This window comes from Ranitomeya imitator, chromosome 2 (assembly GCF_032444005.1).
Source record: "Ranitomeya imitator isolate aRanImi1 chromosome 2, aRanImi1.pri, whole genome shotgun sequence".
NCBI classification, from domain to species: domain Eukaryota; kingdom Metazoa; phylum Chordata; class Amphibia; order Anura; family Dendrobatidae; genus Ranitomeya; species Ranitomeya imitator.
Genome location: NC_091283.1, coordinates 525,061,867 through 525,206,045, shown reverse-complemented (window position 1 = coordinate 525,206,045; position 144,179 = coordinate 525,061,867). Strand labels below are relative to the sequence as shown.

Sequence of the window (144,179 nt, the reverse complement as noted above, 5' to 3'; positions counted from 1 at the left end):
CTTTAAAGTTATTATTTCAGGGAGAAGAGCTAAAGGAATTCCCCTTATATAAAGTAATTTCTCCCCAAGGACTTATGTGGGGTCTTGTTTCCCAAACATATTTTATTTCCTTTTCAGTCTTTGCTGAGTGCTGAGGAACCACGTGTCCTTATATTATTGAGAAGAGACAACGCAGATCCAGAAATACTTGTCTTACTCAGGAAAAAACACTTCCAGTCATTTGATCCTTCTGTGAAAAGTATGCAGCCTCGGCAGAGAAGGAACGCAGGAACAAAAGAGGAATGAGTTTTATCCCTCTGTGGTTTGGGGAGCCTGCTGTCTGGGCCATGGCAATGTTTAAAAATAAGGATTTCATAATTCCTGAGGTTTTCAACTAGGTTGTAGTTATCCGCCTGTTCTTTCATCCCTGGTATCATCAGATATTAACCAGAAACCACAATGTTACAGGCTCTACTACAGATGGAAAGGAGACTATAATGTGACCACAGATGAGACCTGCTCAACAAGTCCATCATCCTCTGATAGCTTCTAGCAGAGAACTAAGTGGCTATGTGGTTTATTTTTTATCTGTGTTCTTGTATTACATTGACTTTTTATGGGTGGTTTATTCTTGACAACAACCCGTGCTTATGGAATTATAGTGAATGTAGTAATGGGTGTTTTGAGAAGACCAAAGATTTAGTCCATTGCTTGCTTTCAGTATTTATTGATTGCTGAAATATTTAAGCTTATCAACGCTAAAGCCCATTCAAAGCAACATTTAGATTTCTCCTGAGCTTCATTACCACCCAAGATGTCTGGGATTTAGGTCCCCAAATTGTGAGATCAAATGCTCGGGTGAATCATGTCACTCTAGTCATGCAACAAACCTGTCATTTGTTCACACTAGGGCATTACCACTGCAGCCCTGTTCTATGCATAAGAGAATATTGATGGGTTTAGCTGACATTCTTACTGTGCAATGGGGTGTCTGACAGAGGATTATCAGGAGGGTTAAGGGTCCGACATGTCAAGTTTTGGATTACTGACGCTTTGCTTCTGTAAGACCACATACACATGTTGAGTATTTGGTGATGTTTTTACCTTGGCATTTGTATGGTATTTGTAAGTGAAAACAAAGAGGGGAACAATCAGAGGAAACGTATAATAGAAACACGTGGCATGTGAATGTGGCCTAAGAGATAAGCCGCCACCAGAGATATCTAGCAGTGTCTCTAACAAAGAAACCACGGGCAGGGTGATCGCTGATGTGTGTGGGATAGCCAATTAAAGCTACCTTCACACATAACAATTTCGTTAACGATATCGTTGCAACATCACGCTTTTTGTGACGTAGCAACGATCCCGCTAACGATCTCGTTATGTGTGACAGCGACCAATGATCAGGACCGTGCTGGGAGATCGTTGGTCCCTGGGGAATGATCAGGACCTTTTTTTGGTCGCTGATCACCCGCTGTCATCGCTGGATCGGCGTGTGTGACACCGATCCAGCGATGTGTTCACTTGTAACCAGGATAAATATCGGGTTACTAAGCGCAGGGCTGCGCTTAGTAACCCAATATTTACCATGGTTACCATTGTCAAAGTTAAAAAAAAAACCAGTACATACTCACATTCCGATGTCTGTCACGTCCCCCGCCGTCAGCTTCCCTGCACTGACTGTGAGCGCCGGCTGTAAAGCAGAGCACAGCGGTGACTTCACCGCTGTGCTCTGCTTTACGGCCGGCGCTGACACAGTCAGTGCGGGAAGCTGACGGCGGGGGACGTGACAGACATCGGAATGTGAGTATGTAGTGTTTTTTTTTTTTACTTTTACAATGGTAACCAGGGTAAATATCGGGTTACTAAGCGCGGCCCTGCACTTAGTAACCCGATGTTTACCCTGGTTACCCGGGGACTTCGGCATCGTTGAAGACAGTTTCAACGATGCCGAAGTCGTTCCCCTGATCGTTGGTCGCTGGAGAGAGCTGTCTGTGTGACAGCTCCCCAGCGACCACACAACGACTTACCAACGATCACGGCGAGGTCGTATCGCTGGTCATGATCTTGGTAAGTCGTTTAGTGTAACAGTACCTTAAGTCTGTTAAAATAGATGTCGACCAAATGATCGGTCGAACCATCGTTCAGCCAACAGTCATCTAAGGTGTATGGGGGAATTTAGCCTTAACCAAGGACTGAACATTTTCAAGCAGCAGCACTGGATGGTTTCTCAATAAATGTCTCTGTAAATTGAACATTTGCTCCTTTCTAAAAAAGCCAATATAAGCTACAATTGATAAAAAAAATTCAAACCAGCACTTGAGAACCATTTTTTTTTTTAAGTCAAGAATTCTGTGCTGAATAATGTGTTATATTTTCATACGGGCTGGAGCACAGGTTTTCTCAGGCAGAGTTTCAAATCCCAGCCATATGTATAGAGTTAAATTACAAAACGCATTACTAGCCTCATGACATCAGGCATCTTAACATATTCAAAGAGCAATCAGCCTTCAATGCCTTGCATGCTGGTTGAAGTTGATATCTATTCCTGGCTTCCATTCTTGTGCTATTTGATCCTGATATTGCTTCTTGATGGACTCTGATCCTGACCTTGACCATGTTTCTGGATATTGTTCCTGTTCATCCTCTGAATTGTTCACCTTGTACCCATAGCAGCGTTGTCCAACTTTTATTAATATTATAATCACCAGTTTATTAATCACACCATTGAAAATTATGTGCTTGTGATGGGCACTTCACCCTCTTCTGTTTTCACAAGAGTTAATTGTTCAACCAAGTGGTTTATCATCTTATTTCCTCTTGATAACAATTCCCCATTCACACTTCCCTGGGATAATGTATTTATAGCACAAGACCAAATGGAAAATGAATTAATCCAGTGTCCTTCATATAGTTTGCTGCTGTCAAATTATGTCTAGGCTTTCTGCAAACCACAAGGTCTGCTGAATGGTCCAATTGTCCAAGCTGACTCTTGAGAAACAGGCTCACTCCGAAGAATCATAAAGAAACAGAAGAGTGGAAGAAAATGAAAAGAAAGAAAGGATTTCTGCTGATAATTCTGAAAATTACAAGAAGAAGAGTTCATGATGATCGTAAAGGAGAAACTCCTAAGCTATAAGACATTGGCTTCACAAACACGTTCTAGATACTTGGATGAATAGATTGGAATAAGAGCAGTAATTCTTGGTGAAGTGGACATTGTGCTGAATTTATTTTACAATAATCTTTGCATGTGCGTGTAACATATGATTATCATCAAAGTGCTCTTAACAAAAATCTGCTGGATCAGTAAAACTAAATTGCCATCAAACTGGAGGACCTGAGGGCATGTGAGTGCAAACTGGCTGAGACACTATCTCAGTGCAGAGAACATATTAAGAACCTACAGAATCAGTCTGATGACAGAGGTAACTGATCTTCTATCTAATAAAAGGTTAATGGATTGTCCACGATTCGGGCCATTTTTTTTACTGAAATACATGTAATTGGAAATAAAAATTATTTTTACACGTGTGTCATGAACAATTTTGCACACATTGTCTTCTATATACTCTGTGCTACACAGTCTGTTGTTGGAATTAACAATTCTTGCTACCTTCTGGGAGGTCTCCCTACTCCTATTGTGTTGGGTCTTCCCTGGTTGACTATGCATAATCCAGTCATAGACTGGCAGGCCGGAGAGATAAGTGATTTTTGCAAGAATAATTGCCTAGGTACTATTGTCTCTAGTGTCTTCACTAAAAACATTCCATCTTTTCTTTCTGATTTTGAGGCGGTGTTGTCTGAAAAGTGGTGTCAAGAACTGCCTCCCCATCGTGTATATGATTGTCCTGTGAACTTGCTTACGGATGCAAAGTTGCCCAATGCCAGGTTATGCAATCTGTCAGGTGCGAAAAAAGACTATATCTCTGTGAGTCTTGCCAAGGTACATATTAGACCCTCATCTTTGCCTGTAGAGGCAGGGTTTTTCTTTATTAAGAAGAAAGATGGAGGGCATGTGTCCCTGAGTAGACTTTTCTGAATTAAATCGGATTACTATCCAGGATCCATATCCCCTCCCACTCATTCCTGATTTGTTCAATCAGAATATTGGGGCAAAATGGTTCTCCAAGTTGGATCTCATGGGAGCCTATAATCTGTTTAGGATAAAGAAGGGGGGGGGGGATGAGTGGAAGACGGCTTTTAACACCCAAGAAGGGCATTTTAAAAATCTTGTCATGTCTTTTGTTTCAAGTAATGCTCACGCTGTGTTCCAATATTTTGTTAACGATATCTTCTATCACCTCGTGGGTAGATTTGTAGTAGTGTATCTTGACAATATTTTTATCTACTTGCCTGATCTCAAGTATCATCAGATGCATGTCAGGCAGGTGTTCCATGTTCTACAGGATAATGCTCCCTGGTTCCCTGGAGTTGCTGGAGATGAAGATCGTTTTTGCTGCTGTAGATTGTTATATGCTGTTTGAGGTGTATGCTTTCCTCATGGTCCTATTTTGTTTCCTCATTTGTCCTGCTTTTGTTATCCTCATTTGTCCTATGTGTTTATACACTGGCATTCCTGTCCAAGGGCTTCTGGGGAAGGGGGAGGGGACAGATTACGGTATAACAGGAGAACAGTAAGGCTGGTGGCTCCTTCCCTGTCCCTAACGCTAGGGGCACCCTAGCTTGCCCTGTTCCCAGGATTACTGCTGACGGTGATGACGCCGGGGCCATGTACCTTGCCTTAGCTTCTGAATCTGCCCTCAGCCTGTAGTCTTCTTCCTCCCAGGGAAGAGTGGAGTAGTAGTGTACTGTAATACACCAATCAGACTAACAAGGTAATACAAACAAGGATAAAGGAAAATACCAATCATACAATCCTGGTATAGCACCATATGTGCGTAGTCATTGTGCTTACATTGCCATGCGTTCTACTGCATGGACAACTTATTCATGTTATCTGTGATTCAACTACAATGATATTTCCAATATTAACTTTATATTATACAAATAAGTTGCAGAATGAAATGCTTGTTGGAATCAGTGTAGAGTTAATTTGATGTTGATAATGATAATTTGATGTGTATATAACCTTGAAAGACCAGGAACTAGAGGAAATAATTTCCAATTCTCAGCTTCTTGTAATGTGCAAGGTTGAGAACTATTGGGTCAGGTGTCTTCCTGTTTCTCCTGGTTCTTGATTACTGGTGATGCCACAAGCCAAAAATCTCTTTTCTGCTATCAAAATAATTTCCTCCACCTGGTTCAAACCAGGTCAATCCCTTATTTTGAGTAGATCTGTATCTACAAAAACTTAATTGACAGGAAATTAGCTTTAATTATGAACATTTCTAACCATGTAATGTACAGTGATTGTAAATGATTCATGATTAACTTGCCAAGAGAGATAATCAGTATTTTAGAACTGAGCCAAGCCCATCCCTTGTCATGTATTTGCTCTCATACATTTCCTATATTGCTAGTTGTGATTTCCCTTTTTTTAATGGATCTGATACTTAAGTTACTTATTCCTTCCTTGACTTAATTACTCAATGATGCCATTTATATAACCAAACAATTTTGGCTCATTATCAAGATTAACCTTATCTATAGGAGACTCAGAGCAAGTATAGTTACCTTGCTAGCAACAAAGACTTTAAATAAGTGAAGCATATGTAACACCCCAGGGTCCTGGTTGTTACAGTGGCACTCTCACGGGGAGAGTGATGTCACGCTTGGAAGCAAGGGAAAATCTCTTCTATCAGGTAAACACAAACATGCAACATGTTCACACTCCAGGCCAGAAGGGGGAGCTCTGAACCAGGTTTTCAGGAGAACTTCCCTTGATATATATTCTGGCTAGAGGGGAAGTGAGTGAGCAGTCTGTCAGGAGGACAGAGAAGGGAGTAGTCAGACAGTGAGTGTCGGAAGGACTGAAGGAGCCATGCAGCCAAAGTTGCTGCACCTCCAGGAGAAAGAGAATATAGAAGGGAACAACAGATTGTAGAGAGTGTGCAGGAGAGCAAAAGCCAGGAGAGTGACATCTGGGAAGGATAGCTGTGACTGGGCCACCTCCTGGCAGAGTGCAGATACCGGTAGCTGGAAGACCGAGGTTGTGTTGGACTCTAGGAGGCACAGCAGAAACCGGCAGGACAGCTGGACTATACGTTACCTGTCCACCCTAATACCCAGGAGGCACAGTGGCGCATAGAGCCCGGGTCATGATAGAGACCCTATAAAAAGGCTCGAGTTACCTGTCATACGGGTTTGTGTCCCACCTTTATGGAGGACAGATAGGAACTGTGAGGACCTTGCTAGAAGCCACAGGCTGTAAGGGACTACAATACCACGGCGCTATGAGGAAGGCTTTCATCTCCACCTGGTAAAGGGGACTCTGAACTTGCTTTCAAGCCGGCCGGACCCTGCCTGTACATGTGATCTGGTGCCTTGGACTGCGGTTGCCTGAAGCCTTCAGTAAACCAGGTAAAGAGACTGCAAACCTGTGTCCTCAGTTCTTTACTGCACCACTCACCATCCTCATCTATACACCGGGAGCCCTGGGGACCTACTTCACCTGTGGGAAGTTATACCATCTTAGCTGCCATAACATCACTCCAGAGGACCCCTTTAAGCAGCGTCGGTCCCCACTGACCGAACACCACAGGTGGCTTCACGAGCACAAACTTTATTCAAAACCCCTTTAAAGACCATTATTTTAACATGGGCGCCCAGGGCCACAGACCGGGTCACCTCCACCGTGACATTCCCCTTTAAGTACAGGACCGGGTACCAAGTACCCCATGGCCCTGGTGGACGACTCACATATACTTAAGGCCTTTATACACACTAAATATCAGCAGAATCTGGTGAAATTGGTGGGATCGGTTGACAGTCTAATGTTTATGAGGACCTTCAGACTGTCCCCAACAGATGATGTCCAGGTACCGAAGGATCTGGCTTGTCTGATTTCAGACTCTCGATCTTTTAGACTCTGGTAGTGGCTTTTTCATAGAGAACACCGGAGCACTCAGAAGAACCCCTGTGTGTGGAGGAATTGGGTGAGATAACTACCAGCCAAACGACAGCTGTCTATTGCGCATTGTGTCCAAATCCGACAAAAGGTCACATCAGCATGAAGCTTGTATGTTCTCCTCGTGTTTGTGAGGGTCTTCTCCAGATACATGATGATTGGTTAATTTGAAATGTTAGATTGTGAGCCATAATATGAACAGGAACCAATTTGTGTGGTGAAAATCTCAGTACAGCTCTGAGGGATATGTTGGTGCTATATAAATTAATAAAATAAATTTAGATCTACGAAAAATATAATGATTCGCCATATTTTAATCTAAACAGATACACTCTATTAAGTAGGGATTATAAAGTTGTATTTCATGGTCCCTGTCTGGACCACAATGTATAGCGTGTATCTATACACCTGCAGTAACTGCCTCAAATATGCTTTTCTGTGATGTTTGTGCCTCAAATATGCCTATAAGGCTGTGTGTCAGCAGAGCCGCAGTTGGTCCTATCATTGGGGTCTGTGCATGGACCATGAAAGTCTTCTGAGCCTGGACTTAGAAGAGCTTTGTATTAATTTGATACAAAAATATATGTTTTTACAATTTTTTTTATTTTGGGGGGGAATGTCTTCCACGTCTCATAAACATGGCAGAGGCTGTATTCAGTCATTTCCTTCTCAGAACTGGTGCTTCTTGGGGAGAATTCCTCCATAATACGACATCTGATGGTTTTAGCCCAAATCAGTATTAGATCAAAAGGTTATCAAGGAATAGTAGGGCCCCGTAAAAGATTACGGCCCTAATTCCTCAAGACCTGCTTTGCTCATTCAGGTCTTGAAGAAGGGATAATCATTAACAAGCGCACACCTCTTAATAAATCAGGCATGTCCTAAAAGTGTTCTGAGTGGCCCCATGTGTCCGGCCACAAATGTTTATCCAGTCAAAGATTTGAGTAAGGTTTGTGGCATAAGGCACACCACAGTTCATCATAAGATAGATGAGCGGAGGTTTCCGTCCCCCATCTTGCCCTAATTCGGCCTATTTTGGCTTAGGCTACTTTGACACATCAGGTTTTTGCCATCAGGCACAATCTGGCGAATTTTGAAAAAAAACGGATCTGTTTTTTTCTCATAGAGTTGTATTAGTGCCGGATTGCGACGGATGGCCTCATGCTTCATCCGTTTTTTTGCCGGATCCATCAAAAATTATTTTTCCGGCAGACGGAGAAAACATAAAGGAACGTTTTTTTCTCTCCGGCGAAAAAACGCACAGCAATGGTTTCGGTGATGAACGCATGAAACGTGAGGTGAAATGAGTGAATCCGGCAACCAATTCCGGAATTTTTACACTGAGCATGCCCCGTAGCTGCATTTTCCATTCTGGAGAGTCTCTCTCTCTCTTTCCATTTTGGAGAGTCTCTCTCTCTCCGGAACAGGAAGTCCAAACAAAACAAAAAATGGATCCACCAACAAAAAAAAACGGATCCGACGCATCAGTTTTTCTCAATTTGAGCTGGATCTGTTTTTTTAAAAAATTCACCGGATTGTGCCTGATGACAAAAAACTGATGTGTGAAAGTGGCTTTAGTTGGCCAAAACTGGCGTGCGCAAAAATTCTGTGACTTTTCAGTGTTCTGTCATAAACACTTTAATGAATTTAGCCTCAGGGTGCTATAATATGGCTTTATACAGATCTGCCATCTGTTCCTTGCCATCCAATAGGCATTTTTTGAGTGGCAAGGAACAAACGTGGTCAGGTAATGCTATGCCAGTCAGTGAAGATGACTTCTTCATTAAGTATGTGAGTCAGAAGATTGTCAGTGCTTCTCTATGAGGTAACGGCTCCAGTTCTTGTATTTTAGGAGCACACATACTTCAGATAGCATTGCTATGCTGCCATAATAGACAGTCATTTGGTCCTGTCCGTTTGGTCTTCCTGTGTCCATTTTCGGCATAGCGGAGCAGACTAGAGTTTCTAAGGGGAGTGTAAGACCTCACTATTAGAAGGTGTCTTAACTTGTAACCAACCTTTTTAACCTTACATAAACTTCCTATTTTGCCCCTAGTACACTTACTCATGTAGATACATTATTATCAATTTGTCTTTCTCTAAGCTGGATGCAGTCCAGTAGACACACCTAGATCTTATACATTTCATTCATTGAATTCATGAATCATGTTCTAAGCCAAAGGGTGATTCTGCTGACAAATACCTTCTATTTCCTGATATTTTATTATATACATTAAACTGTAGGATTAATAATATATACTCCTATTTTGCATTTTGATGGGTTTTCTTAGTATGAGTATATGCAAAAAAAAAGCCATATATACAGGACCTGTTACTTGTTTAAAAAAAAGTTCTTTTCTATTGAGCTTGTAAGCGCTGTTTTAAAGTTGACTAGGCTCACTGGAGCACGCTGTTACTCTTTAAACCTGTCCAACCTCAATACAGAGGTTGCAAGCTAGCAAGTGATTGGTCTCCTAGACTATGAGCTGTAAACAAAATAAGTGTTAACATCTCAGGAACAGCTGTAATATTTAGTAATAGTAAGCAGTAATTTGCAAGAGTGCTTATTTTTTACAAGCTATATCAAACAATATCTATCTATGAAGGTGGAAATAATCCTCACAAAAACCTTTGGCAATCTGTCGTGATCACTGGGTAAAGCCCCAGATGACCACTACATGAGAAGTTTGGTACAGCAGGGCACCCATACATGCGGAGTAGTTCAATGTCCTAGCTTGTAGATGAGATCTTGACTAGGGGACTTGCTTTTATGATGTCCATGTGTCCAATCAGGGTTTTCCAAATGTGACAACGCTTTAACAAATGTCAAAAGCTGATGTTACGTGGAGAAAGCAGAAAGCCTTGTTAAGCTTTAAATATTGTTGTAAGGGGTACACTGACTAATAACTACATTCATTATACAATTCATAAAGAGGCTTTGTAGCTGAAATGTGTAGGTGTGTTCTCATGATGGAGGCACCACCATCTTTTTAATGGAAAAATAAATGTGAAGTTTTAAATCTGCCACTTGTGTCATCGCCGGAGGATTTCCTTTCTCTCCCTGCTGAATGCTACGCCTGGATGTATACATCGTGAACATCACTACTGTTTTGGTGAGCCGCCTCTCTCTCTCCCCATATATAATGGATATTCATTATATATGGGTTAAGAAAGTGCTTGTCCTGAGCAATTCTACTGTCCAGGATATCGCAGGCCTTCAGACCAAGTCTGGACTAGAATCAGTATACCTTTATTGTAATTTGTTCATTCCCCTTAAGTGATAAAAAAAATGCATATTGTTGACGCATGATAATTTTGGGTTTTAATTCACTGCTTCCTTGTAGCGTTGATTCTTTCGAAACTGACAGATTTTCACAGTAAATTTATCAAAGTCCTTTAAAGTGTGTGAGACAGCCAGACATGGAAGGAATGTCATCTTTTGTGGATCTGCACATTGTACGCAAATGGCAGAAGGCCCAGGGGCTGGAATCTGCAAAGGAGTGCTAAGTAAACTGTCCTCATCCCCTGGTCTGCAGAGGTCACATTCTACAACCTGGTCAGTCCAGTCTGGGACCGAACGTTGAGTCACTTCACTCTAAGAATTCATTGAATTCTGACAGCTTCCTCGAGGTTAACAAGATAATTATACGAAAAATAGGCATATTACTGACTACAAGGGATGACAAGTTTCCTGCAGCTGTCATAGTATTAATACCAAAGCAAAATATAATTACTATCTGTCGCCAGGTAAAATACCAACAAGGTCAAAACTGACTTCACATGAGACCATCAATTAAAGGGGTTTTCCAGGTTAAAGATATTTTCCACCATAGACTTATTCTATGTAAGTGAAAATAAGAAAATAAGTCTTAGGGTTCTTTCATATTGTGTTCAGGCACGCATTTGTTGGCCCTGAGAAACAAACCACATAGAGCTGAATCTACATCTGGCAGAGATCTGGAACTGACAGCCCAGTGAAGTAGCTCAGCAGGGAACACCTGAAGGCAGTCCAGCACCCCCCAGTCTAAGACTAGATGGTCGAGCTGTCAATCAAAGTACTGACAGCTTCAGCACGCCTCTGCACCAGATTGGACGACTGAGCTGTCAGTAACTACATTCCAGACCTACTGAAATGTGTAATCATGACAGTACCCACTCTTCTAAAGGGGAAATCAGACCCCCTGTTTTTGCAGAAAATTTCAGATGGAAGGCCCTGACTAACCACTAAGCCTTCACACCTCGAGCCAGGATTTTTCCTCTGGTCCATATTTCCTCCAGTGGATGAGGTATTGGAGTGAATTTTGGATCCTATGAGAATTCACAACCTCTGAACCTCATACTCAAAGCCACCATCGACTGAAACTGGAGGAGGCAAGGATGAGTGAAGCACTGCCGAAGGGACAAACTTCTTTAAGAGAGACCTATGGAAAACATTTGGAATGTGAAGGGAAGGAGGGAATTTTAATCTAAACACCACCGGATTGACCACCTCCAGGATCTCATACGGACCAAAAACTTTGAACCCAACTTCATTGACTACACTTTAAGTCTAATATTTCTAGATGATAACCAAGCCCTATCCCAAATTTTATAAACAGGACCCACTGAACATTTCCTATCAGCCTTCAATTTTTGGCAAATCTGAGTGGCCCCAATATTCTTTTGAACCTCACTCCATACATCCCCAAGTCTCTGCACAGTGACCTCAGGACATTCAGAATTAATCCTAGAAAATTCTTCAAAATGGGGATGAAAACCATAATTACAGAAAAATAGTGAGGTTCCAGTAGACTGATTTACCCATCTGTTAAAGGCGAACTCAGTGAGAGGTAAAAATGAAGACCAGTCCTCCTTCTGAGTCGCCACAAAGAACCTTAAAATTTTAAATTTTTCTGACTGACCATTGGTTTCAGGGTTGTAAACAGAGGAAAATTACAACTTAATCCTGAGTTTACTACAAAAAAACCCTCCAGTATTTGGAGACCAATTGAATTCCCCTATCAGACACAATGTTAAGAGGGATCCCATGTAACCTTATAATATGAGAAATAAACAACTGGAGAGTGTCTCTGCATTACGTAATCCTGACAAAGGAATAAAATTAGCTTGTTTGCTGAATCGGTCAACCACCACCCAGATAGCAGTTTTCCCACCAGACAGAGGCAAATCCATGATGAAATCCATGCACAGATTAGTCCATGGTTATTCTGGAATAGGCAATGGAACCAATTCCCCCACCAGCCGCCTAGGATAGACTTTAGCACATGTGCAGACTTGACAAGTGAATACAAAATCTTTAATATCATTACGAACGGATGGCCTCTGAAATAGTCTAGCAGTGGCTTTTCTCGTAGCTGTGACCCTAGGATGACCACTCAAGACGGAATTATGAAACTTCTGTAAGAGGCACAATCTGGGACTGTAAGCCCAGGTAAGTAACTGGGCCATCACTGAAAGCAGCCCAGCACTTCCTATTCTCAGACTGGATAGCCAAGGTGTCAAACAAAACACTGACCGCTCAGCACAACCCTGCACCAGACTGTACAACTGAGCTGTCAATAAAAATACTAACAGCTTCAGCATGCCCCTGCACCAGCTGTCAATAACACACTGAGGGGTGGAATCGTGACAATAAAGAATGCAGAAATAAATGCAAGGAAAATGGTGGTAGGAGACTTTGCTTACAGTTACCAATCAAATTACAGCTGTCATTCCTAGGTGTGAGACGATGACGGGTATCATATGCGAGGGACGCTATGTATCCCCCAGGATGCGCATAGAAGTGTTTTAAGGCTGCTGGAATGCATTGCAGCAACAGGTATAGTGTGTTGCACTTCATAATAAAAATAAGTGTGGTCTTGGACAAGTTATTTGCCCAAGGCAGATTTAAGGAAACCCGGAATTGGCTTTTATTTTTGGAACGAACTACAGGATGGTAGTGGGGCAGTTCGCTCTCTCCAGCCGGGTCTTACAAGTGGCCCATGGCCACAGATTCCACTTAAAAACAATGCAGTAAAGAGTTTGGGTGTGTCAGTGTTTGTTTGCAAGTGGCAGAGTAGGTGGCTCTGCAACAGCCAGCTTGTGTGAGGTAACACAGAGCCAAGAGCTGCGAACGCCTGGCATCCTGCAGTGGATACAGACTATTGTGATGTCCCGGCTGCAATCCAGAGGATACCATTTGCTGTTCATTTTGTGAGTTTTTTGGACATTAAATACATTTGCTATGAACTTTCCTAGGTCACTGCCTCATTACTGCATGGTGTGAACACTGTAGCACTACATAGGACAGAATAGTTAATTATTGATTATCAGATCTGTGAGGAACCAAACCTGTTTACTGGATGCAAGGTCCTATTGAAGTGAGCTGAGCTGTAGCACTGAATAATGGTTTCTGGACAGTGCACGGAATCATGATGTTCTGTCCCATATACTGGTTGCATCCATCTGCTACCATTACTGCACATAGATGATTGATGCAGGTTCCTGATCCGCAAACATCTGATATTGATGACCTACCCTAAGGACAGGCCATCACAATATAAACGCCCCCATACACATTAGATTAATGTCAACTGAACCCGATATCAACAAGTTTTGCCTACAGTCTAGTATGTACTGCATGTATTCGGCTGCCTGATCGCCGGGGGAAGAGCATAACCAATTTCAGACTGCCGATCACATTGGTATCCTGGAAGTAAGCCACTGGCCAACAAGTCAGTTGGCTGCTTTCTTAGAACACAGGGGTGCTCAGACGAACATGTGCTCATGGCTGTCAGTGAATAGATAGGCCATTGCTAACAGCTTGGCCTACAGATATAATTTAGATTTCATATATGATAAGAAAGGCCCATGTTTCCCACACATGATCTTTTATGGGAAGGATCTTCTGATATCTAGTCCATTTCCATCTATTGAAGCTTCTTGCACTGCTGCCAGGGTATTCTCAGCAGCAGAAACTGCCTGTACACTTGGTATAATATTTTTAGTTTGTGGTCATTGTGACAAAGTCACTGGCAAAGAACTGGAAGGAAGGTAGCTTTCACTTTAGGGTGTTAACTTGTGATAGCAACCTAGCAAATGCTCCAGTGCTGAAAGGGCTTAATCAGCCATGTTTAGTGGTAGGATGATTGAATGGCTGTGGAGTGAGAAGAGGCCAGAGTATGAATACCCAGCCTTCTAGAGAATTAAGAGTGGGGGTGTTTTCATGTTAAGGGTAGTTGAACCTTTTGTTCTTTGTTCCTGAAGAGGGTGGACTCCCATAGCAACAAGGACTGTGCTATACATTATGTTTTGTTTTCCTGTTAGGCAAGGTAGTCTGGGTTTGTTTTGAAAACATTGCACTGGTTTATGTGGGACTTTTAATAAACCAGTGGAAGATTTAAAGAGACCATGTACCTGTGCCTACCTTCCTGGTGTGAATTTGCAGATGAACAACCTTTATGATATTATATACCATAATACACTGGATTTGTAAAGATTTGTGTATATCATCAATCATGATGGTGTATATCTCCAAATATTGGCAGCCACATATAGGCAGATGGCAGCCAGGATCAAAAATTGTGAAATGCCAGGCAAACCTGTTACATTAATTTGTATTGCCAAAATTGCTAAACTGTTTTCAACAAGCAAAGAACAGAAAATAAATGTACTCAGAATACCTAAACTTGCCTGCAAGTATTGTGCTTGCTCTTATATAACAGGAGGACTGCACATATTATCATAGACATTTCCATTTTCCTTGAGCAGAAGTAAATCAATGCTCTAGGAGCATGTTAGCCCTTGTACATATGCCTCTGCGTGAGTGACAAATTTCTCCTGCAGCTGTTTGCGTTGATAGACAAGAACTCATGCCACTGCTTTATCTGTAAGATTAACAGCTCAGAAGTGAGATTTCATCAGCTTCTTTCCATCTCAATAGAAATGTAACTTGACTGATAAGGATATAAATTTGTAATCCAAATGTACATAAAACTTGGAAATTTAACCTTCCTTTCATTTTTGGAGTCTTTTTGGAGCTATATATCAATTTCAAGGTGCTAGACTGTGTATTACATCAGTAAAGGCCCCGTCACACATAGCGAGATCGCTAGCGAGATCGCTGCTGAGTCACAAGTTTTGTGACGCAACAGCGATCTCAGTAGCGATCTCGCTATGTGTGACACGTACCAGCGATCAGGCCCCTGCTGTGAGATCGCTGGTCGTGTCGGAATGGCCTGGGCCATTTTTTGATCGTTGAGGTCCCGCTGACATCGCTGAATCGGCGTGTGTGACGCCGATTCAGCGATGTCTTCGCTGGTAACCAGGGTAAACATCGGGTAACTAAGCGCAGGGCCGCGCTTAGTAACCCGATGTTTACCCTGGTTACCATCCTAAAAGTAAAAAAACAAACGCTACATACTTACCTATCGCTGTCTGTCCTCGGCGCTCTGCTTCTCTGGTCTGGCTGTGAGCGCCGGTCAGCCGGAAAGCAGAGCGGTGACGTCACCTCTCTGCTTTCCGGCTGCCTGCCGCTCACAGCCAGACCAGAGAAGCAGAGCACCGAGGACAGAGCGATAGGTAAGTATGTAGCGTTTTTTTTTTTTTTACTTTAACGATGGTAACCAGGGTAAACATCGGGTAACTAAGCGGGGACCTGCGCTTAGTTACCCGATGTTTACCCTGGTTACCGGGGACCTCGGGATCGTTGGTCGCTGGAGAGCTGTCTGTGTGACAGCTCTCCAGCGACCAAACAGCGACGCTGCAGCGATCCGGATCGTTGTCGGTATCGCTGCAGCGTCGCTATGTGTGACGGGGCCTTAAGACTCCTACATACAGATCTCATGTTAAAGGGGTTGTCTATTTCTGAAGCTGAGTCTGAAGTAGGATGAAATCTTGATAAAGAAAACCTTGTGGTCGATTCATTAAGTTAAGGTACCGTCACATTTAGCGACGCTGCAGCAATCCAGACAACGATCCCGATCGCTGTAGCGTCGCTGTTGAGCTGTCACACAGACAGCTCTCCAGCGACCAACGATGCCGGTCCCCTGGTAACCAGGGTAAACATCGGGTTACTAAGCGCAGGGCCGCGCTTAGTAACCCGATGTTTACCCTGGTTACCAGCGTAAACGTAAAAAAAAGCAAACACTACATTCTTACCTTCCGGTGTCTGTCCTCCGGCGCTGTGCTTCTCTGCACTGACTGTGAGCGCCGGCTGGCTGTAAAGCACAGCGGTGACATCACCGCTGTGCTCTGCTTTCCGGCTGGCCGGCGCTCACAGTGCAGAGAAGTACAGCGCCGGTGACAGACAGATGAAGGTAAGTATGCAGTGTTTGTTTTTTTTTACGTTTACGCTGGTAACCAGGGTAAACATCGGGTTACTAAGCACGGCCCTGCGCTTAGTAACCCGATGTTTACCCTGGTTACCAGTGAAGACATCGCTGAATCGGCGTCACACACGCCGATTCAGCGATGTCTGCAGGAGGTCCAGCGATGAAATAATGTTCTGGACTTTCTGCTCCGACCAACGATGGCACAGCAGGATCCTGATCGCTGCTGCCTGTCAAACTCAACGATATCGCTAGCCAGGACGCTGCAACGTCACGGATCGCTAGCGATATCGTTGAGTGTGAAGGTACCTTTACTCCAAAAATCTGCGACTTTTGGACTTTTTACTCCACTTGGGATCAGCTCCATATAAAAAGGTGAAGCTGGTGAGTACTTATAGTGGTACAAGGCATGATCATGCCCACCAGTCAAATTTGTGAAAAGTGGTGGCGCTTTTTTATGCCAGAAATGCATTTCAGGTGCTACGCACGGAGGTGTACGAAACTCAAGAGGTGCCAAACTCATTATGTGGCGTGAGCCTCTTAATTAATTTGGAGCCTCCTCTATTTCATCAAGACTGTCGCAGTATGTATTAATAAATTGGCATATTATACTAGCTTATAAATGGCACACCATTCTGTTCCCAAATAAGTAACTGTAAGTTAAAAAACTACATACAGCTATATGTGTATTGATGCCTTTCCTAAGTTTAAAGGAAACCAATGAGGTGTAAATGCCTGGAGCAAAGTTATTATATTGTAAGAAGAGTTTGTGGTTGTATGGTGGTTTTCATAACCAATAGTCCTTGCCCCTTATTTGGCTATTTTTCCACACATAAGTGGATTGAGACTGAGGTCCTTTGGATACACCCGAAAATGGTTCCGAGGGTGAACCCTACAACTTTAACCTTCGTCCGGCTGAGTGGGTACAATTGTAACTATTCCGTTTTAAAATTGCAATAACTTTTTTTTCCGAAAAGCCGTAGAGGGCTGAAATTTCGTGACATCTCTGCAGTTTTGGTCCAGAATATATTGGCCAAATTTCAATAAAATATATATGAAGGTACAATTGTACCTCTGCAGCCTGTTAACGTTGTAAAATTATCGAGCCTGACGAAGGTTAAAGAATATGTGCAAATCCAGATTTAGTTGGATAGTAAACTTTGTTGGTAGAGTTGAGCGACCTTGACCTTTTTAGAGTCGAGCCGGGTTTTGCGAAACCCGACTATCTCAAAAGTCGGGTCGAGTGAAATCGGCCGATTATGACGTAAAGTCGGGATCGACCAAAACACGAAACCCAATGCAAGTCAATGGGGCAGCATAGTCGGCAGTGAGTGGGGGCCAGGAAAACACCTAGAGTGCCCATTTTAATGTCAAAACCATCCATTCTTCTTAATGAAGCTTGTCAAGCGTAATTTACCTTATAATAATTGGAAGGCATTTGAAATTGGGGGTCATTTGGCTAAAGTTGTGGTGGGTAGGGCTGGTTCAAGTAATTAGTGGGCCCAGGAAATCTGGACCACGTCACGGCAGTGGAGCAGGGAGAGGTAAGTATTTCAACTTTGCAAGTGCTGTGAACCTGAGCAAGCAGGGGGGGCCCACTCGTTGGCATTGGCACTGGCACAGGGCCCCTCAAAGTACAGCGGTGTGTTTGCACGGCGGGGGCGCCTCCCACCGGCAGCAACACTTTTGCGTACTATGAGAGGCCCTGTGCCAGTGACGTCGCCAACTAGTATTCCTCCCCCCACCTGATGAAGGAACCTGCACTTTCATCTGCACCTTCCTCTTTGTCCCCGTGTAAGGTGGTATGGTATGCGGGAAGAGCAACCTGACTTTCAGCAGGGTCACAATGTTGTTGTCTAGCGTGCACGGGGAATGTTGCGTTATGGGTCAATGTACCAGCAGACTCATCTATCACTGGCTGGGCAATGGGCAGGATGAGGAGGAAACACAGATATAGGCCCAAATAATAAAGTGGGCTAAATGCAGTTCAAAATTGGTAACACAGGAACAACCAGGGGGCATTGCAGTGGAGGACAACTGGAATGAGAGGCTGACACAGAGAGTAGGCCCAAATCAGTAAGTAGTCGAAATGCAGTTCAAAATTGGCAACCGTAGTAAACAGGCGGCACAGCTTTGTTCAGTGGAGGAGAACAGCAAGGAGTGGCAGACACCGATAGTAGGCCCCAACCCAACTAGTAGGCCAAATGCAGTCTAACATTAACAACTACTTAACGAGCGCCTGAAAACGGAATTTCAGGACAGGAAACCAGGAGAACAGCAAGGAGCGGCAGACACTGTTAGTAGGCCCCAAACCAACTAGTACGCCAAATGCAGTTGTTCCATTTAACCACAATTTAACGAGAGCCTGAAGATAGAAGCTCAGGAAAGGCAACCTGGAGAACACCTTGGAGTGGAACACACCATCTCTCTCCACCCCATACCCATTTTGTAGGCCTAATGCTGTGTAGTTTTCTACAACTACTAAACGAGAGTCGGAAGACCGAAGCAATGGCAAGGCAACCTGGGGAACACCTTGGAGTGTAACACACCATCTCTCTCCACCCGATACCCATTTTGTAGGCCTAATGCAGTGTAGTTTTCTACAACTACTAAACGAGAGTCGGAAGATCGAAGCAATGGCGAGGAAACCTGGAGAACACCTTGGAGTGTAACACACCATCTCTCTCCACCCGATACCCATTTTGTAGGCCTAATGCAGTGTAGTTTTCTACAACTACTAAACGAGAGTCGGAAGATCGAAGCAATGGCGAGGAAACCTGGAGAACACCTTGGAGTGTAACACACCATCTCTCTCCACCCCATACCCATTTTGTAGGCCTAATGCAGCCTACTTTCCGACAACTACAAAACGAGAGCATGAAGATCGAAGCTCAGGAAAGGCAACCTGGGGAACACCTTGGAGTGTAACACACCCTCTCGCTACACCACGGAAGGGCTGATTCTTAGGAAGGAAGGCTGTCGGAAAGAAGCAGGGCGCGTCCGAGGGTGATTATATTCTTATTAGGTATATACTCACCCTCGGACGCGCCCTGCTTCTTTATTTGTAATGAATGTTTATTTGCAATGTGGTTTTGACTTACTCTATTTTTTTGGTAAATAATGATTTTATTATTTTCATTGTTTTGCATCTTCTTGGCAATAATATAAAGAAGACGCGACAGGACAACACTCGGTGGATGCAATATCTGTGTTTTAAATTGAAAAAAACTTTCAGTTAACTACTTGCAGGAGAAAGTTATTGTAGCTGGTGGCCATTTTTAGTACTGTACCAGATTTTTGTTGTATGTGTTTGTTTTTAATGTTAAAATGTCTGCATTTGATATCTCTCCAGTATTTTCTTTTTTATAAGCAAAATACTTATTTTTATATTTTCTGATGTTGGTTCAAGGGGTACACGGGCAGCAGTACACAGGTCAGTGGAGGCCTAGTGGAAGGAGGGACCGCAGACAGGCTTCGAAGCCCTAACATAATAAATTGGCCTGGCTGTAGGCAATTTACAATTGGTTCCAGGGGAACACGGGCGGCAGTAGACAGGTCAGTGGAGGCCTAGTGGAAGGAGGGACCGCAGACAGGCTTCGAAGCCCTAACATAATAAATTGGGCTGGCTGTAGGCAATTTAAAATTGGTTCCAGGGGAACCCGGGCAGCAGTAGACAGGTCAGTGGAGGCCTAGTGGAAGGAGGGACCGCAGACAGGCTTCGAAGCCCTAACATAATAAATTGGCCTGGCTGTAGGCAATTTAAAATTGGTTCCAGGGGAACCCGGGCAGCAGTAGACAGGTCAGTGGAGGCCTAGTGGAAGGAGGGACCGCAGACAGGCTTCGAAGCCCTAAAATAATAAATTGGGCTGGCTGTAGGCAATTTAAAATTGGTTCCAGGGGAACCCGGGCAGCAGTAGACAGGTCAGTGGAGGCCTAGTGGAAGGAGGGACCGCAGACAGGTTTCGAAGCCCTAACATAATAAATTGGCCTGGCTGTAGGCAATTTACAATTGGTTCCAGGGGAACACGGGCGGCAGTAGACAGGTCAGTGGAGGCCTAGTGGAAGGAGGGACCGCAGACAGGCTTCGAAGCCCTAACATAATAAATTGGGCTGGCTGTAGGCAATTTAAAATTGGTTCCAGGGGAACCCGGGCAGCAGTAGACAGGTCAGTGGAGGCCTAGTGGAAGGAGGGACCGCAGACAGGCTTCGAAGCCCTAACATAATAAATTGGGCTGGCTGTAGGCAATTTAAAATTGGTTCCAGGGGAACCCGGGCAGCAGTAGACAGGTCAGTGGAGGCCTAGTGGAAGGAGGGACCGCAGACAGGCTTCGAAGCCCTAACATAATAAATTGGGCGGGCTGTAGGCAATTTAAAATTGGTTCCAGGGGAACCCGGGCAGCAGTAGACAGGTCAGTGGAGGCCTAGTGGAAGGAGGGACCGCACACAGGCTTCGAAGCCCTAACATAATAAATTGGGCTGGCTGTAGGCAATTTAAAATTGGTTCCAGGGGAACCCGGGCAGCAGTAGACAGGTCAGTGGAGGCCTAGTGGAAGGAGGGACCGCAGACAGGCTTCGAAGCCCTAACATAATAAATTGGCCTGGCTGTAGGCAATTTAAAATTGGTTCCAGGGGAACCCGGGCAGCAGTAGACAGGTCAGTGGAGGCCTAGTGGAAGGAGGGACCGCAGACAGGCTTCGAAGCCCTAAAATAATAAATTGGGCTGGCTGTAGGCAATTTAAAATTGGTTCCAGGGGTACACGGGCAGCAGTAGACAGGTCAGTGGAGGCCTAGTGGAAGGAGGGACCGCAGACAGGTTTCGAAGCCCTAACATAATAAATTGGCCTGGCTGTAGGCAATTTACAATTGGTTCCAGGGGAACACGGGCGGCAGTAGACAGGTCAGTGGAGGCCTAGTGGAAGAAGGGACCGCAGACAGGCTTCGAAGCCCTAACATAATAAATTGGGCTGGCTGTAGGCAATTTACAATTGGTTCCAGGGGAACCCGGGCAGCAGTAGACAGGTCAGTGGAGGCCTAGTGGAAGGAGGGACCGCAGACAGGCTTCGAAGCCCTAACATAATAAATTGGGCTGGCTGTAGGCAATTTAAAATTGGTTCCAGGGGAACCCGGGCAGCAGTAGACAGGTCAGTGGAGGCCTAGTGGAAGGAGGGACCGCAGACAGGCTTCGAAGCCCTAACATAATAAATTGGGCGGGCTGTAGGCAATTTAAAATTGGTTCCAGGGGAACCCGGGCAGCAGTAGACAGGTCAGTGGAGGCCTAGTGGAAGGAGGGACCGCAGACAGGCTTCGAAGCCCTAACATAATAAATTGGGCTGGCTGTAGGCAATTTAAAATTGGTTCCAGGGGAACCCGGGCAGCAGTAGACAGGTCAGTGGAGGCCTAGTGGAAGGAGGGACCGCAGACAGGCTTCGAAGCCCTAACATAATAAATTGGCCTGGCTGTAGGCAATTTAAAATTGGTTCCAGGGGAACCCGGGCAGCAGTAGACAGGTCAGTGGAGGCCTAGTGGAAGGAGGGACCGCAGACAGGCTTCGAAGGCCTAACATAAGAAAAATGTCAATACAATGGTATTGACAGTGCCAGGCATTGAAGGATGTCAGCGCATAGACTAAACATTGGTGGAGCTGTGAGAGAAAATTTTGCAAGTGGTAGAGCACTGTTTGACCTGGGGGGGGGGACTGTCTTGTGGCCGGCGGTACAGGCCCAGGGCCCCTCATATTACAACGGTGTGTCTGACGTTGGGTGCGCACCACCACCGCCAGACACTTTATTGTACTATGAGGGACCTAGTGGCAGTGCCGTCGACCAAAAGCGGGCACACCCACCTCTTCAGACAAACAGTACTCTCACGGGTGCTGGCGCCAAGTGGCGATACCACGGCCCCGTGTGGGGACTTTGGCCATTTAGGGAGGTGTTAACATGTCGGATGCTGGACAATCAGGTGCTGCAAATTACGAGATTGGAAAAGTCGTTCAGAATAGTCCACAGGCAAGACCTTTACATAGGAAAGCTAGGTGTCAGCCGGGCAAGGTGGGGCAAAAGATTTCGAAATCCAGTTGTGGTTCATTTTAATGAAGGTTAGATCATCTACATTTTGGGTAGCCAGACGAGTCCTTTTTTCTGTTAGTATTGAACCTGCAGCACTGAATACTCTTTCTGATAGGACACTAGCTGCCGGGCAAGCAAGCTCCTGCAATGCATATTCTGCCAATTCTGGCCAGGTGTCTAATTTTGATGCCCAGTAATCAAATGGGAATGACGGTTGAGGGAGAACGTTGATAAGGGATGAAAAATAGTTAGTAACCATACTGGACAAATGTTGTCTCCTGTCACTTTGAATTGATGCTGCAGTACCTGTCCTGTCTGCGGTCATAGCAAAATCACTCCACAACCTGGTCAGAAAACCCCTCTGGCCAAAGACACTTCTGATTTCTGCCCCTCTAACACCTCTGGTCTGCTGGCCCCTGCAGCTCGTGTTAGAACGATCACGGGCGCTGTGTGCAGGGAATGCCTGAAGCAAACGGTCAACAAGAGTTGATTGTTTGGTTGCTAATATTAGTTCCAAGTTCTCATGTGGCATTATATTTTGCAATTTGCCTTTATAGCGAGGATCAAGGAGGCAGGCCAACCAGTAATCGTCATCGTTCATCATTTTTGTTATGCGTGTGTCCCTTTTGAGGATACGTAAGGCATAATCCGCCATGTGGGCCAAAGTTCCAGTTCTCAAATCTGTGGTTGTGCTTGGTTGAGGGGCAGTTTCAGGCAAATCCACGTCACTTGTGTCCCTCCAAAAACCAGAACCCGGCCTTGCCGCACCAACAATTTCCACTGGCCCCGGAAAAGCTTCCTCATTAAAAATATAATCATCCCCATCATCCTCCTCGTCCTCCTCCTCCTCTTCGCCCGCTACCTCGTCCTGTACACTGCCCTGGCCAGACAATGGCTGACTGTCATCAAGGCTTTCCTCTTCCTCAGCTGCAGACACCTGATCCTTTATGTGCGTCAAACTTTGCATCAGCAGACGCATTAGGGGGATGCTCATGCTTATTATGGCGTTGTCTGCACTAACCAGCCGTGTGCATTCCTCAAAACACTGAAGGACTTGACACATGTCTTGAATCTTCGACCACTGCACACCTGACAACTCCATGTCTGCCATCCTACTGCCTGCCCGTGTATGTGTATCCTCCCACAAAAACATAACAGCCCGCCTCTGTTCACACAGTCTCTGAAGCATGTGCAGTGTTGAGTTCCACCTTGTTGCAACGTCTATGATTAGGCGATGCTGGGGAAGGTTCAAAGAACGCTGATAGGTCTGCATACGGCTGGAGTGTACGGGCGAACGGCGGATATGTGAGCAAAGTCCACGCACTTTGAGGAGCAGGTCGGATAACCCCGGATAACTTTTCAGGAAGCACTGCACCACCAGGTTTAAGGTGTGAGCCAGGCAAGGAATGTGTTTCAGTTGGGAAATGGAGATGGCAGCCATGAAATTCTTTCCGTTATCACTCACTACCTTGCCTGCCTCAAGATCTACAGTGCCCAGCCACGACTGCGTTTCTTTCTGCAAGAACTCGGACAGAACTTCAGCGGTGTGTCTGTTGTCGCCCAAACACTTCATAGCCAATACAGCCTGCTGACGTTTGCCAGTAGCTGCCCCATAATGGGAGACCTGGTGTGCAACAGTGGCAGCTGCGGATGGAGTGGTTGTGCGACTGCGGTCTGTGAACGAGGTCTCGCTTCTGCAGGAGGACGAGGAGGAGGAGGGGGTGCGAATGGCTACAGCCAACTGTTTCCTAGACCGTGGGCTAGGCAGAACTGTCCCAAACTTGCTGTCCCCTGTGGACCCTGCATCCACCACATTTACCCAGTGTGCCGTGATGGACACGTAACGTCCCTGGCCATGCCTACTGGTCCATGCATCTGTTGTCAGGTGCACCTTTGTGCTCACAGATTGCCTGAGTGCATGGACGATGCGCTCTTTAACATGCTGGTGGAGGGCTGGGATGGCTTTTCTGGAAAAAAAGTGTCGACTGGGTAGCTCGTAGCGTGGTACAGCGTAGTCCATCAGGGCTTTGAAAGCTTCGCTTTCAACTAACCGGTAGGGCATCATCTCTAACGAGATTAGTCTAGCTATGTGTGCGTTCAAACCCTGTGTACGTGGATGCGAGGCTAAGTACTTCCTTTTTCTAACCATAGTCTCATGTAGGGTGAGCTGGACTGGAGAGCTGGAGATCGTGGAACTAGCGGGGGTGCCGGTGGACATGGCAGACTGAGAGACGGTGGGAGATGGTATTGTTGCCGCCGGTGCCCTAGATGCAGTGTTTCCTACTACGAAACTGGTGATTCCCTGACCCTGACTTCTTTGGCCTGGCAAAGAAACCTGCACAGATACTGCAGGTGGTGCAGAAAATGGTGGCCCTACACTGCCGGAAGGGATGTTGCGTTGATGACTAGCTTCATTGGCCGAGGGTGCTACAACCTTAAGGGACGTTTGGTAGTTAGTCCAAGCTTGCAAATGCATGGTGGTTAAATGTCTATGCATGCAACTTGTATTGAGACTTTTCAGATTCTGCCCTCTGCTTAAGGTAGTTGAACATTTTTGACAGATGACTTTGCGCTGATCAATTGGATGTTGTTTAAAAAAATGCCAGACTGCACTCTTTCTAGCATCGGATACCTTTTCAGGCATTGCAGACTGAGCTTTAACCGGATGGCCACGCTGTCCTCCAACAGGTTTTGACTTTGCCACGCGTTTTGGGCAAGATACGGGCCCGGCAGATGGAACCTGTTGCGATGTTGATGCCTGCTGCGGCCCCTCCTCCTCCGCTTCAGAACTGCTGCCGCCTGCACCCTGTTCCCCCAATGGCTGCCAATCGGGGTCAAGAACTGGGTCATCTATTACCTCTTCTTGTAGCTCGTGTGCAACATAGTCTCATCAGGGTCTGATTCTTGATCAGCACCCTGCGAGGGCAATGTTGTGGTCTGAGTCAAAGGACCAGCATAGTAGTCTGGCTGTGGCTGTGCATCAGTGCACTCCATGTCAGATTCAACTTGTAATGGGCATGGACTGTTAACTGCTTCACTTTCTAAGCCAGGGACGGTATGTGTAAAGAGCTCCATGGAGTAACCCGTTGTGTCGCCTGCTGCATTCTTCTCTGTTGTTGTTTTTGCTGAAGAGGACAAGGAAGCGACTTGTCCCTGACCGTGAACATCCACTAACGACGCGCTGCTTTTACTTTTACCAGTTTCACGAGAGGAGGCAAAAGAGCTAGAGGCTGAGTCAGCAAGATAAGCCAAAACTTGCTCTTGCTGCTCCGGCTTTAAAAGCGGTTTTCCTACTCCCAGAAAAGGGAGCGTTCGAGGCCTTGTGTAGCCAGACGACGAACCTGGCTCCACAGCTCCAGACTTAGGTGCAATATTTTTTTTCCCACGACCACCTGATGCTCCACCACTACCACTACCCTCATTACCAGCTGACAATGAACGCCCCCGGCCACGACCTCTTCCACCAGACTTCCTCATTGTTTTAAAAACGTTACCAAACTAACGGTATTTGTTGCAGTCACACAACTTACACGGTGAGCTATAACTTCAGTATGATTTAGCTACCCCTTTACAGGTGGGTGAGACCACAACGAAAATCAGGCACAATGTTACACACTCTGTTGTTGGTGGCAACAAATGAGAGAGATGCCACACACGCAGGACTGTCACTGAAGCGCAAATGTAAATATTAATCTCCCACTGATTTGTGTTTTTTTTTTTTTAAAAGGAGACTTTAGAAAAAAAAAAAAAAAAAAGGTTTTTTAAGGAAGAATTTATAAACCAAATAAAATGAAATGATTTTTTCAGGGAGAATTTAGAAAACAAATAAAACATAAAATAGCCTTTCTAGGGCCCAGTGAGTGAGAGAGGACGCACACAGGAGTCAGGAGTGGCACACAAGCCCAGAGGCCAATATTTATCTCCCACTGATTGATTTAGTGATTTTTTCAGGTAGATTTTGGAACCCAAATCAAGCAAAAAAATAAATAGGCTTTCTATGGCCCACTGAGAGATGGCACACACAGGAGTAAGGAGTGGCACACAAGCCCTGAGGCCAATATTTTTCTCCCACTGATTGATGTAGTGATTTTTTCAGGTAGATTTTAGAACCCAAATCAAGCAAAAAAATAAATAGGCTTTCTATGGCCCACTGAGTGAGAGATGACACAGACAGGGATGGCACTCTAGCAGAAATGCCAATCTTAATCTCCCACAAAAAAAAAAAAAAAAGGAACTGTCCTTCAATTACTATCTCCCTGCAGTAATCTCAGCCAGGTATGGCAGGCAGCAATAAGGAGTGGACTGATGCACAAATTAAATAAAAAGTGTGGACAAACAAACAAGATAGCTGTGCAGAAAGGAAGGAACAAGAGGATTTGTGCTTTGAAAAAAGCAGTTGGTTTGCACAGCGGCGTACACACAGCAATGCAGCTATCAGGGAGCCTTCCAGGGCAGCCCAATGAGCTACAGCGCTGAGGGGAAAAAAAAAAAAAAATGTAGCTTCCACTGTCCCTGCACACCGAAGGTGGTGTTGGGCAGTGGAAATCGCTACAGCACAAGCGGTTTGGTGGTTAATGGACCCTGCCTAACGCTATCCCTGCTTCTGACGAAGCGGCAGCAACCTCTCCCTAGGCTCAGATCAGCAGCAGTAACATGGCGGTCGGCGGGAACGCCCCTTTATAGCCCCTGTGACGCCGCGGACAGCAAGCCAATCACTGCAATGCCCTTCTCTAAGATGGTGGGGACCAGGACCTATGTCATCACGCTGCCCACACTCTGCGTTTACCTTCATTGGCTGAGAAATGGCGCTTTTCGCATCATTGAAACGCGACTTTGGCGCGAAAGTCGCGTACCGCATGGCCGACCCCGCACAGGGGTCGGATCGGGTTTCATGAAACCCGACTTTGTCAAAAGTCGGCGACTTTTGAAAATGTTCGACCCGTTTCGCTCAACCCTATTTGTTGGTATCATTGCACACAGGTCATATCACTAGTAAGGTAGTCTGTAAATCCCATAACAAGTTGCAGAAAGTGATTGGCTTCAAATATCTCTGGGACCAATGTTATGTCAGAGATTTTGATATTCTTGTAGACCATTGTGACCTTGCACACAAGTTAGAGCCATTTACATACAAAAGAACTTCATGTATTTGTTGCCAAAGTTGGATTTTATCTAATGACCCAGTGCAACACAGTGCGTGACATTGAACCATCATGCTACTTGATAGCTGATGATAACTAAGTCTATAATGATCACCTAAGAGTTACATAGTTTGAAAGCATTATTCATTATTTCCAGTTCATTCATCAGCTATTGTCATTCATAGCATCAATGACCATATGCAGAATGTGAGAATGCCCATGATAACCTCAATATTAAATCTACTGCTGATAACCAGGGTGCTAAACCCACACCAAACAAGAATATATTTACACTAATTCGTAAGCTAATTATTTAGGAAGTCGTTAAGGATGGCACGGTTATCTTTGGCACTTGCATCTTTAAATGTGACATGAAATATTGAACTGTCCTTCCTGTTCCAGTACTAATATTTGGTTTCCAATATAGGCTCATTACTTTTGGCATTGGCGCTTGTGTGAAATTGCCAGAGTATAATGCAATAACAAAACATTACACCATTCTTTAGACTTCTGCTTTGATCCACCACTTATGAGGAGATCTTAATAATAAACTAAGCTGTAGTTGGGAAATACTTTGGTCGAAACTTTAGTACAAACTATTTTTTTTTTCTTGCCAAAGGATAAAGGGAACCTGTCTTAAAATGCTAATGACCTGCAGATATGCGTTTAATCTGCAAATTAATAGTATTCTAAAACCATGCGGCAGCCACCTGGCCTGGCTACCGGGAGGAAATTCACTTTATTCCTCCCAGTAGCCTCCGTTTTCAATCATAGAGACACAGTAGGCATGGCTTTAGTCATCGCTCAGTACATGGTAGCTGCACCCCCGACACTGACTGAAAGCTGGCTCAGAACTGATGCACTGCTGAGCTGATTGTCAGTTAGTGCCGCACGCGGTTACAGCCGCTGCTCACTATCTACAGAACGGTGACTGAACCGTAACGGCGACACTGGCTGCACCTCTGTGACTGAAAGCCTGAGGCTGATGGGAGGAATAAATGAATTTCCTGTAAGCAGCTGGGTTGTGAGTGTGGTGACCCCATGGATGTAGAACGCTATTAATTCACAGAATAATCTAATATCTGCAGGTTAATAGCATTTTGGGACATGACAGGTTCCATTTAAAGTATAAATATTGGAACAAAATAAAAATGTCTAATAGGAAACATAGGCAACAAGAGTAGAAGAGTCTACAGTATAAGGTAAAGGTGTAACAGTAGGTTTCCTTATTCACACATGAACTTACACAAGACATCTTCTTACCAAAAGGAAGGGAGGATCAACACTAAAGACAGGCTGGAGCGAGCCGCCCGCCCCTCCCCCCCCCCCGGGCGGCGTAGGTGGAAGCCGCCGCCATGACAGGGGGTTTGGAGCAGGCGACAAGTGGTGGGGGCGTGTCGTTCGTTCCAGGGGGAGGGGTAGTGGTGGAGAAGGGGATGATGGGAGCGGGGGGTGGAGCGGTTCACTTCCCGCTCTACAGAATCTGGAGCAGTCCCGCCCGCCCTCCCCTTTTTGTTGTGTTCACGGGTGGTTTGTCTTTATCTTTCGGGTCATAGTGGCTGTAGGCGGGGGGAGGGGTCCTTGGAGTTGGTGCTAAATTGGCCTGGGGGGTCCGTCGGGATACGGACTCTCCAGTTGGTTTAAGTTTTGGTTGCGGGTCTGGTGATCTGGGGGAATCGTGGTAATGGTGGGCCAGATTCCTAAGTTGTAAGTGGACAATGGTAACCCTTCGGGGTATTTTGGTGCTCTCGAGCCTGTGGGGTAACGGCTGAGAGTAATCTACGGTTGGTCTCTTGTCCACTTGTTCATACTATGGGTGACACCAGATTTTAGCTTCAAGGACCCCTTCCCAGCTGTTTATGGTTATACTGTTTTGTTTGTAATAATAAAGGCCGCTGTGGCCAATTATATCCAACTTGAGACTCATGTCGTTATTCGGAGGTTGGGAGGAAAAGGGGTCGGTGATCCCTTGGGAAGGCACTTAATAAGGGGGGTAGTCGACAATACCAATGTCAAGGTACCTTCACACATAACGATTTCGTTAACGATATCATTGCAACGTCACGCTTTTTGTGACGTAGCAACGATCCCGCTAACGATCTCGTTATGTGTGACAGCGACCAACGATCAGGCCCCTGCTGGGAGATTGTTGGTCGCTGGGGAATGATCAGGACCTTTTTTTGGTCGCTGATCACCCGCTGTCATCGCTGGATCGGCGTGTGTGACGCCGATCCAGCGATGTGTTCACTTGTAAACAGGGTAAATATCGGGTTACTAAGTGAAGGGCCACGCTTAGTAACCCGATATTTACCCTGGTTACCATTGTAAAAGTAAAAAAAAAACAAAAAAAACAGTACATACTCACATTCCGATGTCTGTCACATCCCCCGCCGTCAGCTTCCCTGCGCTGACTGTCAGCGCCGGCCGTAAAGCAGAGCACAGCGGTGACGTCACCGCTGTGCTCTGCTTTACGGCCGGCGCTGACACAGTCAGTGCGGGAAGCTGACGGTGGGGGACGTGACAGACATCGGAATGTGAGTATGTACTGTTTTTTTTTTTACTTTTACAATGGTAACCAGGGTAAATATCGGGTTACTAAGCGCGGCCCTGCACTTTACCCTGGTCACCCGGGGACTTCGGCATCGTTGAAGACAGTTTCAACGATGCCGAAGTCGTTCCCCTGATCGTTGGTCGCTGGAGAGAGCTGTCTGTGTGACAGCTTCCCAGCGACCACACAACGACTTACCAACGATCACGGCCAGGTCGTATCGCTGGTCGTGATCGTTGGTAAGTCGCTTAGTGTAACGGTACCTTAAGGTGATTGGATAGGGCGGCTTAAAAGTTCTGTGACTCCCAATGTTGTTGAATTTGGGTTTATGTTTGCATGGAAAAGCCCTTGAAATAGCTTTAATCTTAGGGTACCGTCACACAGTGGCATTTTGATCGCTACGACGGCATGATCCGTGACGCTCCAGCATCGTAACAATATCGCTCCAGCGTCGTAGACTGCTGTCACACTTTGCAATGTACGACACTGGAGCGATAATTTCATGACGTATGGGCGATGTAGAAGCCGTTGGTTACTATGCGCACATCGTATACAATATCGTGCACACCTTTGATACACCATGCGATCATGCCGCCACAGCGGGACACTAGACGACGAAAGAAAGTTTCAAACGATCTGCTACGACGTACGATTCTCAGCGGGGTCCCTGATCGCAGGAGCGTGTCAGACACAGCGAGATCGCTGGAACGTCATGGATATATCGCTGGAACGTCACAAATCGTGCCGTCGCAGCGATCAAAATGCCACTGTGTGACGGTACCCTAAGTCAAACAGCTCACTCTGATCTCTGTATACATCATATAAGATAAAGGATTGGTAACATTGTGAGGAGAAAAATCTGTACAATTACTCTTCTGTGAAAGTTTAGAAAGTGTAGAAGAAACATGGATGCTAAATAGAATAAACAGCCGCCCAAATCAGACATTTGCTTCATCATTGCTTGACACACAGATGTATCATAGCCCAAAAATGGAAAAGTCACCTCAGCTCAGATCCTGCATGCTACAGCCTGACCAACCGACTCGCACATTACATGATGTGCCAAACCATGACTTCACTCTGCCAGGCTGCCACTCACACAGGTGCAAAACAAGTGACTATGGATAAGTCATCATCTTATTAACCCTTCAGATGCTAGGGTGAACAAGCAAAGCATAATTTGTAGCATTATTCGTTCCATCAAAATCACTGAGAACCTGATAAAAACTTGACAAACTCCATTATACGTCAATGGAATCCACATGGATTAGATGGGAGGCTTTCTAGGAAAGTTCCCACGATCTATGAACAGCCAGCAGAGGGCGCCTCACCGCAAATGCAGGTAAATATAGGTCATTGACCTACTTTACCTTCATTCCCTGGGGTTTTGCAGCGAGGAGTAGCGTTGCATTAGCAGAACTTCTTGCTGCAAAATGTTTTAACCCCTTCAGAAGGATTTACATCGTTGGACTTTACAGATCCTCGGAAGGTATGTATATTGCTGGTTTATTATGTTTTTTTATTTACAGATCGAGGGTCTTCAGTGATTGGATTGGGCGTTAAATAAAATATTACAACAACCTTTGTTTTTATTTCATTAAAATAATTTTTAATAATGTATGTGTGTTTTTTTTAACCCTTTCATTCAATTGGATTAATAATGGATAGGTGTCATAATTGACGCCTCTCCATTATTAATTAGGCTTAATGTCACCTTACAATAGCAAGGTGGCATTAACCCTTCATTACCCCATATCCCACCGCTACACGGGAATGGGAAGAGAGTGGCCAAGTGCCAGAATAGGCGCATCTTCCAGATGTGCCTGTTCTGGGGTGGCTGGGGGCAGGTATTTTTAGCCAGGGGGGGCCAATAACCGTGGACCCTCTCCAGGCTATTAATATCTGCCCTCAGTCACTGGCTTTACTACTCTGGCGGAGAAAATTGCGCGGGAGCCCACGCCAATTTTTTCCGCCATTTAACCCTTAACTATAATAGCTAGAACGGCCAAATTTTGAATATACATACTACTGACATTAGTAGTGTGGAATATGCAAAAAAAATGGTGATATGAGATGGTTTACTGTATGTAAACCAGGTCTCATATCATGTCGGGTTTAGGAAGGAGAAAGCAAAAGCCGGTAATTGAATTACCAGCTTTAAAGCTCTCTCACGCTGCATTAAATATAAATATATATATATAGGTGTCTCCCTGACATATATATATGTATATATACCTATTCTATGTGTATATATCTACTCTAATCTAACATGTCAGTGTGATTTTACTGTACTCTGCGCTGAATTGCCGGCTTTTCTAAGGAGACCCGTGCGTAAAAATCGGACAGCAATACGGATGTCATACGGATGTTGCGATAAAAAAATCGCATGACACTCGCATGACACTCGCATGGCACTCGCAGACGTTACATCAGTTTTTTCGGTCCGTAAATCGGACCATTTTTTTCTCACACAAGTGGAGATGAGCCCTAAGTGTCAGACACCTATGGGTCTCTTATATGGACCAGTATCCAGTCTAAATACCATTGTACAAAATACAAGGCCTTTGCACAAAGTGTTGCCAAGATTTATTCAGTGGCATCTGAGTGCTGTTCAGCTTTCCTCAGATCAGTGAGGTCTCAGAACATACACTGTTGAAAGTGCATGGAGTGGTTTTATCAATCATATAAGGAAACCACATAACTTTTAGTATTATTTATTTTGCTCATTTATATAGTGCCATTAATTCCACAGCGGTTTACAGACATTATAGGCACTGTCCCCAATGGGGCTCACAATCTAAATTCCCTATCAGTATTTTTTTGGAATGTGGGAGAAAACCGGAGTACCTGGAGGAAACCCACGCAAACACGGGGAGAACATACAAACTCCTTACAGATGTTGTCCTTGGTGGGATTTGAACCCAAGATCCTAGCGCTCCAAGGCTGCAGTGCTAACCACTGAGCCACCGTACATAAAATGCTTTATGTGATATTGCCATTTCTATGAGGGGGGATTCATTTTGGATCCATTGATGGTTTAGTGTAAAAAAAAGTAAATAAAATAAAAAACTGAGGGAAAAAATGCCTTGTGTACAAGACCTAGAAACTAGAAAACCCTTTGAAAGCTTTGATGACTTTTTGACAGGAAATATGTTAGGATGATAATCTTTTCCAGAAATAGCAATATATTCAGAAAAAAAGATGCATTAATCTTTTTAGTATACTTTTCCTTTCTCTTTTTCTTAGCAGAATTTCCATAGCTCTTTAAGAAATATTATATAATACATCCAATATTAGTGTAGAAAAGCAAGGAGACTAGCACTAGGCACATAAACCTTAGTATCATGTTAATCATTTTCTCTCAACCCTGGATCCATGAATAATTTTTCAGGTATATTATATATGTTAGTCATATAATTTACTTCTATCTATGTATCTACTGTATATGTGCCTGTCTGCCTAGCTATCCATCTTTCCATAGATGTATGCTATTACAGCCGCACCAAGATTTTGGAAAGCAATTTGTCGTAACCACTTACGATCTCAATTCCAGCCAATGCGTTGAAAAAGTAAAATGATTCTCCTTGTCTTCCGAGCTCTGCCGTACACCCAAACAGTGGTTTACCCCCACATACAGTATGGGGTATCAGCGTACTCAGGACAAATTGGACAACAACGTTTTCAGTCTAATTTCTCCTGTTACTCTTGAGAAAATAAAAATTTGGGGGCTAAAAAATCATTTTTGTGGGAAAAAAATGATTTTTTATTTTAAACTGTAAACTTTAGTGAAACACTTTTGGGTTCAAAGTTCTCACAGCACATCTAGATAAGTTCCTGGGGAATCTATTTTCCAAAATGGGGTCACTTGTGGTCGGTCTCTACTATTTAGGCACATCAGTGACTCTGCAAACGCAACATGACGCCCGCAGACCATTCCATCAAAGTCTGCATTCCAAAACGCCACAACTTCCCTTCCGAGACCCGACGTGTGTCCAAACAGTAGTTTTCTCACACATATGGGGTATTAGCATACTCAGGAAAAATTGCACAACAACTTTTAGGGTCCAATTTCTCCTGTTACCCTTGGAAAAATACAAAACTGGGGGCTAAAAAATCAATTTTGTGGAAAAAAATTATTTTTATTTTCAAGGGTCTGCGTTATAAACTTTAGTGAAACACTTGGGGGTTAAAAGCTCTCACAACACATCTAGATAAGTTCCTTGGGGGGGTCTAGTTTCCGATATGGGGTCATTTGTGAAGGGTTTCTACTGTTTAGGTACATCAGGGGCTCTGTAAACGCAACGTGACTCCCGCAGACCATTCCATCAAAGTCTGCATTCCAAAATGGCGCTCCTTCCCTTCCGAGCCCTTCCATGCACCCAAACGGTGGTTCCCCCCACATATTGGGTATCAGCGTACTCATAACAAATTGCACAACAACTTTTGCAGTCCAATTTCTCCTGTTACCCCTGGGAAAATAAAAAATTGGGGGCTAAAATATCATTTTTGTGGAAATTGTTTTTTGTTTTTACGGCTCTACATTATAAACTTGGGGTTCAAAGTGCTCACCAGACATCTAGATAAGTTCCTTAAGGGGTCTACATTCTAAAATGGTGTCACTTGTGGAGGGTTTCCACTGTTTAGGCACATCAGTGGCTCTCCAAACACGACATGGTGTCCAATCTCAAATACAGCAAATTTTGCATTGAAAAGTCAAATGGCGCTCCTTCCCTTCCGAGCTCTGCCATGTGCCCAAACAATGCTTAATCCCCACATATAGAGCATCAGCATACTCAGGACAAATTGCACAAAAACTTTTGTGGTCCAATTTCTCCTGTTACCCTTGGTAAAATAAAACATTGGGGGCAAAAAGATCATTTTTTGAAAAAAATATAATTTTTTATTTTTACGGCTCCACATTATAAACTTCTGAGAAGCACTTGGGGTTCAAAGTGCTCACCAGACATCTAGATAAGTTCCTTAGGGGGTCTACTTTCCAAAATGGTGTCACTTGTGGGGGGTTTCCACTGTTTAGGCACATTAGGGGCTCTCCAAACGCAACATGGCAACCGATCTCAATTCCAGCAAATTTTGCAAGTGTGAGGTGGTCACTAAATAAATGGTTTTGTAAATTTTTTTGTAAAATTAAGAAATCGCTGGTCAACTTTTAACCCTCATAACGTCCTAGCAAAAAAAGTATGTTTCCAAAATTGTGCTGGTGTAAAGCAGCAACTATCATAAAGTACAATATGTTACGAAAAAACAGTGTCAGAATCACCGGGATCCATTGAAGCGTTCCAGAGTTATAACCTCAAAGTGACAGTGGTCAGAATTGTAAATATTGGCCCTGTTATTAAGGCTATGTGCACATGTTGTGGATTAGGTTTAGGAATTTCTGGTGCGGATTCTGCCTCTCCTGGCAGAAAACGCACCTGCGGATTTGTCGCGTTTTTTGTGCGGTTCCGCAGTGTTTTTTGTGTGTTTTTGCTGCGGTTTTCTTGCGGATTTGCTGCGTTTTTACCCCTGCGGTTTTCTATAATGGAATGGGTACAAAAACGCTGCAGATTCACAAAAAAAAAGTGACATGCTACTTCTTTTAAACCGCAGCGTTTCGGCAGCAGATTTTCCGCAAAGTGTGCACAACATTTTTTTTTTCTCATTGATTTACATTGTACTGTAAATCAATTGCGGATCTGCAGCGTTTCTGCACCTCATAAAACGCTGCGGATCCGCAGAGAACCCGCAACGTGTGCACATACCCTTAGGTGAAAACAGGCTTCGTCTCAAAGGCATTAATCACTACTATGGCTACACTCCTATTTTTTAAATAGCTTTTTTTTTTTTAAATCTTGCTAATAAAAATATGAGTTTATTCCTTTAAGAATTCAGTCCCACCTGATTTACATAGAGATTTCTCATCAATTTCATACCCCTGTTCAGGGCTGCTATTAGGAATTTCAGGACCCCACACTGTCAAAATTTTGGGGGCTTCCTTTAGACTCCACCCTCGAACCGTCCACAGTTCCACCGCGCTCTCTTGGAAAAACTCCACTTCTGAACCACATCATCATCAATCACACATTAAGGCCGGCATCACACTTGCGAGTTTTACGGACGTAAGAGCGCAGAAACTACGTCCGTAAAACTCGCAAAAAATACGGCACAATTATTCTCTATGCCCCTGCTCCTATCTGCCGTATTTTACTGATCAGTATTATACGGCTTTCTACGGCCGTAGAAAATCGCAGCATGCTGCGTTTGTCACCGTATTGCGCAAATAAAATGCCAAGGAAAGTCTATGGAAGCCCCAAAAATACGGATTACACACGGACCAGCAGTGTGACTTGCGAGAAATACGCAGCGCTGTTACAGAGAAAAGCCGGTAATTCAGTGCGGTGTACAGTAAAATCACACTGACAGCTTACAGTAGAATAGGTAGAATAAATATGTACACATAGAATAGGTATATATATATATATATATATGTATATATATATATATATATATGTCAGTGAGACACATATATGTATATATATTCTTACTTCATACAGCCGCGATATAGCAAAAAGCCGGTAATTCAATTACCGGCTTTTGCTTTCTCCTTCCTCAAACCCGACATGATATGAGACATGGTTTAGATACAGTAAACCATCTCATATCACCATTTTTTTTGCATAATCCACACTACTAATGTTAGTAGTGTGTATCTGCAAAATTTGGCCGTTCTAGCTCTTAAAATAAAGGGTTAACTGGCGGAAAAAATTGGCATGGGCTCCCGCGCAATTTTCTCCGCCAGAGTAGTAAAGCCAGTGACTGAGGGCAGATATTAATAGCCTGGAGAGGGTCCATGGTTATTGGCCCCCCCTGGCTAAAAACATCTGCCCCCAGCCACCCCAGAAAAGGCACATCTTGAAGATGCGCCTATTCTGGCACTTGGCCACTCTCTTCCCATTCCCGTGTAGTGGTGGGATATGGGGTAATGAAGGGTTAATGCCACCTTGCTATTGTAAGGTGACATTAAGCCTAATTAATAATGGAGAGGCATCAATTATGACACCTATCCATTATTAATCCAATTGAATGAAAGGGTTAAAAAACACACACACATTATTAAAAATTATTTTAATGAAATAAAAACAAAGGTTGTTATAATATTTTATTTAACGCCCAATCCAATCACTGAAGACCCTCGTTCTGTAAAAGAAAAAACATAATAAACCAACAATATACTTACCTTCCACAGATCTGTAAAGTCCAACGATGTAAATCCTTCTGAAGGGGTTAAAACATTTTGCAGCAAGGAGTTCCGCTAATGCAGGCTGCTCCTTGCTGCAAAACCCCGGGGAATGAAGCTAAATATAGGTCAATGATCTATATTTAGCTTCATTTGCGGTGAGGCACCCTCTGCTGGCTGTTCATAGATCGTGGGAACTTTCCTAGAAAGCCAGGGAGCTTTCTAGGTAAGTTCCCACAATCTATGAACAGCCAGCAGAGGGCGCCTCACCGCAAATGAAGCTAAATATAGATCATTAACCTATATTTAGCTTCATTCCCCGGGGTTTTGCAGCAAGGAGCAGCCTGCATTAGCGGATCTCCTTGCTGCAAAATGTTTTAACCCCTTCAGAAGGATTTACATCGTTGGACGTTACAGATCTGCGGAAGGTAAGTATATTGTTGGTTTATTATGTTTTTTCTTTTACAGAACGAGGGTCTTCAGTGATTGGATTGGGCGTTAAATAAAATATTACAACAACCTTTGTTTTTATTTCATTAAAATAATTTTTAATAATGTGTGTGTGTTTTTTTTTAACCCTTTCATTCAATTGGATTAATAATGGATAGGTGTCATAATTGATGCCTCTCCATTATTAATTAGGCTTAATGTCACCTTACAATAGCAAGGTGGCATTAACCCTTCATTACCCCATATCCCACCGCTACACGGGAATGGGAAGAGAGTGGCCAAGTGCCAGAATAGGCGCATCTTCAAGATGTGCCTTTTCTGGGGTGGCTGGGGGCAGATGTTTTTAGCCAGGGGGGGGGCAATAACCATGGACCCTCTCCAGGCTATTAATATCTGCCCTCAGTCACTGGCTTTACTACTCTGGCGGAGAAAATTGTGTGGGAGCCCACGCCAATTTTTTCCGCCATTTAACCCTTTATTTTAAGAGCTAGAACGGCCAAATTTTGCAGATACACACTACTAACATTAGTAGTGTGGATTATGCAAAAAAAATGGTGATATGAGATGGTTTACTGTATCTAAACCATGTCTCATATCATGTCGGGTTTGAGGAAGGAGAAAGCAAAAGCTGGTAATTGAATTACCGGCTTTTTGCTATCTCGCGCTGTATGAAGGAATAATATATATATATATATATGTGTGTCTACTGACATATATATATATACAGTTAGGGCCAGAAATATTTGGACAGTGACACAAGTTTTGTTATTTTAGCTGTTTACAAAAACATGTTCAGAAATACAATTATATATATAATATGGGCTGAAAGTGCACACTCCCAGCTGCAATATGATAGTTTCCACATCCAAATCGGAGAAAGGGTTTAGGAATCATAGCTCTGTAATGCATAGCGTCCTCTTTTTCAAGGGACCAAAAGTAATTGGACAATGGACTCTAAGGGCTGCAATTAACTCTGAAGGCGTCTCCCTCGTTAACCTGTAATCAATGAAGTAGTTAAAAGGTCAGGGGTGGATTCCAGGTGTGTGGTTTTGCATTTGGAAGCTGTTGCTGTGAGCAGACAACATGCGGTCAAAGGAACTCTCAATTGAGGTGAAGCAGAACATCCTGAGGCTGAAAAAAAAGAAAAAATCCATCAGAGAGATAGCAGACATGCTCGGAGTAGCAAAATCAACAGTTTGGTACATTCTGAGAAAAAAGGAATTGACTGGTGAGCTTGGGAACTCAAAAAGGCCTGGGCGTCCACGGATGACAACAGTGGTGGATGATCGCCGCATACTTAATTTGGTAAAGAAGAACCCGTTCACAACATCAACTGAAGTCCAGAACACTCTCAGTGAAGTAGGTGTATCTGTCTCTAAGTCAACAGTAAAGAGAAGACTCCATGACAGTAAATACAAAGGGTTCACATCTAGATGCAAACCATTCATCAATACCAAAAATAGACAGGCCAGAGTTAAATTTGCAGAAAAACACCTCAAGAAGCCAGCTCAGTTCTGGAAAAGTATTCTATGGACAGATGAGACAAAGATCAACCTGTACCAGAATGATGGGAAGAAAAAAGTTTGGAGAAGAAAGGGAACGGCACATGATCCAAGGCACACCACATCCTCTGTAAAACATGGTGGAGGCAACGTGATGGCATGGGCATGCATGGCTTTCAATGGCACTGGGTCACTTGTGTTTATTGATGACATAAGAGCAGACAAGAGTAGCCGGATGAATTCTGAAGTGTACCGGGATATACTTTCAGCCCAGATTCAGCCAAATGCTGCAAAGTTGATTGGACGGCGCTTCATAGTACAGATGGACAATGACCCCAAGCATACATCCAAAGCTACCCAGGAGTTCATGAGTGCCAAAAAGTGGAACATTCTGCAATGGCCAAGTCAATCTCCAGATCTAAACCCAATTGAGCATGCATTTCACTTGCTCAAATCCAGACTTAAGACGGAAAGACCCACAAACAAGCAAGACCTGAAGGCTGCGGCTGTAAAGGCCTGGCAAAGCATTAAGAAGGAGGAAACCCAGCGTTTGGTGATGTCCATGGGTTCCAGACTTAAGGCAGTGATTGCCTCCAAAGGATTTGCAACAAAATATTGAAAATAAAAATATTTTGTTTGGGTTATGTTTATTTGTCCAATTACTTTTGACCTCCTAAAATGTGGAGTGTTTGTAAAGAAATGTGTACAATTTCTACATTTTCTATCAGATATTTTTGTTCAACCCTTCAAATTAAACGTTACAATCTGCACTTGAATTCTGTTGTAGAGGTTTCATTTCAAATCCAATGTGGTGGCATGCAGAGCCCAACTCGCGAAAATTGTGTCACTGTCCAAATATTTCTGGCCCTAACTGTATATATATATATATATATATATATATATATATATATATATATATATGACAGTATATATGTTATTATTTTTTTTTTAACACATGGATCCCTTGTATAGGCGTATGTCGGTTTGGCAAGCCTGCGATAAAAACACGCAGTACGGCTGCCATACGGATTACATACGGAGGATGCCATGCGCAAAAAACGGTGACACACCCTGCCTACGGAGGAGCTACGGACCACTATTTTCGGGACTTTTCAGCGTATTACGGCCGTAATATACGGACCGTATTTGCATACGCTGAGTGTGACGCCGGCCTAACAGTTCCCATTACCAGATCACACACATAGCCAGCAGCGTTTGTTTTGGCCAAAAGATTTTTTTAATCGTCCACCACGTTAAGTTAGACTCTTTTGGCAGCCAGGCTCTACTCTACTGTAACTTATTAAACATTTGTTAAAATATCCAATACAACTTAGGTATATTTTTATTTATTTTTCAATTTTTTAAATGAGAAGAGTAACCTTACATACAGGAGCTGTGGTACACCTAGTGTCACCAATACAAGATACATGGGATTCCCAGATTGTATGATCAACACATGAAAAAGATAATCAAATCTACAGTATATGTGGAAATACTAAAGTGCATAGTTCTGGGAGAAACAAGTCCCATGTCTACCACAGTTAGAAATGTTCAAAATTGGCACCAAATACAATGCAGAGGGAGATAAAGTGCTATTGATATCCATCAAAAAAATATGCTAATATTTATATCTTTGATTAAAGCATTTAGTGGAAATCACCATAAAGGTTTTGTGAATCCATTCCCTTTATATACACAGAAATAATGATTGAATTTCAACAGCTGTTGAGCTTACCGCATGGAGTTTGTGTACTCTGTCAGCGGCATCGCTATTAGACCGGAAGTAATTCCATAATTGGTTCATGTGTGAATGCGCATGCGCAGTAGTTATTATGGTGACTGGGAACTGCGGCTGCGTGACGAAATAACAGGACCTACTTATAACGATATACAATATGTGAACACATTTAAAACTACATGAATGTGGCTGTAACTCCACCCGCCCATGGTCGAAACCCCGCCTACTTGCAGTCAGCCAATTAAATTGATAAATTGGCAGCGTTTGGGTCAGGTGGTTACACCCTCAAACACCAGAATTTTTACGCCAAGTGAGAGCGATATTAAGTACAGAATTGACCACATTTTTTGCTTCAAATTTTTTTTTCCTAATTTCCTCCTCTAAATAAAACTAGGTGTGCCTTATGTTCCGGTGCGTCTTATAGTCCGAAAAATATGATACTTTGTGTCATTTATATTACCCTTGGACAAAAGGGCCCAGTTAAACTGCTACCCCTTTGACCCTTATATCTATACACTTGATTTAGCAGGTATAATAAACTGAGATTAAAAAAGCCACTGTCAGCGTCAGAACTATTTTTTTGTCATGTTTCGTTTGTCTGGTATAGAACATTATCAGCAATGACAGCAAGCGCTCAAAAAGAGTCCGGCTCACAGAGTAATCCCTGCACTCTCAGTTTCAATGTAGCTCAGATTACTCTGATGAGCTTCTTACGGGAACCTCAGCACTCGAGCACCATTCGATGCTTGGCACTGCTCAATACTCAATCAAGCGCCCGTATGTTCAATTGAGTAACGAACAGTACCGAGCATGCTCGCACATCACTAGTCTGTGGTAATCATGGCAGGCCATGTGACTGGGATGAGGTCCTGTGCAAGACCCATAGAGGCCACATGACATGCCACCATTTAAAGTACGCCACTTGATGGTACTGTCCACCCCATGTTATTATCAGACTAGGTACTGGAAGAGATGCTGTCCATGGACAAGCGAACCAAAGAACACCCATATCTAGGTATCTGGTAACACAGCAAATGTGATATGGAGAAAAGAAGGATACCGGAGCTAGCTACAGTCAGCACAGGTTGTAAGTGGAGCTATGTTATATCTATCACCTATAAAGCACTTAACAGAAAACTAGTAACACCAGTGATAAATTATATAATCAAATATTTACATATACTATTAATGGTGAATAATATAATCTGTGTATATAGAACTTTATGGGTCTTGGTAGACTGATACGGAATTAATGGGTTTAATAAAGGACTCCGGGGTTTGTTATCTGTCTCCATTACCTCTGGAGTTTTCATGTAAGTTACTTCTCTGGCAGCAGTGTCCCTTTTGTTTTCTAATTGTTTCCTGCAATTTCCATGGAAAACACAAAGGAATTTGGAGAATCCACGAAGGCTGTATACTGGCTAGTGTGGTGAATAGACTCAGCCTTGACCCTCTTCTGTAAAATGAGAGAGCACGCAGGGACCCTGCAGCCACTTACGTCTTTCACCCCATTAGAGGAATATGTCTTACATATTATTCTTTTCAGGGGAGAAAATCAAGACTGGGATCAATTAACTTGGCAAAAAAATAATACATTACAGCAGGCCACAGAGCCATGGAGGTAATGATTGTGGCTAGTGGCCATCATGTCATGTAAATAGTAACTGCTTATATATTATTAAAGAAACCCAAAAGAAAAATGGACATCTGAGCTAAAACAATATGTTTTATTGAAGAACTATATAAAATACATAAACAATGCAGAATAAGAACCAAGATAAGATGATGCAATAACATAAACAAGAAGGCGACACTAGTGCCACACACAGACGTGATATTAAATCAAAGGAGCAAATAAAATGTATACCATGCCACAAAGGTACATATATGTATATCAGTAAAATATATCATAATATAAAGTGATGCATAGTGCATATGAGCGATATATATACAGATACAGTATAATTAATTAACCAGGCAAATGGTACACAAAAGATAGTGAACTAGTAATAAAAAATGCTCACAAATACAATGTAGGTACAGGGAGATACTAGGTGAGATATGCCTTATATAGCAGCCAATGTGGTAGAAAAAGTATCAATAAAGTGCAAAGTGCAAACCTAATATGGTGGGAAATACAGTACCACTATTATTGTTAATGCGGGAACACCAAGAATCGCTAAGGAAAATATCCAATTGTCGGTATACAGTATACAGGTTTTGAGCCTAATAGTGGCCTGCATAGGGCTGACAACGGGCATGTACCGAAAGTACCAACCTGTGGCTGTGTGTGGAAGGGGAGGCCCCGACGCGCGTTTCGCAGGTGCTGCTTCCTCGGGGGGCGCTAGTGAAATGCGGGGTGGTGGTCTCCTTTTATCTCCGACATATGCGGTAGTAGCGGCGCTAGTCCCAGGCACAGCAAATGGCCGGAAGCCGAGGAGTCGGCGTCCGACGTCACACGTCCGCGCCCCGCACTGACGCGTCAGTGGGAGGAGTCAGAAGTGCGACGCTCAAGGACGCGTATCCACGGCAACCAGGACAAGCCGGCCGGGAGAAGCGCACACCGCACAGTACGGGTAAGAAGACCGGAGGCAGCAGATACGGATATCTTAAACAGGAAAGCCGAAAGTGAACAAGTGCACATACCTGACCAGTGGGGGTAACAGTGCAAAGGAAGTGAGGGTGAGTGAAGGACTGGTGACAGATGCCAGAAGGGAACCTGGGGAAAGAATGAATACATGTTATATAAATACATGTATATACAAGTGCACGATAAAGTGCAAAAAAGATGTATGTTAATACACAATAGAGCGTGAACATATAAGGAAATATATATATATCCTTATATAAATGAGGGGGTCCAATAAGGCCACCTAACTATAGTAAAAGTGGAAACTCCGTACCAAGGAGAATGAATAGACCTGATATGGACGATAGGGGCTAAAATCCGCTATAAGGCAAATACACTGTGATAAAACAAGCAATAATAAATTAATATCCATGGCTTCCTGGCAGATGTGGGAGGAATCTGTTGCCGCCTCCTGGTGTCAAAGGAGATGAAAGAACAGAAGATAACGGATACAGTCTGTCAAATAAAAAGAAAAAGATAAATGAATAACCTGAAGACACAATAAACTGTTAAAAAACAACCCACATACACTAAACATAAAAATAAAAAGTTTTTTATAGGGATAATAACCAGCGTAGACTATAAAAAACTATAAAAATGGGACAAAACTAAGGACCTCATTGAGGCCCTTAGGGCGAATGCAATCAATACGGACAATCCATTGTGCTTCCAACTGGGCAAGCCGTTTTTTCGTGTCTCCACCTCGTCCATCCATCACAACGCGGTCAATGCCGCGTACCCTCAATAATTGACTATTGCAGTCATGTTTTTCTTTGAAATGCCTCGGTACTGGTTTCAAGAAGTCATCAGCTGATGAGTTCGATGCAGCTTTGATGTCCCGGATGTGCTCCCTGACTCTCACACGTAGTTGGCGTGACGTGAGGCCCACGTAGATGAGCCCACAGGGACACGTGGCATAGTATACCACATGTTCTGTGGAGCAAGTTATGTGTTGGGTGATCTGAAATTCTTTAGACCCGTCACTGGATAAGCAAGTAAAACAGCGATCCAAATTCTTACATGCCGCACAATCACGACACGGGAAAAAGCCCCATCTTGGGCCCTTTGATCCAAAGGTACACTTGGATTCCTGACCCCTGTAGTGGCTATGGGTTAATAGGTCGCGTAAGTTTTTATTCCTCCGATACGTGATGGAGGGTGTGTTGGTGAGACAATTGGTAAGAGTTGCATCATATTTGATGATAGGCCAGTATTTGTTCAAGACTTCTTTAACCTTAGTGGAATTGTTTGTGTAAGTGGCTATGAATCTCACCTGTTTAGATGTAGGAGATTCCTCTTTCTTGGTTTTCAGGAGGTTCGTTCTGTTAATCCGGGAAGCTCGTCTTTCACATCGTCTAACTATCCTGGATGAATATCCTCGATCCATAAACCGACTGGCGATGTCTGCTGCTTGTTTTTGATATGATGTATCTTCAGAGCAAATGCGCTTTGCCCTGAGAAACTGTCCATAAGGGATGCTGTTCTTGAGGTGTCTAGGGTGAGCAGACGCAGAGTGTAGTAGGCTATTTACTGATGTTTCCTTTCGATGCAGGTCACTCTGTAACATACCGTCTTCACCCTTATGGATCCGTACATCAAGGAAGTCGACAGAGTCCCGGCTGTAATGGCAAGTGAGTTTAATATTAGAGTCATTGACGTTTAATTCCTCAACAAACTTCAGGAGGTCACTCTCAGTGCCTTGCCAGATTGCGAAGACATCATCTATATACCTAGACCACATGAGTATATTAGATGATAATGGAGTGGCATCGGTGATGAAGACTCTTCTCTCCCACAGCCCCAGGAACAGACATGCATAGGACGGCGCAAAGGCCGCCCCCATGGCTGTACCCCGGAGCTGTAGGTAGAGTGCCTCTTTAAATATGAAGAAGTTGTGAGTTAGTGCAAACTCAAGCAGAGATATTAAAAACCTGCTGAGACGTTCATCGATATCAGAGTTGTTCAGATAGAAGTTAACCGCCTCTATACCATCAGCATGCCCTATTGATGTATAGAGAGACTCTACATCTAATGTCACCAGCCACATGTCGGGCTCCAGATTGATATCTAGGATTTTAGACAAGATGTCCCCCGTATCTCTGAGATATGATGGTAGGGTTTCAACGATGGGTTTGAGATAAAAGTCCAGCATCTTACCTATCTGCTCAGTGAGTCCCCCATTTCCAGAAACAATTGGTCGACCGGTTGGACATGTCAAGCTTTTGTGAATTTTGGGTAACAGGTACAAACATGGTGTCCGTGGTGCGCCTGGGACCAAGCCATCCCTTAAGTCCTTAGTAATTGGACGTCTTGGATGTACAACGTTTTTCATCTGCTGGCAGAAACAAACGAAAGGGCACCAATTACAATCGAAAATATAATTCCTCCAAGCGTCCCCATACCAATGTGGCGGGATCTTCTAAATTACAGGTGGTTAATCTTTCTTCCATTACCCTTACAGATGCCCAACTGGAAGTACTAAGCCTTGGTTTATCTTTTTCTCCCACTTCATCATTTAATTTTTTTACAGCTGTGAAGGATCTTCACTTATTTGCAAGAAAGCTCGTACTCCACAAGTTACATCAAAGAAAAAATTCGGACAATACACAATGGACTATTCAGGAACAGGAAACTATTGCCATTCTGAACGAATTATGTGAGGAATCCTCCCCGGATGCCCCGAAGGGTAAGTTCACACTACCTAAACCTAAACGCTTTCCTCCTCTGAACCTCTTCCCTGAGGTTGAGACATTTGTAAGAGTAGTCACTGAAGACTTTAAGAAAATTCCAGCGGGCTCACAGCATGATAATTTAACCCGTGAGCAGCGACAGGCATTGACGGAATTACGTACTATGAAACAAGTATTAATAAAACCAGCTGATAAAGGTGGCAATATTGTGCTGTGGCCCACCGAGATGTATGAAAAAGAGGCTTTCCGGCAGCTGCGTGATGAAGACACATATAAGAAATTATGCTTCAACCCCACTTCTATTTTCCAGGCTGAATTATTTGACATACTGGAAGAGGCATTCAACGATGGACTAATTACTAAGGACTTAAGGGATGGCTTGGTCCCAGGCGCACCACGGACACCATGTTTGTACCTGTTACCCAAAATTCACAAAAGCTTGACATGTCCAACCGGTCGACCAATTGTTTCTGGAAATGGGGGACTCACTGAGCAGATAGGTAAGATGCTGGACTTTTATCTCAAACCCATCGTTGAAACCCTACCATCATACCTCAGAGATACGGGGGACATCTTGTCTAAAATCCTAGATATCAATCTGGAGCCCGACATGTGGCTGGTGACATTAGATGTAGAGTCTCTCTATACATCAATAGGGCATGCTGATGGTATAGAGGCGGTTAACTTCTATCTGAACAACTCTGATATCGATGAACGTCTCAGCAGGTTTTTAATATCTCTGCTTGAGTTTGCACTAACTCACAACTTCTTCATATTTAAAGAGGCACTCTACCTACAGCTCCGGGGTACAGCCATGGGGGCGGCCTTTGCGCCGTCCTATGCATGTCTGTTCCTGGGGCTGTGGGAGAGAAGAGTCTTCATCACCGATGCCACTCCATTATCATCTAATATACTCATGTGGTCTAGGTATATAGATGATGTCTTCGCAATCTGGCAAGGCACTGAGAGTGACCTCCTGAAGTTTGTTGAGGAATTAAACGTCAATGACTCTAATATTAAACTCACTTGCCATTACAGCCGGGACTCTGTCGACTTCCTTGATGTACGGATCCATAAGGGTGAAGACGGTATGTTACAGAGTGACCTGCATCGAAAGGAAACATCAGTAAATAGCCTACTACACTCTGCGTCTGCTCACCCTAGACACCTCAAGAACAGCATCCCTTATGGACAGTTTCTCAGGGCAAAGCGCATTTGCTCTGAAGATACATCATATCAAAAACAAGCAGCAGACATCGCCAGTCGGTTTATGGATCGAGGATATTCATCCAGGATAGTTAGACGATGTGAAAGACGAGCTTCCCGGATTAACAGAACGAACCTCCTGAAAACCAAGAAAGAGGAATCTCCTACATCTAAACAGGTGAGATTCATAGCCACTTACACAAACAATTCCACTAAGGTTAAAGAAGTCTTGAACAAATACTGGCCTATCATCAAATATGATGCAACTCTTAAGGTACCGTCACACTAAGCGACGCTGCAGCGATACCGACAACGATCCGGATCGCTGCAGCGTCGCTGTTTGGTCGCTGCAGAGCTGTCACACAGACAGCTCTCCAGCGACCAACGATCCCGAGGTCCCCGGTAACCAGGGTAAACATCGGGTAACTAAGCGCAGGGCCGCGCTTAGTAACCCGATGTTTACCCTGGTTACCATCGTAAAAAAACAAACAGTACATACTTACATTCAGCTGTCTGTCCCTTGCCGTCTGTTTGCTGCACTGACTGCTGGCCGCAAAGTGAAAGCAGAGCACAGCCACAGCGGTGAGTCACCGCTGTGTGACTCACCGCTGTGCTGTGCTTTCACTTTCACTTTGCGGCCAGCAGTCAGTGCAGCAAACAGACGGCAAGGGACAGACAGCTGAATGTAAGTATGTACTGTTTGTTTTTTTACGATGGTAACCAGGGTAAACATCGGGTTACTAAGCGCGGCCCTGCGCTTAGTTACCCGATGTTTACCCTGGTTACCAGGGAAGACATCGCTGAATCGGTGTCACACACGCCGATTCAGCGATGTCTGCGGGGAGTCCAGCGACGAAATAAAGTTCTGGACTTTCTTCCCCGACCAGCGATCTCCCAGCAGGGGCCTGATCGCTGCTGCCTGTCACACTGGACGATATCGCTAGCGAGGACGCTGCAACGTCACGGATCGCTAGCGATATCGTCTAGTGTGACAGTACCTTTACCAATTGTCTCACCAACACACCCTCCATCACGTATCGGAGGAATAAAAACTTACGCGACCTATTAACCCATAGCCACTACAGGGGTCAGGAATCCAAGTGTACCTTTGGATCAAAGGGCCCAAGATGGGGCTTTTTCCCGTGTCGTGATTGTGCGGCATGTAAGAATTTGGATCGCTGTTTTACTTGCTTATCCAGTGACGGGTCTAAAGAATTTCAGATCACCCAACACATAACTTGCTCCACAGACCATGTGGTATACTATGCCACGTGTCCCTGTGGGCTCATCTACGTGGGCCTCACGTCACGCCAACTACGTGTGAGAGTCAGGGAGCACATCCGGGACATCAAAGCTGCATCGAACTCATCAGCTGATGACTTCTTGAAACCAGTACCGAGGCATTTCAAAGAAAAACATGACTGCAATAGTCAATTATTGAGGGTACGCGGCATTGACCGCGTTGTGATGGATGGACGAGGTGGAGACACGAAAAAACGGCTTGCCCAGTTGGAAGCACAATGGATTGTCCGTATTGATTGCATTCGCCCTAAGGGCCTCAATGAGGTCCTTAGTTTTGTCCCATTTTTATAGTTTTTTATAGTCTACGCTGGTTATTATCCCTATAAAAAACTTTTTATTTTTATGTTTAGTGTATGTGGGTTGTTTTTTAACAGTTTATTGTGTCTTCAGGTTATTCATTTATCTTTTTCTTTTTATTTGACAGACTGTATCCGTTATCTTCTGTTCTTTCATCTCCTTTGACACCAGGAGGCGGCAACAGATTCCTCCCACATCTGCCAGGAAGCCATGGATATTAATTTATTATTGCTTGTTTTATCACAGTGTATTTGCCTTATAGCGGATTTTAGCCCCTATCGTCCATATCAGGTCTATTCATTCTCCTTGGTACGGAGTTTCCACTTTTACTATAGTTAGGTGGCCTTATTGGACCCCCTCATTTATATAAGGATATATATATATTTCCTTATATGTTCACGCTCTATTGTGTATTAACATACATCTTTTTTGCACTTTATCGTGCACTTGTATATACATGTATTTATATAACATGTATTCATTCTTTCCCCAGGTTCCCTTCTGGCATCTGTCACCAGTCCTTCACTCACCCTCACTTCCTTTGCACTGTTACCCCCACTGGTCAGGTATGTGCACTTGTTCACTTTCGGCTTTCCTGTTTAAGATATCCGTATCTGCTGCCTCCGGTCTTCTTACCCGTACTGTGCGGTGTGCGCTTCTCCCAGCCGGCTTGTCCTGGTTGCCGTGGATACGCGTCCTTGAGCGTCGCACTTCTGACTCCTCCCACTGACGCGTCAGTGCGGGGCGCGGACGTGTGACGTCGGACGCCGACTCCTCGGCTTCCGGCCATTTGCTGTGCCTGGGACTAGCGCCGCTACTACCGCATATGTCGGAGATAAAAGGAGACCACCACCCCGCATTTCACTAGCGCCCCCCGAGGAAGCAGCACCTGCGAAACGCGCGTCGGGGCCTCCCCTTCCACACACAGCCACAGGTTGGTACTTTCGGTACATGCCCGTTGTCAGCCCTATGCAGGCCACTATTAGGCTCAAAACCTGTATACTGTATACCGACAATTGGATATTTTCCTTAGCGATTCTTGGTGTTCCCGCATTAACAATAATAGTGGTACTGTATTTCCCACCATATTAGGTTTGCACTTTGCACTTTATTGATACTTTTTCTACCACATTGGCTGCTATATAAGGCATATCTCACCTAGTATCTCCCTGTACCTACATTGTATTTGTGAGCATTTTTTATTACTAGTTCACTATCTTTTGTGTACCATTTGCCTGGTTAATTAATTATACTGTATCTGTATATATATCGCTCATATGCACTATGCATCACTTTATATTATGATATATTTTACTGATATACATATATGTACCTTTGTGGCATGGTATACATTTTATTTGCTCCTTTGATTTAATATCACGTCTGTGTGTGGCACTAGTGTCGCCTTCTTGTTTATGTTATTGCATCATCTTATCTTGGTTCTTATTCTGCATTGTTTATGTATTTTATATAGTTCTTCAATAAAACATATTGTTTTAGCTCAGATGTCCATTTTTCTTTTGGGTTTCTATTGTATTTATGATGGCGGAGCATTTATCTCTGGTGCCCTCTTTATAGGATTATTTATATATTATTAAGCTGTATCCCATGGACCATCATCACACCTATAAAAAACACATATGCAGCATCAATCCAGGGTGGAAGCTCAATCTGGTAAATACATGAGATGATGCAATCATAGAGGACACAATGTTCAGAAAGCAGATTTTACATAAACTAATTGTGTAAACCCCCCATATACCAAATGATGATATACAAGTGCTATATCTAATATATAAAGCTGAATGTGTGTGTGTATGTGTGTGTGTGTGTATGTATGTCCGGGATTGGCATCTGCACTGTCGCAGCTACAGCCACAAAATTTTGCACAGTCACACGTCTGGACCCCGAGAGCGTCATAGGCTATGTTGTGAGGCGAAATTTTAACCCCGCGCTTTCCAATTCACCAAACAATTTTGCCCCTATCTACATAATGGGGAAAAAAAGTGAAAGGAAAAGTGTTGGAGGCAAATTGACAGCTGCCAGATGTGAACAAGGGGGACTTAAAGAATGAGAGTGATGGCGCCAAAGAGTATATACCGTACAGTTGCTAAGGTGGGGCCCCGACATGGGATACTCACCACACACGGGGATATGAACACACACACAAAATGTGCTTGAACACATATCACCCTCAGCACACATTTCACCCCACATACACCAACCTTGTCACATAAAAGTCGAAACACAAAAGTCGCCGCTCAAAACTCGCCACGCGCAAAACTCGCCACATGCAAAAACTAGGCTCACGCAAAACTCGCCACAAGTGCAAAACTCACCTCATGGAAAACTCGCCACACGCAAAACTTGCACACGCGGAAAAATGGCCACATGCACAAAAGTTGCAACACATGCAAAAGTTGCCTCACACAAAACTTGCACATACTCAAAAGGTACTACACATAAAACTCGCCACACGCAACACTTGGCATGCGCAAAACTTGCTGCACACAACTTGCTACACTAACCTGTAACATGCAACTCGACACACAAAAAGTTGCTACACGCATGTTGCCACACAAAACTCATCTCACAAAAGTCGCTACATGCATGTCGCCACACGCAACTCAACACACACAACTTGACAAGCGAAACTCGCCCTAAAACACACACAAGTCTGGTATTATCCTTCAAAAATAAAAATCTGATTAATAAGCAGACAAACTACAAGAGCAACCAATATACTATATAGGAAATACGGCAGCTGTCAGTCACATGACCTGTCTATTATGTGTATGTGTGAGCTAATATATACTGCCAGGGGGAGGGCTTCCTGTTGGCTGGGGATTTATCAGGCTGCCAATTTAGCTTACAAATACTGAGGTAAAAATACTGACCAAATAACGTGTCTAATACAGGAGGAGATGACACACAGGTATATACTATATACAGGGGAGATGACATACAGATATATACTATATACAGGAGGAGATGACATACAGGTATATACTACATACAGGGGAGATGACATACAGGTATATACTATAGACAGGAGCAGATGACCTACAGGTATATACTATATACAGAAGGAGATGACACACAGGTATATACTATATACAGGAGCAGATGACCTACAGGTATATACTATATAAGGGAGGAGATGACACACAGGTATATACTATAAACAGGAGCAGATGACCTACAGGTATATACTATATACATGAGGAGATGACACACAGGCATATACTATATACAGGAGCAGATGACCTACAGGTATATACTATATACAGGAGGAGATGACATACAGGTATATGCTATATAGAAGATGACATACAGGTATATACTATATACAGGAGGAGATGACATACAGGTATATGCTATATAGAAGATGACATACAGGTATATACTATATACAGGAGGAGATGACATACAGGTATATACTATATATAGAAGGAGAAGACATACAGGTATATACTATATATAGGAGGAGATGACATACAGGTATATACTATATACAGGGGAGATGACACACAGCAGGTATATACTATATACAGGGGAGATGACAAACAGGTATATACTATATACAGGAGATGACATATAGGTGTATACTATATATAAGGGAGATGACAAACATGTATATACTGAGGTGAAAATGAGAGGTGTGAGGTGAAAATGAAAAGGTGTGATTGCAAAATGAAAGGAGTGAGGGAAAATAGTGGAGTGATCGGAAAATGACAGATGTGAGGTCGAAATGACAAGTGTTAGGGGGGAATGAGAGGAGTGAGGGAGAAAATAAGAGGTGTGAGGGAGAAAATGAGAGATGTGAGGGGGAAAATGAAAGATGTGATTGGGAAAATGAGAGGCATGATGGGAAAATAAGAGAAGTGAGGTGCTATAACTAACCACAGATATTTACTATGCTCAGGCAACGCCGGGCTCTTCAGCTAGTACAATATATATACAAGGAAGGCTTTGCAGGTGTTTTTTGTGAATTATTCTAATTTACTGAGATAATGACTTATGGGTTTTCATTGGCTGTAAGCCATAATCATCAACATTAACAGAAATAAACACTTGAAATAGATCACTCTGTTTGTAATGACTCTATATAATATATGAGTTTCACTTTTTGTATTGAAGAACTGAAATAAAGTACCTTTTTGATGATATTCTAATTTTGTGAAAAGCACCTGTGTATAACATACAGGTAGATGAGGCATTGATACGGGGCCATGGAGATAGCCCAGTACTAGTGACACCATCCTTCCATCACGTGGGTCGTGTGAATCTGTGTAAAGTTGTATTTATAAGTAAGTGAATGGAGAAGCAGACTGAGGACCACAAATCCCTGGCGCAGGCGTGTACTACGGAGGACAGAGAATGAACTTCAATCAAATATTGCAGCCAGCATGCAGCCAGCGGGTAAGGAAAGGGTGAATCAAACATCTGAAAACTCCGCCCATATGACCGAAAACCGGTCCCGCCAAATTCAGGTGACAGGTTCCCTTTAAAATGGCAAAGGGCTTGTAAAATCAGCAACTTATCAATTTACCATTATTAAAAATCCTCTCGGTTCTTAAGAATGGAGGGACTTTAATATGATCGTGTACAGTTTGTTACCAAGTTGACAGGCCACCCTGTAGTTTGAGAGTTACCTAGGCAAGGAGCAGGTGATGCCTTTGCGTAGCAGTCTGAGCAAGCGTTCAGTTCGGACCAGTAGAGCGACCGTGCCGTTGGCCCGAACTGTAAATCGTCAGGAGAACACCGTTTTTTTACAACCAGGAAGCCAGGACACATGGGAACTGTGTGCTAGGGATGATTAATCATGAGAAAACCCCATTAACGAGATAACATTTTTTATTAGGCTTGTTTTTAACACATCAACACATTCCGTAGCATCTTGTAGACACTGTCTCCATTGGGGCTCTCAAGCTACATTATCTATCAGTTTGTCTTTGGATTGTGGGAAGAAACTGGAGTATATGAAGGAAAAACGGCATACACGGGGAGAACATACAAACGCCATGCAGATGTTGTGTTTGGTCAAGTTTGAACCCAGGTCCCCAGCGCTGCAAACAATGTCGGACCGAGGTGCCAAGGGCATGTGTTCTGCTACATGCAAATATTTCATTACCCTCATTCACAAATTACCCATGCTTCTATATAATTATAATCTATATAATTATAGCCTATATAATAATAAACTAGGTACTTTGTCAAATAAATGATGAGATGCTGCTTATGTCTGTACATGATGAATCAAGTGTGGGGTGCCAAATAGTGCTCATATAGTGGGTGGAGGTCCACTTGTGAACACGGGCCCAACAGGTAGTTCCTCAATGGACCAGCACAAGTCTGAGTGCAAAGTAACTACAGTCATGGCCAAAAGTTTTGAGAATGAGACTAATATTAATTTTTCAAAGTCTACTGCTTCATTTTTTCTAATGGCAATTTGCATATACTCCTGAATGTGAGAGTGATCAGCTTAACAGCAATTACTGTACTTGCAAAGTCAATATTTGCCCAGAAAATGAACTTTAACCCCCAAAACACATTTCAACATCATTGCAGTCCTGTCTTAAAAGGAGCAGCTAACATCGTTTTAGTGATTGACCCAATAACACAGGTGTGGGTGTTGATGAGGACAGGGCTGGCGATCAATCAGTCATGATTAAGTAAGAATGACATCACTGGACACTTTAAAAGGAGGCTGGTGCTTGGTATCATTGTTTCTCTTCAGTTAACCATGGTTATCTCTAAAGAAACACGTGCAGCCATCATTGCACTGCACAAAAATGGCCTAACAGGGAAGAGTATCACAGCTACAAAGATTGCACCTCAGTCAACAATCTATCGCATCATCAAGAACTTCAAGGAGAGAGCTTCCATTGTTGTCAAAAAGGCTCCAGGGCGCCCAAGAAATACCAGCAAGCGCCAGGACCGTATCTTAAAACTGTTTCAGCTGTGGGATCGGACTACCAGCAGTGCCGAGCTTGCTCAGGAATGGCAGCAGGCTGGTGTGAGTGCTTCTGCATGCACTGTGAGGTGGAGACTCTTTGAGCAAGGCCTGGTTTCAAGGAGGGCAGCAAAGAAGCAACTTCTCTCCAGAAAAAACATCAGGGACCGACAGATATTCTGCAAAAGGTACAGGGAGTGGACTGCTGAGGACTGGGGCAAAGTCATTTTCTCTGATGAATCCCCTTTTCGATTGTTTGGGACATCTGGAAAACAGCTTATTTGGAGAAGAAGAGGTGAGCGCTACCACCAGTCTTGTCTCATGCCAACTGTAAAGCATCCTGAAACCATTCATGTGTGGGGTTGCTTCTCAGCCAAGAGAATCGGCTCACTCACAGTCTTGCCTAAAAACACAGCCATGAATAAAGAATGGTACCAGAATGTCCTCCAAGAGCAACTTTTCCCAACCGTCCAAGAGCAGTTTGGCACCCAACAATGCCTTTTCCAGCATGATGGAGCACCTTGCCATAAAGCAAAGGTGATAACTAAATGGCTCATGGAACAAAACATAGAGATTTTGGGTCCATGGCCTGGAAACTCCCCAGATCTTAATCCCATTGAGAACTTGTGGTCAATCATCAAGAGACGGGTGGACAAACAAAAACCAACAAATTCTGGCAAAATGCAAGCATTGACTATGCAAGAATGGACTGCTATCAGTCAGGATTTGGTCCAGAAGTTGATTGAGAGCATGCCAGGGAGAATTGCAGGGGTCTTGAAGAAGAAGGGTCAACACTGCAAATATTGACTTGCTGCATTAACTCATTCTAACTGTCAATATAACCTATTGGTACTCATAATATGATTGCAATTATATTTCTGTATGTGATATAAACATCAGACAAACACTAATAAAAACCAGAGGGCAGCAGATCATGTGAAAATATAATTTTGGTGTCATTCTCAAAACTTCTGGCCATGACTGTATACTAACTCAGTGTTGCCTATTAGTAGTGATGGCATAGTTGATGGAAATTGCATATCCACCTCATCTGTGTCCTACTGCAGGAACCCCCAATATCTTAAGAAAAAAAGGGGCCGCAGTTAGTTTTTCGTTTCTATTCACGTCACGTGAGCTGAGTAAGGCTTGGAAGTGATGAAGATCCTATGGATTAGAAGGCCGACCATAGTGTTATGACATAGAATAGCCTAGGATTTATTGCCACTGTCTACTTCTCCGGTAATCTTCGGTTAGGAATGGATAGTTGAAGATAAGCAGCACCAAGGGGTATCTGGAAAACGATGGCCACCTCCTAGTATTAAATATATGTGTGTATATATATGTATATATATACACACACACACACACATTTACACACATCCTACATGTTTATGGATTGGGGAAGACAGCATACTCTTTCAATGACAAGCTAGATATAAAATGGCTATCTTTGGTGAATAAGGTGCATCTTTCCAATAAAAAAGCATTATATATGTCATTTAAAAGAAATATAAGGGAAACAATCATCATCTGAACATCTTAATTAGATCTTAATCAGATCGGGGAAATGAAATGGAATCTTGTAAGAAATCTTGTATGAAATCTTCACACATATGCAAGCATTTTTTACATAAATGATATTTGTTGCTATTTTAATTGACGACATTATTTATCTGAAACAGGAATTTGTCATTATGTTTCTAAAAGCCGCCACTGGGGGCGCTGTGCGCAGCCGTCCGCTGTGATTGGCTGCGGCGCAGGCAGCCGTGACTGGGGCTCCGCACACACCGCACGTTCACCATAGAGCGCAGGCAGCTGTGGAGGAGTGTGCAGTGTGAGCTCAGCTCCGGAGGCTTCTCACACCGTGCACGGCGCCAGCATCATGTCCCCGGCTTTCCCTACCGGCAGGCTGCAGTGAAGGCTCTGTGGGCGCAGCCTCTGTATCCACTCTCTGCCCCTGCATTGGACTGTGTGTGTAGAGTTCGGGGTTTCTGACTTGTCCCGCTTCATTTCTGACTATTTGGCACAATTGCACTTGAGATGATGGATAAAAGCAGCCTGGTCACTCACACTCAGACTGTCCTGAGGACTGACCCCTTCACTGACCACTATAGTGTGGTGGGCAAGGAGCTGGGCAGGTGAGTTGTCAGATGTTATTTTTATTATGTTCATATTTGCGTTTATTTGATACTTGCTAGCAGTTGTGGAACTACAGGTACCAGCATTTACCCACTAATTGCCAGGTTATATGTGCATTAGATTTCAATCTAATGCCTATGGGGTCCCCAATGTTTGCCATAATCCAAGTCTTATTGCCAGGAGTTATTGGCCACTATTGAGGATGAGGATGCTTTTGGCATTGAGGATGGTAACTGTCAGTCAAACGATCACTCACTTTATTTGGGAATACATTAGCAGGCAAGCAGATCAGATTTTATCAGTTATCATCCATTGAATGTGTAATTCTTCCATAATTCTTCCATCTCACACTTTGCACTGATGAGGGGCAATACCCCGTAACAGTGACTTCAAATTGAGATTCTGGGTTTGGCTTTTAGCCTAAGTCATGTGACAAGGCTCGTTAAAGGGACAACATTGACATTTACGATTGCTACTTCCAACAGGTGACACTAGAGTTCTAGTCCTCTTCCTCTCTGAACAGACAATTTGCATCATTCTTCCATATGGATATTGACCAATGGTGCAAGTTTCTTATTTTGCATGGTGCCAATTTTTAGTGCAGAATGAGTACTGATTTTTTGTGGATTTTCTGCATAGACCTCAATGGGGAAGTCAGAATCTTCTCAAATATTAGTGTTGTGGATTTTTGACAGATTACCTGCGAATCAACCAATAAAAACTGGAAATCAAACACTATATTCTCTTTTCTAATCCTGTGGTGCTCTTGTGGCCAGGATTCCCTGGTCCCTCACTGGTCTGTATTTACCAGCCTCCCCTCCTTGTTAGGTGAGGACCATGGAAGAAATTGGACTCGTAGTGAATCAGGGAAGAAACTGGTAGGGGACCATGGAAGAGACTGGTTGGGGTCCATGGAAGAGACTGGCTGGGGACCATGGAAGAGACTGGTTAGGGTCCATGGAAGAGCCTGGCGGGGCACCATGGAAGAGACTGGCTAGGGACCATGGAAGAGACTGGCTAGGGATCATGGAAGAGATTGGCTTGGGACCATGGAAGAGACTGGTCGGGGTTCATGGAAGAGACTGGTGGGGGGGTTTATGGAAGAGACTGGTTGGGGTATATGGAAGAGACTGGCTCTACACCATGAAAGAATTGGCTTTGGACCATGGAAAAGACTGGCTAGGGACCATGGAAGAGATTGGTCAAGCACCATGGAAGAGACTGGCTGGGGACTATGGAAGAGACTGGCTGGAGAGCATGGAAGAGCCTAGCTGGAGTCCATGGAAGAGACTGGCTAGGGGCCATGGAAGAGACTGATCGGGGTTCATTTAAGAGACTGACTAGTGACCATGGAAGAGACTATCAGTGGAAAAGGGGAAGAGACTAGCGGGGTCGAGTAAAGAGACTGGTGGTGGATAAGGAAGTATCTGACTGGAGACTAGGGAAGACAACTGGAGGCCATGGAAGCATTATCATGGGAGTGCCATGGGTTTTTTGTGAGTACAGTGGTTTTTTTTTATAGCCTTCTGCAAGAAAATCGTAAACAAAATTTTCATAATTTGCTTCAGATTGTTCGAGGTAAATCTCTCTGTTGAAATATTCTGCTGAAAATCCTTTGTGAACCTATCCTAAACCTATCCTAAAACATGATACACTACACCCAGTAAAGTCTCTTCAGTGTCCAAGAATTATGGAATGGATCCTATTGGGTCCAATGATGATTTGATAGTTATTCATGTAATATGTTTACATTGAATCCAATCTTACCAGATTAATGTTACCATTTTGCACAACAAATTAAAAAAATGGGTATTCAGATCAGATAAAATATATTTCTGGCATATTTTCTGGAAAAGTCTAATATGTTGCCACTTCTGTAACGCCAACAGACCTAATATAGACAGAGCCATAGTTTGCACTCTCCTCATTCTCTTCCCAAAAAAAATTGCTGCAATGACCAATGTCCGCTGATAAGTGGTGGTCCTCCACCAATGCCATGAATATAAAATTACTCCTCTAAGGAGGACATATCCGAGTGTAAAAGTAGATTTTCAAGACTTAGTCTACCACTCATTCAAAGGTGTTTCGGTATCATTTGGGGTCTCCTATCGGAAAGACTTCTATGGTCAAAAATATTCTAGATTTTGCAAATTCTTTGAAAAGTTTTCCCTGCAGATCATCACTACTGAGTAGTAGTACAGTGAGTTTGGTAATTAGTTCACTAATAATCTACAGACTATAATTCTATTAAATATTGGTGATCTTAGCTTATAGTCCCCACACAAGCATAGTACACGCTCAGTCATCCATGTGACTTACTCTGCATGACTTGTTTGAAAGGTATGGAATACCCTCTCTGAATTTGTCCCAACACATCATTAGTAATCATTATAAGGTGTTGACTTAAGTACTCTGCCCAATTATTCCCTGTGTTCAAATGGGTTAAGATAATAGTGCCACTCTCTTCCCATGCATTCTTTTACAATTGTGGATAAAACAGATGTATATTCGGGATGCCTGCGAGTGTACAGATGCCTGTAGTAATACTATTGTAACCTAGAATATCAGTAAAGGATCCCATACACAGAAGACTAACGACGGCCAAACCCACCGATATCGGTAGGGGGTCTCCCGACTCTCCCCCCTACAAATGATGTTGGGGAAGCTAAGAATTCTTACTATCTGATTTTGGACTATCCATTATTTTGTTCTTGGTAAGACAAGGAGGAATCTGGCCGCGGCTCTCTCAGAAGTGCTTCTGGACATGGAGAAGTTGGTAGAGATGGCTGACGGCCAATCAGCCGAACCATCGTGCAGCCGACAGCTTTTATTGTGTATAGGAGGCTTAAGACTTGCGTCTGCAAACGTATTCATTTTCTAACACATCCAACTCCATTATAGTGTTGACTGTGGGTAATTTTTTAAAGTGTTTATTTTTACGTTTTTGATTGTTTTAAAGGAACACTCCAGACAAAAGTGATCCCGGTGTTATGCCTATTGCATAGCAAGGGTATTTCTTTAGAAATCTTAGAGCCCCCGTATCCTGTTCCATCCCCTCAGGTCCTTTCAAGGATGGACTCTCGAAATTTGGGCAACCAATGGAAACCCTAATAAAAGTAAGCTAGCTGATGCTAATGCTGTTAGTGACCCATGAAAGGATATTAAGCTGGCCATATACAGATCACTGTCCTCCAAATGACTCTTTATCCGATCATTCCACCAACACCCATCTCAGCCGATTCTCCCATATGATATCTGTGGGTTCTTTCAATATTAGTCCAATATGTCTAGCTGTCTCCTTCAACTCTTTGGAAGAAAAATAGCATAATGATGGCTGCCCAGTTCATAGATTAATGATCTCTAAAGGTGTCCTGTAGCATCTCACACCAAGACATGAGCAGATGTAAGTCCTGTAAGTTGGGACTTTCATAGTTTGGACTTGTTTTTTTCCAGAACATCCCACAGATGCTTGATTGGATTATGATCTGGAGAATTTTCTAGGCCAAGTAAACTCCTTGAACTCTTTGTCATCTTCATCAAATCATTCCTAAACAATTTATATTACCCCGAAGCCACTGCTTGTTGTGTAATAATGTATAGATACATAAGGTGTTTTGTGTCAACATCCAAATCCAGATTGACATAACCCAAGGTTTCCCAACAGAACATTGCTTAGAGCATAGGTGCATTTTTTTTTTCTTCTAAGGTCCAGTTCTGAAGCTCATGTGCCCATTGAAGGCACATTTGGCGATGGAGGTGGCATTTGGTGTTGTGTGGCTACACAGCAAGGAACAAAGGTCTTTCTTTCTATTATTAAGTTACATTTTTAAACAAAAAATCAAATTACTGTCCATCCATGTAATAACATACAGGATTCAGGTCAGCCATCATGAGAACCGCTGATTCTCCACTGTAGGTCATAGGTGATATTCCAAGCAGGGAATTCCATTGATAATGTTCATATGTTCTATTAGGGTGCATGGAATGAAATTGTCACATTGAGACAAATGTCACACTTAAGACAATATTGCAAGATCTTTAGGGAAACTGAAAAGAAACTTGACCTCTAGACCAAAGCATTGATCCTTATTGTACCTGGATCTGATCTATAAAGCCATAAGTGTATTATTAACATGGCTTAGTTGTGGGCTGAGACGGTGTTAATAGTATTTATAGTATCTCACTAAAGGTACTGTCACACTAGACGATATCGCTAGCGATCCGTGACGTTGCAGCGTCCTCGCTAGCGATATCGTCCAGTGTGACAGGCAGCAGCGATCAGGCCCCTGCTGGGAGATCGCTGGTCGGGGAAGAAAGTCCAGAACTTTATTTCGTCGCTGGACTCCCCGTAGACATCGCTGAATCGGTGTGTGTGACACCGATTCAGCGATGTCTTTGCTGGTAACCAGGGTAAACATCGGGTAACTAAGCGCAGGGCCGCGCTTAGTAACCCGATGTTTACCCTGGTTACCATCCTAAAAGTAAAAAAACAAACAGTACATACTTACCTACAGCCGTCTGTCCTCCAGCGCTGTGCTCTGCTCTCCTCCTGCTCTGGCTGTGAGCGTCGGTCAGCCGGAAAGCAGAGCGGTGATGTCACCGCTCTGCTTTCTGGCTGCCTGGAGCTCACAGCCAGACCAGAGAAGCAGAGCGCCGAGGACAGACAGCGGTAGGTAAGTATGTAGCGTTTGTTTTTTTACTTTTTAGGATGGTAACCAGGGTAAACATCGGGTTACTAAGCGCGGCCCTGCGCTTAGTTACCCGATGTTTACCCTGGTTACCGGGGACCTCGGGATCGTTGGTCGCTGGAGAGCTGTCTGTGTGACAGCTCTCCAGCGACCAAACAGCGACGCTGCAGCGATCCGGATCGTTGTCGGTATCGCTGCAGCGTCGCTATGTGTGACGGTACCTTAAGGGATAGATGTTAATGTCTGTGCTCTTTGCCATCAACAACCCTTTTAACATTTGTGCTACTGATCAGTGGTGCATAACCAGGTCACTCCAAGAACTCTGAAAAGCAGAGATAAGAGACAATGGGTTAATTGCTCCCATCATGGGCAATTGACACCACAGTGTTATTCCCAATGTAGACTGTTACTTTCAGAGTAACACCAACCTTACAAATTCATTCTTTAGCTTCAGTTACAGAACTTAGGGGAATTAATTGTCTTCAATCCAGGCCCTGACCACACACGATGTCTTAAGGTACCTTCACACATAACGATTTCGTTAACGATATCGTTGCAACATCATGCTTTTTGTGACGTAGCAACGATCCCGCTAACGATCTCATTGTGTGATGGCAACCAACGATCAGGCCCCTGCTGGGAGATCGTTGGTCGTTGGGGAATGATCAGGACCTTTTTTTGGTCGCTGATCACCCGCTGTCATCGCTGGATCGGCGTGTGTGACGCCGATCCAGCGATGTGTTCACTTGTAACCAGGGTAAATATCGGGTTACTAAGCGCAGGGCCGCGCTTAGTAACCCGATATTTACCCTGGTTACCATTGTAAAAGTTTTAAAAAAAAACAGTACATCCTCACATTCCGATGTCTGTCACGTCCCCCGCCGTCGGCTTCCCTGCACTGACTGTCAGCGCCGGCCGTAAAGCAGAGCACAGTGGTGACGTCACCGCTGTGCTCAGCTTTATGGCCGGCGCTGACACAGTCAGTGCGGGAAGCTCACGGCAGGGGACGTGACAGACATCGGAATGTGAGTATGTAGTGTTTTTTTTAAAACTTTTACAATGGTAACCAGGGTAAATATCGGGTTACTAAGCGCGACCCTGCACTTAGTAACCCGATGTTTACCCTGGTTACCCAGGGACTTTGGCATCGTTGAAGACAGTTTCAAAGATGCCGAAGTTGTTTCCGTGATCGTTGGTCGCTGGAGAGAGCTGTCTGTGTGACAGCTCCCCAGCGACCACACAACGACTTACCAACGATCACGGCCAGGTCGTATCGCTGGTCGTGATCATTGGTAAGTCGTTTAGTGTAACGGTACCTTTAAGTCACCACACTTAGGCTGCCGTCACACTAGCAGTATTTGGTCAGTATTTTACATCAGTATTTGTAGCCAAAACCAGGAGTGGAACAATTAGAGGAAAAGTATAATAGAAACATATGCACCACTTCTGCATTTATCACCCACTCCTGGTTTTGGCTTACAAATACTGATGTAAAATACTGACCAAATACTGCTAGTGTGACGGCAGCCTAACAAGGAGACATGGTTAATAAATATTCATTGAGTCATTGTTCATTAGTATTGGAAATCTATGGCATGTTAACCATATAGTATGGAGGAAAAAACCTTGTCCTTCAGCTTATAGGATTTGTTAATTTTAACTTAGGCTAAAGGTACCGTCACATTAAGCGACGCTGCAGCGATATAGACAACGAGCCGATCGCTGCAGCGTCGCTGTTTTGGTCCCTATAGAGACGTCAAACACGGCAACACCAGAATGATGCAGGAGCGATCCAGTGACGTAACGGCGACTCACTTATCGTTCTCACTGGTTGTTCGCTCCATGTAAAACCATTGCAGGCATCGTTGCTTTTGCTGTCAAACATGACGAATCATGCCGACCTGACGACCAAATAAAGTTCCGGACTTCTAGCTCCGACCAGCGATGTCACAGCGGGATCCTGGTCGCTGCTGCGTGTCAAACACAACGAGATCGCTATCCAGGACGCTGCAACGTCACGGATCGTTGTCGTTCTCGTTGTAAAGTTGCTCAGTGTGAAGGTACCTTTAGAGGTAAAGTGATTTTATCATTTCTTTATTCTGGAGCACACCACTCCCCGGCCTCAAGGCATCCTTGATAGGGGCGGTGCGTTCCTGAAGACTGACCGTTCAGACCAGTGGCATGTGTCACTAATCTGAACTGTGCAATGTCTGATGACTCTAGAAAAGGCAGCATCATAGGTAAATACATTGGCATGGGCAGGAATTATATTAAAGTATTATTAAGTATTAAAAAGTCCCATAAATTTGGGAAAGAATAAACTCCATGGTAAAGGTCATTAAAAACCCCTCACTTAAACAAAACACCTCCAAAATATAAATGCAAAATATGGAGACACCCAAATATAAACTAAAATAATGTACAATCAAAAGGCAATGAAGAAAAAAATAGAATAGTACCATCTGATAAGATACAGTGTAAATAAAACAATATGAATTATGATAAACCAGTAGTAAAGAGTGTGGCTGTATGCAGCAAATTATATATAAATATTAAGCAAAGATAAAGATTAAATTTAGAATATGAACCCATAATAGGAACTGCCAAAGGAATTTTGGTGGAAAAATAAACGATATAGTATAGTGTTTTAAAGCACTTTGATACAGGAAAGAAATATATATTGGTACCGTGGTACACGGTACCAATATATATTTCTTTCCTGTATCAAAATGGAGGATACCAGAATGTACCGCATCCTTAGTTTTAGTCTTTGCCTGATGAAGAGACCTGTGTAGTCTCGAAAGCTTGCAATTTGTTACCATCTTTTCAGTTAGCCATTAAAAGGTATCAACCACTGAGGACTCTCAATTCTAAATATTTTTTTAAAGCACTTTGTAATTTTAACAATTTGAAGGAAATCTGTCACCAGGTTTTTACTATGCAATGTGATGGCAGCATGAAGTAGGGACAGAGATCCTGATTCTAGTGATGTATTACTTGTCGCTCTGCATACTGTCATCACTGTTTTCTCTGCTACAGATCTAGCAGTGCTCAGAATGCTGAACCCTTTATAACTCCCCCCACACCCCTGATTGGCAGATTTATGTGTACACTGTACAATGACAGAAAGCTGCTAATCTGTAGGGGGTGTAGTTACACAGATCAGTTGATTATAAGGCAGAGAGACCTCTTGTCCCGTAGTGTTGTCCTGTTGTTGTATTCTCCTGCTGATAAAACACTGATTTTACTAAAACACATAGCCTAATAAGTGACACATCTCCTGGATCAGGGTATCTGTCTCTACATCATGCTGCTTTCCGATTACATAACAAAACCTGCTGACAGATTCCCTTTAAGAAGTTGAGACAAAACCTTTACGTCTGATTTTTACTTCCATTGTGATATATTTTAGTTTCACCTTGAAGTTTGCAAATGTGAAAGGATTCCATGGACCAGAGGGAAATTCCAGGTCACCTCCTGAGTGGGTTTGGAAATGGCATGCCAAATTCACATTTAACCATGGCGGATTAAGCGTTCATTGTTCACAGCTGAAAATATATTTGAATGTGTTTTAGCAATGATTTGGTGTCTGGATGATACACGGGGCTCTTGAAGGAACTAGAAGTTCTCTACACTTTATGGCTCAAGTTGTGTAAAGCTGAGCTGTGGCCTGTAGCAATATACCTTGAGCAGGTAGTTGGAGGTTGTTCATCTAAGGTCAAGGGTTTGCAAGACATAAATCCTGTGGTGATGAGTTAATGGAAAAAAAACACTTCGAGCAAGAGGTAGACTTCTTACAATTACTTAAAAGATTTCCACCTGTTTAGTAATAACTCAGCATGTCCTGTAAGAGAGGAAGTTCCTCGTGAAATTGCTTACTAATTGAAAAGACATGTAATAAAGCCTCTCTTGGCTCTCATTTGTCAAAGGTAGATCCGTTGTGAATTTTTCAGCAAATCCAAGGCTGAAATCGGCTCCGAATTCTACCACTGATTGTCTAGTGTATCCACACACATGCCCTCACATTTATTTGCAGAAATGATACATTACTTCCATATCTACAGTGTATTCCTTATGTTCAGATTTTTGTTTAATGGAACCCCTTTTTCTTTTTTAACAAACACTATCAGGATTTACCGTAATATGCACATAGCCAACAGATGGAGGTTTCCAAGAACTCTTATAAAGCCAAAAGACTGTCGCCCATCTTTGAAGGATGTTCAAACCTTTACTGCTTGTGATAATTCGTTAGTTGGAAAGTTACAGATTGGCATACTTTACACCATGGATTCAGATTATTTAACCAGGGTACTATTTACATGTAGGTTGCATTTTTTTCCCAGAAGAGTTGCCTCCATCTTCTTTTGCTTCCTCTCTCTCCCGATAAAGAAAAAAAACGAATTGGCTGCTTGACCCAAAAAAAGTGTCCATATATCCTTGGCTGTTATTCCTGACCTCTATACACATGCCGACTCCTCTGTGCCACATAGCATGTGTTTTCTATGTAAGGAGCGTGGTGAGCTGCTGCCTGGCACCTCTTGCCTACCTCCCAGTGAATTAAAAGAATCTGTTGTACTTTACCATTCTCGATCCTTCTCTCCCTTGACATCATCTTTCTGGCTGGAATTTAAAGGCCCCCATATATCTGGTCCTGACGTGAACTGAAATTTTGTCTGACTTTCATATGTGTGTTTACACCTTACGAACAGCACTAAACGACCATCAATCACATACTTCAACAGTAGTTTAATAGCCGGTTTACACAGGCAGACCGCTCTTCACACTGATTCATCTGTAATAGATTGGTTGCTGTTCATAGGCTGTCATTGGCCTCGGCAGCACAGGTCTTGTTTACACAGGACAATGTGCTGCCGAGAATGATCATTTGTGCTAGCCAAAATATCATTTCACCTCACCTGATGGACAAGTGTTTTGCGCTTTTATAGGGTGATCAGCAGTGTTTAGACAGCACAATTATCATGATTATCATTCACGATAATCACATGGTATAAATGGATCTGGAGTATGGGGACCTCTACTGTTTAGGAATAAAAATAATTGATTTGCAGCTCAATAAGAGTATATTCTCTATCCAGTGCTACGATGCAAGTGTTATATAAGTGACTGGGATTAAATGGGTTATATCAGTTATTGTCTTCACTTGAGCTTGATGTCGGTGATGATAGATCTGGATGAGATACGTAAATTCTGGGGAGGTTTTGTCCGGTGACGATGATGTTATGTAAAAAAAAAAGTCAGAAGGAGACTTCCTCTTTCGTGTGGTTTTGCTGGAGCCACATTGAATATATTGCCACACAATGAGAAAATGTGACTGTCCGTCTGGGAATATTAGTGCAGGGTCCGAGTGCGGTCAGGTGTTCTGATACTAAAGTTCTAGCTATACATTTACAGGAGACCCGATACCCCGGCCTGCTGCTTATAGGAGAGCTGTGAGCTGACACGTAGGAATTCCAGGCGGCCTGGCCAGGTCAGAAGACAATTATTGCCTAACCTGACTGCTTATTTACAATTAGGACGTGATCCTTCTTCTTTGTTTTTAGGCATTGGTCAACTGTGGAAGTAGCAGTGAAGCTTATCTTTCTGTGCCTACTTCCCAAAACAAATGCAATGTAACAATCCAGGTATAAAGTTACGCTTTTATTAGTTTTTATCCATCCATGACAATGTAATCTATAGAATGAAGCTTCTGATAGACACGTTGAAGATTAGATTAACATATACCAACAAATGTGAGGAAACTTTGTCTTTATGTCCACAATATTGTATCTGTCTTTGGTGGATATCATTTTATGTACTCGGATACTACTGGGAATTTCTAAGGAAGCCACTGAAACCATAACCATGTGAACCTGGTGTGACCTACACAGTTCATGTCAAAGTTTTCTCAGTTAATAAATATTAATAGTAATTTGTGTTTCTGTAGCCCCAACATGTTTCTCAACACTTCACAAATCAGAGGGGAGCATGTACAAATAATGTCAGATATGACAAATTAACACATAATGTAGTAGGAGTGCAGGCTCTGCTTGCAAGCATACAATTTATAAGGAAGTAGGCTGGACGCAAATTGTAAAAATTGCTTGTAGTGTATGATACAGCCATCAATACAATAGAGGTTTTTAAAGGGAACCTGCCACTAGCTTCATGTTGACCAAACCACCGGCTGCATGAATTAGAAACTGAATGCGTGATTGCATCCAGTCGTATTTTTCTCTCAAACACATCGGCATTTCAGAGAAAATATATTTAGAAGTCCGGCTGGGGCCACAGGCAGATACGAGACTAGTCCCACACTGCCCCTGGGCCAGAAACCTGTCAATCACCTGGATCTGGGTGATAGAGAAAAATATACCTGGCTGCAGTTGAGCCATGCTGTCTGTGGTTTGAGCAGCATGGCTCGAGTGACATGTTCCCCTTAAAGTAAAGCTACATAATCCAGTCACCAACCAGGATCTGGATATGCTGACTTTAAACCCTGGAGTCTGATTTTCAAGACAGTACACCTGGGTATTTGTTCTTAATTAGCTGTTATGCACATATTCTGTTCCTTGTTACATTCATTTTCCCCTGAAATGACCTTGAGATCCTGTAAAGGACCCATCTCACTGAACACTTTGCATTTCTGTCCATCACTCTCTGAATCATGTCTGCACCTGATCTCCCTATAGAGATGTAGAATCTTATCCTGACAGAATTACATTGACAGACATTTTTAGCTGGGGGGGCCTCTTTGCCTTGTTCAACATTTTTTAAAATTCTCCGTGGATTAGAAAAAGGAAAAAAAAGATAGTCCGAAATTGAATGTGCTGGATGATGACGGAGTAGACCCCCATACACATTGAACAGTCATCCGAGCCAGCCCATTTCAGTGGTTTCAGCTAACATTAGTCTATTGTGTATGGGGGGTCATATATTTGGTTGGGATTCTGATCTGGATTTAACCCCTTAGTGACAGAGCCAATTTGGTACTTAATGACCAGGCCAATTTTTGCAATTCTGACCACTGTCACTTTATGAGGTTATAACTCTGGAACGCTTCAACGGATCCCGCTGATTCTGAGATTGTTTTTTCGTGACATATTGTACTTCATGTTAGTGGTAACATTTCTTCGATATTACTTGCGATTATTTATGAAAAAAACGGAAATATGGCAAAAAAATTTAAAATTTTGCAATTTTCAAACTTTGTATTTTTATGCCCTTAAATCAGAGAGATATGTCACGAAAAATAGTTAATAAATAACATTTCCCACATGTCTACTTTACATCAGCACAATTTTGGAAACAAAATTTTTTTTTGTTAGGGAGTTATAAGGGTTAAAAGTTGACCAGCAATTTCTCATTTTTACAACACCATTTTTTTTTAGGGACCACATCACATTTGAAGTCATTTTGAGGGGTCTATATGATAGAAAATAATGAAGTGTGCCACCATTCTAAAAACTACACCCCTCAAGGTTCTCAAAACCACATTCAAGAAGTTTATTAACCCTTTACGTGCTTCACAGGAACTGAAACAATGTGGAAGGAAAAAATGAACATTTAACTTTTTTTTGCAAACATCTTAATTCAGAACCATTTTTTTTATTTTCACAAGTGTAAAAACAGAAATGTAACCATAAATTTTGTTATGCAATTTCTCCTGAATACGCCAATACCCCATATGTGGGGGTAAACCACTTTTTGGGCGCACCGCAGAACTTAGAAGTGAAGGAGCGCCGTTTGACTTTTTCAATGCAGAATTGGCTGGAATTGAGATCGGACACCATGTCACGTTTAGAGAGCCCCTGATGTGCCTAAACAGTGGAAACTCCCCACAAGTGACACCATTTTGGAAACTAGACCCCTTAAGGAACTTATCTAGATGTGTGGTGAGCACTTTGAACCCCCAAGTGCTTCACAGAAGTTTATAATGCAGAGCCGTGAAAATAAAAAAAAAATTTTTTTTCCACAAAAAAGATTTTTTAGCCCCCAAGTTTTTATTTTCACAAGGGTAACAAGAGAAATTGGACCCCAAAAGTTGTTGTCCAATTTGTCCTGAGTATGCTGGTACCCCATATGTGGGGGTAAACCACTGTTTGGGCGCACGGCAGAGCTCGGAAGGAAGGAGCGCCGTTTTGGAATGCAGACTTTGATAGAATGGTCTGCGGGTATTATGTTGCGTTTGCAGAGCCCCTGATGTACCTAACCAGTAGAAACCCTCCACAAGTGACCCCATTTTGGAAACTAGACCCCCCAAGGAACTTATCTAGATGTGTGGTGAGAACTTTGAATGCCCAAGTGCTTCACAGAAGTTTAGAATGCAGAGTCGTGAAAATAAAAAATATTTTTTTTTTTCACAAAAAAGATATTGTAGCCCCCAAGTTTTTATTTTCACAAGGGTAACAGGAGAAATTGGACTGCAATAGTTGTTGTCCAATTTATCTCGAGTACGCTGATGCGCCATATGTGGGGGTAAACCACTGTTTGGGCGCACGGCAGAGCTCGGAAGGGAAGGAGCGCCTTTTTGGAATGCAGACTTTGATAGAATGGTCTGTGGGCATTATGTTGCGATTGCATAGCCCCTGATGTACCTAAACTGTAGTAACCCCCCACAAGTGACCCCATTTTGGAAACTAGACCCCCCAAGGAACTTATCTAGATGTGTGGTGAGAACTTTGAATGCCCAAGTGCTTCACAGAAGTTTAGAATGCAGAGTCGTGAAAATAAAAAATATTTTTTTTTTCACAAAAAAGATATTGTAGCCCCCAAGTTTTTATTTTCACAAGGGTAACAGGAGAAATTGGACTGCAATAGTTGTTGTCCAATTTATCTCGAGTACGCTGATGCGCCATATGTGGGGGTAAACCACTGTTTGGGCGCACGGCAGAGCTCGGAAGGGAAGGAGCGCCTTTTTGGAATGCAGACTTTGATAGAATGGTCTGTGGGCATTATGTTGCGATTGCATAGCCCCTGATGTACCTAAACTGTAGTAACCCCCCACAAGTGACCCCATTTTGGAAACTAGACCCCCCAAGGAACTTATCTAGATGTGTGGTGAGAACTTTGAATGCCCAAGTGCTTCACAGAAGTTTAGAATGCAGAGTCGTGAAAATAAAAAATATTTTTTTTTTCACAAAAAAGATATTGTAGCCCCCAAGTTTTTATTTTCACAAGGGTAACAGGAGAAATTGGACTGCAATAGTTGTTGTCCAATTTATCCCGAGTACGCTGATGCCCCATATGTGGGGGTAACCCACTGTTTGGGCGCACGGCAGAGCTCAGAAGGGAGGGAGCACCATTTGACTTTTTGAGCGCAAAATTGGCTGTCGTGTTTGGAGACCCCCTGATGTAACTAAACAGTGGAAACCCCCCAATTCTAGCTCCAACCCTAACCCCAACACACCCCTAACCCTAATCCCAACCTGATCCATAATCCTAATCACTAACCCTAACGATAATCCCAACCCTTACCCCAAAACAACCCTAATGTCAACCCTAACCATAACCCTAATCAAAACCCTAAATCCAACACAACCCTAATCCTAATCTCAACCCTAACCTCAAACCTAACCCTAATCCCAATACACCCCTAATCACAACCCTAACCTTAACCCTAATCCCAAACCTAACCATAATCCCAAGCGTAACCCTAATGCCAACCCTAACCCTAATACCAACCCTAATCCAAACCCTAACCCTAATCCCAGCTCTAACCCTAACTTTAGCCCCAACCCTAGCCCTAACTTTAGCCCCAACCCTAACCCTAGCCCCAAGGCTACTTTCACACTTGCGTCGTTTGGCATCCGTCGCAATCCGTCGTTTTGGACAAGAAACGGATCCTGCAAATGTGCCCGCAGGATGCGTTTTTTGCCCATAGACTTGTATTGCCGACGGATCGTGACGGATCGCCACACGTCGCGTCCGTCGTGCACTGGATCAGTTTTGTTTTGGCGGACCGTCGGCACAAAAAAAGTTCAATGAAACATTTTTTTGTACGTCGCATCCGCCATTTCTGACCGCGCATGCGTGGCCGTAACTCCGCCCCCTCCTCCCCAGGACATAGATTGGGCAGCAGATGCGTTGAAAAACTACAGCTGCTGCCCACGTTGTGCACAATTTTCACAACGTGCGTCGGTATGTCGGGCCGACGCATTGCGACAGCCCCGTACCGACGTAAGTGTGAAAGAAGCCTAACCCTAAATTTAGCCCCAACCCTAACCCTAAATTTAGCCCCAACCCTAGCCCTAGCCCTAGCCCTAACCCTAGCCCTAACCCTAACCTTACCCCTAACCCTAACCCTACCCCTAACCCTACCCCTAAACCTAGCCCTAACCCTACCCCTAACCCTTATTTTAGCCCCAACTGCTGTTCTCCTGTCGGCCGGCAGATGGAGACAGATGGCGGGCGCACTGCGCATGCGCCCGCCATTTTCTTCTGCCGGCGGCCAGGAGGAGCAGCAAGAGGATCCAGGGACACAGGTGAGTATTGTAGGGTCCCCGAATCCCCCTATTTCTCTGTCCTCTGATGTGCGATCACATCAGAGGACAGAGAATTACACTTTACTTTTTTTTTGCGGTCGCCGGTAAACAGTTAATTACCGGCGATCGCAAAACAGGGGTGGGTTAAAAACCCCCCGAATCATGTTCTCTGGGGTCTCGGCTACCCCCGGCAGCCGAGACCCCAAAGATTTTCACGGGGCCGGCGGGCGCACTGCGCATGCGCCCGCCATTTTTAAGATGGCGGCGCCCATCGGGAGCCACGAGGAGCATCGGGGGAGCTAGGTGAGTATTGGGGGGCCACCTGGGACCCCTTTTCTCTGCCCTCCGATGTGCGATCACATCGGAGGACAGAGAAATTAAAAAGAGATCGCATTTTTTTTTTTTTTTTTGCGATCGCCGGTAAACGGTTAATTACCGGCGATCGCAAATGCGGGGTGGGTTAAAAACCCCCCGAATCATGTTCTCTGGGGTCTCGGCTACCCCCGGCAGCCGAGACCCCGGAGAAAATCGGCCTCTGGGGGCGCTATTTACTTTTTCCACAGCGCCGTTAATTAACGGCGCTGTGGTTTAAGTACCCTTAGCGGCCGCCGTTAAAAGGCGTATCGGCGGTCGCTAAGGGGTTAAAGCTGTACAGATCACAGGAATCTGATATTAAATTGGTCAGGGACCAACTGCACTCCAGTTACAAGCCAAAACCAAAAAGAAGCGCCATCCAATCTGCTGAGTACCAAAAGGTACTGCAGGGCTCCGCAAGAGAATGAACATAAGGCCAGGGTTACACGTGCGTGTGCAATGCGAGAAACTTGCACGTGTCTCTCGAATCAATACCCGACACTGCCGCCGGCACTCGGGACCGAAGGATTCAGCTGTATAGAAGTACAAGTGCCGGCGGTTGTGCCGGACATTGATGCGAGAGACTCGTGTGAGTTTCTTGCATTTGACATGCAAGTGTGACTCTGGCCTAACAGAAATAGTTATTACATAGACTGATTGCAAAGTCTAACGTTTCCCATTAATGATCTCCCCACTTCTGTTTTGTTTTTTGCCTACATTGCAAAAAAAAAATTTGTTTTAGAAAACTTTGTAATTTACATCAAGCAATTTGCATAGAACAGTGCGAGGATTCCCATGCTCAAGACAACTGGTTAGCAGACATTCCCTCTTTCTTCAATTACTCTAACTAAAATTATATAAAAAATAACATAGGCTCCTACCATAATAGGATTTACCATCATTATCTACCCGATTATTGGTGTCCAGCTCCTGGGATCCCCACTGACCCAAAAGCCAGTGAAGCCAAAGTGATGAGGTGCATTAAGAGGTGCTGCTCTTTGGCCATTAATGAGCGCTGGTCAACTACATACAGTACAGGCCAAAAGTTTGGACACCTTCTCATTTAAAGATTTTTCTGTATTTTCATTACTATGAAAATTGTACATTCACACTGAAGGCATCAAAACTATGAATTAACACATGTGGAATTATATACTTAACAAAAAAGTGTGAAACAACTGAAATTATGTCTTATATTCTAGGTTCTTCAAAGTAGCCACCTTTTGCTTTGATGACTGCTTTGCACACTCTTGGCATTCTCTTGATGAGCTTCTAGAGGTAGTCTCTGGGAATGGTCTTCCAACAATCTTGAAGGAGTTCCCAGAGATGCTTAGCACTTGTTGGCCCTTTGGCCTTCACTCTGCGGTCCAGCTCACCGCAAACCATCTCGATTGGGTTCATGTCTGGTGACTTTGGAGGCCAGGTCATCAGGCATAGCACCCCATCACACTCTCTCTTGGTCAAATAGCCCTTACACAGCCTGGAGATGTGTTTGGGGTCATTGTCCTGTTGAAAAATAAATGATGGTCCAACTAAACGCAAACCGGATGGAATAGCATGCTGCTGCAAGATTCTTTGGTAGCCATGCTGCTTCAGTATTCCTTCAATTTTGAATAAATCCCCAACAGTGTCACCAGCAAAGCACCCCCACACCATCACACCTCCTCCTCCATGCTTCACGGTGGGAACCAGGCATGTAGAGTCCATCCGTTCACCTTCTCTGCGTCGCACAAAGAAATGGTGGTTGGAACCAAAGATCTCAAATTTGTACTCATCAGACAAAAGCACAGATTTCCACTGATCTAATGTCCATTCCTTGTGTTCTTTAGCCCAAACAAGTCTCTTCTGCTTGTTGCCTGTCCTTAGCAGTGGTTTCCTAGCAGCTATTTTACCATGAAGGCCTGCTGCACAAAGTCTCCTCTTAACAGTTGTTGTAGAGATGTGTCTGCTGCTAGAACTCTGTGTGGTATTGACCTGGTCTCTAATCTGAGCTGCTGCTAACCTGCGATTTCTGAGGCTTGTGACTCGGATAAACTTATCCTCAGAAGCAGAGGTGACTCTTGGTCTTCCTTTCCTGGGGCGGTCCTCATGTGAGCCAGTTTCTTTGTAGCGCTTGATGGTTTTTCTCTTCGCCACGACAGCACCCACTTGAGAGTGGGGATCCGCCCCTAGGAACAGGAAACCCCTATGGAGAGAATAAAAGGGGCGGTCCCCCTCGCTCCCACAGTTGGTTTCCTGTTCCTACGGGAGACACCTGGAGAGAAGAGGATTCCCAGCCTGGATGCCGCTTGCGCAGTTTACCTTATAGGGACGGCAAGGGCTCCAGAGCTGGAAGCGGCGTCGGGGGTTCTATGGCAGCTTCCCCCCTCTGCCGGCAGGTACCGTGAGGCCAGGATCGGGGAGTCGCCTGGCTCACGGAGTTTCCATCCAGCATGCCTGCAGGGTCCGGATCGCTGCGGTAAGAACCTGTGTCGCCATCTTCGGGTGGCGCACAGGCAGCGTGTGGGCCAGTGATTGTCCCCCAGAAGTATTGTTACAACTTCTGGGGTGAGGCTGAAGGAGGACGGCGCCTGCGCGCTGGATGTGGAGGCAGGCGCGCACAGCAGAGCCGCAACCCGGATGTAGTGGTCACTTCCGGGTGCGGCAGGAAGAAGATGGCGGCCCCCAGTACAAGAGAACGCTGGCGCTGATTCCCAGCGTCCATCATGGCATCTCCCCAGGACACAGCGTTACCTTCAGTGGAGGTTACCGCTGTCACTTCTGGAAGCCGGACAAGCAGCAGCCACAGATCTTCCTCCAAGAGCAAGAGATCGGACCGGTCGGTTCTTCCCTCTGTGCCTCCGTCTCCTCCTCGTCAGCCGGTATTATGATGACAGCTTCAGGGGTGAGTGTTACCTACCCTATTTTAAGCTGATTACATTCCCCTCTTTCATCTAATTCCCTAGGCTAAAAGAACAGGGAAATCCAGACATAAGCAATGTGCCTTATGCTCTCAGCCGCTCCCGGATATCTATTTAAAAAAGCTATGCCAGTCATGCATTGAATCCACCTTACGTGAGGAGTCATTAGTAAGGTCGGAAGACATACGTAACATGATCAGAGAGGAATTACGAGCCTTTCGAAGCTCTGAGAAAGTTCCTGAAAGTAGGAAGAAATATACCTCTCCTACATCCGAACAATCCTCTGAGGTGGAGGATAAGGATTCGGACGGGTCTCAAGAGGTCATATCCTCGGAGAGTGAGCAGGATTCATGCTTCCCTACAGATAGCATTGACAACTAAAGGCCCCTTCACATTTAGCGACGCTGCAGCGATACCGACAACGATCCGAATCGCTGCAGCGTCGCTGTTTGGTCGCTGGAGAGCTGTCACACAGACCGCTCTCCAGCGACCAACGATGCCGGTAACCAGGGTAAACATCGGGTAACTAAGCGCAGGGCCGCGCTTAGTAACCCGATGTTTACCCTGGTTACCATGCTAAAAGTAAAAAAAAACAAACAGTACATACTTACCTACAGCCGTCTGTCCTCCAGCGCTGCGCTCTGCTTCTCTGCTCTCCTCCTGTACTGTCTGGGAGCCGGAAAGCAGAGCGGTGACGTCACCGCTCTGCTTTCCGGCTCACAGCCAGTACAGGAGGAGTGCAGAGCGCAGCGCTGGAGGACAGACAGCTGTAGGTAAGTATCTAGTGTTTGTTTTTTTTTACTTTTAGCATGGTAACCAGGGTAAACATCGGGTTACTAAGCGCGGCCCTGCGCTTAGTTACCCGATGTTTACCCTGGTTACCAGTGAAGACATCGCTGGATCGGTGTCACACACGCCGATCCAGCGATGTCAGCAGGGAGTCCAGCGACGAAATAAAGTTCTGGACTTTATTCAGCGACCAACGATCTCCCAGCAGGGGCCTGATCGTTGGTCGCTGTCACACATAACGATTTAATTAACGATATCGTTGCTACGTCACAAATAGCAACGATATCGTTAACAATATCGCTATGTGTGAAGGTACCTTTAGTCAAATCAGTACGTAACACCATGGGGATAGAAGATACTAAAACCCTTAAAACGCCACAGGATGTGATGTTTGCAGGCCTATCTGAAAGAAAAAGAGCGTCTTTTCCTGTTATTCCAGCAATAAAAGAATTAGTTAAAAAGGAGTGGGAAAGCCAGGGACAAAAAGGGTTGTCGTCTTCTTCAAAACGTCGCTATCCCTTGAATGATGAGGATTTCTCCAAATGGTCAAAAGCCCCAAAAGTGGATGCGGCAGTGGCGTCCACTTCTAGAAAGTCTTTATTGCCTGTTGAAGATTCGGGATCTTTGCAAGACCCGCTTGACCGGAAAGCTGATTCCCTTTTAAAAAGAGCGTGGGAATCCTGTACAGGAGCTTTCAGACCAGCTATTTCGGCCACATGCACGGCTAGATCCATGCTGGTCTGGTTAAATGATCTTGAAGAGGGCCTGAAAGGTGGTCTTTCCCGCAATAAACTAATGTCCTCTATTCCATTAATTAGAGGAGCTACTGCCTTTTTGGCCGATTCTTCGGCTGATTCCATTCGTTTAGCAGCCAAATCAGCAGGACTAACCAACGCGGCTCGCCGCGCTTTGTGGTTAAAAGGATGGAAAGGGGATCCACAAACAAAATCTAAGTTATGTGGTCTGCCATGCCAGGGTGAGTACCTATTTGGTACTCAATTGGATGATATTCTTACCAAAGCGGGTGAGAGGAAGAAAGGGTTCCCCAATAACACTTATCTTCCATCTTATAGGAGAGCGTTCCGAAAGCCCATGTTTAACAGAAGACGGGACTATAAAAACCAGAACCGTTGGGATAACAAGGACTTTAAGCAAAAAGGAGCCTTCTTCGGAAAACGCCCTTTCAAACCTGAGGATAAACCCCGCTAGGACAGATCTACCTGTTGGTGGTAGGTTGTCCTTCTTCCCTACTCAATGGCTGGCAATAACTTCAAATTCATGGGCAACTAGCCTTATAACTACAGGCCTAAAATTAAAATTTCTTCAAGTCCCCCCGGACTCCTTTTTTCTGACTTCCTTGGGGTCACCATCACAACAACAGGCCTTGGAACAGGAAATAATAACTCTCTTGTCCAAAGGAGTATTGGTGGAAGTCCCCTTTCATCAAAGAGGAAGGGGATTTTATTCCCCTTTATTTTTGATTTCTAAACCAGACGGGACTTATAGAACAATAATTAACCTTAAGAGACTAAACATCTTCTTAGAGAACCAAACCTTTAAAATGGAATCCATTCGGTCAACTATTAAGCTTCTGTTTCCCCATTGCTTCATGGCAGTTCTTGACCTTAAAGACGCATACTATCATCTTCCAATCTTCAGGGAGCATCAACAATATCTACGGGTGGCAGTTATGATCAAAGGTCAGGTTCGACATTATCAATACACAGCAATGCCCTTTGGGCTATCAATAGCCCCTAGAGTTTTCACAAAACTAATGTCAGAGGTAATGTCATATTTGAGGTTAAAAGACACCCTCATAATACCATATTTAGACGACCTATTGATAGTCGGCAATTCCCTTTCTCAATGTCATCAACGTATATCCGATTCAATTTCGTCCCTACAGAGGTTGGGGTGGTTAGGAAATTGGGAAAAATCTAGATTGTCCCCTACAACTAATCAAAAATTTTTAGGGATTATTCTAGACTCTACAAATCAGATGTGCTTCCTTCCCGAGTCAAAACAAATTGCAATCATAAATAAAGTACAATCAGTAATTAACCACCCCCTAATTTCCATAAGAGAAGGTATGTCCCTTCTTGGTTCTTTCACATCATGTATTCCAGCTGTTCCGTGGGCCCAATTCCATAGCAGAAAATTACAGTATACGATACTTCGTGAGGAAGAAAGACTGCCGGGCCGATTAGATAGTCGTATTTCCTTACCATCAGATGTGGTACAATCTCTCACTTGGTGGTTAGATCCGGATCATTTTACCAGTGGGGTTCCCTGGGTGGTTAAACCTTCAAAAACTATCTTCACTGATGCCAGTCCTAGTGGCTGGGGAGCACACTTAGGAGATCAAGTAGTGCAAGGTCTGTGGTCTCTTAGAGAATCAGATGATTCTTCTAATAAAAAAGAACTGAAGGCTATCTATCATGCCTTGTCTAAATTTCTTCCGCAGCTACACGGAACGCATACAAGAGTCCTTTCAGACAACATGACAGCAGTAGCATACATAAACCACCAAGGAGGAACAAGATCAGAAGCACTCATGTCTATAGCCGACGACATTCTAGCCATAGCAGAGGAGCACCTTCTGTCCTTATCAGCGCTACATGTGAGAGGAATCGACAATTCGAGAGCAGATTTCCTCAGTCGCCACACTCTCCATCAAGGAGAATGGGTTCTAAGTCATCGTATCTTTTGCATGATAGTAAAAAAATGGGGCACTCCCGAGATAGATCTCTTTGCGACCAAACAAAACAGGCAAGTCAAAAAATTTGCATCTTTATTCCGATCTGACAATCCAGATATCTTCGACGCCCTACAAGTGCCATGGGTATTCAAAAAGGCTTACGCCTTCCCCCCGCTGATACTACTTCCGACAGTGATCAGGAAGATAAGAGAGGACAGAGCAAACGTGATCCTAATTGCTCCGTTCTGGCCCAAGAGGCCATGGTTTTCCTGGCTGAGAGCCATGTCAATTTCAGACCCATGGATCCTTCCGGAGGATCGGGATCTTCTTTTCCAGGGCCCCTTCAACCACCCTCATGTGAAGGGTCTACGACTAACAGCCTGGAATTTGAGAGGCAGCTGCTAAAGATGAGAGGGTTCTCAAACAAAGTAATTGACACTCTACTATTAAGTAGGAAAAAATCCACTACCTCCATCTACGCAAGAGTGTGGAGAAAATTTCTAAACCTCTACCCAACAGCCCTGTCAAATGAAATTCATATCCCTAGAATTCTAGAATTTCTCCAAAAAGGGCGCGATCTAGGTCTGGCGGTCAGTACCTTTAAAAGTACACATTTCTGCGCTAGGGGCTTTATATGGTCACGATATCGCAGGTAATAAGTGGGTAGCCAGGTTTGTTGCAGCTTGCCAGAGGTCAGAGACAGTTCGAATTCCCCATGTACCACCTTGGGATGTTAATTTAGTCCTTGAAGCTCTTACAGACCACCCTTTTGAGCCACTACATTCAGCTCACATAAAACATGTCTCCCTCAAGACAGCTCTTCTCGTCACCTTAGTATCAGCAAGAAGTGTAAGTGACATACAGGCACTATCTATAGATCCTCCCTTTATGTCAGTCTTCCCAGACAGAGTTGTCCTAAAAACAGACCCTTCATACTTACCCAAAGTATGTACTAAATTTCACAGATCGCAAGAAATTTACCTTCCCTCCTTCTATGATAACCCTACAAGTCAGGAAGAACAAAAATACCACACATTAGATGTGAGGAGAGCCATATTAGCCTATTTGGATAGGACTAGTGCTTGGAGGAAGAGCAGGGCTCTCTTTGTTTCCTTCCAGGGTCATAGAAAAGGAGCTGGAATCACGAAGGGTACTTTATCTCGGTGGATTCGAGATGCAATATGTCTGGCCTATTCATCCAAAGGGGAGAATCCGCCTGAGAACGTAAGAGCACATTCCACCCGGGCGATTGCATCATCCTGGGCTGAACGAGCGGAGGTTCCGTTAGAGATAATATGTAAGGCCGCAACCTGGTCTTCGCCTACTACCTTCTATAATCACTATAGATTAGACTTGTCTTCCTCATCTGACTTGTCCTTCGGTAGATCAGTCCTTAACACGGTGATCCCTCCCAAATGACTATCTCTGAAAGTCTCTCAAGTGGGTGCTGTCGTGGCGAAGAGAAAACACCGGATTACGTACCGGTAGTGCTCTTTTATAGAGCCACGACAGCACCCCTTCACTTCCCACCCTTATAGGTTTTTTATTAGGAGCACGGTTAAGGGTGTTTGGTTCTTGTAGTTAGCCATGCTTAAGTTAACTAATTATAAACGATGATATTGAATGACCTACTAAAGTCTGGTGGGCGGTTCCTCGCAATCTCTGTAAACCCAACTGTGGGAGCGAGGGGGACCGCCCCTTTTATTCTCTCCATAGGGGTTTCCTGTTCCTAGGGGCGGATCCCCTCTCTCAAGTGGGTGCTGTCGTGGCTCTATAAAAGAGCATTACCGGTACGTAATCCGGTGTTTTGCAACTGCACTTGGGGACACTTTCAAAGTTTTTCCAATTTTTCGGGCTTACTGACCTTCATTTCTTAAAGTAATGATAGCCACTCCTTTTTCTTTACTTAGAATTTGTATTATGGCAAGAAAAAAACAGCTAATAGTCTATTCAGTAGGACTATCAGCTGTGTATCCACCAGACTAATGCTCAACACAACTGATGGTCCCAACCCCATTTATAATGCGAGAAATCCCACTTATTAAACCTGACAGGGCACACCTGTGAAGAGAAAACCACTTCCGGTGACTACCTTTTGAAGCTCATCAAGAGAATGCCAAGAGTGTGCAAAGCAGTCATCAAAGCAAAAGGTGGCTACTTTGAAGAACCTAGAATATAACACATAATTTGAGTTGTTTCACACTTTTTTGTTAAGTACGGTATATAATTCCACATGTGTTAATTCAAAGTTTTGATGCCTTTAGTTTGAATTTACAATTTTCATAGTCATGAAAATACAGAAAAATCTTGAAATGAGAAGGTGTGTCCAAACTTTTGGTCTGTACTGTATATAGTTTAGCGTTGTACTGGTGGCCTGTATACACCGGACGAAAAATTTGATGTGAACAGAATGATGGTTAATATGATTGTTATAGCCCCATACACTATCATATTATCACAGCCAGTACATTCCCCTGTTTTGACCGGCTGATGCTTCCAATAACGATTTTTATCCAGTCACCTGTTGGACAAGAGTTTGCCTCTTTCAGGTGATCACTGACATCTCTACATGGTTTATTATCTTGCACCAGTGTTCTTGTGCAGCCTTGTCCACCAATTTGCAGCCCATTTAAGGTCTCATTCAGATGTATGTGAATCATATATATGTTCTGTCTGTGATTTTTACTTCTAGAACATATCCCATACATGAAGTCTATGTTGCTACTCAAACGTCCATTTGAAAAAAAAAAACTCATGGAGACGTCCATTTTTGATCGAAGTCACCAATCAAAATTACCCATACAAGTCTATGATTCTGTGAAGATCACGGACAGCACATGGATGGCATCCATGTACAATCCGTGTTCTGTACGTGATTAACCTTGTAATGGGTAGGATAAGCTTTGTACATTTTTTTTCCTATATGAAAGCTCTGAAAAAACCCTGATCAAGCAAGCACTGATGAAAGTCAGATCCAAAGCATTGGTTTAAAAAACAGTTTTTTTTGTGAAAGTGAAAAGTCACGGATGTCTGAATGAGGCCTGAATGCATTTTTCACCACATTCTCTTTAGTGGGTACCATAATTGATAGCATATTCTAGAGATATAGCATCTCTTTATATGGTAGGAATCCATATTTAAAGCATTAAAAAATGACAATTTCATTACTGTTGTTAGCACCAGAAAATATTGTAAATTCTCTGTAAAAGTTTTTTCCCCCCCACAAATCTGTAAATAGGACTGAAATAAAATAGCACATTCTAGCTCTGTCTATCTGTCTACTCTTATCTATTTGATTCAATTTACTAACTCTATAGACATCCTACAGAAGTGATGTAGGTCACCCTCACCCTTTTCATGAAGCCACCGTACCTAAGATGGAGCTTAGGGTCTGTAATTTAGTAGTGTACATTACATTAGTGCATGCTACACTTACATCTTCCAAGAAAAACTTTTAAATCATGTAATGCTCCCCAGTATTATAAGTATTCAATACAGATATGAGATGCTTCCACCATCTGTAATCAGCGAGTTACTTTGCCGGCGGTGTTAGATGAAGGTCCAGTAAATGGTGATTCTGGGTGATTAATACAAGCCATATTTTCTTTTTTGAATGTATGCCATTCTCCAAGTTACCCACATGTAAAGGGATATACTGTTTATAGTACAAGGGTACATTTGTATGGGACTGCTGGCTGGGTCTTGGAGGTCAATGAGTCATTTTGCTAATAACACATGCACATTCACAATTCACTGATTTCCTCTCTACAATGTTACTATAAACTGAGCTAAAAAAAGAAACCTAGACGAGAGAGGAAAAGCGATAAAAGACGTGGTAATGCTGCAAGCGATGAGCCTGTCATTATCAGGACGAGAGCATGGTGGGGGTTACAGATATGTAGGCTAAACCTTTCATGACCTAGAAAAGGGGCTACCTTATCGTAAGATTGGAACATCTGTATACACAGCGTGTCATGTAGGCCTACATCAAAGCCAGAGTGATAGGCATGGGGAACATCAGCTCTCAGCACTTTGCTCTGCTCACAAGAAGAGACAAGAAACTATTTTGTATAGTAGATAAAAATGTATTATTATTATCGTCGCACTGCAGCGTGGGCCACATCAATTAGTGATATCACACGGGGCAGTGATTGTTGTACTGCTATAGAAGTAAGGCTACAATTGCTTCTTGTTGGCAGGTATGCAACAGATACAGACTTATTTGTGTGCAGGAGGAGTTTACACTTTTCTGACAGTAGATGGCGATGTTGTTATATGCTTAGTTGAATGTAATGCATATACTTGTTGTACTTTGGTTTCACTCTCTGGTAAATGGTCTTTTAGACTTCCTGTTATGCTGTATGAAAGGGAACCTGTCACCCCCAAAATCGAAGGTGAGCTAAGCCCACCGGCAACAGGGGCTTATCTACAGTGTTAGGGCTAGCGGAATGCACCAAATAATAAGACAGATAGAGTATGGTGCGTTCGCAGCCCGGGGTCCACCGTGCAGAGATGGAACCTGCTGCCAAGTAATGACGGACTATATGGCGGTACTCATAAGTATACACACGTGGGTTAAACTTCACCCAGCGTGAAGGAAGCGATCCTGTTGCGTCACAGGACCGCGGTACCGCACATAGAGCGCGAGCAAGTAGTCAGCGAACTCAACCCCAACTAGGATTGAAGTCCGATTAGACCCTTGCTGGCACAACACCGCAACTGGGTGTGTAAGGAAACCAAATAACAATATTAAGGCACAAGAGTGCATGCGGTGCCGCACTGACGAACGCCACTAACCACCCAGGCTTGGGTAAGGAAAGCACAGAGGAAGTGCACGGCGCCGTACTGGCGGTCACAGCAACTGGACGCTGTAATGTGTGATTCGTGCTGTAGGATAAGTCAGGCGCTAGATAGCAACCATACACCTTCCGCGAACAGACATTCAATAGGGTAGGGGTATCCAAGGACGACTTGCACTCACAACATACACACATTAACAATTGTACACTAGCGCATGGCCGTGCGGTCATGCGCAGTTTATATAGTTGCAGCACAGGAAGTGGCCACAGAAACTTTGCCCTTCCAAGACCTGCCAAGAGGACCAATGGAATGTGCTGCAGAGCCTGAGCACATGACCCTCGATCTCCAACGGGAGATCTTGCCCTGGGCATGCTCAGTGTGTGCAGACAAGGACTTAGTCCCAGAGAAGTCTGCTCGCTGCTGACCAGCACTGGCTTTAATGGCAGAAGCTGAAGAAGCAGCAGTAACTCTCTGTACAGAGTGAGACCGAGCAAGACGCTGGGACCGACGTCCCTGCTGAGCAGACTCCACTGCGGCTGGATAAGAATGGGAGACCGCAGCGGAGATGGCTAACATTACCTTCCCTCCTAGGGCCCCCCCCTCCTTGGGCCTCGCTACGCTCGAAGGCAGCAATGAGATGTGGGGCCCGAATGTTTTCAGCAGGCTCCCATGACCTGTCCTCTTCGCCATAACCCTTCCAATCCACCAGATAGAACTTTTTGCCGCGTACCACCTTGCACCCCAAAATAGCGTTCACCTCGTAATCGTCCGTAGACGAACCCGATGTCCCGGCAGATGACTCGGAAAACCGGGACATGTATACGGGTTTCAAGAGGGACACATGAAAGGTGTCGGTGATACCCAAGCGTGGAGGAAGAGCCAAACGGTAGACCACAGGATTAACCTGTTCGAGAACCTTGAAGGGACCCAAGTAGCGAGGAGCAAATTTAGTGGACTCAACTCGCAGCCTGATGTTACGGGCGGAGAGCCACACCAAGTCGCCAGGAGCAAAGGTCGGAGTGGGGCGCCGATGAACATCGGCGGAGGACCTCATTCTCTCCTTGGAGGCCCGAATGGCATCCTGCGTGCGGTCCCAAATGTCCCGTGCCTCCACAGCCCAGTCTGCCACCCTGGAGTCAGCAGAAGACACAGGCATGGGCACAGGAACACGCGGATGCTGGCCGTAATTTAGGAGGAATGGAGTCTGACCGGTGGAGTCGGCTACGGCATTGTTAAGTGCAAACTCTGCCCACGGTAGCAAGGATGCCCAGTCATCCTGCCTGGCAGAAACAAAATGTCGTAAATATGTGACCAAGGTCTGGTTGGCCCTCTCTACCAACCCATTTGTCTCGGGATGATATGCCGAAGAGAGATTCAACTCAATACTGAGTAGACGACAAAGCTCTCTCCAGAATCGAGACGCAAACTGGGGACCCCGGTCACTAACAATTTTGTCTGGCATACCGTGTAGGCGAAAGATATGCTTGACGAACAAGACAGCCAACGCCCGTGCAGAAGGTAGCCGTGGAAGCGGCACCAAGTGCACCATTTTGGAAAAATGGTCGGTGATCACCCAGATAATGGTGCAGTTACGAGACTTGGGTAAGCCCACCACAAAGTCCATCCCGACCATCTCCCAGGGCCTGTCCGCCACCGGCAGAGGATAAAGCAAACCAGCTGGCCGTTGCCGAGGAATCTTGTTCTTGGCGCAAGAGACACATGCCCGAACATACTCTGCGACATCACGAGCCATATGCGGCCACCAGTACGTCCTCGCCAGTAATTCAGATGTCCTTTTGGTACCAAAATGTCCACCCACCCTGGACGAGTGTGCCCAAGAGAGAACCTCCGGTCGCAAATTGGATGGAACAAAAGTCTTGCCCGGGGGCACAGACTCTAGCGAAAGCGGGGCCACAGTTCTCAAGCTCTCGGTGGGGACAATAAGCCGAGGCTCCTCCTCCTCCTCCGCAGATGACACAACGGAGCGAGAGAGAGCGTCGGCCCGAATGTTCTTCTCCCCAGAAAGAAAATGGAGGGTGAAATGAAACCGGGAGAAGAATAAGGACCATCTGGCCTGGCGAGAATTCAACCGCTGGGCTGTCTGCAGGTACACCAAATTTTTATGGTCTGTGAAGACTTGGAAGGGAAAACGTGCTCCCTCCAAGAGATGTCTCCACTCCGAGAAAGCCAACTTCATGGCTAGCAACTCCCTGTCCCCGATGGAATAATTCCTCTCTGCTGGTGAGAAGGTCTTGGAGAAAAAGAAGCAAGGATGCTTCAGACCTTGAGCATCCTTTTGGAAGAGGACTGCTCCAGCACCAACAGAAGAGGCATCCACCTCCATGATAAATGGCTTATCAACATCGGGGCGATGTAGGATGGGAGCGCTAGCGAAGTGTGACTTTATAGAGTTAAAGGCCTTGGAGACCTCCTCAGACCACAATTTGGGATTCGCCCCCTTCTTGGTGAGGGCAACCAAGGGAGCTACCAAAGTTGAGAAGTGCGGAATGAACTGGCGATAATAATTAATGAACCCCATAAAGCGCTGCACCGCTTTAAGAGAATGGGGTTCCTGCCAGTCCATCACAGCCTGTAGTTTGGCAGGATCCATAGCCAATCCCTGGGCAGAGATGATGTAGCCTAGGAAAGGTAAGGACTCCTGCTCAAACATACACTTCTCCAACTTGGCATAGAGGGAGTTTGCCCGTAGGAGGTCGAAGACTTTGCAAACATCTCTCCGGTGGGAGTCAATATCTGGAGAGTAGATGAGAATATCATCCAGATAGACTACGACCGAGGTGGAAAGCATATCCCGGAAGATATCGTTCACAAAGTCTTGGAAAACGGCTGGGGCATTACAGAGCCCGAAGGGCATCACCAGATATTCATAGTGCCCATCCCTGGTGTTAAAAGCCGTCTTCCATTCGTCCCCCTCACGGATGCGAATCAGGTTGTAAGCACCCCGCAGATCTAGTTTAGTAAATACCCTTGCTCCCCGAAGCCTATCGAAGAGCTCAGATATCAAGGGCAAAGGATACTTGTTCTTAACGGTGATGGCGTTAAGACCCCTGTAGTCTATGCATGGACGCAATTCCCCATTCCTCTTCTGCACAAACAAGAACCCTGCCCCAGCAGGTGACACTGACTTCCTAATGAATCCTCTTGCCAGATTTTCCTGGATGTACTGTGACATTGCCTCCGTCTCCGGGAGAGATAGCGGATAGACTCGACCCCGGGGAGGCTCAGCACCAGGCAAGAGATCAATAGGACAGTCATAGGGGCGATGGGGCGGAAGGATCTCTGCCGCCTTTTTGGAGAACACGTCTGCATAAGACCAATACTGCTTGGGGAGAGAGGAAAGATCTGCGGGTACCTCTGTAGTAGCAACCTGAACGCACTCCCTCTGACACCTACCCCCACAAGATTCGCCCTATCCCAGGATTCTGCCAGAGGACCACTCGATATGAGGAGAGTGGTACCGTAGCCAAGGTATTCCCAACAGGACCTCATCAATTCACTCAGGAATGGCGAGCAGAGATATAATCTCCTGATGAGATGGCGACATGGACAGAGTAAAAGGGATGGTCTGGTGTGTTATCTGTGAGGGCAGGGCCGACCCATTCACCACTCGTACCGTTACTGGTTGAGCTAGCATAACCAGGGGTATTGCGTGACGTTGGGCGAAGGCAGAAGACATAAAATTGCCCTCCGCCCCAGAATCCACGCAGAGCTCTACCGAGTGGGAGAATGATATCTAAACAATAATCAATAAGCACATCAGAAAAATGGGGTCGAGAAAAAACCACTCGTGTAACCCCCTTAATATTACCCAGATGTCTCGGGTTATAAGGACAACTCCAATAAACATATAGACCCAAAAAAAGGAGTAAACCAGTCCCACAAAACATAATAAAAATCAATAGTACTTTATTATTACAGAAAATCGTATCTACAAACACACATATAACACATAAATCCAGTAAACTGCTATCATAGCAAATAAGGAAGGAATTCAGGAAGGAAAAATACCGGTGAGCTGGGTAGCCTACATAGGAACTAAAGCTTACCCATTATGTAGAAGGATGGTTCCCCGCGGCTCCCAGCTGCCCCTTAAGGGGCAGCTGGGAGCCGCGGGGAACCATCCTTCTACATAATGGGTAAGCTTGTGGGAATGAGTATGTAGCTTATTTGCTGGCAGCACTGATTGTGCGGTAGAGCACCTTTTATTGGCACTTGCACCTTATACTCATTTATGAGTCCCATGTGCTTCCCTGTGGATGCATTAGTTCCTATGTAGGCTACCCAGCTCACCGGTATTTTTCCTTCCTGAATTCCTTCCTTATTTGCTATGATAGCAGTTTACTGGATTTATGTGTTATATGTGTGTTTGTAGATACGATTTTCTGTAATAATAAAGTACTATTGATTTTTATTATGTTTTGTGGGACTGGTTTACTCCTTTTTTTGGGTCTATACGAGTGGGAGAATGAGCCTATAGTAATTGTCCCCTTAAAGGACAATTTAGAGGCAAACGTCGCCGTGTCTAGTGTACCTCCACCTACTACCACTAGACGCTGACGTTTCCTCGACCGCTGAGAACATCTGGTGGCTAGATGTCCTGACTGCTGGCAAACATGACAGACCTTGAGTGCACAAGTGGTCCGGGACTTAGATCCCGCTTGTGACACTTCCCTGGCCTCATGTGACTCAGGAACCTGGACCGGAGATTCCAGAGGTTTGGCGAAGGTAGGAGCCAGCCGAAACCTCTGCCTACACTGGGCTCGCTCTAACCTCCGCTCGTTAAAACGGAGGTCAATTCGAGTGGAGACAGTTATTAACTCCTCCAGTGTGGCAGGAATCTCCCTAGTGGCCAGAGCGTCCTTAACGTGGTCAGCCAGGCCCCTCCAAAATATGGGGATAAGAGCTTTATCCGACCAATCCAGCTCAGAAGCTTAAGTGCAGAATTGGACTGCAAAATGACTGACCAAGGACTCACCCTGAGTTAATGCCAGCAGTTGGAGCACAGTATCATGGGTGACTTGAGGTCCTAAAAAGACCTGTTTCAGAGTGCTCAGAAACAGCGGAGCACTCTGCACCACATGATCACCACGCTCCCACAGCGGCGTAGCCCATTCCAACGCCCTGTCCGACAAGAGAGACACTATAAATCCCACCTTAGCCCGCTCTGTGGGAAAACGTGCAGCCAGGAGCTCGAGGTGAATAGAGCACTGACTCACAAATCCCCTACAAAACTTGCTATCACCAGAAAATTTTTCTGGCAGCGGGAGGCGAGAAAATGTCGGAGTAGGGGTGGCAATGGACAGGGTTGCTGCAGCCACGCTAGCAGCCTGTACAGCAACTGCGGTAACATCCACAGCTGAGGTTGCGCTCTCAAGAGCCGCCAACCTAGCCTCCAGCTGCTGGATATACCACAAGGATTGCTGTTTGTCCGTCATTACTAGCCAGACCCTGGCGCTAGTGTAATGTTAGGGCTAGCGGAACGCACCAAATAATAAGACAGATAGAGTATGGTGCGTTCGCAGCCCGGGGTCCACCGTGCAGAGATGGAACCTGCTGCCAAGTAATGACGGACTATATGGCGGTACTCATAAGTATACACACGTGGGTTAAACTTCACCCAGCGTGAAGGAAGCGATCCTGTTGCGTCACAGGACCGCGGTACCGCACATAGAGCGCGAGCAAGTAGTCAGCGAACTCAACCCCAACTAGGATTGAAGTCCGATTAGACCCTTGCTGGCACAACACCGCAACTGGGTGTGTAAGGAAACCAAATAACAATATTAAGGCACAAGAGTGCATGCGGTGCCGCACTGACGAACGCCACTAACCACCCAGGCTTGGGTAAGGAAAGCACAGAGGAAGTGCACGGCGCCGTACTGGCGGTCACAGCAACTGGACGCTGTAATGTGTGATTCGTGCTGTAGGATAAGTCGGGCGCTAGATAGCAACCATACACCTTCCGCGAACAGACATTCAATAGGGTAGGGGTATCCAAGGACGACTTGCACTCACAACATACACACATTAACAATTGTACACTAGCGCATGGCCGTGCGGTCATGCGCAGTTTATATAGTTGCAGCACAGGAAGTGGCCACAGAAACTTTGCCCTTCCAAGACCTGCCAAGAGGACCAATGGAATGTGCTGCAGAGCCTGAGCACATGACCCTCGATCTCCAACGGGAGATCTTGCCCTGGGCATGCTCAGTGTGTGCAGACAAGGACTTAGTCCCAGAGAAGTCTGCTCGCTGCTGACCAGCACTGGCTTTAATGGCAGAAGCTGAAGAAGCAGCAGTAACTCTCTGTACAGAGTGAGACCGAGCAAGACGCTGGGACCGATGTCCCTGCTGAGCAGACTCCACTGCGGCTGGATAAGAATGGGAGACCGCAGCGGAGATGGCTCGAGATTCCCCCTGTGCAGAAGCGGGAACTCGAGACCTAACATACAGCATTCTAGAATGCTGTAGATAAGCCCCCGATGTAACCTGAAAGATGAGAAAAAGAGGTTAGATTATACTCACCTGGGAGGGCGGTCGGATCCAATGGGCGTAGCGGTCTGGGGCCCCTCATCTTCTTACGATGAAGTCCTCTTCTTGTCTTCACGCTGCGGCTCCGGCGCAGGCGTACTTTGTCTGCCCTGTTGAGGGCAGAGCAAAGTACTGCAGTGCGCAGGCGCTGGGCCTCTCTGACCTTTCCTGGCACCTGCGCACTGTAGTACTTTGTAACTGACCAGATGCCTGGATGCAGCCAACTTTAGAGTATCCCTGTGGTTCTCCTAAGCAGCAGATGCAAAACTGCCTCTGCCAGCAAAATAAAAGAGCATACAGTTCAGACTAGTGGTGCAACCATGGTACTCGTCTGAACTGTCAGTCATCAGGAACGCACCATTTGCCAACAAGCAAGAAGCCAATAGGCAGCAGAGTGGTGCGCTCCTGAAGACAGAAGATAAGCACACCCCATTAATTTGTGAAAGTGATCACTGATACAACTATATTTCAGGTCATGGTTTCTCGAGATCGATTAACAAATGTAACCTATAACTACAGTGAATGTTAAAATGTTTGATACCTGATCCCGTCACAATAACTGAGGCCCTCAATTCTATTTGGATGTAATGGTCACATTTGCGCACTACCACGCCATAATTGTTTATGGAACTGATGTAGACAGCCAACTATAGTGCTTGACTATCTCTGTAAGCCTTACAGTTGTTGAATGACATGACATTGACAGGCAATCTCCACATGTTTTGTTGCTGTCTAACAGCCGTGAAACATGCGGCCACGGGGACGCGAACATCCTACTTGAGCCCCCCTGATACTCAGTGCATACCCAAGCACCCTCGGCAAACTTGAGTAACGAGCACTTGCGCCCATCGCTAATGGCTGCAGAATTTTGCAGAAACATAAGCAGCTTGGAATCACCCAGGACAGGCCCAGATCTGGTTGGCCCAGAAAGTCAACTAAAAGGGAGGATAGAGTACTGATAAGAACATCCCTTGCCAATCGAAAGCTCACCTCTCCTCAGCTTCTGCGAGAATGGCAAGAAAAGTGCAATATTGAGGTAGCAACATCATGTTAGGAAGAGATGTTTGGAAGCAGGATTGAGAGGGTGCAAGACCCGAAAGAAGCCATTGATGACAGCCATACAAAGACAAAGGCGAAAACTGTGGGCATTGAAATAGTTAAAATGGAGGAAGGAGGAGTGGGAAAAAGTGCTATTTAGTGATGAAAGCACTTTTTGCATTTTAGGAAATGATGGCAAGTCTTATGTGAGAAGGTTCCCACATAAAGAGTACAAGCCAGAGTGTTTGAGCTCCTCTGTGAAACATCCTATGAAAGTAATGGTCTGGGGCTGTATGGCAGCCAATGGTGTTGGAAGGCTTCATATTGTGGAGGGTATGGTTAATGCAAAAAAATACATAGACATCCTTAATAAGAAAATGCTGCCTTCTGCTCAACACTCTGAATTAAATAAAAAATAATAAATCTTAAAAAGTAAAATTTAAGTCTGTGTGAACTTGCATTGGAAGTTAGTGAACTTAGAAACCTGTTCACCATTCTACACACTGTACTAGTGTAGGTATGGTTATGCTGTAAAAAAATTATCAAAAATGCACATACCATAACAATTTATACACTTGGGACATTCAAAAATGAGTATGGCATACAATGAGGGATTACAAAAACTTATCTGTTCCACCAGTTTCACTGTAGAGATGCAGAAGTATGAAACATATAGTTTTCTTCACGCCTATGCAGGACTTTTGAACACCACTGTATATTGTTACAGAGGCATATCCCCTTTTTATAGTTCACAACTGTTCTTCAAGCTATTATTCACAGGTCAAGTGGAAGGGGTGATGAGATTAACATGCATTATATGATTATTTAGTTTATCCTTCAATGTTCGGAAGTCAACAAATTGCATAGCCTGGTATAATGTGTAATCAACATATCAGCAAATATCACTGCTCAGTGACCCTGCATCCCTGTTTTGCAAACATAACAGTACAATAAACTGTAGGAGCTGATAAAAGAGGTAAATAACACCATTCATCACCTCACAAATATCAATTCAATCTACAAGAAGGGTCCACATAAAGATAACAGTCTATGCCTCCTGGCTTAAGGTACCATTACACTAAACAACTTACCAACGATCACGACCAGCGATACGACCTGGCCGTGATCGTTGGTAAGTCGTTGTGTGGTCGCTGGGGAGCTGTCACACAGACAGCTCTCTCCAGCGACCAACGATCAGGGGAAAGACTTCGGCACCGTTGAAACTGTCTTCAACGATGCCGAAGTCCCCAGGTAACCAGGGTAAATATCGGGTTACTAAGCGCAGGGCCGCGCTTAGTAACCCGATATTTACCCTGGTTACCATTGTAAAAGTGAAAAAAAAAAAAAAAACAGTACATACTCACATTCCGATGTCTGTCACGTCCTCCGGGTGTCAGCTTCCCGCACTGACTGTGTCAGCGCCGGCCGTAAAGCAGATCACAGCGGTGACGTCTAAGCTATTGTTTTGTCAATCATGTATCTTGCTATTGTGACCAAGTATTAAAGGGTTATTTTCATCTTCATATACGCTAATTGTTGACTGGTGTTGTAAAAACAAGCTCTTTTGCAATTTGCTGCTTATTGAAATTTCCAGCTATTCTTGAGAGAGCAACACTTTTCTTTTGTTTACAGTTTGTTGCCTAAGAGACCGACCACCGCTGCTGTCTAGCTTTGTAAGCAAAGCATTGAAATAGTGCACTCCAGCAATCCTGGCCAGCTTCAAAATAGTGCTTAAAAACTCAGCAGAAAATAGCTGTAAGCACTGTACATGTTCTGCTGTCTAGCAGCTGTGATTAGTCTCCAAGGCAAAAAGCAATAAACCAAAGAAAAGTGTTAATATGTCAAGAACTGGTAAAAATGTTAATACAGTTAGAAATAAATTGCTAAATTGCAAGCACTATTCAATATTACACATTTATGAAGATATCAAATTTTAGCAGCTGCCATGTGATATATATGGTAAATGGTAATCTCATGCTATAGCTGTTGATCAAACTGATGTGTAGTTTCTGTAATGGGAGGGAGGTAAGCGGCTGCTAGATGCCTCTTATCTAGGGGGAAAAAAGTAAGATTGTACATATAGGAATCCAACCTGTTTGATTTTGTCTCCATCAAGAAAGATTTTGGGGACACTAATGCAGACCCCACATACGTTAGAAGAATTTAGTATTGGATTAATAGTTAGTAAACATTGAGAAAGACACATTTTTTTGTGTTTTTCACTTTTCTGTACCATATCAAAACATGTTTCTCTGGCTTGAATCCATATGAAATCTGTCAAGGGTTATGGGTACAGTTAATGATTATCATGTGCAGTATTGGATCTATCTATAAATCCTGGCGTGTATCTTATGGTTAGAAAACAACTACCCTGACAGTGTCAGCAACTGCATTTACATCACTCTGTAATAAATCTGTCAAACTGGGAAGAACCTGAAGCCATGCTTGACTGAATTACGACACTTATGTAACTCCAGTTCCAGGTACAAACAGAGGTGGGAATGCACCATAGTCCACAGTGTTCCAGAACAAAGGCGCAGCAGGTGGAGACTTCATCATTGGCATGCAGAAAATATGGAAAACAGATTTGTGGGCAACATCTGACCTTTTCATACATGTTCTAAAAATGTGCTTTTAGATTCTTGGCTTTGATTCAGATACAAGTCAGTTTCTATATCTGAGGCATTTTGTTGGGCTCAGCACCTCTGCTGAGATGGAATTCCAAGAATCTCACCCTATTTGTAGCATATGTCTCTACTGTCCCCTTGGGTGACCACCTTCTACATGCTAACAATGGGCTTCTTGTCTTAGGGCTTTCCTTTGTCTGAAATTTGTTTCCCTCCCCAACATTGCTGAATTCCGAAAAGGATGCAAAGAGCTGTATAAAAGCAATATGCCCTTTCTCATAGCATGCATTGTTTTTAACTACGGTATGTATACCCAGAAGTTCCCTGGAATTAGTAGATGATGGTTCCTGTGGTTCCTCAGAAATTTTGCATGTATATGCCGTGTTAATATAACGTTGTATCGGACTGATGCACCATAAGAGACACAATTGTCAGCTGCAAATCACAATTATAGTGTTTCACTTTCTAATATTTTGATTGATGGAACTTAGATACATTTTTATTTGGCTCATGAAATGTGGCTCAATCATTCCCACTTCATACACCATAGAAGATGTTAATTCTGCAGGGCAGTAACTAGCATGTCCAAAGGCATGAACAAAATGTGTATAACAAGAACAGATGGTGGGTCGGGAGGTAAATGTCAGACACAAATAAAAGTACAAATATATCCTTCATTAAGTAGATTGATAAAAACTAGGAAAGAGGGTCACAGACATAAATGACATGGAAAAATTTATAAAAACATGAACATGAAAATTGGCTAAAACAGTATAAGAACGGTACCTAGACTGTATAGTCAAGATTGTAATGTTGAAAAAAAGAAGGGAAAAAAATATATCTCATACCTTTATAATATTAAGCAAACTGTCAAAGACAAGGTGAAGGTTTCAAGCTCAGGCGATGGCCAAAAATACTAGCATGACATACAATATATCAATTTGTACATACACACAAAATAATGTGCCAATAAGTAAGAATGGAATGAGGGATAAGGCCACTATCTTATATTTAATAGAAAGATACGGTAAAAAAAGGTAAAAAAACAGCCAGGAAGGATAAATAACGGAGGCTAAGCAATTCAACGCAAAATACATATACCGGTACCTATCTGGAAGAGAACTCACCCAACGTGTGTTTCACTGAGGCATTTGTCCTGCCTTTTCATATTATAACCATAGAAGATGATTAAAAAACAAAAAGGGTCTTCAGTTAGTTAAATGAATAAGCAAAATAAACAAGGTTATATCCACATTTGGCATCAGGTTATGTACCTGCCTTAGAGGGGTTGACAGGATTAGAATTATGGGTGTGGGTTTTTTTTTCCCCCACAAAAAATGTCTCGCTTGTCTATGGTTTGTATCTGACATTATAGATAAGCTCTTTTGAATAGAGGGAGTATGTGTTACCAAACAAGACATAGTTCTGAGATTAGTGATGTTTCTTGTGAAAAAGTAGATGCTTATTACTAGTCCTTAACGCCATAGACAGTGACATGCCTTACTAATGCATGAGATTAGCAATATACCGTGTTTTATAGGATGAGGTCCTTTTCATTATTAACTGAACTAAAGTATTCTTCAGCTTAAAAAAAACATGGACACCTTAAATCAGGGGTGTCAAACTGTATTCCTCGAGGGCCGCAAACCGTGTGTGTCTTCAAGATTTCCTTAGCATTGCACAAGGTGCTGGAATCATTATGTGTGTAGTTGATTAAACTATCACCTGCACAGTACAAGGAAATCCGGAAAACATGACCTGTTTGCAGCCCTTGAGGAATGCAGTTTGAGAGCTCTGCCTTAAATATTGTTTACACACATGGCAAAAATGTACCCTATTTATATGGACTGTCCTAGAATTTCTGGACGGTTGACAGTGCTGATACTGGCCTTGGGGGTTTATAAATAATTTAGGCATGGTAAGCTGAAGACAGGATGATGCTACCTGTTACAGGAGGTGCATGAAGATGGTTGCGATGGTGTGGTGGGAGTTCTTGATATGAGAATACTGAATGAGGGGGTATTGTTGGAAACCATAGTTCTAAAGGTACTGTCACATTAAGCGACGCTGCAGCGATATAGACAACGAGCCGATCGCTGCAGCGTCGCTGTTTAGGTCGCTGTAGAAACGTCAAACACGGCAACACCAGAACGATGCAGGAGCGATCCAGTGACGTACTTATCGTTCTCGCTGGTTGTTAGCTCCATGTAAAAACATTGCAGGCATCGTTGCTTTTGCTGTCAAACAGGACGAATCACGCCGACCTAACGACCAAATAAAGTTCTGGACTTCTAGCTCCGACCAGCGATGTCACAGCAGGATCCAGATCGCTGCTGCGTGTCAAACACAACGAGATCGCTATCCAGGACGCTGCAACGTCACGGATCGTTGTCGTTCTCGTTGTAAAGTTGCTCAGTGTGAAGGTACCTTTAGTATATTGCTTCAGTGTGATATTTGTGGAAAGCTTTAGCTCATTATACTGGTAATATAGGCTCCGAGTGACACTATTATGAGAGAAGCATGAGATGGATGAGGCTCGTAACCCACACTCAAAACTGAATGTGGCTTTCAAGGCCTGTAATGTTGGAGACCACTGGTCTCCAGCATTCAAGCTCATGTCAGATTAAAACCATCCAAATCCAGCACTTTCAGAATAGTCAGTTAACAATCTGATGTGTATGGAGGCAGACTCGGACTGGCCCTCCTGGTAGGCCCCTGTGCAGGAGAAAGCAATTTACTCCCTACCCCCCAACATGAACGTAGTTGGCCCAATTCATGTGATTCACTATGTACTGACAGAAACAGCATCTCATCATTCATTCAACAAACTACTCAGTTTATTATCATGTAGAAGCATAGGTAAATTTATAAATGAGGGTAATTTGTATGTAGCTGAACAATGGCCCCCCAGAGTCAGTATTCCTAGTGGACCCTTGCCACTCAAGTCTGACACTCTATGGGGGACCTCCAATTCTCCACTAATGATAATGGTTTGTTACGCACATACTGTACTTGTTTAATCGAAAGCTGTTATTCCTGTCACCCCCTATACACATGCTTGCTCTGCTTTGCATGGGGAGAACAAAATGATCCATGTTGAATTAAAACTGTCTAGTTTTTTCTTTCTCCTCTGACATCTGTCATCAGAAACTTTGGTCCAATACTCATTACATGGATGGCCCTTCCCACTAAAATCAGCTGATTTGCTAGGCCTTAAGGTACCATCACATTTAGCGACTTTACAACGATAATGATAGCGATCCGTGACGTTGCAGCGTCCTGGATAGCGATATCGTTGTTTTTGACACGCAGCAGCGATCTGGATCCTGCTGTGACATCGCTGGTCGTTGCTGAAAGTCCAGAACTTTATTTCGTCGCTGGATCACCCGCTGACATCGCTGAATCGGCGTGTGTGACGCCGATCCAGCGATGTCTTCACTGGTAACCAGGGTAAACATCGGGTTACTAAGCGCAGGGCTGCGCTTAGTAACCCGATGTTTACCCTGGTTACCATTGTAAAAGTTAAAAAAAAAAACACTACATACTTACATTCCTGTCACGTTCCCCAGCGTCAGCTTCCCTGCGTCCCCCAGTGTCAGCGCCGGCCGGCCGTAAAGCAGAGCACAGCGGTGACGTCACCGCTCTGCTTTCCGGCCGGCGCTTACACAGTGCAGGGAAGCTGAAGGCGAGCGACGTGACAGGAATGTAAGTATGTACTGTTTTTTTTTTTACTTTTACAATGGTAACCAGGGTAAACATCGGGTTACTAAGCGCGGCCCTGCGCTTAGTAACCCGATGTTTACCCTGGTTACCCGGGGACCTCGGCATCGTTGGTCGCTGGAGAGCTGTCTGTGTGACAGCTCTCCAGCGACCAAACAGCGACGCTGCAGCGATCGGCATCGTTGTCTATATCGCTGCAGCGTCGCTAAATGTGACAGTACCATTAATCTAATGTGTGTAATGACTCAGCGGTTAGCAGTGTTGCCTTGCAGCACTGGGGTACTTGGGTTAAAATCAGACTAAGGAGAACATCTGCATGAAGTTTGTACGTTCTTCAGGTTCCTTTGGGTAGTCTCGTTTCCCAAGACTCCCCTCTGATTAATTTAGATTGTAAGTCCCTAATGGGGACAGTGAGTTAAAAGTGTTGCGGAATGTGTTGTTCCTGCATAAGAATTAAGAAGTATGGATGGCCAGGTTTACACCGATCAGAAGCCATCCTATTTGTAATGCTGGCATAAGCCCATATACAGAATGTCAAATCTCAGACAACCTTAGTTTTTAAGTACGGTAGTACCTAACATATAAATTACTTTTTCTTCTATTTACTTAAACATGATGGCTGCTGTAAAAGTAAAGGGCACAGGATCCATCCAGAGATGGGTTCCCCATTTATACAACCACTGGACAAACATGTCAGGCCAGATGGGATTATTTCGGGTACTGCACATTATTGAGATGTGTCCTTGACTCCTAATCAGACTTGTGTCAGGTTGCTTTGAAGCCAAAAAGAAAGAACCAAGTCTGTTTACCGCCATGAACAGACATTAAATAAGACATATGCGCTGCTAATCCATTTAGTGAATGTGAGGGCAAAGTCTTTTGTTTGGTCAATAGACCAGTGACACATTAAAATGCTCCTTATCTTCTCTGATGCATTAGAGAGAGCAAACATTTACTAATATCACCTAAATTATAACCTCCTAACTTAAAATAATCGTGATGATAACATGCCAGACCCATGCAACCTGCCCCCGCATTGGGGCTGAAAAGAGGAATATCTGGTTTCCTAGTTAGAAGAAAAATCTGAGAATAAAATTTGTGTTTCCGTGACTCATGAACATGACTGAGTAATACTTTAGTCGAGTGGTTATAGAAAGATAATTTCCATCCAAAAGCCTATGGGTTCTCCCCTCTATTAATCAGAGTCTGTGGCAGATTAAACATTACCGTGAATTGAAGGTTGCCCATTAGGTCTTGTGTAATATATTTTTCCATACAATGGCCATGCTATTGACAATAGTTGATCGTGCTCGAATTGGCATCATGCTGGGCAGCATCATTTTAAGGGTGGCCATACAGTTTTTTTTATTTTTGACCAAATTATTTGTTGTGCGACAACCATGTCTCTTCCCCATCCTTTAAGAGGAGAGTTGAACAGATCATTGTCAGACTTCTTGCAGCTTGATCTCTCTCCCAACATTTGCCTTCAGGGGTAGAATCAGCAGGGCCCCCTATCTATTAACTGGTCCTAGCTTTCAGAAAATATTTGCCCCTGGGCCCAGCATGTTCTAAAAAAAAAAAAAAACAACCCAAAAACCAACCACTGCTGAGTCTCCGCCACTGCTGCTGGTATCTGATGTTGGTTGCAGGTTACGTCATATTGACAGCATGGCAACCAATCAATGACCTCAGTGGGTCAGAACAGGGCATTTCATTTAGACGGGCAGAGCCACTAAGCTCCGTGATTTGCTGCAGTCAAAATCCGTTACCGAGATCGGTATTTTATGAATGGTGACAACCTCTTTACAGCTGGCCATACATCTACTATATAATTGTCTATGGGTCACTTCCGTCTTTCTGCCTGTCCTTCTGTCTGTCTGTCACGGATATTCATTGGTCACGGCCTCTGTCTGTCATGGAATCCAAGTCGCTGATTGGTCGTGGCAAAACGCCCATGACCATTGCCACGACCAATCAGCGATGGGCGCAGTCCGGCGGCAATATGGCCGCTCCTTCCTCCCCGCAGTCAGTGCCCGCTCCGTACTCCCCTCCAGTCAGCGCTCACACAGGGTTAATGGCAGCGCTAATGGACTGCGTTATGCCGCGGTGTAACGCACTCCATTAACGCTGCTATTAACGCTATGCGACCAACTTTTTTTACTATTGATGCTGCCTATGCAGCCTCAATAGTAAAAAGATCTAATGTTAAAAATAATAAAAAATCATCATATACTCACCTTCCGGCGCCTTTCCCGCTCCTCCGGTGACTGCTCCATGCAAGCGGCAGGTTCCGGTGGCAAGGATGGTATGCGACAAGGACCTGCCATGACGTCACTGTCATGTGACCGTGACGTCATCACAAGTCCTGCGAGAAGGACCTGCCATGACGTCACGGTCATGTGACCGCGACGTCATCACAGGTCCTGCGCCCATACCAACCCTGGGACCGGAAGCTGCCGCGTGCAGCGCACACAGGGCCAGGACTTCAATGGAGGGTTAGTATATGTTTATTTTTTATTTTAAGTCTGTATACTACATGGCTCTGTGCTGTATACTCCGTTGCTGTGCAATATACCGTACTACGTGGCTGGGCAATATACTACGTGGCTGGGCAATATACTACGTGGCTGGGCAATATACTACGTGGCTGGGCAATATACTACGTGGACATGCATATTCTAGAATACCCGATGCGTTAGAATCGGGCCACCATCTAGTATTGCATATTTATCTGGAAGCCATTGGCAATGGCAAGTCCAAATTTGGGGAAATATGCTAAAAATCTAATATTTTTATAATATAATAATAATCTTTTATTTTTATATAGCGCTAACATATTCCGCAGCGCTTTACAGTTTTGCACACATTATCATTTTTGGAGTTCATGTACCAGATGCTACTCAAATATGTTTGCTGAACTCACCGATTCTGGGAGATCAGTCAGCCATCTAATGTGTATGGAGTTGTCCTGACTCTCACACTTTGACAGATGTTGGGGTAAAGCAATATTTGGCATGTTGGTTATGTGATACAGGGCCAACATTGGAGAAACCAGTACCAGTCCAAGAGAGTACAACTTTTTTTTCTTTTGTTCTGTGCTGAAGAGCTATTAAGAAGGGGCTTTTTAGTTTTGGGAAACCCCATAAAGTGACTGCTGTCATAGAATAGTGAAGAAGACATTAGTTGTAACGTGCATTGTACAATATATCTGTAGTGAAAGTGTCTTTGTGATCTGAAAAAACAGTAGTTCCTTTTGACAGAACGAAAAAGGTGGCATGAATGTAGCCTAGGTGTATTCCCTCTTGTACAAGGGAGCAGTTAATAATGTTGTTTGGGAATTTTCTTGTGGAAACAGCGGAATAGCTGAAGAATAGAATAATTCAGTCTAGTATAAAATGATACTAACCTAGCCCCAAGAGAAATGTAATTGAATTACAGCTGCAGGATTAGGTCTGAGCACCTCTTGGGGATAAGTATAATAAAGTTTGGAATTAATCTGCTCGCCTGCATTCTTGTGTATCTGACCTTGAAGATGAAGGTCTCGGAGTGGGCACCTACAGGGCACAGGTGGAAAACATTAGTATGTGTTAGAATTCCAAGCAACCCCTGTGAGTATTGGACTGCCATCTGTTCGTCTGCATTCTGCTCCTGTTAACCCGTGAGGTTAATTTGTTTAGTTAACTGCCCATTTCCAAGCAAACAGTTTTCTTTCACTTCTGTAAACAATGAAATTGGGGAAAGACATCTGTCATTGTACATGGTGGGACTGTCACTGTTTGGACTGTTACACAGTGGAAGTCGTTGTTATTACTTTCAAACGTAATGCAAACGCGTTTTAAGGTACCGTCACACTCAGCGACTGCAGCGATATTATTATTATTATTTATTGTTATAGCGCAATTTATTCCATGGCGCTTTACATGTGAGGAGGGGTATACATAATAAAAACAAGTACAATAATGTTAAACAATACAAGTCATAACTGGTACAGGAGGAATGAGGACCCTGCCCGCGAGGGCTCACAATCTACAAGGGATGGGTGAGAATACAGTAGGTGAGGATAGAGCTGGTCATGCAGCGGTTTGGTCGATCGGTGGTTACTGCAGGTTGTAGGCTTGTCGGAAGAGGTGGGTCTTCAGGCTCTTTTTGAAGGTTTCGATGGTAGGCGAGAGTCTGATGTGTTGTGGTAGAGAGTTCCAGAGTGGGGGTGATACGCGAGAGAAATCTTGTATACGATTGTGGGAAGAGGAGATAAGAGGGGAGTAGAGTAGGAGATCTTGTGAGGATCGGAGGTTGCGGGCAGGTATATATATATATATATATATATATATATATATATATACATATATGTATATACATATATGTATATATATATACCTGCCCGCTGTTACGTCACTGGATCGCTCCTGCATCGTTCTGGAGTTGCTGTGTTTGACGTCTCTACAGCGACCTAAACAGCGACGCTCCAGCGATCGGCTCGTTGTCTATATCGTATATATATATACGATATAGACAATGAGCCGATCGCTGGAGCGTCGCTGTTTAGGTCGCTGTAGAGACGTCAAACACAGCAACTCCAGAACGATGCAGGAGCGATCCAGTGACGTAACAGCGACTCACTTAACGTTCTCGCTGGTTGTTAGCTCCATGTAAAACATTGCTGGCATTGTTGCTTTTGCTGTCAAACAAGACGATAAACGCCGACCTGTATTCTGGACTTCTAGCTCCGACCAGCGATGTCACAGCGGGATCCTGATCGCTGCTGCGTGTCAAACACAACGAGATCGCTATCCAGGACGCTGCAACGTCACGGATCGTTGTCATTCTTGTTGTAAAGTTGCTCAGTGTGACGGTACCTTAAGAGTCTTTATTATGACTGCAATATCCAGATTTCCTATGGCTGTATGAATTGTACTTAGATTACCATGGATCCCTATGGTAATCTCAATTAAAGTACTCTCCATAGAATCCAGTCACATTGTGAATTGAATAACCATAGCGGTGCAGTATTTACACTATGAAATACAACGGGTACAGAAAATATTCAGAAGCCTTTAAATTTTTCACTCTTTGTTTCATTGCAGCCATTTGGTAAATTTAAAAAAAAAAAAATCATTTTTTCACATTAACCCCTTTCTGACCTCGGACGGGATAGTACGTCCGAGGTCAGATCCCCTGCTTTGATGCAGGGCTTCGCGGTGAGCCCGCATCAAAGCCGGGACATGTCAGCTGTTTTGAACAGCTGACATGTGCCCGTAATAGGCGCGGGCAGAATCGCGATCTGCCCGCACCTATTAACTAGTTAAATGCCGCTGTCAATCGCAGACAGCGGCATTTAACTACCATTTCCGGCCGGGCGGCCGGAAATGACGTCATCGCCGACCCCCGTCACATGATCGGGGGTCGGCGATGCTTCAGAATGGTAACCATAGAGGTCCTTGAGACCTCTATGGTTACTGATCCTCGGCAGCTGTGAGCGCCACCTTGTGGTCGGCGCTCACAGCACACCTGCAATTCTGCTACATAGCAGCGATCTGATGATCGCTGCTATGTAGCAGAGCCGATCGCGTTGTACCTGCTTCTAGCCTCCCATGGAGGCTATTGAAGCATGGCAAAAGTTAAAAAAAAGTTTAAAAAAATGTGAAAAAAATAAAAAAATATAAAAGTTTAAATCACCCCCCTTTCGCCCCAATCAAAATAAATGAATAAAAAAAAAATCAAATCTACACATATTTGGTATCGCCGCGCTCAGAATCGCCCGATCTATCAATTAAAAAAAAGCATTAACCTGATCACTAAATGGCGTAGCGAGAAAAAAATGCGAAACGCCAGAATTACGTTTTTTTGGTCGCCGCGACATTGCATTAAAATGCAATAACGGGCGATCAAAAGAACTTATCAGCACCAAAATGCTATCATTAAAAATGTCATCTCGGCACGCAAAAAATAAGCCCTCAACCGACCCCAGATCATGAAAAATGGAGACGCTACGGGTATCGGAAAATGGCGCAATTTTTTTTTTTTTTTTTAGCAAAGTTTGGAATTTTTTTTCACCACTTAGATAAAAAATAACCTAGTCATGTTAGGTGTCTATGAACTCGTAATGACCTGGAGAATCATAATGGAAAGTCAGTTTTAGCATTTAGTAAACCTAGCAAAAAAGCCAAACAAAAAACAAGTGTGGGATTGCACTTTTTTTTGCAATTTCACCGCACTTGGAATTTTTTTCCTGTTTTCTAGTACACGACATGCTAAAACCAATGATGTCGTTCAAAAGTACAACTCGTCCCGCAAAAAATAAGCCCTCACATGGCCAAATTGACAGAAAAATAAAAAAGTTATGGCTCTGGGAAGGAGGGGAGTGAAAAACGAACACGGAAAAACGAAAAATCCCAAGGTCATGAAGGGTACACTCCGCACCCCATCTTGACTGAAAAAAAAAAACAGAAATTAAATTTTTTTGCAAATTTAATAAAAAAGAAAAACTAAAATATCACATGGTCATAAGTATTCAAACCCTTTGCTCAGACACTCATAGTTAAGTCACATGTTGTCCATTTCCTTGTGATCCTCCTTGGTCTACTCCTTCATTGGAGTCCAGCTGATCTTTTTTTTTTGTGATCCAAAACTGATAGGACTTGATTTGGAAAGGCACACACCTGTCTATATAAGATCTCACAGCTCACAGTGCATGTCAGACCAAATAAGAATCATGAGGTCAAAGGAGCTCAGAGACAAAATTGTGGCAAGGTACAGATCTGACCAAGGTTACAACAGAATTTCTGCAGTTCTCAAGGTTCCTAAGAGCACAGTGGCCTCCGTAATCCTTAAAAGGAAGAAGTTTGGGACCACCAGAAGTCTTCCTAGACCTGGCCACTAACTTAAGTTCCCTGACCCTGGTATTAATCTCAACAGCTGCCATCTTTAGCTCTTCCCGGCACCGCTATGGACCCGCGCCAGCATCTTGTGACCGCAACTTCTAAGTGACTGGAAGTCAGAGGTAACAGTTACAAGTTACTCTCAATACAAGTCTATGGGAACTTCGTTCTAGCCCTCATAGACTTACATTGAGTTGTGACTTCTGGCTTGCCCAGAAAAAACCCTGGAGCGATCTGGCAGGTCACAACTTGTAGACGACGACCGGAGCTGCACCAATAACAGATGAAGACGGCGGCTGGTAAGTATAAGGGTATGTGCACACGTCAGGTTTTTTTCCTGACAAAATCCGGAGAATATGCCAGAAAATCGCGTTTTTTTCCGCGCGTTTTTCTCACGTTTTTCTCGCGTTTTTTGCGCGGATTTTTTTGCGGATTTTTTGCGTTTTTTTTTTTTTTTCCTGAATGCATGAAATCCGCAGAAAATCCGCAAAAAGAATGAGCATGGCCATTCTTTTTGCGGATTGCGTTTTTTTTGCGGAAAAAAACGCATACATCTGCACAAAAAATGCGGAATGCATTCTAAATGATAGGATGCATAATTTGAGCGTTTTTTATGCGGATTTATAGCGTTTTTATCGGGAAAATCCGCAAAAAAAAACGCGAAAAATCCGGACGTGTGCACATACCCTGAGACTAGAGGCAGGGAACTTAGATTAATGGAACCACTCCAGCGGTAAAATTAACAAAAAACGCTGTTGCTTTACAATTTTATTGAAATCAAAGTGGAAAAGTTATTTGTATCCAAAATGTCCACAAAGGCATCCTTATAATTTAAAGCTCATCGGTCCCATTGCAAAATCTATGTAAATAGGGTATCCCCAACTGTCACGTCATTTATAGTACTGCGCTGTGGCATAGGGGTTATTGGGCCTCTGCTGCCAATGTACTCCTTATAGATATGCCCTTGGCTACATATATAACAGCCTTTTTTCATGAAAGATCTCCAGAAGCACCATGTTAATGTTAATTTTCAGCAGTTTTGCAGATTGCCTGTTTGGAGCTACATATGCATTACATATTGGGCTGCTTTACAAGATCTGTAAGTGTATGGGCCGATTTAGGCAGCTGTAGCCATTGGAGAGGGCTTACATTATGCAGTAAGGGGCTAATGTCACCATTCAGCTTATGAGGTTACTCCAGGCCCTGTGTACTACCTGTGTGGCTGGCACCCTCCTCCAACACCTGTATCTACTCAGCTATTCTAGTAAATACTCAGCAATCCCACTGGCTCCACTCAGAGATAAGGTCTGTCCTTCTAGGTGGTGGAGTCAGTCTGCAGCATGCCTGGGCATCTCAAGGTTATCTGTAAGTACCCTGCCTGATCTGTAGCCAACAGCTAGATAACAGTGATAATGACTTTGAAGTGGAGGATTACAGGTAAAGCATTGAGTCACTAAATAACATTATATCCACACTAAAGGCCCCTTCACATTAAGCGACGCTGCAGCGATACCGACAACGGATCGCTGCAGCGTCGCTGTTTGGTCGCTGGAGAGCTGTCACACAGACCGCTCTCCAGCGACCAACGATGCCGGTAACCAGGGTAAACATTGGGTAACTAAGCGCAGGGCCGCGCTTAGTAACCCGATGTTTACCCTGGTTACCATCCTAAAAGTAAAAAAAACAAACAGTACATACTTACCTAACGCTGTCTGTCCTCCAGCGCTGTGCTCTGCACTCCTCCTGTACTGTCTGTGTGAGCACAGCGGCCGGAAAGCAGAGCGGTGACGTCACCGCTCTGCTTTCCGGCTGACCGACGCTCACAGCCAGTGCAGGAGGAGAGCAGAGCACAGCGCCGGGGACAGACAGCGGTAGGTAAGTATGTACTGTTTGTTTTTTTACTTTTAGGATGGTAACCAGGGTAAACATCGGCTTAGTTACCCGATGTTTACCCTGGTTACCAGTGAAGACATTGCTGGATCGGTGTCACACACGCCGATCCAGCGATGTCCACGGGAGATCCAGCGACGAAATAAAGTTCTGGACTTTCTTCAGCGACCAACGATCTCCCAGCAGGGGCCTGATCGTTGGTCGCTGTCACACATAACGATTTTATTAACGATATCGTTGCTACGTCACAAAAAGCAACGAAATCGTTAACAATATCGTTATGTGTGAAGGTACCTTAAAGGTACCTTCACACTAACCAACTTTCCAACGAGAACGACAGCGATCCGTAACGTTGCAGCGTTTTGGATAGCGATCTCGTTGTGTTTGACATGCAGCAGCGATCAGGATCTCGCTGTGACATCGCTGGTCGGAGCTAGAAGGCCAGAACTTTATTTGGTCGTCAGGTCGGCGTGATTCGTCCTGTTTGACAGCAAAAGCAACGATGCCTGCAATGGTTTTTCATGAAGCGAACAACCAGCGAGAATGATAAGTACGTCACTGGATCGTTCCTGCATCGCTCAGCTGTTGCTGGTGTTTGACGTCTCCTATCGACCTAAACAGCGACGCTGTAGCGATCGGCTCGTTGTCTATATCGCTGCTGCAGCGATCGGCTCGCTGTCTATATCGCTGCAGCGTCGCTCAATGTGACGGTACCTTAATCCAGTGTTTCCTTTAACATACATGGAAATCTGGGTGCTTAAAATCCAAAAGTCTGCAAGGTGTAGTTTTCTACATATTGTTAAACTGCAACTCCCAGCATGCCCTGATAGATGACATCTTTGTTATGAAATAAGTTTCATAAAAAAAGGAGCCAAAATAATTCCAAATGTTCACCAGGATATTCCATCCATGTCTTTTATTAGCATCCTGGATAGGACCTGTGCACAGTATATACCGTATGGGAATAAACATACTAGAAATAGGAGGAAACCAATATGGCTAAATAGAGCTGTAAGGGTCGCAATAAGGGTCAAAAAGAAAGCATTTAGAGAATTAAAGGAAGTAGGCAGTGATGAGGCATTAAATTAATACAGAAAATTAAATAAATTCTGTAAAAAGCAAATCAAGGCAGCAAAAATTGAGACAGAGACTTATTGCCAGAGAGAGTAAAAATAATCCCAAAATATTCTTTAACTACATAAATAGAAAACTAAAAAGTAAAAAGAAACTAAAAAATGATAGTGTTGGCCCCCTTAAAAATAGTCTGGGTGAAATGGTGGATGAGGATGAGGAAAAAGCCAATATGCTAAATTACTTTTTTTCATCAGTATTTACACAAGAAAATCCCATGGCAGACAATATGATCAGTGATAACAAAAATTCCCCATTAAATGTCTCCTGCTTAACCCAGCAGGAAGTACGGCGGCGTCTAAAAATCACTAAAATTGACAAATCTCCGGGCCCGGATGGGATACACCCCCGAGTACTGCAGGAGTTTAGTACAGTCATTGATAGACCATTATTTTTAATTTTTAAAGACTCCATAATAACAGGGTCTGTGCCACAGGACTGGCGTATAGCAAATGTGGTGCCAATACTCAAAAAGGGGACAAAAACTCAACTCGGAAATTATAGGCCAGTAAGCTTAACCTCTACTGTGGGTAAAATCCAGGAGGGCATTCTAAGGGACGCTATACTGGAGTATCTGAAGAGGAATAACCTCATGACCCAGTATCAGCACGGGTTTACTAGGGACCGTTCATGTCAGACTAATCTGATCAGCTTCTATGAAGAGGTAAGTTCCGGACTGGACCAAGGGAGCGCAGTGGACGTAGTGTATATGGACTTTTCAAAAGCTTTTCATACGGTGCCACACAAAAGGTTGATACATAAAATGAGAATAATGGGGATAGGGGAAAATATGTGTAAGTGGGTTATTAATGGAGCACACTCGGACTGGGTCACGGTTAGCAGTGGGGTACCACAGGGGTCAGTATTGGGCCCGCTTCTTTTTAACATATTTATTAATGACCTTGTAGGGGGCATACAGAGAAGAATTTCAATATTTGCAGATGACACCAAACTCTGCAGGGTAATCAATACAGAGGAGGACAATTTTATATTACAGGATGATTTTATGTAAACTAGAAGCTTGGGCTGATAAATGGCAAATGAGCTTTAATGGGGATAAATGTAAGGTCATGCACTTGGGTAGAAGTAATAAGATGTATAATTATGTGCTTAATTCTAAAACTCTGGGCGAAACCAATGAAAAAGACCTGGGTGTATGGGTGGATGACAAACTCACATTTAGTGGTCAGTGTCAGGCAGCTGCTACAAAGGCAAATAAAATAATGGGATGCATTAAAAGAGGCATAGATGCTCATGAGGAGAACATAATTTTACCTCTATACAAGTCACTAGTTCGACCACACTTAGAATACTGTGTACAGTTCTGGTCTCCAGTGTATAAGAAAGACATAGCTGAACTAGAGCGGGTGCAAAGAAGAGCGACCAAGGTTATTAGAGGATTGGGGGGTCTGCAATACCAAGATAGGTTATTACACTTGGGGCTATTTAGTTTGGAAAAACGAAGGCTAAGGGGTGATCTTATTTTACTATATAAATATATGAGGGGACAGTACAAAGACCTTTCTGATGATCTTTTTAATCATAGATCTGAGACAGGGACAAGGGGGCATCCTCTACGTCTGGAGGAATGAAGGTTTAAGCGTAATAACAGACGCGGGTTCTTTACTGTTAGAGCAGTGAGACTATGGAACTCTCTGCCGTATGATGTTGTAGTGAGTGATTCATTACTAAAATTTAAAAGGGGACTGGATGCCTTTCTTGAAAAGTATAATGTTACAGGGTATATACACTAGATTCCTTGATAGGGCGTTGATCCAGGGAAGTAGTCTGATTGCCGTATTTGGAGTCGGGAAGGAATTTTTTCCCCCAATGTGGAGCTTACTCTTGCCACATTGTTTTTTTTTGCCTTCCTCTGGATCAACATGTTAGGGCATGTTAGGTTAGGCTATGGGTTGAACTAGATGGACTTAAAGTCTTCATTCAACCTTAATAACTATGTTACTATGTTACTATGTAATTCTATGTAATACTATGTTTCAACCCCCACTGATGGATTCTTGATTATCCCAGAGAGCAGGCTTGAAATAGCAGTCTGCAGAATAACCTTTATCTAGAGGTTGTTGAGTCTGTGAGAACCACAAAGTGCTGCTGAAGAATTGAGTTTTCCCCACTTCATTGGGTATAGTAACGGGTTACAGACAGTATTAATCACTGATAAAGAAGTATTTACCCTAAAGGTACCGTCACATTAAGCAACTTACCAACGAGAACGACAACGATCCGTGACGTTGCAGCGTCCTGGATAGCAATCTCGTTGTGTTTGACACACAGCAGCGATCAGAATCCCGCTGTGACATCGCTGGTTGTCGCTGAAAGTCCGGAACTTTATTTGGTCGTCAGGTCGGCGTGATTCGTCATGTTTGACAGCAAAAGCAACGATGCCTGCAATGTTTTTCCATGGAGCGAACAACCAGCGAAAACGATAAGTACGTCACTGGATCGCTCCTGCATCGTTCTGCTGTTACAGTGTTTGACGTCTCCTAGCGAACTAAACAGCGACGCTGCAGCGATCGGTATCGTTGTCTATATCGCTGCAGCGTCGCTTAATGTGACGGTACCTTTAGGCCGACCATAAATTTCAGAATGTTGTCAGCTGCCGGTTGTGGCCCATTCAGCCTACTGCTATCCTTCCTATCTCCTCATTCAGACATACACTCATCTTGTCTTTGTGCGTGTGTTCTCAATAGGAAAAGGGAGTAAATCGTTGCCAAAGTCTTCTGCTGGCAGCGTATCTCAGGTAGGAACAAAAGGATAGTACATGTTCAAATTGAACAGCCCAATCCTTCTAGCCTTGATATTTGCCATAAGGACAGGGGTATATAGACTAACCCCAAGCATATTAAATGGTCAGCTGGTTCTATTGAAATCCATTGATGTATATGGTTACCTCAAGCTTCTATTATTCTACATACAATTTAGTGACAAACAACTGAGAGAACACATAGGGCTGGAAATTATCTTGTCCTTACTAGCACCCATTTCTTATTTGTAAGTATGTCTGTGTCATAATACTGTATGACAACCAGAAACCAGATAAACTCCTTGGATGCCCATAATAACCTGCAGATGCCTCCTTCCCCGCAATTGTAATTCAGTTCCGGATACAGACCACCATGTATTGGTGTATATGTAATCCTGTATTCTCACAGTACCTGTAGATAGTTGGTAGGAGGCAGTGAAGTCTACACAGAGCTCTTGTTGCTACAGTGACATGTAAAAGTTTGGGCACCTCTGATCAAAATTACTGTTATTATGAACAGTTAAGCAAATTAAAGATTAAATGATCTCAAAAAGGCCTAAAGTTATAGGTGACACATTTGCTTTGTATTTTGCGCAAAAAATATCAATATAGTCATTTTAAAACTTACTCTTTAGCCACAATGATAAAGTATGTGTGAAGAAAAAAAAGAGCACAGAATTTCAGGAAAAGAACATCTTGCCAACCATTAAGCTTGGGCATTGATCAATCATGCTTTGGAGTTGTGTTCAAGCCAATGGCACGGGGAATGTTTCACAGGTAAAGGCAAGAATGGATTCAATGAAATTTCAACAAATTGTTGAGGCAAACATAACACAGTCTGTAAAAAAGCTGAAGTTGAAAAGAGGATGGTTTCTACAAATGGATTATGATCCTTAACACGTCAAAGTCCACAATAGACTACCTCAAAAAGGTGAAAGATGAAGGTTTTATGGTCCTTACAGTCCCCTGATTTGAACATCATTGGAAATCTGTGGCTAGACCTCAAAATAGCAGTCAATATATATAAACCCAGACTCATATTGCAAAGTGTCCAGGAACCATGTCCTGGCGACTGTATACAGTATAGTTCTCCAAACAATTGTTTTACCAAATAAGGAGAAGAACAGGAGCATTCAAAGTTACCATAAAAAATGTACAAAAGTTTATTGAAAAAAACTTAAAACACACATACATACATGTACATAAAAATAAAGACACCAAACGCTAGCCTCCTGTAAGACAATCAGTACCATAAATAGTAACCAACCATTAGAAAATCACATATGGATAAGAGGGTATGCCATATCCGAAACTCACACAAGGATCGATGTACAAAAGCTATCCATAGTCAATGTGTTTAGTCTGCGATCCAGAGTTCGGAGAGGACTATGGAAAAAAAAACCCTAGCACCATATTCATGACATGCCCACTGGTGTGAAAAGCAGTGATGGGTGTACCATAATAACCCTCTTACCGATTTACAGGAGATAGACTGAATTGAGTGACACCCCCGACGCGCGTTTCGCTCCAATATTTGCTCGCTTTCTCAAGGGGAAGTGCTTATTCCTCAACTAGTAGGACCTTTTATCCAGGAAATTCCGGTCACATGATCATCACGTGACCGGGAAGTCAATCAGGCTGCATGTAACCGGCGCATGTGTCTGCGGCCCTTCCCACCGCAACCACCCCGTCCAATCAGGATCCGAAGCCGCATGAATGGGAGCACAGCGTTGCCATGACTCCCAGTCACCGGCTGAGGAAACCAAGCAGCTGAACAGAGGAGGGGCGAAGCGAGGAGCAAGCAGGCGCATGCGCACTGCAGCCAAGACCCAATACACTGCAAGAGGATCCCATTAAACATTTTAACCAGTGAGTCATAGTAAAAATAGACAAAATAATCCAAGTGGACATTTATCATACAAATGGGCATCGCACAAAGAGTGAATATATACAAAAGGTGATAGAGTCCATCTGATTTTCTCATCCAGTGTGCCAGTATGAGGTCCAATTTCCAAAGATTTCAGGGACACATACAGAACTATAAGACAAAATTTAAAACACATTTAGAACAAATTAAATAAAAAAAGTGCATAAACACAATATGCAGGGGAAATGAAAACTATATAATTACAAATCTAACTATTCTACAGGAATGGGGCAAAATTAAGAGACTCATTGAGACCACTTGGTCTCACGGTACCCAGGGTCAAGATCCATTTAAGTTCGTGCTGGGCGAGGAGCTGCTTCACATTACCACCTCGTATACCCATATGGATCAAATCTATCCCCCTCACCATAAATTCTCTCAGGTCGCAGTCATGATATTTTCTGAAGTGTTTCGGGATAGTTTTTAATTGAGAAACATCCTCCACTGTCTTGGCCGCGCCAATGTCCCGCACATGTTCCCTGACCCTCACTCATAATTCTCTTGATGTTAAACCTATGTATATCAGATGGCAACTGCAAGTAGCGTAATATATCACATTTCTACTGTTGCAAGAGATGTAATGTTTTATTAGGAACTCCCTCTTGCCATCAGCTGAGGAGAAGGAGGTACTGCGCAGGACATTGACGCAGGCAAGACAGTGTCCACACGTATAACAGCCCATAGTGCGGTGCATTGAACCAAAAGGGCTAACCGTTGGTGCTACGTAGTGACTCCTAACCAGGAGATCTTTCAAGCTCCTAGCTCTCCTTGGGGTTATCAGGGGACAGTCAGACAGAAACGGACTCAGGGAGGGTTCGGTACTCAAAATCCGCCAATGTTTATTTAAGATGGCTCAAATATTGTCCCATTCATGATTGAATTCGGATATGAATCGAATGGATTCATCCGTCCTCTTTTTGTCTTTTTTGGAATACAGCAATTGATTCCGTGGTGTATTTTTGGCCCTATTATACCCATATCACACACACCGTTCACTATATCCACGCTGTTCAAAGTGTTCCCTAAGGTCATCTGCCTGTCGTTCGAAGGTCTGATCCGTCGAGCAGATCCGCCTCACCCAGAGGAACTGTCCGACCGGGACTGCCCTAATCGTGGCTTGGCTGTGCCCAGAGTTGCGTGAACCAAAGAATTAACTGCCGTAATTTTTCGGAAAACCTCTGTTTCTATAAGTTGATTCTCTCCTACTTTTAAACATATATCCAAAAAATCAATTTCGTAAGGATCACATTTATATGTTAATTTGATGTTGAAAGTATTTGCATTGAGCACAGCCATAAAATCCCCAAGCTGCTGTTCCGTTCCGCACCAAAGAAACAAAACATCGTCTATATAGCGTAACCAGGACAGCACATGGTCGGCGGCCCCCATCCTTGAACCCCCGAACACCAACCTCTCCCAAAAACCCAAAAAGAGGTTGGCATAGGCAGGCGCACAGGCCGCCCCCATGGCTGCGCCACGCTTCTGTTGATAAAAACAATCTTTAAAAGTAAAAAAAATTATGTGTCAGAACGAATTCCAGCAGCTTGAGGATAAGCTCACATAGTGGGCCGTCCAGGTCGGAGGGCCCCAGGAAGAAATGGACCGCCCGCAGACCATCGGTGTGTGCATTTGGTGTCCTTAGTTTTTTGGTGTCTGAGGCTAGCGTTTGGTGTCCTTATTTTTATGTACATGTATGTATGTGTGTTTTAATTTTTTTTTCAGTAAACTTTTGTACATTTTTTATGGTAACTTTGAATGCTCCTGCTCAAAATAGCAGTGCAGGCAAGACGACCCAGGAATCTCACAGAGCTGGAAGAATTTTCCAAGGAAGAATGGATGAAAATCCCTCAAACAAGAATCAAGACTCTTGGCTGGCTGCAAAAAGCCTTTATAAGCTTTGATACTTTCAAAACGGGCTGCTACTAGATACTAACCATGCAGGGTTCCCAAACTTTCGCATTGGCCCATTTTCCTTTTTCTAATTTTTAAAATGTTATAGATGAAAAAATATTTTTTTTTTGTCTCAAATACAAAGGAAATATGTCATCTTTAACTTAAGACCTTTTAGAGATCATTTCAACTTGTTTAACTGTTCCCAGTAACAGTAATTTTGACAAGGGGTGCACAAACTTTTACATGCCACTGTATATCATGAATTCTTTAAAAGCTCTATGATACTTTTAATCTAAAGTTTCCTGTTTATTGAGAAATGCAAAGTAATTAGCCATGTATGTAGCATGCGTGGGATGTTCACGCTTCACTGAAGACAATCTGGCTTCCACTCTGATCATGAGAAAGTTGTATAATGGTTTTCAGCATTCATGTATTGTACTCATATAACTAGAATAAGATGGTGAGAGCGAAGCATGATGGAAAACAATGGTTGTAATTATTATGGTTCATGACCTTTCCTTACTGACACTTCTATTACACAGGTCTACAAAATTTTTTTTTTTTACAGGTGCCAAGGTTTTTTGAATTTAGTTGGTTCTAGTTTTTCAAATACCGTATACACGGAGTATAAGCCGACCCAAGTATAAGCTGAGGAACCAAATTTGACTACAAAAAACTGGGAAAACGTATAGACTCGAATATAAGCCGAGTATGCATTGTCCCCTCATCCCTATCCTGCTCTTAATGGTTCCTCATCCCTATTCTTGTATGCATGGCTCTTCATCCCTATCTTGGTATGCATGGCTCCTCATCCCTATCCTTGTATAATTGGACCCATCCCCATCCTGGTATGCATGACTCTTTATTCCTATCCTAGTCTGCATAGTTCCTCATCCTTCTCCTGGTATGCATGGCTCTTCATCCCTATCCTGGTCTGCATGGTTCCTCGCCCCTATCCTTGAATGCATGGCTCCTCATTCCTATCCTTGTATGCATGGCTCCTCATCCCTATCCTTGTATGCATGATTCCTCATCCCTATCCTTGTATGCATGGCTTCTCATCCTTATCCTTGTATGCATGACCTTCTGATCCTTGTCCTGGTCTGCATGGTTCCTCATACCTATCCTTGCATGATTGGCCCCCATCCCCGCCCTGGTCTGCATGGCCCCATCCTTATCCTAGTATGATTGGTCCCCATCCCCATCCTGGTATGCATGGCCCCCATCAAAAAAATTAAAAAATAAACCATTTCTTACCTTCCTGTGCTCTCTCGTGTATTGTTCCGGTGCCAGCAGCTGCTTTAAGCAGAGCACAGCTGCCAGAATACTCACCACTCTCCACGCCGGAACTATGTGCGTGGAGGGCAGTGAATATTCATTCTTATTTAGCAGCATGCAGAGTGTCTGCTGCAGCCACCGGCTCATTTCGCTTTAGCAGCGGGCATAGGTTTTAGCTCGCAGCTGCCGACTCCTGCTCTAGACCCTAACTCTAGTATAAGCCGAGGGAGTGATTTCAGCACAAAGTGCTGAAAAACTCGGCTTATACTTGAGTATATATGGTAATTCATGCATGAAAATATGCATTCCCCCAATGCGACTTGTGTGTGATTTCAAGTAGCTTTTGGTCTATTGGTCGGTATTTTGACTCTTTAAGAGTGTCTTAGGTAATGAAATATCCCATATAAAATAATTTTGTATTTAAATTTGTAGGGTTACAATGTTATAAAAGCAACTTTTTGAAGCCAGAATTCTACTGTAATTATTAACTATTAAACATCTCAGAAATTCATATTCTTAATCAGCACCATAAACTTAATATAAACAGTTCAGACATCGTTGGCACCAAATCACTGTATACCAGTGTGTAATTGATTCCACGTGCTGGACAACACAGATATGATCACTGGCGTACACAGAGGAGAGAGGGGTACAGGGTTTTGCCATGCAGGACATGTGAACCTTCTCTTTGCTTCACTGCCCGCTCCTGTAATCAGACCTTTGCTCCTGTAGCACCCTTTATATACTTACAATATAGTTCATCTTGAGAAGGAAGGGGGTCCTGAATAGTTTCCTATTTCCTAATAGGAAAGCGATACAGCATATAAAACAGCGATTTATCATTTATTACTGCAGCAAGCTTCCAAGTAAGTGATGCATCACTGGAATTGTGGTCTCTGCCTCTACATCATGCTGCTCTCAGATGGAGTAGCAAACACCTGGTGACAAGTTTAAACATAACTAAGGCTGTACATCTAATGTGATTGGTAAAGGGCCCATGAACAAAGAGAGCTCAATCCCATGAGGTATCATAATTTAGGAAGTAGGAAACTATTCAGGACCCCCCCCCTCTCAATGGTCTCTCTTTGCCACTACATTATGCTACTCGTAGATTAGGGGGTAAATACCTGATGACAGTGGCTTTGGGCTACAGGTTTGGCAACCTCTGGCACTACTTCACTAGTTACTAGAAATGGCTGTAAAGGCTCTGGCATTTCTAGCCCCATTACCCAGTTGGGTCTTCCATTACTACTGAGAATTTCATAGAGAAATCTAGAATTATGTCCAGATGCTAATTTTTTTGTTAAAAAGAGCTAATATGATTTGTAAACCGTTTCTGTTCTTCTGTCTTAGGGGGAAGTTTGCAGTGGTCAAGAAATGTGTAGAATTATTGACCGGCAAGAAATACGCTGCAAAGTTTCTGAGGAAACGACGAAAGGGTGAAGACTGCCGCAGTAACATCATCAATGAGATCGCCATTCTCGAATTAGCTCGATTCTCACCCTATGTGGTGGACCTACATGAAGTCTTCGAGACCAACAGTGAAATAATCCTCATCATGGAATAGTAAGTAGTGACGTCTCCTGGGATTGATGTCTGTAGCTGTCACAGGGGATTCAGGGTCACACACATTTCTAGAAGTCCACCTTGCAGTTATAAATACGCTCCATGCTGTGCTAAGAACTGATGTAGGTGAAGTGTCTCGAATCTGTAACGATGGTAATCCAAAAACTCAGAGGAAATTCTTACCACATTGCTCTAACACCGTGTAGCATCTTTCTGAGAAGCGCATGTTCATGTCTGTGTCAGCTAAACCAAGGTAACCACTTCCTGCCCAGTTCACAGACGGTAATGTCTATAAAGCCCTGTAAGGCTGAAGTATATAACCTTATATGGAGCTTATGAAAGTGTCTACGAAAAAGTTGTGGTTGCACCTATTAAATGTGAGGTTTATTGCTGCAGAAAATATAATCTCTTCTGACACCATTTCTTCTTCAATTGTGTAAAGCCAAAAAGATTTCCATAAATTGTCCAAAAAGATCTGTTAAATAAGGTAGAAAGAAAAAGAGCTAAATCATATGTATAGCACTGCCACAGCTCCTGGCCAGGAAGAGACAGATTGCTAAGAACATGTTCCCTGGCCAATCCATAACAATCAGTCTGTCATAAGGCATTTTCAGCCATCAATAAACAAGTTGGGCCTTTATATTTGTCTAAAACTGAACAAAACCAACCATTTCTACTAAAATTATTTATTTTACTTATGGCGTCACCTCTGTGACTGAAACCAAAACGCTGCCAGGGAGAATAAAGTTAATTTCCTCCTGGCAGCATGGGTTTAAGTTCGGGCGCCGAGCAGGTTCAGAACGCTATTAATCTTCAGATTAACAAAATATCTGGACTTGCGGTCCCGGCACTGGTTATGTAGGATCGCAGAGTGGAGAGCTCTGGCACTCGACTCTAATAAAGCCAGACATTATAGCCGATAAATAGCCCAGACCAGTCTGCCAAGGAGTGAAAACCTCGACAAACGTGCCCTACCCCTGTATGAATTGGTATCTGCTACTTAGCGCTCAGAAGAAAATGACAAGACGCCGAGTGGCTGGCGGGAATGGATACAGGGAGAATGACAATATGGCGCCGAGCCCAGAACGTGCCTCAGCAACAAAAGCAGCTTTACCTCCACCTAACAGTGAGTACATTGAGGTTGCTTCATCAACAGAGTTATCCTCTGATCTGCTGGACAACAAAAAGCTGGCTGCTGAAGTAACAAGACTTGCCCCTGATATTTATAAGATTCTGGAGCAGACTATTCAAATCTCCCTTAACCGCTTACAGGGGCTACATCGGCAGAATTGAGGAACTGGAACAATGGGTCCTGCATTTGGAGGATGAAAATGGGCAAATAAAATCTCACCTTAAAGAAATCTCTGCATAATCTAGCCATTTGGGGCGAAAAGGTAGAGGAACTAGAGCAGGGGTCCCCAACTCCAGTCCTCAAGGCCCACCAACATGTCATGTTTTCAGGATTTCCTTAGTCTTGCCCAGGTAATAATTGCATCACCTGTGCAATGCAAAGGAAATCCTGAAAACATGACCTGTTGGTGGGCCTTGAGGACTGGAGTTGGGGACCCCTGAACTAGAGAACAGATCTAAACACAGTAATTTGAGACTTGTAGGCTAATGGAATCAGTCATTGCCTCAGAACTACAAGGACACTGCAAGAGAGAGTTGCCCCTTTCACTGGGTGTCAGCCATAGCTGCAGAGTTGAAAGAGCACAAAGTGTGGGACCTGACCTACGTTCTTACCAATCTGATCCTGACAGCCGAGTGTCAAGACTACGTCAGGTTATAATGAAAATCTTAGATGATAACCACAAAGCAGACATTATGAGAGCTTACAAGAAAAGATCTCACCCTTTGAAAATTCAAAGAATGAAGCCCCTGCTATTTGAAGATTACTCAGCTGATGTTGCCAAACGCAAGAGAGCCTTAAGCAAAATCTGCTCAACTTTGTTCCAAAGAAGAGGTTCACACTCCAATACCCTGCCGTATCAAGAATTTTCCTGAAAAACGGTTAGGTATTTACCTTCAAGTCGCCTCAGGAGGCTGAAAGGGATATGGACGCTCTCCTCTCAGAATCATCGAGACATGGAGGTAGAAAGGGAAATAAAAGTGAATGGGAAGAAGCCTGACCAAACTCAACACCAAAGGCCCAAAGACAGCATGGAGACCGGAGCAGATGACCTATCTGAAGAGCACCCACCTCAAGCAAGTTGGACATTATTTTTTTTTATACCTGTTTGGAATGCGTTTATTGTTGAAAAAGTTATGTCCATACTGGTTTACATAGCAGGAAGTGTATTACTTGCTGACATTTTTTTTATTCTTCAAGTAGAAAGCTACACTTTTCCTGCCAGTAAGGAGGGTTAATATTGCTCTCTTTATCAGTCTCAATGTTGATGTAGAGTTGCTAATGATATAGAAATGATTAAGGTTATGATGTTACAAGCACCCTGTTGGTAAACAGGTTAATCCAGCTGGGAGAAGAGTCTCCTCCACTTTTTTCTTTTCTAGTTCTTAATTTAGCTCAATATTTTGAGGTCTACCTCACCAGAAAAAGGAAAAAAAAGCAATACGTAGCACATGGTGCAGTTAGTATTAGCAAGGCACTTTACTGTAGCGTGTAAATTGTTAAGTGGTTAAATGTTAAGGTTTTGGGGTGTCCCCATCTAGTGTCTCCTTTCCCCCTTTTTTTAAAACACTCTTGGGTGCTGAGCCACGGTTTCCCTTATAATTACCATATTGTGAGCTAAAAATAACTATTAACAATGAATATTATTTATTGGTATGTAAAAGTTCTTAAATCGCCTGACAAAAGAACAAAAAGCCTGAGGCACTTCAAACACTTCTTCCCTGATATCGTTCTACTCCAGGAGACACATTTAAAAGAGGATTTTTTTGTAGACTTAACCGTTTTGGGGTAAGGAAGGTTCTGTGTTCAGCCACCCAGAAAAGACGTGCGGGTTAATGATTCTATTTTACAAACATTTCACATACACCTTGTGGACCCAAGAACATGATGACCAGGGATGTCTGATTCACATCACTTTTGAAAGTGGTGAGGAAACTTATAGTATTTATAATATATATGGCTCTAGCGGTTCCAATAAAGGTTTCTTCAAATAATTGGAACAAAGTGTTATGTTGGATGTCTCCCCATTGATGATAATTGGGGGAGATCTAAATACTGTTAACAAAATTAGAGAAGACAAGAGGGGTTGTACCCCAAAGTCAATATGAGGAGAGACTTCTCTATCTGCCCTTTTATGTAATACAGGCCTAAACGATAATACAGGCCTAAACGATGTATGGGGATGGTTACACCGTGATGCAAGAGAACTCGCCCATTTCTCACACATTCATAGTTCGTGTTCAAGGATCTTAGGATCTGACAATATACTAAACAGGCTGAAATCAATATACTGTGTGCAGAATTATTAGGCAAGTTGTATCTGAGGATTATTTTTATTATTGATCAACAACTATGTTCTCAATCAACCCAAAAGACTCAAACATCAAAGCTTAATATTTTTGGAAGTTGAATTGTTTTTTTTTTAGATTTGGCTATCTTAGGAGGATATGTTTGTGCAGGTAACTATTACTGTGCAGAATTATTAGGCAACTTAATAAAAACCAAATATATTCCCATCTCACTTGTTTATTTTCACCAGGTAAACTAATAGAACTGTACAAAATTTAGAAATAAATATTTCTGACATGCAAAAAGAAACCCCCCCAAAATTAGTGACCAATATAGCCACCTTTCATTATGATGACACTCAACAGCCTTCCATCCATAGATTCTGTCAGTTGCTTGATCTGTTTCCGATCAACATTGCGTGCAGCAGCCACCACAGCCTCCCAGACACTGTTCCGAGAGGTGGACTGTTTTCCCTCCCTTTAGATCTCACATTTTATGAGGGACTACAGGTTCTCTATGGGATTCAGATCAGGTGAACAAGGGGGCCATGTCATTATTTTTTCTTCTTTGAGACCTTTACTGGCCAGCCACGCTGTGGAGTAGTTGGAGGAATGTGATGGAGCATTGTACTGCATGAAAATCATGTTTCCCTGAACGATACCGACTTCTTCCTGTACCACTGCTTGAAGAAGTTGTCTTCCAGAAACTGGCAGTAGGTCTGGGAGTTGAGCTCCACTCCATCCTCAACCCAAAAAGGTCCCACAAGTTCATCTTTGATTATATCAGCCCATACCAGTACCCCACCTCCACCTTGCTGGCATCTGAGTCGGAGTGGAGCTCTCTGCCCTTTACTGATCCAGCCTCTGGCCCATCCATCTGGCCCATCAAGAGTCACTCTCATTTCATGAGTCCACAAAACCTTTGAAAAGTCAGTCTTAAGATATTTCTTGGCCCAGTCTTGACGTTTTATCTTATGTTTCTTGTTCAAAGGTGGTCGTTTTTCAGCTTTCCTTACCTTGGCCATGTCCCTGAGTATCGCACACCTTGTGCTTTTTGTTACTCCAGTAATGTTGCAGCTCTGAAATATGGCAAAACTGGTGGCAAATGGCATCTTGGCAGCTTCACGCTTGATTTTCCTCAATTCATGGGCAGTTATTTTGTGCCTTTTTTGACCAAAGCTCTTCTTGCGACCCTGTTGGCTATTTGCCATGAAACGCTTGATTGTTAGGTGACTACACTTCAAAGGTTTGGCAATTTCAAGACTGCTCATCCCTCTGCAAGACATCTCACAATTTTGGACTTTTCAGAGCCCATCAAATCTCTCTTCTGACCAATTTTGACAAAGGAAAAGAAGTTGCCTAATAATTAAGCACACCTTATATAGGGTTTTGATGTCGTTAGACAACACCCCTCCTCATTACAGAGATGCACATCACCTGATTTACTTACTTGGTAGTTGGCTCTCAAGCCTGAACAGCTTGGAGTAGGACAACTTGTATAAAAAGTATCACGTGATCAAAATACAACTTGCCTAATAATTCTGCACACAGTGTAGAGATCCAGGATCTGGTCATCTCTGATCACTTACCAGTAGTTATGGAAATGGCTGACAGCTTTATTAAAGGGAATGACTACATATGTAGATTTCCAGCATTTCTCACAAGGGATGATGAGTTTATTAAAACTTTACGCAACTGGTGGAGGAAATTTGAATGAGACAATAAAGAACATGAGTCCCAACCAACCTTGTTTTGGAATATAGCTAAAGTTGCACTGAGGAACAAGTTAATGTTGTATAAAGCTTCCCTAAAAATACGAACAATGGAGGGTTATGCAACCTCAAGTTCTAATGTTAGAGCCTCCTACACAGAGTTCCCACAACACCCTACACCTCAAAACAAAGAGAAATGGAACACGGCAAGAAGGGAATTTGTGATCTGTATAGACAGAAAGGAACAAATCTACCGCTCTGGACATAAAGTGGAATTGTTCTGGTTTGGTAATAAAGCAGGGAAATTGATGGCAAAACTAGCATTAGGTCCCACTCCCATATCCTCAATAGACAGACTTAGGCTACTTTCACACTAGCGTTGTACGACGCACGTCGCAATGCGACGTTGCGACGTGCCGACGCATACTGTGAATGTGCTGCACAATGGGGGCAGCGGATGCAGTTTTTCAATGCATCCGCTGCCCCATTCTGAGCTGCGGGGAAGAGGGGGCGGAGTTCCGGCCACGCATGTGCGGTCGGAAATGGCGGACACGACGCACCAAAAAACGTTACATGCAACGTTTTTTGGTTTCGACGGTCCGACGCAACCGTCACACGACGGTTGCGACGTGTGGCAAAGTGTCGCAAATGTTATTCTATGGAGAAAAAACGCATCCTGCAAGCAATTTTGCAGGATGCGTTTTTTTTCTCCAAAACGACGCATTGCGACATGCGTCGTACGACGCTACTGTGAAAGTAGCATTAGAGACAACCAGGGCAATGTCACCTCTGACCCATCAAAAAATAAATTATATATTACAAAGCTACTGTAATACACTGTATCACAATTCCTCTGTAGATATAGCGACATTGTTTTCTTAATAGCATGTCCCTGCCTAAGTTATCACAAGAACAACAAGATTTTATTAATGCTGACATAACAGAAGAGGACATAAGAGCTACTATTAAACACCTACAATAAAATGGAAAGGCTGCGGGCCCAGATGAATATAGTGGGGAATTTTATAAGGCCATAACATATCATATTCTGACAACCTTAACCACATATTACAATAACATCCTTCACACAGGGGCCGTTTCAAACAGATCCAAAGAAACATAAAAGTGATAAACAGGGGAAGGACCCCCTGGATGTGGGCTTGCTACTGTGAAAGTAGCATTAGAGACAACCAGGGCAATGTCACCTCTGACCCATCAAAAAATAAATTATATATTACAAAGCTACTGTAATACACTGTATCACAATTCCTCTGTAGATATAGCGACATTGTTTTCTTAATAGCATGTCCCTGCCTAAGTTATCACAAGAACAACAAGATTTTATTAATGCTGACATAACAGAAGAGGACATAAGAGCTACTATTAAACACCTACAATAAAATGGAAAGGCTGCGGGCCCAGATGAATATAGTGGGGAATTTTATAAGGCCATAACATATCATATTCTGACAACCTTAACCACATATTACAATAACATCCTTCACACAGGGGCCGTTTCAAACAGATCCAAAGAAACATAAAAGTGATAAACAGGGGAAGGACCCCCTGGATGTGGGCTTTAGGCCTTTTTTCTCTAGTTGATGTGGATCAAAAAATTATTTCTAAAATAATGACAGCGGTTGGCATGTTTTCTCCCACATCTGGTAGGCCCAGCACAAGTAGGATTTGTAAAGAGAAGGGCCGCAGTGACGAATATACCTAAAGTCCTGACAGTGCTAGATGCTAGCGTCCTATACAAGCTTCTATTGTGCAATCATATACTCATCCCCTCCATGAATTGGTAGGCTGTGAGTGACTGTCTTATCAGTATTTTGTACCTGTGTTGCCACCATCTTTTTTACATGGGCTGGCTGCATCCTGTAGTGCATTTGTTCAGAGAGCTGGGCAGGTAAGCGGTGCTGCCCTTTTTCAGCTGTATTAATTCTTGAATTTTTGGAGGACTTTGAGTCCTCTTTTGTGGCTTTGCTACTAAGTTCACCCATATATCACAAAAACTGATGTTAAAAAAAAAATACGAAAATACATTTTTCATGAGAACCCTACACATTACAGTGTAGACCAAAGATGGCCAAATCCACCAATATCAGCATCAGGCAACAGTCTAGTGTTTATGGAGGCCTTCCATCTCTCTCCTGACAGATGATTTTGGGGGAAAGAAGGACTCGGCCTGTTGGATTTTCCAACTCCTGTGTATCAGGGAGTTGGGAATGCTGTTGGCTGAATGATCACTTGAATGATCACTATGTTTTGCAAGGGTGCATTATCAGAAACGGAAACAACTGGAATTCTATTTGTCAGTGATTTTTTGCTTTTATTTATTTTACATACTTATATAGTGCTATTAATTCCCGCAGCGCTTAACAGACAACATCATCACTGTTCCTATTGGGGCTCACAATCTAAATTCCCTATCAGTATATGAAACCCAGGGAGAACATATTAACTTCTCACAGATGTTGTCCTTGTGCTCAGTGCTCAGTTCTAACCACTGAGCCACCATGCTGCCCTATTATTTGTAAGGGAAATGCTCTTTAATAGAGATAGTCAGTGTGGAAACAGACACAATCGGGAAACAAAAAGCTGGACTTATCTGTGAGGTAAATAGGATTATGGCATTCCTCCTACAAACCACAGAATGGACTAAAGGTACCGTCACACTGAGCGACGCTGCAGCGATATAGACAACGAGCCGATCGCTGGAGCGTCGTCTGTTTAGGTCGCTGTAGAGACATCAAATACGGCAACTCCAGAACGATGCAGGAGCGATCCAGTGACGTAACGGCGACTCACTTATCGTTCTCGCTGGTTGTTAGCTCCATGTAAAACATTGCTGGCATCGTTGCTTTTGCTGTCAAACATGACGAATCACGCCGACCTGACGACGAAATAAAGTTCTGGACTTCTAGCTCCGACCAGCGATGGCACAGCGGGATCCAGATCGCTGCTGCGTGTCAAACACAACGAGATCGCTATCCAGGACGCTGCAACGTCACGGATCGTTGTCGTTCTCGTTGCAAAGTTGCTGAGTGTGACGGTACCTTTAGTGTATCGTGCACAGTTGACTTAATGTTGTAAATGGAGGGCCAGGTGCTGTGTACATTTTACGGCAGATTATCTTCACACTGTCTTTCTGGCTTATTATTTGATTATTTTTTTCCATGATGTACACCCAGCAGCTGGAGATGAGAGGACCGTGAGGAAATAATGATTTTAATTATTTCTTTGTCAGTTGGCCTTGTGCTTGAGATCTCATTAGCCGCTCGTGTAGACAGTAAATGGGACTTGCAGGCCTCTGGACATGGAATGCGCTGAGACAATAAATTCTCATAAAACCATCTTATCACAGCCAGGAAGAGGATTAACCTATTCAGCTCTTGTCCTTTTGGAGGATTTTACTAGGGTAACTGCAAATGTCAAATAAGTTTTTATAGTTTTAGAAGTGAGCAGCATGTCTTCATTTTACCAGGAACTTCAGGTCATTGGCTGGCCAACAAGGAGACCATGCTGTGTGTCCGATTTCTAATGAAGTGCCAGGACTATCCTGAATAAAGGGACAAGATGAATATTTGCATTATTTTAGACTGAACAACAAATAGCTTGTTAAGCCTGGTTTAGGCATCTTATAGCACTTTATGCCGCACTGCTGAGAATTGTATGGCAAAAACCACATGGAGTTTTACTATGAATTGATGCATTTTTATGAAAAATGCGTCAGCTCATAGTAAACCATTGAGCAGGCTCTTCCCACTTTTTTCTCATCTGCAAGACACTACATATTCCATTGTGCTGAACAGAGGTCAATGTCACCATTTACATCAATGGTGAAGTGACCATTGCCAATGGTCTTTGTCTCCAGTGGGGAGCACAATCTGGTTTACAGATTATAGGAAATTGAGTGACAGGACACATTTGGTTGCTAAAAGAAATATGAAAATAAGTAAAAATGTACTTTAGGGTAACAGTGGCCAAACCCTTAGACAGCAGTGACAGCCATTCCTCTTGACTGTGCACTCTTGGCTCAGTGAAGTATAGTTATAGTCTCAATAGGGAGATAACTCCCATAAGAACAAAAGGAATGGGCATGTTGAAAACTATTCCAGAATTCCCACATCTGCAAATGGGTGGGATGGGACACATCATGCACATTAGATGCTCAACTAGTTCTATCAAGATCAGTGGGTTCGGTCGATATTCATGTGTACGGCCCCATATAGACTCAATACATTTATAATCACAAGACATCTGTAACATATTCTCAGGAAAGATACAAAGACAGGCGACAAGAAAGGGATTTCTGAATCTGTCAATTGTGTAGGGAATACACCCCAGGCCTGAAACTCTTCCTTACCAAAACAATGTATGAGACAAAAAAGCAGACTACAAAGGTTTGGACCTGACAGTTTACAGGCTTTGAAGGATGTAGTGAGCTGATATTTGCAGCACCTTTCCTCAAGCGGTGATTTACATTTTCCATGGTGACACAGGCATGTTAAGTACCGCAGTTTTCCTCTGGCTATATTGCACTTGGTTAGCACCTTTAATCTGGCCTCCTGAACAACCCTCTGTTTGACATTGTGACTCTGAATGTGGAAACCTCTGGGAGATCTGTAATTTTGCAGAATGATCACAACAGCAGTTACGCTGTAGGAATCACTTGTCAATACTAATTGTCATAGCCTATGTATTATGGAGAAGCTATATAAAACTGCAGGGATGTTCATTGTGGTGAATTAGGAGACGACTGCCATTTTGTAATATAGAAGGTAATGTGCACTGCCACAGTCATAACAATAACTGTGCAACAGAGTGCCTCCTGAGGAAGCCATCTCCTGTGGTGATACGCGTGGGGTCCTTATTCCCCTATCATGCTTTCTATAAGCTAATTTACCTGTGTGATTCTGTACATGGCATTTTATTGCACATAGTTTTTGCTTACTTTTATATTTTTTTGATACTGCATTATCGGTATATGTGCCTTTTCTTTTTTTGCTGAACTATACTTGACATCACTTTAGGGGTAACGTCCATTCATACTTATCTCAGATATCCACCACATTTTTATTTGTGTGCTGTACCTACACAGAAAAGACAATTGTTTTTATTTGTCTTTTCTAGGTTTTTGTGTTTACCTAAGAAAGATTTGCATTGTTTAAATTTAGGAAGTGCAACCGATCTTTTGTAAGTGGCTTGCCTCCTTTTTTGCATATCCTAATAATATTTAATCACGAAGATGAGAATAACCCATTAATTAAAAAGAAAGGTTTTCGGGTATACAGTAGCTTTTATGTGGAGCTATGTGTCTCTATGAATGCAAATAAACCTTATGTAGTCTGTCGCAGCAGTCATACTCCCGTCCTCCTGTACGTAGAAGACGTGGGGGACAGATGGATGTCGTTCTGACCACAGGATCAGTCTATACCTGGATTGTTTGTAGTCTTTCATAGAGGCAGATAAAAGTGCATAGATAGAAACATACTCTAATGATATAACATTTGGCAGAATATTATGCTGCGTGAAACTTGTCAGACTTACTCACCACTTATGACAGCCCATAGCAAAATCCGCTGACAAGATCTGTCTTGTATATTTGTGCTGGTTCAGAATCACATGGATACAGATTGTTCTGTACTCCAGCAATCACAACATGCTTATAATGTCATTTAGGAAGGTGAACAAAATGTTTTCATAGCCCTAGGCTGTATGATTTCAGGAACAGTATCTGACTACTAGTGTGTCCAAAAAAATAGGAATTGCCTCACTGCGCAGCATATACCTTACTGATAAGAAGCCTCATTGCGCATCTGTGTAATTCCTCTTGTGAAAGTTCTACGTTGTAAAGTGATGTCCAAGTGACTAATATCCTATGGAAGATTGACAGATTTTGTTCTTTTAATGTTTTTTTTTTTTTATATATATTTTTTAAGAAGTTTATTGGGTGTTTTTGAATACTTTGATGCATTTTTGTGATTGAGTGATACAAAACAATGTTATTTTTTTAAATTTTATTTGACTATTGGAAGGATGTTGGCAGAAGAATGGCCCTGACATTCCAGTAAACATGCAGCCTCAGCATCAGGTCCAGTGATTAATGTGTCAAAAGGAGAGGCGTCCAAGTGGAAACACCCCATTGTCATGTTGAACATCTTCATGATGACCTGCTTTTAGTTATTGCCTTTACACAGCTCTGGCAAAAATTAAGAGACCACTGCACAGTTTTATCAAAATCAGCTTCTCTACATGTCTGACAGCCATTCCATTCGAGTGTCAGTTGAATTCCAACCAGAGTACACCTCATTCTACTTAATGTGCTTCTGATTAGGAGATCACCTCAACCAAATCTTATTTAACAAAGGAAAATATAAAATTCCTTCTGCTCAGGCAATGTTCCCCAACTCTGAGGACTGTTTTTTTTCCAGCAGGACAATGCACCATGCCACACAGCTAGGTCAATCAAGGTGTGGATGAAGGACCACCATATCAAATCCCTGCCATGGGCAGCCCAATCTACAGAACTGAGCCCCATTGTAAACCTCTGGAATGTAATCAAGAGGAAGATGGATAGTCACAAGCCATCAGACAAAGAAGAACTACTTAAATTTTTGTACCAGGAGTGGCATAAGGTCACCCAAAAGCAGTGTGAAAGACTGGTGGAAAGCATGCCAGGACACATAAAAGCTGTGATTAAAAATCATGGTTATTCCACAAAATATTGATTTCTGAACTCTTCCTGAGTTAAAACATTAGTATTGTTGTTTCTAAAAGATTATGAACTTGTTTTTTGGCATTATTTGAGGTCTGCAAGTAATGCATTTTTTTGTTATTTTGACCATTTCTCATTTTCAGAAAATAAATACAAAATTTATTGCATGGAACTTCGGAGACATGATGTCAGAAGTTTATAGAATAAAAGAACAATTTACATTTTACTCAAAAATATACCTATAAAGATAAAAATCAGATAAACTGAAAATTTTGCAATGGTCTCTTAAATTTTACCAGAGCTGTACATGCCAAGGTAGAAGAAGTCACCCTGAGGTTGGAACTTTGCACGTGGACACATTTGATCGCAATCTTATAGTATCTTGACCTATAATAAATTCTAATTCTCTGAATAATCTTCCTCTTCTAGTGCGGCAGGAGGTGAAATCTTTAATCAATGTGTGGCCGACCAAGATGAAGCTTTCACAGAGAAGGATGTCGTGCGGCTCATCCGTCAGATCCTGCAAGGTGTGCTGTACCTACACAGAAATAATGTCGTCCATCTTGACTTAAAGGTAAAAGATACATAATAGATATATAATCTAATGTAAACATAATCTATAGTTTAGGCTTGTTTTCCACATCCAACATGTACAGACCACAATGGACCACTGATCTCCTGATCCAATATCAACAGCCTCATATATGACTGTGAATTTCAAATGTACAAAAGTGGCCTTACAAGGACGTGACAAGGCAGTATTTAGGAACATGAAATGTGATTAAAGGATGATACATTATGGTTTAAAGGGGAAATTAAGTCAAAATGAACTTCTGATATGTCCGATACATGTGAGAAGATCACATTGAGGAAGTCTATGATCTCTGACCACCACTTTTTTTGAGAATGAAAGTTATCTTTACTGTAAATTGACACAATGTTCTCAGCTCACTGACACAAATATGATTGTTTGGTCATATTTACTGTATTAAGACCTTTTTGGCAGCTCAAGATCACAGACTTCTCCAGTTTGATCTGTGCACATGTATCGATGATGGATCAGAAGATCATCTGACTGATTTCCCCTTTTATTACTACAGGTAACATAGTAACATAGTAACATAGTTAGTAAGGCCGAAAAAAGACATTTGTCCATCCAGTTCAGCCTATATTCCATCATAATAAATCCCCAGATCTACGTCCTTCTACAGAACCTAATAATTGTATGATACAATATTGTTCTGCTCCAGGAAGACATCCAGGCCTCTCTTGAACCCCTCGACTGAGTTCGCCATAGTAACATAGTTAGTAAGGCCGAAAAAAGAGGTGCATCTCACAAAATTAGAATACCATCAAAAAGTTAATTTATTTCAGTTCTTCAATACAAAAAGTGAAACTCATATATTAGATAGTCATTACAAATAGAGTGATGTATTTCAAGTATTTCGGTTTTGCGTTTTCATTTTTCGCTCTCCTCCCCAGAGCCATAACTTTTTTTATTTTTCCATAAATATGGCCATGTGAGGGCTTGTTTTTTGTGGAATGAGTTGTACTTTTGAACGACATCATTGGTTTTAGCATGTTGTGTTCACTAAATGCTAAAACTGACCTGCCATTTTGATTCTCCAGGTCATTACGAGTTCATAGACATAAAACATGTCTAGGTTATGTTTTATCTAAGTGGTAAAAAAAAATTCCAAACTTTTCTAAAAAAAAAAAAAAAAAATTATGCAATTTTCCAATACCCGTAGCGTCTTTATTTTTCGTGATCTGGAGTCGTGTGAGGGCTTATTTTTTTTGCGTGCCGAGCTGACGTTTTTAATGATACCATTTTGGTGCAGATACGTTCTTTTGATCGCCCGTTATTACATTTTAATCCAATGTCGTGGCAACCAAAAAAAAATGTAATTCTGGCGTTTCAAATTTTTTTCTCACTACGCCGTTTAGCGATCAGGTTAATCCTTTTTTTATTGATAGATTGGGCGATTCTGAACTCGGCAATGCCAAATATGTGTAGGTTTTATAATTTTTTAAAATTTTGAATGGGGCAAAAAGGGGGTGATTTAAACTTTTACAGTGGGGCAAAAAAGTATTTAGTCAGTCAGCAATAGTGCAAGTTCCACCACTTAAAAAGATGAGAGGCGTCTGTAATTTACATCATAGGTAGACCTCAACTATGGGAGACAAACTGAGAAAAAAAAATCCAGAAAATCACATTGTCTGTTTTTTTATCATTTTTTTTGCATATTATGGTGGAAAATAAGTATTTGGTCAGAAACAAACAATCAAGATTTCTGGCTCTCACAGACCTGTAACTTCTTCTTTAAGAGTCTCCTCTTTCCTCCACTCATTACCTGTAGTAATGGCACCTGTTTAAACTTGTTATCAGTATAAAAAGACACCTGTGCACACCCTCAAACAGTCTGACTCCAAACTCCATTATGGTGAAGACCAAAGAGCTGTCAAAGGACACCAGAAACAAAATTGTAGCCCTGCACCAGGCTGGGAAGACTGAATCTGCAATAGCCAACCAGCTTGGAGTGAAGAAATCAACAGTGGGAGCAATAATTAGAAAATGGAAGACATACAAGACCACTGATAATCTCCCTCGATCTGGGGCTCCACGCAAAATCCCACCCCGTGGGGTCAGAATGATCACAAGAACGGTGAGCAAAAATCCCAGAACCACGCGGGGGGACCTAGTGAATGAACTGCAGAGAGCTGGGACCAATGTAACAAGGCCTACCATAAGTAACACACTATGCCACCATGGACTCAGATCCTGCAGTGCCAGACGTGTCTCACTGCTTAAGCCAGTACATGTCCGGGCCCGTCTGAAGTTTGCTAGAGAGCATTTGGATGATCCAGAGGAGTTTTGGGAGAATGTCCTATGGTCTGATGAAACCAAACTGGAACTGTTTGGTAGAAATACAACTTGTCGTGTTTGGAGGAAAAAGAATACTGAGTTGCATCCATCAAACACCATACCTACTGTAAAGCATGGTGGTGGAAACATCATGCTTTGGGGCTGTTTCTCTGTAAAGGGACCAGGACGACTGATCCGGGTACATGAAAGAATGAATGGGGCCATGTATCGTGAGATTTTGAGTGCAAACCTCCTTCCATCAGCAAGGGCATTGAAGATGAAACGTGGCTGGGTCTTTCAACATGACAATGATCCAAAGCACACCGCCAGGGCAACGAAGGAGTGGCTTCGTAAGAAGCATTTCAAGGTCCTGGAGTGGCCTAGCCAGTCTCCAGATCTCAACCCTATAGAAAACCTTTGGAGGGAGTTGAAAGTCCGTGTTGCCAAGCGAAAAGCCAAAAACATCACTGCTCTAGAGGAGATCTGCATGGAGGAATGGGCCAACATACCAACAACAGTGTGTGGCAACCTTGTGAAGACTTACAGAAAACGTTTGACCTCTGTCATTGCCAACAAAGGATATATTACAAAGTATTGAGATGAAATTTTGTTTCTGACCAAATACTTATTTTCCACCATAATATGCAAATAAAATGTTAAAAAAACAGACAATGTGATTTTCTGGATTTTTTTTTACGTATATACAGTGGGGCAAAAAAGTATTTAGTCAGTCAGCAATAGTGCAAGTTCCACCACTTAAAAAGATGAGAGGCGTCTGTAATTTACATCATAGGTAGACCTCAACTATGGGAGACAAACTGAGAAAAAAAAATCCAGAAAATCACAGTCTGTTTTTTTTTTTGCATATTATGGTGGAAAATAAGTATTTGGTCAGAAACAAAATTTCATCTCAATACTTTGTAATATATCCTTTGTTGGCAATGACAGAGGTCAAACGTTTTCTGTAAGTCTTCACAAGGTTGCCACACACTGTTGTTGGTATGTTGGCCCATTCCTCCATGCAGATCTCCTCTAGAGCAGTGATGTTTTTGGCTTTTCGCTTGGCAACACGGACTTTCAACTCCCTCCAAAGGTTTTCTATAGGGTTGAGATCTGGAGACTGGCTAGGCCACTCCAGGACCTTGAAATGCTTCTTACGAAGCCACTCCTTCGTTGCCCTGGCAGTGTGCTTTGGATCATTGTCATGTTGAAAGACCCAGCCATCTTCAATGCCCTTGCTGATGGAAGGAGCTTTGCACTCAAAATCTCACGATACATGGCCCCATTCATTCTTTCATGTACCCGGATCAGTCGTCCTGGCCCCTTTGCAGAGAAACAGCCCCAAAGCATGATGTTTCCACCACCATGCTTTACACTAGGTATGGTGTTTGATGGATGCAACTCAGTATTCTTTTTCCTGTTTATTAAAACAGCTGACATGTCCCGGCTTTAATGCGGGCTCACCACCAGAGCCCACATCAAAGCAGGGGATCTGACCTCCGCCGTACTAGTCCGGTGGAGGTCGGTAAGGGGTTACTGTTGATGATTATGACTTACAGCCAATGAAATCCCAAAAGTCATTATCTTAGTAGATTAGAATACTTTATAACACCAGCTTGAAAAAATGATTTTAACATCCGAAATGTTGGCCTACTGATATCTATGTTCAGTAATTGCAGTCAATACTTGGTCAGGGCTACTTTTGCATCAATTCCTGCATCAATGCGGCATGGCATAGAGGCGATCAGCCGGTGGCACTGCTGAGGTGTTATGGAAGCCCAGGTTGCTTTGATAGCAGCCTTCAGCTCGTCTGCATTGTTGGGTCTAGTGTTTCTTATCTTCCTCTTGACAATACCCCATAGATTCTCTATGGGGTTAAGGTCAGATGAGTTTGCTGGCCAATCAAGCACAGTGATACTGTTGTTTTTAAACCAGGTATTGGTAGTTTTGGCAGTGTGGACAGGTGCCAAGTCCTGCTGGAGAATGAAACTTCCATCTCCAAAAAGCTTGACGGCAGAGGGAAGCATGAAATGCTCTAAAATTTCCTGGTAGACGGCTGTGCTGACTTTGATCTTGATAAAACACAGTGGACCTACACCAGCAGACTACATGGCTCCCCAAACCATCACTGATTGTGAAATGGAAATTTCATTCTCCAGCAGGACTTGGTACCTTTCCACGCTGCCAAAAGTACCAATACCTGGTTTAAAAACAACAGTATCACTGTGCTTGACTGGCCAGCAAACTTATCTGGCCCTAACCCCATAGAGAATCTATGGGGTATTTACTGAACATACATTTCCGTAGGCCAACATTTCGGATGTTAAAATCATTTTTTCAAGCTAGTGTTATAAAGTATTCTAATTTACTGAGATAATTACTTTTGGGTTTTCATTGGCTGTAAGCCATAATTATCAACATTAACATAAATAAACACTTGAAATAGATTGCTCTGTCTGTAATGACTCTATATAATGAGTTTCACTTTTTGTATTGAAGAACTGAAATAAATTAACTTTTTGATGATATTCTAATTTTGTGAGATGCAGGTGTATTTATTTAGCATAGCGCTGAATGTCCCTACCTACATTACTCTGTGGAAAGTTGCATTCTTACTAATCTTGTTTTCATAATTTCTTCTTTATAGCCCCAAAATATTTTGCTTACCAGCAGTAAACCACTGGGAGACATCCGAATTGTAGATTTTGGTCTGTCCCGGCAGGTAGACAACATTAAAGAGGTGCGAGAGATACTTGGAACCCCCGAATATGTAGGTAAGTCAAAGTGATGCTAGATAAACTAATAAGCATGCATATAGATCATTTGAACATTGATTGCACATAAACTGGTATAAACTGGCATTACTAAAAATGTTGTCCACTACTTTAACATTGATGGCCTATCCTTAGAATAGCTCATCAATGTCTGATGGGTGGTGTTGCAACACCCGGCACCTCCGCCGATCGCCTGTTCTGTTCCAGCAGCGGCTTCAACTGCCCAGTTACAGAGCTGTACAGTGTAGCTCCGTCGACTGTATCGTGGCCACGGCCGGGTACTGCACCTCCGCCCCCTAATCAAATCAATAGGGGGCAGCTGTCCAGTACCCGACCAAAGCCACTATTCTGTTGACAGAGCTATGCAGCTCCAGCAGCAGACACCATAAACAGCTGATATGCGAGGGTGCCGAGTTCCGCACCCCCACCGATCATACATTGATGACCTATCCAAAGGATAGGTCATCAGTGCTAATGTAATGGCAAATCTCTATAAGAATTGTAAGCCCATGTGTATCAAGATCCAGGTTTCTGTTGTGAGAGTTAGGGCTCACACGCAGACCAATGTTATTCAATGAGGCTGTACAGATGAATGATTGCTTTTCATTGACCGAATTTGGAAATTGGATGAGACTCATGAAATAACAAATCTGGAACATCTTTTCCTAGAACTCATTGTGCCATTCCTCTATTATTCCACTTGAATATTTATGAATATATTGACAATTGGGTGTTACTATTTGTTAAAGAGGTGTGTCTCTTTTCAGTCTGACACTAATCACACCAATTGGAATGTGTGCAGCAACACCAAAATCACATTAGGATAGGTTCCACAACTGGAGATCACCTTGTTGTGGCTGCTGGGCATGCATGAACTGGCCTAATTGTTTTCTAGAGCAGTAATGCAATTCCAATTTCATATATTTCATGTTTACATGCTAAAGCACCACATAATACAACTTTATTGGGTAATTATGTACAGAGAGGGCTACTCCTAGTATGCACCTGTACACACCAGTTTTCTCTTTGGACGTCTGCCTTGTGATCTTTACCCAAATAGATTGTTTGGTGTCACCCGTGATTCTCAATGATCAGTTGCGTCATACATTTTTAGGAGTTCCTCTACAAAGGTTTGGGAAAGATGCTACAAAAATGGCTTTTATTAAGAATACAAATATTTACTGGCACAGAGATGTCAGAGCTTTAAGATTACAGGCAAAATTTAGCAAGGGGGTTGGATGTTCAGTGTGGAATATGCATGTAAAAAGGAAACCCAATGTACAGTATGTAATATATTCGATAACAGTAAATGTAAAACTTGACTCCTGTTCTGAATATTTTAATTAGATTTTTTCTTGATTTCAGCTCCTGAGGTGTTGAGTTATGAACCAATCAGCACGGCAACAGATATGTGGTGAGTTTATAAATGGAGATAACTGGACGAACACTTAGTCCCCTGTTGTGATTGATGCACCCTGGTTACTATTACCCCATATACCTATTATCACTACAGGTGCTTGAATCTGAACAGATTGTAAGATTTCATTTCTTATGTGTTGTGTCACAGGAGTATTGGAGTACTTACATACGTAATGCTTACTGGGACATCTCCATTCCTGGGAGACACCAAGCAGGAGACATTCTTGAATATTTCACAAGTGGCCGTACAATACCCACAGGAAGAGTTTGAGGGAATCTCAGATGATGCCATCAACTTTATCAAGTCTCTTCTTATTAAAAACCCCAGGTAAGGATTTTTAGTACCTGACTGGGTAGAATGATTTGAAATGGGCAGAAAAAAACTTGCCAAAAGTACTGTGGCTAGCAAAATTTGGAAAATGGCTATTTTAGTTTATGGTCATGTTGGGCATATCAGAAATTGAAACATTTTCAACGTTTTTGATCTTGAGGGAATGTTTTAAAGCTGGCTGTATTTCCCAGCTTTAAGCCTGAAGATGCAGAACTGAAGCTCATACCTTCTTACTATCTTGTTGTCCAGAGATTATGATACGGTGTAAAGAAACTGTTTGCATCTACCATTAGGTTAAGTTCACACACAGCATTTTTTTTTTTTTACTAAAGAGTTTTTAAAAACAAACTGCTGGCAGGAAAACTCTGCTTAAAATACATGTGTTTTTTCAAGAATTTTTACTTGTATTTTTTGCCATTCATTTGAATAAATGAGAAATACTACAAAAACACAAAGAATTGAACCCTCTCTGTTAAGAAACAAACCCCTCAATTCCCAACCTACTTACCCCTTTTCCCTTACCACTTTCCCCCCCTTGTTAATTATAAAAGATTCAATAAAAATTATTGGAAAAGAATTGACCTGTTGCATATTTCTAAAAATGCATAGCAGCTCAAAAAAGGCAAGGAAAAAAAAATGCAGTGTGTGAATAATATTTTAGAAATCTTATTTACTTTGATGGTACTGTAAAATGCTACATCAAATGCCACGTGTGAACATACCCTTACCCTACTCATCTCTAGTTAAAGGTGGTTTCATCTGTTATAACTCGCCCATAAATTGCTAAGTAGAATTAAACCTGTCTCAACCCTCTCTTCAACAGGAAGCGGGCTCGAGCTGACCAGTGTCTTAAACATTCATGGCTATCTTCACACCAAGAGCCAGAGCCTTTGAAGGCCATAAGTTTTGAGCAGAATGAAAGTGAACTAGAAACACCTGAAGCTTCAGAAGAAATTGTGCTTTTAGCCTCCTACACTGTTCATTGTCCATGCCTGGAAATCCTAGACACTGACCTCCAAGGTGTGAGGAACCAATTTACAGCCTTGAAGGAAATTCAGCCTGAGGTCGTGTGTTAACATCAGGATGATCCTTGATTCAACCAAAGCAGGTTCTGTCCCTCAAGGCTGGACGTGGAGATCTAGAACAGCCCGTGTTTTACAGGTCAGGAATAAAACGGGTCCTTTGAAACTAGGCTCAGCTTTTTGCCTTTTTTCAACCCTAGGCATTACTGTGTTACTGCTGCCTTATTGCCTGTGGAATAGTTTTGACTATCCAACGCTATCCGTATTGAGACGACAATCTTTGTTTTAGTCTTATAACGTGAATTTCGGAACAGTTAAAAGTTATACAACTTTGAAGACTACTAAGTGCACTTGGAAGCATCTTGAAGAGAGAGACAACGTCATGCTTGGTCCAAAAACACAGCATTAACTACAAGACTGAAAACATTGACTTTGCCCACTGATATCCCAGTATGTCAGCCCCTATTTGTGGGACATATTAAGCACTGCCCCTGATCCACTTAGTAGCTAACAAAACACACCAGACATGCCCCTAGTTGTGGTTTATTTGCTAATGCACCTCGCCTTTGATATTGAAGAATCCAGTGAAAAGGGGACCTTGGGAAATACGCAAATAGTTATTGGGACTTTTGTGAGATTTAATGTTTAATATGAAAGCCTGCTTATAAAATGAGTTCTGGCACCATTTTAGATGCCAGCTGAAGCACCTCAGATGCCAGCTGAAGTTCAAGCCTTTCAATTATTTTTTTATGATGCAGCAATTTAAAGCATCTTTCATAAGAAAAATATTACTGGGATGAGATTTTTCAGGTTAGCTATGGTAAATAATTCAGTTTTCATACATGGCACATGAAATTATCATCTGGTGAATGTTATAGAGGAAAGAAGATGTTCCCTGTCCAGAAAATAGGACACTGCAAAGTAAGCAACTATGCACTTAACCTTTGGTCGGCCATTGCTAGGTCCCCAAAAAAAAAAAAAAAATTCGGCATTGTTGGGTGTCACAGAAAACCAGCCAATGACTAGTTATGGTTCTTGCAGTCATGTTCTTTTAAACATTTGTTACATTTTTGCCTTAATATAGGCACATTATAGTGTCCATACCATGGCCTGTTGGACCTCCCAGAGAAACTGAGCCAAACGTAGATCCTTAAAGGGAATTTGTCACCAGATTTTGCTATGTAATCTGACAGCAGCATGCTGTAGGGGCTGAGGCCCTGATTCCAGCAATATGGGTCACTAGTTGGTGTGCATGATGTAAGTTTGATAGTCACTGTTTTCATCTCTGCAGATCTAGCAGTGCTCAAATACTGAGCCCTGTATATCTCCGCCCACACCATTGATTGACTGGAAGTTGCGAATGTACAGTTCACAGAAAGCTGCCAAACAGTGCAGGGGGTGCGGTTATATAGAACAGTTGTACTAGGAGGCATGAGACATCCTGCTGATAAAACACTGATTTTAATGAAACAACACACGGCCTAATAAGTGGCACATCACTGGAATCAGGGTCTCAGCCCTTACATCATGCTGCTCTCAAATTATACAGAAAAAACCTGCTGACAAAATCCCTTTATAAAGAGTTCTACGGTGGGTTCAGTAGGTCCAGGTATTGCAGCTGTAACTTCTGCAGCTTGGACGTTCGAAGTACTCAGTATTATAACCATGTAACAGCTGCAGGACGCCACTTTTCAAAACATAATTGCATGTCCTTTAGCAAAAAAGTGTAAAAATGACACTGAAAATATAAGTGTAACCTACCCACTTAGTATGTAAATATTCCCCAGTTGGGAAATTCTGGTTATGTAAAATACACTCTATTTATAAATGTGGCTTATTACATTTTTCTACAGTAAAAAAAAGGACAACTTTGTGCTACTTTTGCCATCACTTAAAGGGGTTTTCCATGCTTACGATATTAATGACTAATCTAATAATGGTCAGCAATATCAGATTAGTTGGGGGTCTAGCACCCACTGATCAGCTGTTTGCTGCCGGATGTATACTATGTAACTGAAACACCACTGTAGAGTGGCCGTTCCGGGGCCTGCAGCACATCGCCTACACCATATACATGAGCAGGAACTGAGCTATAACCCCGGAGAACGACTACAACACGGTATGCCAAGCCGTGCTGTTCAGCTCTGTCCACCTTTGAACATTCAAACTGCAAACAGCTGAATAGTGATGGTGCTGGATGGCGGACGCCCACCAGTGAAATAGGCCATCAATTCAGGAAGCTTTAGAAACACCTTTAAAGCAGTTGTCTACTGTATTTTTATTACAATCTCTATGCGCTCTTAGTTTGTTAAATATTCTTAGCACTGACGACACATCCATAAGACTGCTACGTATGTACATGCCTATGTGACCATGTAGAGAGCAAAGTTTAGTCAAACAAGTAGTCTATAGACATGAAACTATGCCACCTAGTGGCTAAAACTGTCATGAAGTTGTGAAAGCATTTGCTTCATGTGAATTTTTGGATGCTTCTTATGCAAATTGCCTCTTCAAAGAAAAAGAGGACAAACTCTATAGCGCCACCTGCTTGAAGTAGCGATCCTACAAGTCACAATCAACCCTTTAAGAGGCAATTTGCATGTTAAATTTCCCAGAGGAGCATTGCACAGCAATTAAGCCTCCTTACCTTGCCAAGCCAGAGCTGGTATGTCACTCTCCACAAGGAGAAACCTTACCCCTTAGACCTGGATGCTTCTTAGTAAGACATCTTCGGAGATGGCATATTTTCTCCAATAAGGTTACATCAGTTAAACTTCATTGTACTTTTGATAAAAGGTTTCTACTAGGATCCATTAATATTTTTTTAATTATACATAAACAAGAACAATTAGCTAATTAAAGCTGTGAAACAAAGCTTTCCATGGTTAAACTGCATTGAATCAGTCAACCATATCCCTCCCTCCGCCATTGACTTTACCATAGAAGTTGTGCACACATCTACCACCATTTAATACTTATGGCTTCATTACATTTTTATATTTATGCCTCCAGTTAACACTTTCTCCAAGTCAAACTATGGGACATGGTGGTGTAGATACACTTTTCCCTGTGTGTCCGTACATACGTAGTGGAAATACATGAGGATACTGTGTAGCTTTATATTGGCATTACGCAGTCAAGTGCACATATTAATATTAAGATACCACAGGTTAAAGTAACAACAATTCAGGCTGGCATCATTGCAGCAATGTCATGGCACCCAACACCCTGCTCAACCCATGCCTGTATAGAAAGATTGCCACTGCCAGAGGTCACTCATGCAGCCCCAACCTATTATTTTCCATTGCCGTAATGGCGATTGATTTTGCAGTCATAGCCTGAACCTCATGCCCTCCATGACAGGGATCCAAGTGAACTCCATGTTGTATACTAGGAGCATTCTATTTGGTCTGTGTCACTTTGTTAATGTTTTGTAAATAAAGATATAAATATTTTACATGAGCTCTGTGATTATTATAGTGAAGGGTAGCGTTTGGGTGGAAGCAATGGAACATTATAAAAAAAAACCTTCCCACGCTTCATGAGAAGGACCCAAATCAGTAGTTTCTATTTTAACCGTCCGTCTCATGGGCTGAAATCTGAAATTCCCAGCTCCACTTTGTTTTGAAAAATAACAGAAGAGAATTCCTGAATCAGCTTGTGCTATATAGAGAAACAGCTACTGTGACGGGTCAGAACCGAGGCAATTTCCTGCCAGGCTCTCAGTCCCCTAGGTATACTGTTATGTATTCCAGCACTGAAGGGGTTACAGGAAAAGAACATTATAGGTTTACGGTTAGGATATGCTCTAGGACCCAGAGATCACAAAGGGGCTGAATCTGAGTCCTTGGGTCTGGATAAAAATTACAGGGGATGAAGCATCAGTGGCCCTTCATTATGAGGGTTGGACACCCACCGTTCACACAGTGATCAATGTTTAGTCATTGAAAACCATATTAAGAACATTAGCTATTAAAGGGATTGTCCCGTACCTTTATACTGATGACATATCCTTAGGCACAGGTGGACTTACACAGAAAAGGGCCCCTTTGCAAGAACAATATATGGGACCTTTGCAGACCAAGAGTTACTAAAACTGCAAAATTGCCCCTGCTTTGGTGGTACAAATGGGGCCCCCTACCTCTTGGGCTCCTGTGCTTAGGCCACGTACATTATTTAGTCAGCATCTTAAATCACTATCTGTAAGCCACAACCAGGAGAGGAACAATCAGAGGAAAAGTATAATAGAAACATATGCTCCACTTCTGCATTTATCACCCACTCCTGGTTTTGGCTACAAATACTGATGTAAAATACTGACCAAATACAGCTAGTGTGACTGTGGCCTCATAATAGAACATCAATATCAGATTGGTTGTGGTGTACCGCCCAGCACCACTGGCGACCAGCTGTTCCCTGTGCAGCCGGAAGCTTGATGCAATCGGTTCTAGAATGGAGCAGCACAGCGCCATCAACTGTGTTGTGGCTGCTGCTGGGTACTGCAAATCTACTCCCATTCATTCCAATAGGGGTGAATGCGCAATACCTGGCCACTGCCACACTACAGTTGACAACACAGTCATGTGACCGTTAGTTACCACAGGTCCTGCGCTGTGCGGCAGTTTAGAACTGAAGAGGAGGAGTGTGTGTGTTTGAACTGAGGGCCTCATTCACACGTTAGTATTTTTCATCAGTATTTGTATGCCAAAATCAGGAATGTCTCCAAAACAAAGAACAGTTGTGTATAATTCAAATATAGTTTCCAGTTCACCACCTGACAGCACCATTGGAGGATGTCCTTCTTACCCTGAGTGGGACAGGAACAACAAGCTGTTAAAAGGACCCTCCCCACTCCACTTACCAGTGTTTTTCCTGTCCCACTGTGGATAGGAACGGCAAGCTTTTTCTCCAACGGTGCTGTGCAGATGGTGGGGATTGGGGGGCCCAGCCTTTCCCTTCCCTGCCGCAAGATATCTGCGGCTGATATCTGCTATGGGGGGTCCCTCAGCCTCCCCAGTGTAGCGCTGCTCCTGGGGTCAGGTCCGTTTCCTCCACACAGGGGGCTCTGGAACCGGGTGCCTGTCTGCTGGGGAGTGGATGCAGCAGTCGCTTCCAGCAGCGACCGATTCCCGACATGCGGCCGCATCTTCCTCCAGAAACCGCTAACAAGTGGCCACTTCTGGGTCCAGCGGCCGCGACACTTCCGGTCACGGAGAGCGCCGGAGCATGGGGACGCCAGCAGCAGCGCCGGCCTCAGGTGAGGCCTCGGAGAACAGTCAGCCGCAGGGACGCAGTAAGGAGGGCAGGATCAACCAGGTAAATCCTATATAAATGTCACAGGGGGGTCATTATGCCGCTGGCCATCCTGACAGGGAGCACTTGGCTAAAACAGCTAAACTATCTTCGCTATGGTAGACACAGCCAGACCTGAGGGGACTGACCAGCTTCAGGGGCACGTGAGTGGGCTAATCTAAGCCATACCACAATGCTCACCCCTCCCCGTACTTCCCTATCTACTGCTGGTATCTCTTTGTATCTAGGCAGAGCCTCCCATCCTCGCACCTGAAAGAAAAAAATCCGGGAAAAATAAATGCCCGATATGTGCTGCTAAATTCCCGGAAAATTGGCGGAAGCCACTATGCAAGTCGTGCACATCTAAGATTATGGGTGATGAACAGACTGCGTTATTAACAAGTATGAGAACAATGATTCATCAGGAGGTTCAGACATCCATCTCAAGCCTGAATCTTCCCCAGACAAGTCGGTCAGAACCACAAACATCACGGAAAAGGCCAAGCGAGTCTAGTCCTTCCGAAGAAGAGAATTCGGAAGAATCAGACCAGGAAGGAAGAGACGAATCATTGGCCAGAGGGAAAAGACATCTCTTCTCGGCCGCAGATACTGATGAGCTTGCAGTTCGTAACACCATGCAGTTATAGGACACAGAAGAGGAGACCTCAATCCAGAATGAAATGTTTGGCGCTTTGCATGCTCAAGTTACAAAAGTTTTTCCAGTCAACAATCATATTCGTTCCATGAGTCTGGAAGAATGGCAGGAAGCGGAGAAGAGACTAGTAGTTCCTAGAGACTTCAGACTCCGTTTACCTTCTAATCCAGAGGACATTAAAGTGTGGGATGAAGTTCACAAGATTGATGTTCCATTGGCAAAGGTGGCAAAGAAGACCTCAATCCCGTTTGAAGACTCCTCCGCCTTAAAGCAAAGCAGATGGACTGCTCAGGAGGACTTGGGAATCCTCGGCTGTGATAATACGGGTCAATATAGCTGCAACATCAGTAGCCCGGTCCATGCATTTATGGATAGACGATTTGGAGGAACATTTCAAAGCTAAGACCTCCAGAGATGTTATTCTCAAATCTCTTCCATTTCTTAAACTCGCAACAGGCTTTATGGCGGACACTTCAGCAGAGTCTGTACGCTTCACCGCCAGAAGCGAGTCTTTGTCCAACGCGGCCAGAAGTGCTATCTGGCTAAAGACTTGGTCAGGGGATATCCAATCAAAAAAAACTGTGCAGAATCCTATTCTCAGGGAATAAAGTATTTGGGCCTATTCTAGATGACATTTTAGAAAAAGCCTCCGATAAAAAGAAGGGGTTTCCTGAGGAGAGCACAAAAAAATTCCAGCCCATTCGTAGATCCCGACCTGGTCAGAAGACAGACTACAAAGGGAAAGGGAAATCAGGGAGGTGGTCTTATCCCAAGTGTGGAAAAGGTAGA

General features: G+C 43.4%; 1 protein-coding gene across 1 annotated transcript; it reads left to right on the top strand.

Annotated features, from left to right (window-relative positions):
* Nucleotides 1-56,875: 56,875 nt before the first annotated feature.
* Nucleotides 56,876-140,900, top strand: LOC138664835 (serine/threonine-protein kinase 17A-like). The gene is made up of 7 exons (XM_069751825.1): nucleotides 56,876-57,213; nucleotides 116,969-117,181; nucleotides 129,461-129,605; nucleotides 134,545-134,671; nucleotides 136,037-136,085; nucleotides 136,239-136,418; nucleotides 137,245-140,900. The coding sequence occupies exons 1-7, from the start codon at nucleotides 57,116-57,118 to the stop codon at nucleotides 137,495-137,497; spliced, it is 1,065 nt and encodes a 354-aa protein (XP_069607926.1). The 5' UTR covers nucleotides 56,876-57,115; the 3' UTR covers nucleotides 137,498-140,900.
* Nucleotides 140,901-144,179: the final 3,279 nt, after the last annotated feature.

Bases quoted from the DNA above. Each gene is read 5' to 3' on its own strand.
- LOC138664835 (XM_069751825.1), top strand. From the start codon at position 57,116: ATGATGGATAAAAGCAGCCTGGTCACTCACACTCAGACTGTCCTGAGG. The intron at 117,182-129,460 runs GTAAGTAGTGAC...TTCCTCTTCTAG, and splicing joins ATAATCCTCATCATGGAATA to TGCGGCAGGAGGTGAAATCT. The intron at 134,672-136,036 runs GTAAGTCAAAGT...TCTTGATTTCAG, and splicing joins TGGAACCCCCGAATATGTAG to CTCCTGAGGTGTTGAGTTAT.